This window comes from Plecotus auritus (assembly GCF_963455305.1).
Source record: "Plecotus auritus genome assembly, chromosome: X".
Lineage (NCBI taxonomy): Eukaryota > Metazoa > Chordata > Mammalia > Chiroptera > Vespertilionidae > Plecotus > Plecotus auritus.
In genome coordinates this window covers 44,512,444-44,656,622 of record NC_137784.1, presented here as the reverse complement: position 1 = coordinate 44,656,622, position 144,179 = coordinate 44,512,444, and the positions used below count along the sequence as shown (strand labels likewise).

Below are 144,179 nucleotides of genomic sequence, written 5' to 3'. Positions count from 1 at the left end.
GGGAGAGTAGGGAGACTCAAGTTCTGAAAAACCTATCATATTATGCTGATGACATTACAAATGGAATTGGGTGACTTTGACTTTGGAGCACTAGAAATATGATTGTTAAGGTCAAAGAGTTAGTTTGAGTCAGTTATTGTGTCATGGGTGATTTCATAGGGTCTGGAAATAATATAGAGAGATGAGTTGAGGGTTGAGGCAGGGCTCTAGGCTAGGTGGGGCACAGAGTATAAGAAAAGGCTTGACACAGAGGGATGGGGAAGCCATGGGCTTCAAGAAGGTGCTGACAATTAAAGGGACTCCTGAATTGAAGTGGTCCTGGGGCAGAATCCAGTTGTCACCAGAGAAGAGGACTTGCCCTGGAAACTTCAACTATTTCCTGCCATCCCTTTGACTTAATTTTACTTGAAGTGTACTCTTTCTAATGCCATCTCTTTATTTAATCATTAAATGTCACTCTCCATCTATTTCCTAAGAACTTTGTTGTCTGAAGAATGGGGCATGAGTCTGAGGGACTTTGAAGAGGTTGACCTTTATCTACAAGGCTAAGGGATAGAATTGATATAAGAATGCTCAGGGATGAGAGCTTAACATCACAAAGCACTATTCTGTTGGCCTAGCAACTGCCAGACCAAGGCCACATCATTAGTTCCCACATTTTAAACTAAGGAAGATGCATCTACCAAATTCCCAGCCATGATGTACGTTCTACTAGAAGTGGAGGAATACAAGATGAATACAGGGGTCCTCAACCTGGAGTTTACACAGTAATGAAGCACAGATAAGTGGAAATGTGGTGAGAAAGTTCATAGTTGAAGTCTACTTATGATCCTTTGGAAACCCTGAGCAGAGGAGCTGATTAGGGAGGGCTTCCCAGATGTAGGAGTTTGAAGGGCAGGCAGAACAGCAAAGGCAAAGACACTAAGCTGTGAAAATATCTGATCTGTTTTGGCAGCCATCTCCGTGCCCTGAAATAGGGTGGAGTAGGTGTTATAAGCAGGGGACCCATAAGTGAAGAGCCTGATGGTGAAGGTGGGGGGCAAGGGCTGGTATCCAGGCTTTTGATGGGGATTGTCAGTCTCTCTCCCACTTTTGGCACCCACAGATCTGGCATATTCTCCTCCTCATAATGAGAATGGTTCTGCTCTAATAAGCCAACATGAACTTCATGGACATCAGCAAAATCTTCTCCCTCTTGCAGCCTGACAAGGAGGAAGAGGACACAAACACAGGGGAGAAGCAGGCTCTCCGTGAAGCAGTACACAGAAATGACTCCTATACCTTGGACCAGCTTTTGCGCCAAGAGTGTTACAAACGTTTCATCAACAGTAGGAGTGGCTGGGGTATTCCTGGGACACCCCTGCGCTTGGCTGCTGCTTATGGCCACCTTAGTTGTTTGCAGGTACTCCTGGCCCATGGTGCTGATGTTGATAGCTTGGACATCAAGGCACAGACACCACTTTTTACCGCTGTTAGCCATGGCCATCTGGATTGCGTGCATGAGCTTTTGGAAGCTGGCGCCTGTCCTAGTGGAAGTGTCTACAACAACTGCTCTCCCATACTCACAGCCGCACGTGATGGTGCTGTTGCCATCCTGCAGGAACTCCTAGGCCATGGTGCAGATCCAAATGTCAAGGTTAAACTACCTGTCTGGGTGTCAAACATAACTTCATTTTCTGGTCCCCTTTTTTTGGCTGCAGTCTATGGGCACCTTGACTGCTTCCGCCTGCTTTTGCTCTATGGGGCAAATCCTGACTACAACTGTACTGACCAGTACCTATTAGCTCGTGTCCCACAGCCACGCACCCTCCTTGAAATCTGCCTCCACCATAATTGTGATCCTGAGTACATTCAGCTGTTAATTGATTTTGGTGCTAACATCTACCTTCCATCTGTCCCCCTGGACTTGGGCTGGAAAAATGATAAAGGCACCGTATTACTGTTACAGGCCCGAGGTGAGTGTCAAGCAGGCCAGTCGTATAGGCATCCTGGTGTGAAGGTCTCAGGGCCCCAAATTATCCCCAAACCAATCCTTCTGAAATGAATCGCAGAAAACACCATCTTCCTCCTCTACTGGAGCCCCAGTGGGGAAGAGGTTACATATTCCTTATTAGGGACAAGATCACTAAGACAAGGTAGAAATATAGCAGTAGCTTGATATCTTGTTTTGGCACTGCCCTCTCTAGTCCTCAGTGGGTCCCTATTGCTACTGTACATTGAAAGGGGGGTGGGGGACATTTCTTAAAAGGAAGAGAGCATTTAGGGCTACAGGAGTAAGGGCAGTGTGAATGTAGCCTTTGGTGGGAGAATTGCCCTGAGGATTGCTTCTCATGACCTGTTTCTCCTTGCTGCAGCCACACCACGAACACTACTATCGCAGGCCCGTTTAGTTATCCGCAGAGCTTTGCGCCAGGCCAACAAGCCACAAGCCATTGACCAGCTGGATATTCCTCCTGTGTTGATTAGCTATCTCAAACACCAATTGTAATCTTGCAACCTACCCAGAAACCCATGATATCCCCAAAACATACCGAGGACCCAGATAACTGAAGGGCACTACAGCTCCTCCCACTCACTTGGAGCTGCTTTCCTGTATTATCCTCCACAATAAAATAATTTACAAAATAAATTCTGGTGTCTGTTGTGTGTGTGTAGGGGGGCTTGTTTATTGGGGGTTAGTGGTCTGGTTGGCCATGAGGAAGGATGGTAACGGTCTGGCATTTGACAGGAATGAGTTCTGACCACTGTAAGATAAAAAGTGAAAACTCAATGGTCCACACTTGCCCACCAAAATTCTAGAGAGAATTTGGAGTCGTGTTGTTCTAGAAGCAAGGTCCTGAAGAATTAAACTAGGTGGAAGGGTAGGATTAGCTTGCTCAGCCCTGTACCTGCCTCCATTTCTCTGGCTGCTGCAAGGCACCTTTTTAGGGGCTGTCACCCAATTTCCTATTATTTTGAGTCAAGTGACCAAGGAGACCCACATTCACTCACCTTAAATCATCGGCTGCATTCCCACTAGTCCAATTTATAATCAAGATCAAACTGAGAAAATAAACTACCAAGTATTTATGACAGAATTTAATGCAGAAAAGAAATTGGTTACATAGCTGATAGGCAGAGAATCCAAGCAGGACGAGAAGGTAACCAAGATATTAGTGGCATCAGGAGCCCAAAACCATCCCTAGGCTGGAGGGGTGAGGGGGAAACTATGCCCAGAGTCCAGGGACAGGGGTCACCTGATGGAAAGTGGAATCAAAGGTCTGTCCATGGGTGCTAGAACCATAAAAAGAGAGATGCTGCCCAAACCATAGGAAAGGAAGAAATACCTTCTCCTTTCCCGCATTCGTTCCCTTTAATCTACCTCCAATGTCTCTCTCATTGCGGGGAAACTGGAAGTCAACTAATATGAGAACCTGGGAAACACAGCCTACAGGGTTGAGCCCCCTTGAAATATAAGGCAGATCAGGGGAAGATGAACAGTGGAGGAACAGTGGGAGGAGATGGCGTGATCTGGGTCAGGAGCTGGGATCACACAGCAGAATTGGAAGTATAATGACAGTCGGAGCCATAGAATATACACAGCAGACACCACCAGAAGCAAAAAGGCAGAGGCTAAATACCCTGGCTTCTCCATTTTTCCTACCCTCCCACCAGTGCTTCTCATTGGTTGAACCCAGCCAGAAGATGATTGATGAGAGATCCTGGAATTCACAGTTAGTCCCCTATGATGTGGAGAAAAGCAGGGGAAGGAGGAAAACATGACCAACATAGATAACTATGCAAATTCAGATCCAAGCACCTTCATTTTGCTAACTCTTTATCCTTCCACAGTACCTTCTTATATTTCTCCTACATGATACCTGCATGGGGATGTGAATGTGCAGTGAGAGACACAAGATGAAGGAATGAAGAAGGAGAGCTCAGGCAATCTGTACTTTGGGAAACACTATAAATGTTCAGAGCTTTTCATGGGAGCTGCCTTGACAGCCCCGCCCCACCCGCCCCACATCATGATCTATCACTGGGTAAGGGAGGCAGGGAATGGGGGCTTGAACTGACTTGCTTCTCCTACCTCTTACCTCCTCCACTCTCCCTAGCTCCTAGTGCCAGAGAAACTTTAGGAAGGAAGGCAAGAGAACTGGACATCTATCTCCATGGTCTTGCCACACTCAGCTTCCACACTTTCATTCTTATGCATTTTGGAGAGCAGTGCAACTGTTTATCTCCAAGGAGCAAGAGAACTGGAGGACCAGGCTGTAAGCATAGACAAAGGGCTTCAGGGCAGATATCCCCATCTGTCGTCTTACAGGTGAGTTCTCCTGACTTTGCCCTTCCCATTCAAGGCCCTTGGGGATTAGGAGTCAACCTCACCAACCCCATCTGCTCTAGGCCCCTGTGAAAGTGTACCTTTCAAATGGGCCTGTCCAGGGTTGCCTCCCCTGTGGTATCTGGGACACATTCTCTGACTAAGTTAAGCCCATGTTATTAGCTATTATATTTCCAGTTGCCTGTGCTGCTGGTGGGCACAGACCACTTCAAGGCCTGGTGTCTTAGTCCCTTCCACTCCCCAGGTCTAACCATTCCCATCCAGACAACAGGCCAGGGGTTGGAAAAGATCATCTCAAATTCTGATGATGACTCATCTGAGACAATCTTTCTTAGGAGGTGTGAGGAGGAGGCAGAGGTGATGTCACTATTCCTGGAGTAAAATCTCTCCCTTGGCCTTTACTCTCTTGTTAGCACTGGTCCCAGATGATAACCTAGTCTCTCCCCCGCAACTCCTACCACATCCACCAGCTTCTGAAAAAGACAAATCTTAAACCTTTCAGGTGAGCTAGGTCCCTTCTCTCCCTCCTTCTCTCCATCTCTCCCTGTCCCCTCTTGACTTCCTTTTCCTTCCTTCCTTCTTCCCTCCCTTGTTTCTTCCCTTTCTCCCTCCCTTCCTTCCTGGCATTGCCATGAGTCTGAGGCTGGCTCAGCTCTTCACATGCCACTGATCAGTCTGTATTCTCTCTTGCAATGGCAAAATTATTTTCATTTGTTCAGAAAGGGGACCCCAAAAGACTAGATCCAAAGTGCAAAATAATCTATTGGACTTCAGAAACCAGAGAAATCCCCTTCATCTGCTATCTTGAGGGAAAGTAAGATGGAAGAGGTGGTATTAGATCTGGCACTGAATTGTGGAAAGGGTTTTAATCAGCACAGAAGAAAAGGTATTAGTGGAGAGAACTCAGTGAGCAAAGACATAGAAGTGGGAAAAAGCAGGGCAGTTGGAAAACTAGTTAAGGTTGGTGCAAGCTCAATTTATTTGAACAATAACTAGGCCATGGACTAGACTGGAGAAGGCCCTAAATATCCTACTCTTTTGGACTTGAAGAGTTCAGTTCTTGCAGTGGGGTATGCACAGTCATAGGAAATTGCTTGCTGAATGCACAGAAAACACATTCTCTGATTTCCCAGGGCAGATATGGCAGCATTACATTTTTTAACAATCTACACTAATAAAAGAGAAACATGCAAATTGACTGTCCCTCTGCTACGCCCACCAGCCAATCAGGAGTGAGTATGCAAATTAACCCAACAAAGATGGTGGTGGCCACGGAGCTGGAGCAAGCAGGAGGCTTGGGTTGCCCCTGGTGATGGAGGAAGACAAGCTTCCCGCCCACCCTGGCCTTCGCTCAAGGAGGGGCTGGAGAAAAAAGGAAGGGCTGGGAGCCTGGGTTGCCAGGGGGCGTGGCCAGCCTGAAAACGGCCCGCAGCCCCTTACCCAGGCTGGCCATGCCCCCATGGAGTAAGATTCCCCGCTGGGGGGCCTGGCCACCCTGCAAACAGCCATCAGCCCCTTACCCAGGCTGGCCAGGCACCCCAGTGGGGACCCCCACCCTGAAGGGGGTGTGGCCAGCCTGAAAACAGCCCTCAGCCCCTCACCCAGACTGGCCACCCTCCCCATGGGATGAGGGTCCCCACTGGGGGGCTTGGCCAGCCTGCAAACAGCCATCAGCCTGTCACCCAGGCTGGCCAGGCATCCCAGCGGGGACCCCCACTCTGAAGGGGTGTGGCCAGCTTGAAAACAGCCCTCAGACCCTCACCCAGGCTGGCCACGCCCCCCCAGCGGGGACCCTCATCCCATGGGGGCATGGCCAGCCTGCAAACCACCACAGGCCCCTCGCCCAGGCTGCCCCACACCCCAAGGGAACCCCCACCCTGATCCAGGACACTCTTCAGGGCAAACCAGCCAGCCCCCACCCATGCACCAGGCCTCTATACAATAAAAGGGTAATATGCTAATTAGACTGGGAGACCTTCCGGACATTCTTCTGGAGAAAGCCATGGTGGTGGGGCCGAGGTAGAGGCGATTAGAGGCCAAGAGGGGAGGGCAGTTGTGGGTGATCAGGCCAGGATGGGATGGTAGTTGTGGGTGATCAGGCCGGTGGGGGGTGGCAGTTGGGGGTGAGCAGACCAGCAAGGGGGCCAGTTGGGGGCGAGCAGGCCATCAGTGGGGGTCAGTTGGAGATGATCAGGACAGTGGGGGGGGGCAGTTTTGAGTGAGCAGGCCAGCAGGAGGGCAGTTGGGGGCGAGCAGGCCAGTGGGGAGGGGAGGTGGGGGCAAGCAGGCCAGCAGGGGTGGCAGTTGGGGGCAAGCAGGCCAGCAGGGGGGCAGTTGGGGGTGAGCAGGCCGGCAGGCAGAGTGGTTAGGGGCAATAAGGCAGTCAGGCAGGTGAGCAGTTAGGAGCCAGCAGTCCCGGATTGTGAGAGGGATGTCCGACTGCCGGTTTAGGCCTGTTCCCTGTAAACCAGCAGTAGGACATCCTTCGAGGGGTCCCAGATTGGAGAGGGTGCAGGCCGGGCTGAAGGACCCCCCCACTCAATGCATGAATTTTGTGCACTGGGCCACTAGTGAGATATAATTGGCATATAACATTATATTAGTACAACATAATGATTCTATATTTGTATATATTGTTAAATGATCACAATAAGTCTAGTTAACATATGGCACCATACATAAAATTTTTTTGTGTGATGAGAACTTTTAAGATCTTTACTCTTTTCAAGTTTCAAATATGCAATACAGTACTATTAAATGTAGTCACCATGTTGTAAATTATATTCCTGTGACTTATTTATTTTATAACTGGAAGTTTGTACCTTTTGACCCTCTTCACTCATTTCACCCACTCCCCACCCTGCCTCTAGCAACCACCAATCTGTTCTCTGTACATATAAAGTCATTTAATAAAATTTTAGATTTCATATACAATTGAGATTATATGTTATTTGTCTTTCTCTGTCTGACTTATTTCATTTACCATAATGCCCTTAAGTTCCATGTTGTTGAAAATGGCAAGATTTCATATTTTTATGGCTGAATAATATTGAATTGTATATATACACCACATAATTTTCTTTATCCATTCATCCATGGATGGACATTTAGGTTGCTTCCATGTCTTGGTTATTATAAATAATGCTTCAATGAACATGGGGATGCATATATCGTTTTCAGTTAGTGTTTTCATTTTTTTATAAACTCACACAAGTGGAATTGCTGTATCATATGGTAGTTCTATTTTTAATTTTTTGAGGAACTTCCATACTGTTTTCCATAGTGTTGTACCAGTCTGCATTTCCACCAATAGTACACAAGGGTTCCCTTTTCTCCACATCCTCACCAGCACTTGTTTCTTGTCTTTTTGATAATAGGCATTCTAATGAAGTGGTATCTCATTGTAGGTTTTTGATTTGCATTTCCCTGTTGATTAGTGATGTTGAAGCACCTTTTCCTATACCTGTTGGCCATCTGTATGTTTTCTTTGAAAAAATGTCTATTCAGATTATCTGCCTATTTTTTTTAAATCCTCAACCCAGGATATGTTTTTGGTCGATTTTTAGAGAGAGAGAGAGGAAAGAAGAAAGAGAGAGAAAAACATCCATGTGAGAGAGAAACATGAATCAGTTGCCTCCCATATGTGCATTGACCAGGAATTTAACTCACAACTCAGGTATGTTCCCTTACCTGGAATTGAACCTGCAACTTTTTGGTGTATGGGACAGCACTCCAACCAACTGAGACACCCAGCCAGAGCTCTCTGCCCACTTTTTAATCAGATTAGATTTTTTTTGTTGTTATTGAGTTGCATGAGTTCTTTATATATTTTGAATATTAATCCCTTTAATAGACATATGGTTTGCAAATATTTTCTCCCATTTTGTAGGTTGCCTTTAAATTTTGTTGATGGTTTCCTTTGCTGTGTGCCCAGGCTTTTTAGTTTGACGTTCCATTTGTTTATTTTTACCTTGTTTGTCTTTGCGTTTGATATCAAATACAAAAAATCATCACCAAGACCAATGTGAAAAAGGTTATTGCCTATGTTTTCTTCTAGAAGTTTTACAATCTCAGGTTTCACATTCAAGCTTTTAATCTGTTTTGAGTTCATTTTTGTGTATGTGTAAGATAGTGATCCAGTTTCATTCTTTTGAATGTGGCTGTTCATTTTTCTCAACACCATTTATTGAAGAGTGTCCTTCCCCCTTGGCTTCTCTGTCATAAATTAATTGCATGAGTTTATTCTTGCAGCATTAATTTAACCATTCTCTTGAAAGCACAGAACATTTGACTATTTACAAATTATTTGTGCACCCATCATTTCATTTACTTCTAGAACAATTTTACTTTGTAAAGTAAGTCGAACAGTTTTTGTGCAAATGTGGAAACTGAGGTCCAGAGAAGGAAAGAAGCTTATCCAAGATCACACAGTAAGGGAATAGTAGAACCAGTACTGGAACACATGGGACTTCTTGTTGTTCAGACCTGGGCTTTTCCCAGCATGCCATGTTCTGCCTCATGTATGAATGGAAGCACTGGAGAAGGGGGAGGAGCAAGCCCTGACTCATTTTCACAGGCCTGGGCAGTGTGTATGCAGGGATGCCTCTCACTGAGAGGGGTGGCATCCTATTAGCTGTCAGAGGCCCCAGCCCCCAATATAGAGCTGGCACTAATGAGTGATATGGCAAGTCAGGGAAAGTTGGCAGCCCCAGGCACTGGGGAGAGGCTAAAGGGGTTGGGGCAAGTTCAGAGTGAGGGGCTGGGTATGTGGGATAGCTCTGCCTTTCCCTACTTCTGGTTATTTCCAAACTCTACAGGGGCTTCATTGTTTTTCTAGCCCCAGAGAACCCTGTTTTGACTCTCACGACACCATGTGCCTTCCATTTCACCAACACTCCCTTAGCCTTACCTGAATATGCAGATCCCTTTCCCAGCCAGAGTTACCTACTTTTCCAGAAATGACATTCCCAGTCCCTGTGGTTTGACCCTGCAGAATCTTCCATTGTTTCACTCAGCAGATATTTATTGAGGCCTATTCTGCCAGACTCTGTGTTTCAGGCACCACATGATTTTATGCTTTTTTTTCCAATTGCCCCTACTCCCCTGTATTCACTTCCTTCTATGTCCATCTTTGATCCTGTGTTCATTCAATTGCTTCAATCTTTTACCCAGTAACACAATAACTTTGGATCAAGCCATCATTCTCTCCCAGACCTGGGTTAATGTACAACATAGAAGAAATTGAAATAACTAATTATCATATAAATCTAAAGAGTTCGTATTCATTGAACATTTACTATCTGCCAGGCATTGTGCTCAGTAATTGCTGAGCATGGACTAACTCATTTAATTCAATGGCATTATTTTACTCATGAACACTTTATATTAAGAAACTGAGGCACAGAGGTTAAGTAACTTAATCAAGGTCACATAGCTAGAAATCAGTATCTCATGTAAATAAATGGGATTGCTGTACATTCCTGGGGGATAGTCCCAGCTAAGCCTTTATCAACCTGTCCATTCTGTGCAGTAACTATTTCAAACTGTGTCCAATATTAACAAGGTTCCTTGAAACCCCCCCACTACTGCTTTGCCTCTCACTTTGGGGACTTTGCTTCCGACCTCCCAGAGCAGGTAGAGGTCTTCAGATATGACATCTTTAATTTCCCATAACAACAAAATTTAGTGTATCCACCCATCCTTCCCTCTTGTCTTGATCCCTCCTCCCAGTGAAGGTTAACTCAACTCTAGGGGCTCTGAATCCCATCCCCAACACCTATCCAGGTCCTCCCACCCATCAGTTATCTTGCCTCCTATATCTTAAACTTGATTGATTTTTCCCCCTCAGCATATAAGCAAACTCTTAGGCTGCATACAGTATGTTCTCTCTTTTCTCACAGACCATTCTCTTGACACCCTACTGCAGTCTGGTGTACACCCTCAACCCTGATCCTATTGCCTTGCCCACATCACCAGTGGCTTCCAAGATCTACATCAAATGGCATCTTGGTTGGACTTATGGGCAGTATCTTTCACATACATCTTGGTAATACCATCCTATATAATAAAAGGCCAGGGACCATAAGTGTAACAACTGGAATGAAAGCTCGACCAGTTGCCATGAGGTGCATTAACCACCTCTCGGTCCCTCCCTTCCCCCACCTCCCCCATTCCCCCACCCCAGCCCACAGGCAAACGGGGACCCATGGGGAAGCAGGTGGGTGGCAGTGGGGTGGGACTGGGGACTGGCAAGTGGGCAGAACAGCCCCTGGCCTGCAGGCTCCTATGGATCAGTGATGGTGAATGGGGGAACCGGGGTGGGTGGCGGGAGGACCAGGCTGGCTGTCAGGCTGTTGGGATCCCCAGCTCATCCCCAGCTACTCTGGGGCTCAGGCCAGCAGGAAAGTGGGTGCCGGCGACTTCACCTCCATGTGCGTGCGCTGGGCCCACCGATGATGGAACATGCTGCCCACTGGGGGCCACTCATGCAGGCGCCACCGCCACTGCTGCTGCTACTGCTGGGGCTTGTGGCACTGCCAGAAGCTGCAGGGTGCGCCGGTGACCTACCTTCCCCAGCGGTGGAGGCAACGTTCGGCCTGGGGACTAGTGAACGGGCAGAAGATGACCCTGATTGCTGGCTAGGCCTAGGGACCCTACCTGCATGATTGTGAGCGCTGGGCCTCTAGTCTTTCATAAAAACATGTGTCTCCCATGGCTTCTGGGAGAGCCAGCACTCCTGGCTCAGGTCTCACTTTGCCAATCCCTCCCTCTTAGGGCTTTTGTGGGCTCCTGGTGTCACCACCAACTAATCAATTCTATCTGCCAAATACATCCACAATTCAACCACTTATTGCTACCTCCATTTCCTCCACCCTGGTCTGTGCCACCATCTGTCACCTGGATAACTATAGTAACTTCCTTCCTGGTCTCATTTCTTCTTCCCTTGCTGCTATAGCCCCCTAGACATTGCACTAAGAGCATGCCAGTCCTAAGCTCAAAATTATGCAAAGTCTAAAGTCTTTAAAATGATTCTCAAAGCCATACACCATGTGCCTCCCATGTCCTTTCTGACCCCCTCTCCTATTACTTTCCCTCACGCTTATTCTCCTCCAGCTGTGCCAGCTGCCTTGTTATTCCTCTAACATTCTAGCATGTTCTCACCTCAGGGTGTTTGAACTTGCTTGGAATGCTGTTTCTCCAGATACTTTCATTGTTTACAACCTCACTTCCCTCACATATTTTAGTGAGGCCTACCCCAACTTCCCTGTATAAAATAGCACCCTTGCACCAATACTCCCTGTATCCCTCCCCTGCTCTATTTTTCTCCATACCACCTATTACCATCTGATACACTATATATTTTATTTATGTATTTTGTTCATTGTCTGTTAGCCCTCATGAGCTTTCATTTATCATTATGGAAAATAGACAATTAAAACAACAATAAATAAGAAAAGACAAAATGGTGGCAGAATAGACAGACATGTCCTGAGCCTTGTTTCAGAACAGACAGAAAGAGCAACTAAATTGAATAACATCCACCTGAATTGGTGAAGTAGACATATTGTCTCAGCTATTGAGATAATATGCAACCGGGAAGGGCAGAGGACACCTGGAGAATGGCAAAATTCAGGGATCTGGGCTGGGGAGAGTTGCGGAACCTCTGAGCCCAGAGGGTCGGGGGGAAACCGCATGGCACTGAGGCACGTCCCTTGGGTCAGGCAAAGTGTCTGACTGTGGAAAGGAGGTCCATGGGACTGCTGGTGGCAGGGGATTCTAGATCTGGGTTTACAGTCACGATAGACTGAGTCCAGAGGGGGCATTCAGGAAGGTTGATCAGACTGCAAGGAGCTGGGAAGAGAGGGGCTCGCAGTGGCGCAGCTCTTTCCCCTCTCTGTGGCCTTTGCTTTTTTTCACTGAACCTAGTTCATAGGACCTTTCAGATATGGACATTCACCCATGGCTGGGGTGCAAGAGAATGTGCAGACTTGTGGAGACTGGGGAGAGGATGGGGTGAGGAGAGGGCCCAGGAGAGGTGTCCGTGAGTCTGGCGCTGAGTCATACGTGAATCGCGGAACCTGGATAGCCATTTTCTTCTTAAGAGATAGCCCCACCCTGCAGTCTTCAGGCAACCAATAAAGTCATACCCAGATAACACCCTGAGTGATACAAAGGAAAAAAAATGAATAGTCCCTGAGAGTCCATAGGGATTGGCTTAAAGAGAGGCCTTCAGTCCCAGAAACAGGAAGCTAGAAGCCACAGACAGTACAAAAAAGTGGTTTCTTGGAGAAAGAAGATGGCTGCTGACTGGAAGGCAGACTGCAAGATAGTGTGTGAGTGAGAAAACAAAGGGAGAGTGTGTGGTCACAAGGGGAGTGTTTGTTGGTGAGATGAGGGACAGCTATACTCCAGGAGATGGTGGGGAACTGCTGGACGGGGATCCCCTGACCAGGCAGCCACCACTGCTGCTGGGTTCCCTCATGTAGCGACCGGATTGGATGCAGAGACTGCACCATCTTGAAGGGGAAAGTGGATGTTATCATATGCCTGAAAAGCCCATGGAATCTACAACTACGGCACCCACCGAACAGCTGCACACAAGAACATAAGTAGCCGAGTGGCGCAAGCACGCGGATTCAGAGGAGCTCTACACTCCACCATGGAAAGGAGAGAGAGAATTACATGACCAGACACCCAGAGAAGAGAGATCATGGGGATACACAGAAATAGCCTGCATATGAAAGAAAAGCAGGCATCATCAGAAAAGGAAGTAAACGAAACGGAGGCAAGCAACCTGACAGAGAAAGAATTCAGAGAAATGGTCATGAGATGGATGAAAAGAATGGAAGACAAATTCGACAATATGTGTAAGAACCAAGAGGAAATGAAGAAGAAACAAGAAGAAATGAAAAATGACATCACTGCTATAAGGAACTCAATAGAAAGAATCAAGAGTAGACTAGAAGAAGCAGAGGACCGCATTAGAGAGCTAGAAGACAAGGTAGGAAAAAATACCCAAACAGAGCAGCTTCTGAAAAAAAATTAAAAAGCAGGAGGAGAGCCTAAGGGAACTTTGGGACAACACGAAGCAAAACAACATCCACATAATAAGGGTGCCAGAAGGAGAGAAAACTGAGCAAGGAATAGAAAACCTGTTTGAAGAAATAATGACAGAAAACTGTCCTGATATAGGGAAGAAAAAACCCACACAAATCCAACAAGCTCACAGAGTCCCAAGCAAAATGAACCCCAAAAGACTGACGCCAAGGCACATTATAATTAAATTGGCAAACACCAAGGACAAAGTAAGAATCTTAAAAGCGGCCAGAGAGAGACAGAAAGTTACCTACAAAGGATCCCCCATCAGGATAGCGACTGATTTCTCAACAGAAACACATCAGGCCAGAAGGGAATGGAATGAAATATACAAAGTCATGCAAAGGAAGGATCTGAATCCAAGAATACTGTACCAAGCAAGGCTATCAATTAAAATTGAAGGTGAAATCAGGAGCTTCACAGACAAAAAAGAACTAAGGGAGTTTATTACCACCAAACCAGCAATGCAAGAAATGCTAAAGGGTCTGCTTTAAAAAAAAAAAAAAACAGAAATATGAAGAAAAGAAGGAACACAGGGGTTAAGAATAAAAATGGCAACAAACAAGTACCTATCAATAAAAACTTTAAATGTAAATGGATTAAATGTCCCAATCAAAGGACATGGGGTAACGGATTGGATAAGAAAAAACGACCGATATATCTGCTGTCTACAAGAAACCCACCTCAGAAAAAAAGACACACACAGACTGAGGGTGAAGGGATGGAAAAAGGTTTTTCAGGCAAATAGAAATGAAAAAAAAGCTGGGATAGCAATACTTATATCTCACAAATTAGATCTCAAAATGAAGGACATAACAAGAGATGAGGAAGGCCACTTCATAATACTAAAGGAAGCAATCCAACAAGAAGAAATAACTCGGGTAAAACATATACGCACCCATACAGGAGCACCAAAATAATAATAAAACTCCTGGAGGATATCAAGGGAGAGATTGACAGAAATACAATCATAGTAGGAGACTTTAATACCCCACTATCACCATTGGACAAATCCTCTATGCAAAAAATCAGCAAAGAAACATCAATCCTAAATGACTCACTAGACTAGAGGAAATTAATTGACATCTTCAGAACATTTCTCCCCAAAGCGACAGAATATACATTCTTCTCAAGTGCACATAAATCATTTTCAAAGATAGACCATATATTGGGTCACAGGCAAAGTCTCCTCAAATTCAAGAAGATAGAAATCATACCAAATATCATTTGAGATCACAGTGGCATAAAACTGCAAATCAACTACAATAAAAACAATCCAAAAAAATTAAACACGTGGAGACTAAATAGCATGCTATTAAACAATAACTGGGTTACCAGAGAGATCAAAGAAGAAATAAAAAACATCATGGCAACAAACGACAATGAAAACACAACAATCCAAAATCTATGGGACACAGCAAAAGCAGTCTTAAGAAGGAAGTTCATAGCTCTACAAGCCTACTGCCAAAAAACAAGAAACAACGGTAATAAATAACCTAACCCTACAACTCAAAGAGTTAGAAATTGAGCAACAAGAAAAGCCCAGTATAAGCATAAGGAAGGAAATAATAAAGATGAGAGTGGGGATAAATGACATAGAGACCAAAAAGACAATACAAAAGATCAATGAAACCAAGAGCTGGTTCTTTGAAAGGATAAACAAGATTGATCAACATCTAGCTAGGCTCACCAAGAAGCAAAGAGAGAGGACACAAATAAACAAAATCAGAAGTGAAAGAGGTGAAGTAACAACTGATCCCATATAAATACAAAATATTATGAAAAAATACTATGAACAATTCTATTCCAACAAACTAGACAACCTGGAGGAAATGGACATATTCCTAGAAAAATACAACCTTCCAAAACTCAATCAGGAAGAATCTAAACATCTCAATAGGCCAATAACTATGGAAGAAATTGAAGAAGTCATCAAAAAGCATCCAGCAAACAAAAGCCTGGGGCCAGACGGCTTCAAAGGGGATTTTTACCAAACATTCAAGGAAGAACTAAAACCTATCCTCCTCAGACTATTCCAAAAAATTCAAGAGGAAGGAACACTTCCAAGCTCCTTCTATGAAGCCTGCATCACCCTAATATCAAAACCAGATAAAGACAACACAATGAAAGAGAATTATAGGCCAATATCCCTCATGAACATAGATGCCAAAATCCTCAACAAAATTCTAGCAAATCGGATCCAGCCTTACATCAGAAAGATCATACACCATGACCAAGTAGGATTTATCCCAGCGATGCAAGGATGGTACCATATGCGCAAATCAATAAACGTGATACATAACATAAACAAATTGAGAGATAAAAATCACATAGTCATATCAATCGATGCAGAAAAAGCATTTGACAAAATCCTACATCCTTTCTTGATAAAAACTCTCAGCAAGGTGGGAATAGAAGGATCATACCTCAACATAATGAAAGCCATATATGATAAACCCACAGCCAACATCATACTCAATAGGCAAAAACTAAAACCATTTCCCCTAAGAACAGGAACAAGACAGGGATGCCCACTCTCACCGCTCCTGTTCGACATAGCACTGGAAGTATTAGCTATTGCAATTAGATAATAAGAAGAAATAAAAGGCATCCAAATTAAAAAAGAAGAAGTAAAGCTGCCCTTATTTGCAGATGACATGATATTTTACATAAAAAACCCCAAAGGCTCCATCAAAAAACTATTAGATTTAATAAATGAATTCGGAAATGTAGCAGGATACAAAATTAACGCCGAGAAATCTATGGCATTTCTATACACCAATAGTGAACTTACAGAAAGAGAGACTAAAAAAGCAATCCCATTTACCATCGCACCAAAAAAAATTAAGATACTTAGGAATAAACCTAACCAAGGAGGTAAAAGACCTATACGCGGAAAACTACAGGACACTGAAAAAAGAGATAGAGTAAGGCGTAAACAGATGGAAGAACATTCCATGTTCTTGGATTGGTACAATCAACATAATTAAAATGTCCATACTTCCCAAAGCAATCTACAGATTCAATGCATTCCCCATTAAAATACCAATGGCATATTTCACAGACCTAGAATGAGCTTTCCAAAAATTTATCTCGAATAAAAAAAGACCCCGAATAGCTGCAGCAATCCTGATAAAGAAGAACAAGGTAGGAGGGATCTCAATACCAGATATCAAGCTGTTTTACAAAGCCACTGTTCTGAAAACAGCCTGGTACTGGCACAAGAACAGACATATAGACCAATGGAATAGATTAGAGAACCCAGATATCAATCCAAACCACTTTGCTCAATTAATATTTGACAAAGGAGGCAAGAGCATACAATAGAGTCAAGACAGTCTCTTCAATAAATGGCGTTGGCAAAATTGGTCAGATATATGCAAAAATAAATGAAACTAGACCACCAATTTACACCATACACAAAAATAAATTCAAAATGGATAAAGGACTTAAATTTAAGATGCAAAATCATAAAAATATTAGAGGAATCCATAGGCAGAGAAATCTCAGACATATGCCGAAGCAATTTCTTCACCAATACAGCTCCTAGGGCAATGGAAACTAAAGAGAAAATAAACAAATGGGACTACATCAAATAAAAAGCTTCTGCATAGCAAAAGAAAGTATCAACAAAACAACAAGAAGGAATACTGCATGGAATAACATATTTGCCAATGTTATCACTGATAAGGGCTTAATCTCCAACATTTACAGGGAACTCATATAACTTAACAAAAGGAAGATAAACAACCCAGTAAAAAAATGGGCAACGGGCCAAAACTGGTTTGGCTCAGTGGATAGAGCGTCGGCCTGCGGACTGAAAGGTCCCGGGTTCGATTCCGGTCAAGGGCACGTAACTTGGTTGCGGGCACATCCCCAGTAGGAGGTGTGCAGGAGGCAGCTGATCGATGTTTCTCTCTCATCGATGTTTCTAACTCTCTATCCCTCTCCTTTCCTCTCTGTAAAAAAATCAATAAAATATATTAAAAAAAAAAAATGGGCAACGGACCTAAATAGACACTTTTCGAAAGAAGATAGAAGGAAGGCCAGGAGACATATGAAAACATGCTCAAAGTCACTAGTCATCTGAGAGATGCAATTCAAAACTACAATGCGGTACCATCTCACACCTGTCAGGATGGCTCTCATAAATAAATCAACTAACGACAAGTGCAAACAAGGATGTGGAGAAAAAGGAACCCTCATGCACTGCTGGTGGGAATGCAGACTGGTGCAGCCACTGTGGAGAACTGTATGGAGTTTCCTCAAAAAAATAAAAATGGAACTCCCATTTGACCCAGTGATCCCACTTCTATGAATATATCCCAAGAAACTAGAAACACCAATCAGAAAGGATATATGCACCCCTATGTTCTTAGCGGCACAATTCACCATAGCTAAGATTTGAAAACAGCCTAAGTGTCCATCAGCAGATGAGGGGATTAAAAAACTGTGGTACATCTACACAATGGAATACTACGCTGCAGTAGAAAGGAATGAATTCTTCCCATTTGCAACAGCATGGATGGAACTGGAGAGCATTATGCTAAGTGAAATAAGCCAGTCAGAGAAAGATAAATATCACATGATCTCACTCATTTATGGACTATAATGAACAACATAAACTGATGAACAAAAACAGATCCAGAGACAGAGAAGCATTGATCAGTCCTAAAGCTCAGAGAGAAGGTAGGGGCCTGTGGGGTAAGGGGGAGAGATCAACCGAAGGACTTGTATGCATGCATATAAGCCTAACCAATGGACACAGACAATAGGGGGTTGACAGCATGAGTGGGAGGGTTTGGGGGGGCAATGTGGAGATAAGGACACATATATAATACCTTAATCAGTAAAATAAAATAAAATAAAATAAGAGAATAAAATAACAATAAATAAATAAACAACAATAAAAATGATGTACCAGAAGTTCATAAATGCTATAGATAAGTAAAAAGGCTATTAAGGGATTGGAAAGTGAAGGTGGTAGGAATGTGGATTGCTATTTTATATTACAAGTGTCCAGGGATAGTCTCAGTAAAATAAAATGACATTTGAGTAGACATCTGAATGAAATGAGGCACAAACTATTCAGAGGAAAATCATTGTAGGCAGAAAGAACAGCAAGTGCAAAGGTGTAGAGGTGAGATATCAGACAAGTGAAACTCAGAATGTCCTAAACAGAATCATTATGTTTTCCTAATCCTGTTTCTATATTCCTCAGTGCAGTGGATGGCCACACTCTCCAGTGCCTTGCCCAAGTTGGAAACTGCAGGGCATTGGTCTCATCGGTTGTGTACCTCCTCCACCACACTGACTGCTGTTAAGCCAGAAGCTATGTCTAGTTCACCATTATGTGTGTGGCACAAAACACAGGGCCTGGCATAGAGGAGGAGCTCAGAGAGTGGCAACATCACACTTCACTGGTTGATGCTGGAAACTAAGCTTGACATTAGATCTGAAGATGCATTGTTTTACTATGTTCAGCAAACATAAGCTTAGCACTTAGTTTGTGCTAAACCCTTTGTTGGGTGCTGATATTACAAAGATGGACAAAGATGCTCTCTCCTAACAAACAGTCTAGCTCTGCACAATCAAAAGGAATCTGTGTATAAGGAACCACAGGCTCATGTGTGTTTATATCAAAAAGTGGTTTCAAAGTCATATTATGAGTTCTATAACTTTGAATATCTGTACATTGGATAATAAGCAGACCACAACAATAACAGCAGCAGCAGCTAACATTTATTGAAAGCTTCATATGTATCAGGCTCTGTGCTAAACACTCACATGGAATATTCATTTAATTCTCATCACAACTCCATGACATGGATACTATTACTTATCCCATTTTTTTAATTTAATAAATCTTTATTGTTCAGATTATTACAATTGTTTCTCCTTTTCCTCCCCATAGCTCCCCTCCACCCGGTTCCCACCCCACCCTCTGCCCTTACCTCCCCCACGCTGTCCACATCCATAGGTGTACGATTTTTGTCCAGTCTCTTCCTGCACCCCCCATACCCCTTTCCCCCTGAGAATTATCAGTCCACTCCCTTTCTATGCCCCTGATTCTATTATATTCACCAGTTTATTCTGTTCCTCAGATTTTTAATTCACTTGATTTTTAGGTTCACTTGTTGATAGATATGTATTTGTTGTTCATAATTTTTATCTTTACTTTTTTCTTCTTCCTCTTCTTAAAGAATACCTTTCAGCATTTCATATAATACTGGTTTGGTGGTGATGAACTCCTTTAGCTTTTTCTTATCTGTGAAGCTCTTTATCTGACCTTCCATTCTGAATAATAGCTTTGCTGGGTAGAGTAGTCTTGGTTGTAGGTTCTTACTATTCATCACTTTGAATATTTCTTGCCACTCTTGTCTGGCCTGCATAGTTTCTGTTGAGAAATCAGCTGACAATTGTATAGGTGCTCCCTTGTAGGTAACTAACTGTTTTTGTCTTGCTGCTTTTAATATTCTCTCTTTGTCTTTTGCTCTTGGCATTTTAATTATGATGTGTCTTGGTGTGGTCCTCTTTGGATTCCTTTGGTTTGGGGTTCTGTGCGCTTCCTGGACTTGTATGTCTATTTCTTTCACCAGGTGGGGGAAGTTTTCAGTCATTATTTCTTCAAATAGGTTTTCAGTATCTTGCTCTCTCTCTTCTTCTGGCACTCCCATAATTCTGATGTTGGTACGCTTGAAGTTGTCCTAGAGGCTTCTTACACTATCTTCAACTTTTTGGTTTTTTTTTTTCTTTTTGCTTTTTCAGTTGAGTGTTTTTTGCTTCTTTGTATTTCAAATCTTTGACTTGATTCTTGCGTTACTCTAGTCTGCTGTTGGGTCTCTGTGTAATATTTTTTATTTCAGTCAGTGTATGTTTAATTTCTAGTTGGTCCTTTTTCATATCTTTGAGGGTCTTGCTAAATTTATCAGCCTTTTCTAAGATATTCTTGAAAAGCCTTATAACCGTGGTTTTGAATTCTATATCCAGTCGTTAGTTTTCCTCCATTTCTTTCGTTTGTGATCTGTTTCTTTGTCTCCGCATTTTCGCTGCTTCCCTGCATTGGTAGGGTCGCTTTGTGTGCTAGGTTTCCAATATGGCCCAGTGGGTCAGCCTCCCCAGTTAACCTGAGGTGGACACTCTTGGTGCACCCCTTTGTGGACTGTGTGTACAGCCTTGTTGTAGTTAAGTCTTGATTGTTGTTGGTATCACTGGGAGGAATTGACCTCCAGGCCAGTTGGCTGTGAGGATCAGCTGTGTCTATGCTGGGAGAAGTTTGGTGCTGGAGACAGCCTTCTAGGATCAGACTTGTAAAATTGCAAAAGCCTCTGTGCTCAGCTTGGATGGGGCGGAGTTTCAGGGCGGAGCAGACAGTCTTGGCTTCCCGTCAGCCCTGCCCTTGCGTGCACGCCTCCCGACCTCTGCCCTCTGCAGCTCCCCTGAGTTTCTGCCTGATAGTCCAGATTTCCCCCGTAAGAGTGTGGGTCCCCAGGGGCTCACCCAGAACTGGGGTTCAGTGCAGTCGGAACTGGGGTTCAGTGCAGTCAGGAGCTTCCAACTCCCTTCCGCTAGGGAAAGCCTGCAGCAACTTCCACATTCAGTCTTCTCTGTGAGCACTCGTGCGTGTGCGCCTCCAGACCCCTGCCCGCCGTGGCTCCCCCGAGTCTCCGAGTCTCCGTGTGCCTTTCTCTTTACCTGACAGTCCAGACTCTCCCTGTATGAGCCTGGGTCCACGGGGTTTCACCCAGAACTGGTGTTCAGTGCAGTCGGAACTGGGGTTCAGTGCAGTCGGGGGCTTCCTTACCCCTCCCGCCAGAGAAAGTCAGCCAGGCACTCAGCCGCCCTTCCTCTCTGCACGTGTGTCTCCATACCTCAGCCCTTTGCCGCTCCTCTGATTCTCCGTGAGCTTTTTTCTTTCCTTCTAGTTGTAGAATTTCCACTCAGCCAGCCTTCCTGTGGTTCTGGATGATATCCGTTCTATCTTTTAGTTGTAGTTTTGAAATTGTTGTGTGAGGCAGCAGTTTATGTGCTTACATATGCCGCCATCTTGGTTTCCCTCTCCATTCCATTTTTCAGAAGAGAAGATGGAACCGAGAGAGGTGAAATAACCTGCCCACTTCACACCATTCCTAAGTCGTGGGGCCAGCATCCCAGCCCAGGCATTCTGATAGCAGAGCCACTACACATACTGCTTGCTTTCCTGGGAAAGACAAACAGCTACCTGAGCCTCAATTTAGCTGGACAGTCATTGTCTTTTACACTTTGGCCCCAGGCCTATCTTTTTACCATTATTTCCAGCTCTTCCTCTCTTCCTATACAAATACTCAGCCCCAAGGGTCCAGAATCCTAGGTCTTGCCAAACTGCCATACCCTCTCACACTGATGGGCTTTGGATTGAGCAGGAATCCTTCCCCTACTTCTCTGACTTAAGATAATCACCAAAGCCATCCTCCAGGGAACTTTTGTCTGATGCCCCTCCCGAACTAGGGAGAAGGAATCACTTAATCCACAATGCTCTAGATCACTTTTGTCAGACCTCTAGTCTGGTTTTCAGTTCATTTCATAACTGCATCCTCAGAGCCCCCCTTCTCCTAGGATGCTATCACTGTATCCCCTCTTCCCAATGCCTATCACCAGGCCTGGCAAAGAGGAGGTGCCCATAGAATCTTTGGTGAAGAAATGAGAATTGTAGTCATGTGGATCAGTCTGTCTACTTGAATTTATGAAGTTGCATCAGGATGAAGTTGCATGTCTGTTCTCATGGGCTTTTTAGTGCAGTCACAAGATGCTGGGCAGCAGAGGGATTATCTCCATTTTGTAGGTGAAAAAAAACTTAAGAAAATATTCTTGTTCCCCACCAGAGGTGATCAAAGAAGTTGATCATGTGTCAGTCAGCATGTGGAATGGGGGCCCGTAAAGCTCCTTCTTCAAGAAGGCATTTAGAGGTACAAGTTTATGCCCACAATTGGTTTTACCTTATATTGTCCCTGGGGAGGAGTGGGCCATACAAACAAGGTGCTGTGCCACTCCCTCTCACATCCTGTCCCCCTTTATGTTGTGAAAGAATGTAGGGGGCTAGCAGCCTGACTCTGTACCTAGTTAATCAGTATCCTACTGCACATTCTTGTTAGCCTATAATCAAGTCACTGCCCCTTCCTTAATTGTCCGGTCTTGCAAGACCTATTTACCTAAATACTCCCAATTTACAAGGGCCATAAACCAAGGATGTTAACAGCTTAGCTAGAGGTCACTGGTGCCATCCAGGTTAGGCATTTAGATACAATCTAAATTCCACATTCTAACTGACTCAGGAGGAGCTGTGAAAACCCACCACAGAAGTCTAGTAGTTAGGAAACAAAGAAACTCAGGAATATATAAGGAGCAATCTTATTGTATTAGCCGTTCAGGCTTTGGATCTTTGAGTCCCCTGAGCCAGCAGCACTGCTTTGATTAAAGGCCTCTTTTCTGATACCTCCGAGTGCTCAACTGTTTCTTCTTTTGTGCCAATTCCACAACAATGTGTACATACATAATCTTCTCCCAAGACTTAGAAATATCAGGACCAGTTGGGAGACCTCTTTAGCATGTCAAAGACTACTCTCATTTTCCTGAAGCCTATTATTTATTTTAGGCCAGTGGTTCTCAACCTTTCTAATGCCGCAACCTACAGGTTGAGAACCGCTAGCAGGGTCGCCTAAGACCATCGGAAAACACAGATATTTACGTTACGATTCATTAAGAGTAGCAAAATTACAGTTATGAAGTAGCAACGAAAATAATTTTATGGTTGGGGGTCACCACAACATGAGGAACTGTGTTAAAGGGTCGTGGCATTAGAAAGGTTGAGAACCACTGTTTTAGGTGCAACCCAGTGTTTAATATCTGTCAGTCCCAAAGCTGACTGGTGTGGCAGAATGTTTGGCAGCTGAGCAGAGGACATAGACGACTAGCCCCTGTGACAAGAGCAGTGCAACAGTGCCCCCTCACCTCAGGATTATTTCAAGCCCACCACTTGACTAGCACACCTCTCTCCCTGACACTATCCTGGACCTGTGTTTCCCTGGGCTTAAGATTTGGAAACTGTCTTCTCCAAATTGTAATCCTTGGCCTATTTCATGAATCAAGGTTCTGGGTGAATTGTGAACAGGTGGAAAGCTACCAGAGGCACGAGGCAGTGAGGAAGCCTATAAAGGAGGCACTGGAAAAAAGACACCTACAAATCAAGTTCAACAATTGAGAATCAGGACTCTGCAAATCAAGAAACCACAGCTCCAGGGAAATAATATAGTCCAGACAATCAACTGGGGAAACTCAGGCTAAGAAGGAGAAGGTACTTGCCAAAAAAAGTCCCACAATGAGCCATCCAGTGGCAGCTCCCTCCTCCCTGTCATTTATTTAGACTTTGGACTAGAAGGTTTGATGTTCAAATTGCTGATTTTTGTTGGAGATGTAAAGAATGTCATGAAGGCCATAGAACATTACAGAATATTATAGAAAGAATTGAATTGAATTGTCAGAGCTGGAAGAGATCAAGGAGCTTGACAAGCCTCACCCTCTTCTTGTGGAGATGGAGTGATGGACTGGCACAGAGAATAAAATAGACTGGTCAAGGTCATACTTCAAGTCTAAGGCAGAGCTGGAGCCAGATCCCAGCTCTAGCAGCAATGTCAGTTCCTGTGCACCACACACGCAGAGATAGCAGTCTTCCTCTTCCCAGTGTAGCAGCTGGATCTTTTCAAGGCAGAAAGGACCCAGTAGAGCAGCAGAGAACACTCCTCCTACAATGCAAAAATGGAAGGCCATCTAATCCCCTGCATGTCCTCCCCAACATCTGTTTGAAGACATTCACTGAGTTTTAGGGCTGGGCTTTCTGGGTATTCTTGAACTAGTAGTAGGACTGGATTCTTTGTTGCCTCAGCTCACCTGGCCCTGGCAGCCACTAATGCCACATAAGGCCCTCAAACTAGAGACCCAAGCTCAGGCTGGCCCCCTGCCACATCCCAGACTCTGCAGCTGGCAAGACTAGTACAGGCCTCCTCAATCTGCCCTCAGCCTTGAGACCTCCAGTCTGGGCTCAGACAAGATTTTTTTTGTTCTCAATATCTAGACTTTTCAGGGACAGGAAACTGTACAAAGCTTGGCTTACCATTAAAAGGTTGAAGGGGCCTCTGTAGACCTTGGGAATCCCCTCCAGTTCTGTGAAAGGTGAGAAATTTAGATGAGGGTCAAACTGTGAAAACAGATCTCTCCAGAGAAGAAAAATGAAAGCAGCCCTGGACAGTAGGGGCCCGGAGTTTTGAATTCCAAGTCTGCCCTGTCGCTGGTGCACTGGGTGACCTTGGGAATGCACCTCCCCAACTTTGGGCAGCAGCAGGCCCTTTGTAAATGGATGGAAGTTGGTCTATGGTCCCTAAAGGCCCTGGTGTGCTGAAGAGGCGGATGAAGCTGGGTCGCAGGCACTGCAATTGGCTTTCCTGGCAGGTGAGTCCCTCCTCTCAGAGGCCTGGAAGCCTGGGCTGCGGGGCCTTCTCCACGCCTTAAGATTGAGCTTGGCGAGGTTCCAAAGGGCTCTGCAGGTCCCCCTGGCTCTCCCCAGCCACTCTGACCCGCCTCTCTCTGCCTGTCTCTTGCTTTGGAATAAATTACCTGGTGGCAGCCAGGGCACCACAGAAGGATTGCACTGCGACCACAGAAATGAGACTCATACAAAACCGAAACTGAGCTCCAGGGCTCCAGAAAGCCCTTTGGGGGCTGAATCGGCACCAGGAGCTCTGGGTTTCCCCAAGCAGCCACTCGCCTGGCTTGGGGCGGGAGTGAGGAGTCCCAGTGAGGGGTTCTGCACCCTCCTAGTCCTCTGCCAACACCAAGCTCAGGTTTATTTGCATTTAAAGAGAAAGGTAGGGAGGAAAACAGTGGGCGGGTCAAGGCACGCCTTCCCACCTTGGCCATTGGGCCACATGCTTGCCAATCAGGGCGCGGACACTCCACCCTGTGGCTGTGGAGTTGCGGGGGAGGGGGCACGGAAAGCTGCCCCGAGTCTGGGTAAGGGGAGCCAGTGCAGGAGGTGACTGGAGCCACAGCGGCGGCAGAAGCAGCGGTGGCCGCGCTCTCAGCCACGGCAGCCGAGGATACAGCCGGGGCCAGGGCGGCGCAGCAGATAATAATCGGGTTGGAAAACGAACCCGGCTGGGTAAGCTTTGGGGGTAGCCAGGAGGCTCCGCCAGCCTGCGGTGTGGTGCAGTCCCGCGTGCTCAGGTCTGGCCGCCCAGAGAGGAGCTCTAGGGCTGGGCCGGTCGGCATCCAGGCCGCTCTCTGCTCCCCTTTGGAATCCGCTTTGAGGACTGTCCGGTGAGGGCCAGAACAAAGTCCCTTGGACGTGGGCCACCAAGGCGGGGGTGGGGGGGGTGGGGGTGGGGGAAGAGGGCGGGCAGGCGGGCGGGCTAGCCTCGGCCCTGCCTCTGGGTACTCTGGGAGGCGGGGAGGAGGCCCGCACGTGCTGCCTTGCAAGTCTCTGGAGGGTAGCCGCCAGCCAGCACCCTCAGAGGTGCTTTTGTAGGCCCGGAGCTCTGCAGCTTTGTTGCAGCACATTAGCTGGAATCGCTCATTCCAGCAGCCCGACTGCTGCCCCTCCCCTTCCTTTTCTGCGCATCTCCTCCCTCTTCCCTCTGTGGACCAAGCAGACGCGCTCGTCTAGGTCCGATTGGGGTATCTACACTGTTTACCTCCTCTCTGGGGGATCTCAGTTTGTCCTGTAAGCTGCCCACTTCCCTACAGAAGCTCGGCCTCGCGACCCCAACCAGCTGTGTCCCCTGCCCTTGGGCCTCCAGGCACATCTGGCGCCCGCCCCTGGGGACAGGCGGACCAGTATACTGGCAATTCGGCTCTTGCTGGACCTCGGGATACAGCTGCAGCTCAAGGTAGTTCTTGGGTTAGAACTGCAAGGCCCCTTTGTCTTCTCCCTGGCCGAGCCTCCTCTCCCCTGGGGACTGGGGGGTTGCGGGGGGGAGGGGTAGGCACTGGCCTCATTTTTTCTCTCCAGCCTCCCCTGTTCAAAAATAACGATAAGCACGATGCTGGGAGGGGGTTTTTCAGTGTCAGAGGCTGAGCAAGCAATTTTTGTAGTAGGGAAAACACCGTCTAAGTGTTGTGAGAGATCTAAAGAAGCAGCTAAACCTTCCAACTTCACAGTTTCTTAAAATACCCAGCCCTCCAGGCCGCTGTCATTGTCTGCTGCAGACATTTCTGACATTGGTAACTGCCTGACTTTGCCTAGGCTCCCTGGCCATGAGGGAGGGGCTATGCCTGCTATGCAACCACAGTCCAGGCTCCCCAGTTGGCAGCTGTACTGGACACGCAGAGCTGGCCTCCTTTTGGCCAGGCTCTTCTTGGCCTGGGCTGCAGAGTTAAGGTGAGTCTTGTCCCACACACAAAAAAGCCTCCCTCTGCAGCTGACTGCTGTATCTGTGTGGGTATAGGCGGGTGGAGGGCACTGAACTTTTGGAATCCCCACCCCACACCTGGTGATTCCAGCAGAGCCCACACCCAGTGCACCTTCCTTAATTCATTCTTTCACTGCCCAGTCATTCCAGGTGGTGTGCCTCTGGCAATGGACTCTAGGCCTTCCTGAGAAGCAGGAGAGAGGGAGCAACCCAGGAGCTTAGTAGGCTCTTTATGGACCTTTGACCAACCTCTGAGGGTGGAGAACCATTTGAGAGGAGACAATGAGACCCAGCAAATCCCTCATTTGGGAGGAAGGCCAGCTGGGGACTTTTGTGACACCTGCAATTACTGCAGATACCATACTACTCTCATCTCCTCCCACCTTGACCAGTGTCAACACAAACCCCCTAACTTGCAGTTGGGCATCTTCAGCCCAGGGCTGGACCAGCCCTCAACCCTGCCTCCAACCAACAGCCACCTAACATATGAAACCTATTTAACGCTCTTCCCCATACCCAAACTCACTCACCCTACATGTCCAAGTTCTCTTTCCTCTCTGGCTTTAGCTCTGGGGCCTTCTCAATGCCTTTCCTGCCTGTCCCTTGCAATTCATGATGACTTCTTTCTCAGAGCTCTCTTCCAAGCTGCCTGAGTCCCTTGGGCATTTTGGGGCCTAAATTATAATAGTAGGCAGGCTATAATTAAGTTTCTCTGCCTCTACTTTGTCTCTGATAACATGGATGTGTTGAGTTCTCTCATAACCCCTCAGAGGGGTAAATGCAACCCAGAACTCTGCCACAACCCCATCAAAGCTTAGCAATGCAAAGCAGTTAAGAAATGCTCCAGAAGGACTTGCTTTCTTTGTAGAGCTTTCAAGAAGACCTTTACCACTCCAACTTGTACTTGTCCTGATCCATATGAAAGTGATTAGAGAAATGATACTCAAGGTTCAGGTATTTGTTGAGTATGCCTAATGAGGATAGAGAAGGGGGATGGGTTGAAACTATAAGAACAAAAATCATGATATATCTCTTCAATAGCAAGCACAGGATCTGGACTGTCCAGACCCCAGACCACACATACTTTTGGATGCTGGCTCGGGAGCTTAGAGGCAAAACATGGTGAGATAGGAGATCTCTGTATGCAGGGGGATCATCCCGGAAAGCTTCCAGAAAGTAGAGGGGTTTGACAAGGCAAAGAGTAATGGTATAAGCAAAATGAGGAATAGGAGGGGTGTTGCTGGCAAGCAGGTTAAGTGAGGTGACTGGGTATTTTCTGGTTGAAATTGTATGACTCTAAGACGTTTGGTGCCCAGTGGTGGGGTTTCCCAGATGCCAGAGTATCGAATGGGGATCTGATCATGGGGAAAGGGACCATCAAAGAATGGGGAATTAGGAGGTTTTGGTGTGTGTGTGTGTGTGTGTGTGTGTGTGTGTGTGTGTGTAAAGATGCCATAATAAATTGGGGTTTTAGCAAGGGTTTTAGTGTGAAGTCTTAGATGAAGATTAGAAGCATGCCATATGTTGGGCAGGTAAGAGGCCACCTTTTGATCTGGAAGTAGAACTGGGGGGTTGGCTATCTCTAGAGGGAAGTTGTACCATGTCAGTCTCCCTTCTGCCTTGTGGGGGTTGGGGAGGGCGAAGGAGAGAGCCTGGAGCCTACATACCAACATGGTGGAGCCTAAGTATCCCTCAGGCCTCTGCTGATCCCCTTCCTTCCAGCTGTACAGGCCTTCATGGAGTGCCAGTTTAGACTTATGTGCTTACATATGGGAATCCTGAGCCCTGGAAACCAACTGGGACTTGCTTAAGGTCACACAGCATGTAGAAATAGGGGAATAGGCTGCTGCTTCCTGTGCAGTGGCTATTTCCACTGTATCCCACTGTGTCCAATGGCCTCCATTCAAAACACATCTCATTAACCAACCCCTCATTTCACCTCACCCATTTCTCAAGAGTGAAGTGGTGTTGGGTTAGCTTGGGGGCCGCATCTGGGAGCCCCTCCTCCCCTAACATGACTCTTTTGTGCTTCTTGAATTTGGTCTGCAGCCTGTCAAGGGGGTTAAAACTTTCAGAAGGGAGGGAAGTAGTTGGAAGATATTGCCAGTCCAATGATTCTCTTCTAGCATAATGGAGGTGTGAAAAATTCCTTAAGAACTATTACATTTACACTCTTAGAAAATGTGTGTGAGGGTGGTGGAGGAGGGAACAGCCATGCTCAGCTGGCTGCTCCAGGGGAATAGGGAAGGAGAAGAATAGCAGCAAGCCTGGCAGGTCACTGGCTTGCTTACAAAACCAAAAATGAAGAAGGGGCTTCCAGCCCCCTCATTTACAGATAGGCTACTTGAGGCTAGAAGAGGGCATTCCTAGTGTTATTCCATAAGTTCCCCTGCTTGGAATCCTGTCCAGGCAGATAAGATAGGTGATAAAGGTAAAACCCCCAGAGGTAGCATTTCATTGTCTTCCTGTATCACTTTATCCATGTTGCTGCCAGGAAGTTCTCAGAGCTAATCTGAGCCTCTTATGCTATACTTAAACTGTGGTGTGTGTGTGTGTGTGTGTGTGTGTGTGTGTGTGTGTGTTGGGGGTGGAGTTGAGGGCAACTGGCACCATTGCTCTTCTGCTCAACAATCCATTGGAGGTTTCATATGTGTTAAACCATTTCTCCAACTTCAGTTCTCTGAATTAAATAATCACAGAGCCTTTCATCTCCTCTCCTTGGTCTTTTTTTCAAACCTGTGCCTGTGTAAGTATATCCATGGCAAGGCAGGGAGGGAAACCAGGACCACTGCAGAGGTGCAGGTGCCAGCTGAATGAGCGTGCATTGCTCCCCTGAACCTCTCCTTTTGGGATTAGAAGATAATATGGGCAATGGTGAAAATGGCTCAAGGAATCTTGGTAGAGTAAGAGGCAGGCATGATAGTATTGCAGGGCATTTGAGACCCTTTGATCTGCATTTCTTGTTGTAGAGATTTCATTGCTTTCGTCTCCTGCAGGTTTTCCCCCTGTGACTTCCAAGCACATACTAAGCCCCCTTCTCCAGCCAGCACCCTCAGCCTGCCCTATTAGGGCTGCAGCTTTTCTCAGGGGGAAGAGGGCTGGACTGTACCTGTTGTGATACCTCTCCTCTGTGGACAAATATAAAATATTCACAGGACAGGCCTAGTGCATTTTGAAAGTATGATATGTTGGGTAGTGTTGTGGGGTACAGGCATGAAAAGTAAAGCTGGGCCACAGTGCATCTTGGTCTTGCAGCGGTGCACTGGGCTCAATGAGCCAGGGATCCAGGCCTCCCAGAAAAGCTTAAAACCACCAAAATCACATGCCCCCACCAAGCCTCCTGACTCAGCAGGTACTATAAATGTGGGCACAGGACTACCCTTCCCCCAGCTTCTCACTAAACCTGGGGCAAGTGGACCCCTGGTCCAATCTCCCGTTTCTAGATGGGAAAACTGAGGCCCAGAACAAAGATATTTGCCCAATTTACACAGAAGCACAAAGCTCCTATCCCCTAATTCAAGGCTTCTTCCTCAAAGCACACTGATCCTGGTCCCCTGTCAAGCCTCAGTTGCCTTAACTGGCCTCTCACATAGTTTATGGTTTGTACATGGGAGTAGATACATAAGAAAGTCAGGGGTCTCCATTGTTCACTTTGCCTATTTTCTCCTCTGCAGGCTTCCTTTGGCTACCTCATCACATCTGTTTGCCTGAGGTTAACTGCTCTCTTGTTTTTACATCTGAACCGGGATGGGGCTGGGGGTGGTGCCTGTCTCCTGTCTCCAGTCTTACCCTTGCTGTGTTAGTACTAATGTAGCAGAAGCCTTACTCTGCAGGCAAGGCATCCATCTCAGATACATTCCTCTCTAAGGAGGTTTGGGAGCCTGAGAGGGGAGTGGTAAGTAGGTCGCCTTAAGAGTTCCTGTTATTCCAGGCAAGCTGGACAGGGAACCTCAGCAGCTTAAGGAGAAAGTTGGGGCACCAAGGAGACACACTAGGAAAGCCTATTTCTTGGGAGAGGTGATATTTGGGTCACCACATCTCCCAGAATGAAGAAGCCCCTGTGTATTGGGGGCTGGACCTAAGGGGCAGAGGAATAAGGCTAGGAAACCTGGAGGAGGCATGCAGGGAAAGCAAATCTTGAAGGTCAGGCAAAGGGGTTTGGCCCAAATTCTGTAGGCAGTGTGAAATAATTTAGTAAGTAGAAGGGTGATGAGCTGAAATCAAGGTTATAAGAAACTGAATCTGGCAAGGGTGTGCAGGATGGATGAGATGGAAGGGGGGAGGCAAGGGGTGGGAATTCAACTTTATGGCATGCAGTGTGACCAGAGGGAGATCAGCTAAAAGGCTTGTGTCATCTTTAGAGGACATGGGGTAGCAGCTGAGGAGCTAGAGTAGAAAGTGGCTGCAAGAAGGTCCATCACCAGGATCTGTTATTGAACATCTGCTCAGTATTTAGTGAGCCAGTTGCCCTTTACATTTATCATCTTGAATCTTTACCACAGCCCTGCACAATAGGTAGCATTTTCATTTTATAGATAAGGCATTTGAGTCTCAGGTTATACCATTTTCTCAAACCTCACAGCCTGTAAAGGATAAAGCTGGCATTTTAGTTCTGGGCTAACAAACTTTGGCTGAATCGGAATTCAGCTGAACCAGTGTTGTTTGAGCTCCTGTTCTGTGGTAGATGTAGTGAGTACAGGATGAAGGAGAGTCCGTCCCAAAGAGATGAATGGACATACTGAGGCTTTTCAGAATGAATTACCCAAGGCTGAGTATGTTAATAACTCATTTGAGAGACTGATTGATGGTGGGTGAGTAGGAGCAGGGAAGAGAGGTCTGTGCTGCCTCTAGAGTTGGTGGGATGCCTTCTTGAAAGGAGGTGCCCCTCAACAGAAAGGCTGAAAATTAGTGGAGGGGTTGTTGCGGGGATAGCTTGGGTGGGGTTCTGTCAGCAGCCTTTACAGCTTTGCCAAAAGGTGCCAAGCTAGGCATCCCCTCCTTCAGGCCCTGAGCAAATGGTTTTGAGAGTGGACCTTGTCTGTGGGCTTTAGAAATGGGTGATTAAGTTTCATATATTCTCATAGATCATTTTCTTTAAACAATAGCTCAAATTTTGCATCTTTATCCCAGTTGGCAGGTTTCTGTTTGAACCTTTGTTTTGGCCCCTCAAGCTTATTTCCCAAGGGAAACAGAGTAAAGGAACATGTGTCATGGTTTGGTAGTGAGGGTGGGGGTGGGGAAGTTGCTGATGAGGAGAGCAACCACTGGTTGGGTTGGCAGCCCTTGGATTCTGGTCAGTAGGGTTTTTAGAATGTGCTAGATGGGGCCAAAACAGTGGCAACCAGTGACAACTGGAAATGCTTCAGAAAAAAGGTTCAGCTGGGCTGGGACAGGGATGAGAGGGGAGGAGGAGATGATGGCTCTTGTGCTCCTGCACAACAATCCTTGCTCTCAGTCTTTCTCATTTGATTGGGGGCCAGCACAGAATGTCATGGATGGGACTCAAGAGGCCTGGGAGCTGCTGTGGCTCTGTCACTATCCCACTGTATGACCTTAGGCAAATCTTTTTCCAAGCCTAGGCAGTTTCCTTCTCTGTGACAAGGAGTTACCATCCTCCATCTGGGGAACTTCTGAGAAGGGAAAATAGTGCATGCCTTGCCGGAGTAGGGAGCACTTTATAAACTGGTAAGTACCCTGAATTGGGTGCAGGATATCTGTTAATTTGCATTTCCTTTGATATTGGTACTTTAGCTGAGTTTGAATTGTTGACCTTTCTGGCCTGGGCTAGTTAAAATTCCCAGATATTCCAGAGTTGAGAGCCAGTAGCTGACTGGAGGCAACTTTTTGGTGCCTGAATAGCAAAGTTCGGCTGAAAGAGAAACTAAAGCCTCCTGTAAGGTTGCCTTCATTTACCATTTGGGGAAACTGAGGTCCAAGGTGGTTTGGTGACTTATCCACAGAGCCTTGGGAAGCACCCTACTCAACCCTGCCTGAGGTAGTATTGATGCTACAAATTGTCCAACTAGAATTTGAATAACTATTTTAAAAATTCATTGCTATGTTTTTTAATCTCTGCTATATAATGCATTGTATTTGATACTTAATGTACAAATGGTTTTGTTCTTTACAATAACTTTAAGAGGTAGACATCTCAATAGCTTCATTTTTCAGTTGAGGAAACTAAAAGAACTTGCTGATTTCTCCCAGGTCGGGCAGAGCTGATTACAGTGCAGAACTGGCTGACTTTCAGGGGTGGAGGACAGTGGCAGGGCTCCATTCCTTCCTCATTCTGCTCCATTCCTTCCTCAGCCCATCTCCATGCACAATGATAGGGTGGGCCCAGTGTGGGCTTACCCCCAGGAAAACTGCTTGGAGGAGTTTTGAGGAATTATGGCTTATTGAGGCAATGCCTCTGTAGCTACTGCATAAATCACTTACTTCTTCCTTGAACTTGGCCTTCTCTAAGTTGGCTGAACTGGCCCCAGGAAGCTGGGCTGGAAAGTACAAAGCTCAGGCTGCAGCTATTTCCTCCTCACCAAGAAGGGTACCTGAGACAGACTTGTGGTTGGTGTCCTGCCTGTGTTTTGAGAGGAGGGGGAAGGAAGAAGCTCTGTGCAAGTAGCCAGCCTTCCACTGGTCCCAGAATGGACTGAAGCTGGCCCTGGGAGCAGGAATGGGCACAGCCCACACCCTGCCATGACAGCAGCAGCTGCAGCAAATAGCTTTTGCCCAGGGCCATAAACTAGCCATAGAGGGTTCCCTTGACCCAGTGGTCAGCAAACCGCGGCTCGCGAGGCACATGTGGCTCGCGAGCCGCGGTTTGCCGCTCTGTTGACTAATGAGTTTGCCGACCACTGCCTTAACCCAACAGTCTACCTGAAATTAAGACAGCCACACAGGTTGAAAAACCTAAGCGTTACAGGGCCCTGTGTTTGGCAGGACCACTTTCTTGGCAGGAAGCAAATGGGAGTCAGTCCCAGCCTGAGGAATCTGCAAGATCTGTCCCTTGCTATATCCCTTTTGCCTTCTGCCCCACTTCACTCCCCTGGACATTGAACTGTATGGCCCTAAGTAAAGGCAGCATAGCCCATTGAGGGACAGCACTGGGACCTGGAGGGGTAGCAAGGACAGTAGCAAGGAGCCAAAGGTGGCTAGGTGGGGCTGGGTTAGGGGGCTACTGCCCCCTACTGTCATTACTGACACCTACTGTCTTACTGTCTTGGAGGAAAGCAGACAGAGACTCTGTGAGTGGCTATGGGGAGAACATGGCCCTGGGAAGAACTAGGCAGGGAAATAAGAGATAGCACAATTTCAAGGCTGGCTCTTGCCAGCAAAGACGACCTCGGTAGAAAGAAGGCCTGAAGCTAGAGGGCGAGAATCTCAGTTCCAGGACACAATCCTCCCTAGTTCACTCATTCCAACTACACAATCACAGGGTTTTTTAAACTGCCCTCAGGAGACGACTTTGTATAAATCCACACACATGTCTTTAAAATCCCCTCACACCTGGCTCCTCCTCAGTGCAGGCCAAGACAGGTGGTCCCTCAGGCTCCCTACAGTAAATTACTCTCCCAAAGAAGTGGCCTTTTACACATGGTCTTCTACTTCCTAAGTAACTGAGACCTGACCAGGAAGTTGGTAATAATAACAGAAATGCCAGTCTTTCTCATTTGCACTGTACTTTACAGGTTACAAAGTGCTTTTGGTGTCCATTATCCCATCTAACCCCCACACCACTGCCGTGGACTGGGTAGATGGGGGGGATAGATAGGAGAGCTGGTTTGATCTCCACTTCACAGAGGGTGCGCTGGCCTATTCAGGATCCCCTAGCATTGCCTGGATGCCAGTCTGTGGCCCATGGTTACTTTCAAAACATACTACAGATGCCTGTGGCAGGGAAGAGGATAATATAGAGAGCGGTGGGCTGGCCTCTACCCCAATGGAGCACAGCAATAGGGCAGCAGAAGGTCCAAAGGGACTGCCCTGTGGCTCTAAACCCAGCATTACAATTCAGCCTTTGATTCACAAGGAAATCTAGGCCCATACTATTTTTCACTTGGCTTGTGGTCTTCCTTGATGTCAATTCAGACTTACTAGTCTCACCCATCTCTCCCCCTAAATCACTGCCATTTCTACTCAGATTGAATGTCTCCTCTTCAGTGTAGCTTTCTGAGCCCAGGGTCTGTCTTTTTGCCTTTCAAATTTATCCTGAGATATGATAACAAGGTATGAAGAATTATAACCTTCCACCAAAGCTTAAGTCATAATAGGGGCTTTTCCTTTAGGCATGCATCATGCTGTGCTTTCAGATTGTTACATATAGATTTCTCTACCAGTTAGCATAGGAATTTCCCAAAAGCAAGGGCTAGGAGTTCCCCCTACTTGTCTCGCCTTGCATTACTGTGTTCAATGTCTATCACTTACCAAATGTTATTAGAGGTTTGTTTCATGAATTCCACAAAGGGAAATACAGTTTCACAAACAACTGCACTACTGCCACCCCATCTCTCATGCCCACACCATAATGACAGTAATTTCAGGGCTGAGGTAAAAACAAGTTTTTTCTTTGGAAAGTAGGGTGGTCAAATATATGATAGGGCCCCTGCACCCATCAGACCCTGGGGTCAGGTCTCTTGAGTTGTTGTGTGTGTATGTATGATTATGTATTTGCAGGATGGGGGCTGCACTGTCTACTGGGGCTATCAGTTGCAGGACTAAACTGGAACAATGTCATGTAAAAATATGTCACACAGGAAAAATACCCTAACCTGAGCAGATGGCAATACAAATTTCTGCAGAGAGGGTATCAGATGAGTTTTTTTTTTCTTTTTTATTTTCTGCATAGCCAGACGTTATCTTTTTTTTTATTTTTTTTTATTTAATTTAATTTAATTTAATTTTTTTATTAAGGTATTATATGTGTACATATCTTACCATTGCCCCCCTAGCCAGACGTTATCTTGCTCCAAGTTTAGTATTCAGTTCTGCAGAGTGCCCCTGATGGAAGCCTGATCACACTGATGATTCAAATCAAGCCAATAAAGGTTCAAGGTACAAAATTAGTTTTTGCCAAACAGGATCAAGGCTCCAGGAGGGGTCCTCTAATGAGGTCATCTCCACTCCCAGTGCTGGTCCATTGTCTCCCACTGGAGGTGAATGCATGACTCTTATTATGGTAGCAACCAATCATAGGGATGATGTGCTAGACAGCTGCTTCTACTTCAAGTGGTGCTTACCTCTCTCTCTGGCTCCTAGCAGCTGTTCTGCCTCTCTTCCCTTATCCCGGCTCCCTGTCTGCTAGTGGCTACTTATACAGGAGGGACATAGTGGTGATGGACTTTTCAAGGAAGGGTTACTGGATTTTAGCAGCCTGCTCACTGATCCAGCCACTGACCAGCTGTAGTGACTGGAATGAATACATCAGTCCTGGTGGGGGAACATGTGTTGTAGATAGGGGTAGGTGGTAGCTTTTTCCCCTTTTTATTCCATCTCTGGAATTTGGACATTTGGAGGATTGTGAGCCTAGACCAGAAAGTTGTGCCTTGCACTAGGTTTACTTATTTATTTTAAATTTCTTTATTGATTATGGTGTTATATATGTGTCCTTATTCCCTCATTACCTGCCCTATTCCACCCTCATACCCTCACCCCCTGTTGTCTGTGTCCATTGGTTAGGCTTATATGCATGCATACAAGTCCTTTGGTTGATCTCCCCCCCCCTTACCCCCACCCTCCCCTACCTTCCCTCTGAGGTTTAATGGTCTGATCGATGTTTCTATGTCTCTGGATCTATTTTTGTTCATCAGTTTATGTTGTTCATTATATTCCATAAATGAGTGAGATCATGTGATATTTATCTTTCTCTGCCTGGCTTATTTCACTTAGCATAATGCTCTCCAGTTCCACCCATGCTGTTGCAAATGGTAAGAACTCTTTTTTACCACAGTGTAGTATTCCATTGTGTAGATGTACCACAGTTTTGTAATCCACTCATCTGCTGATGGGCACTTAGGCTGTTTCCAAATCTTAGCTATTGTAAATTGTGCTGCTATGAACATAGCGGTGCATATCTCCTTTCTAATTGGTGTTTCTAGTTTATTGGGATATATTCGTAGAAGTGGGATCACTGGGCCAAATGGGAGTTCCATTTTTAGTTTTTTGAGGAAACTCCATACTGTTCTCCACAGTGGCTGCACTAGGGTTCCTTTTTCTCCGCATCCTCACCAGCACTTGTCTTTGGTGATTTGTTGATGATAGCCATTCTGACAGGTGTGAGATGGTACCTCATTGTCGTTTTGATTTGCATCTCTCAGATGATTAGTGACTTTGAGCATGTTTTCATATGCCTTTTGGCCTTCCTTCTGTCTTCTTTCGAAAAGTATCTATTTAGGTCCATTGCCCATTTTTTAATTGGGTTGTTTATCTACCTTTTGTTAAGTTGTATGAGTTCCCTGTAGATGTTGGAGATTAAGCCCTTATCGGTGATAACATTGGCAAATATGTTCTCCCATGCAGTGGTGTTTCTTGTTGTTTTGTTGATGGTTTCTTTTGCTGTGCAAAAGCATTTTATTTTGATGTAGTCCTATTTGTTTATTTTCTCTTTAGTTTCCATTGCACTAGGACAGTGGTTGGCAAACCATGGCTCGCGAGCCACATGCGGCTCTTTGGCCCCTTGAGTGTGGCTCTTCCACAAAATACCACGTGCGGTAGCTCACGTACAGTGCGATTGAAGGAGTACCCTAATTAAGTTAATAACAATGTACATACCTATATAGATTAAGTTTAAAAAATTTGGCCCTCAAAAGAAATTTCAATCATTGTACTGTTGATATTTGGCTCAGTTGACTAATGAGTTTGCCTACCAATGCCCTAGGAGCAGTATCAGGGAAGAAATTGCTTCGGCATATGTTTGAGATTTTGCTCCCTATGGATTCTTCTAGTATTTTTATGGTTTCCCGACTTATGTTTAAGTCCTTTATCCATTTTGAGTTTATTTTTGTGTATGGTGTAAGTTGGTGGTAGCATGTATCTGTCCAATTTTCCCAACACCATTTATTGAAGAGATTGTCTTGACTCCATTGTATGTTCATGCCTCCTTTGTCGAATATTAACTGAGCATAATGGCTTGGGTCGATTTCTGGGTTCTCTATTCTATTCCATTGGTCTATATTTCTGCTCTTGTGCCAGTACCAGGCAGTTTTGAGAACAATGGCTTTGTAATACAGCTTGATATCTGGTATTGAGATCCCACATACTTTATTCTTCTTTCTCAGGATTGCTGCAGCTATTCGGGGTCTTTTTTTATTCCAGATGAATTTTTGGAAAGCTTGTTCTAGGTCTGTGAAATATGCTATTGGTATTTTAATGGGGAGTGCATTGACTCTATAGATTGCTTTGGGTAGTATGGACATTTTAATGATGTTGATTCTACCAATCGATGAACATGGTATGTTCTTCCATCTGTTTATGTCTTCCTCTATCTCTTTTTTCAGTGTCTTATAGTTTTCTGCATATAGGTCTTTTACCTCCTTAGTTAAGGTTATTCCTATGGATCTTAATTTTTTTGGTGTGATGGTAAATGGGATTGCATTTTTAGTCTCTTTCTGTAAGTTCATTATTGGTATATAGAAATGCCATAGATTTCTTGGCGTTAATTTTTGTTGTTGTTGTTGTTTTTTATTTTTTTTATCATTTTTTAATTAAGGTATTATATGTGTACATATCTTACCATTGCCCCCCCCACCCCACTCCCATACATGCCCTCACGCCCCAATGTTTTGCATCCGTTGGTTACTCTTATATGCATGCATATAAGTCCTTCAGTTGATCTCTTATTTCCCCCACCTCTCCCTAACCTTACCGCTGTAATTTGACAGTCTGTTTGATGCTTTACTGCCTCTGTATCTATCTTTTTGTTCATCAGTTTATAATGTTTTTCATTATCCCAAAATGAGTGAGATCATGTGGTATTTTTCTTTCATTGACTGGCTTATTTCACTTAGCATAATGTTCTCTAATTCCAACCAGGTGCCTACAAATGGTAGTAATTCCTTTTTTTATGGCAGCATAGTATTCCATTGTGTAGATGTACCATAGTTTACTGATCCAGTCATCTGCTGACAGGAACCTAGGCTGTTCCCAAATCTTAGCTATTGTAAATTGTGCTGCTATGAACATAGGGGTGCATATATCCTTTCTGATTGGTGTTTCTAGTTTCTTAGGATATATTCCTAGGAGTGGGATTACTGGGTCAAATGGGAGTTCCATTTTCAGTTTTTTGAGGAAACTCCATACTGTTCTCCACAGTGGCTGCACCAGTCTGCATTCCCACCAGCAGTGCACAAGGGTTCCTTTTTCTCCGCATCCTCGCCAACACTTGTCGTTTGTTGATTTGTTGATGATAGCCATTCTGACAGGTGTGAGATGGCATCGCATTGTCGTTTTGATTTCCATCTCTCAGATAATTAGTGACTTTGAGCATGTTTTCCTGTGTCTCTTGGCCTTCCTTCTGTCTTCTTTCGAAAAGATTCTATTTAGGTCCGTTGCCCATTTTTTTATTGGATCATTTATCTTCCTTTTATTAAGTTGTATAAGCTGCCTGTAGATGTTGGAGATTAAACCTTTATCAGTGATAACATTTGCAAAAATGTTCTCCCATACAGAGGGGTTTCTTGTTTTCTTGATGGTTTCTTTTGCTGTACAAAAGCTTTTTATTTTGATGTAGTCCCATTTGTTTATTTTCTCTTTGGCTTCCATTGACCTAGGGGCAGTATCAGTGAAAAAGTTCTTTTGGCATATGTCTGAGATTTTGCTGCCTGTGGATTCCTCTAGTATTTTTATGGTTTCCCGTCTTATGTTTAAGTCCTGTATCCATTTTGAGTTTATTTTTGTGTATGGTGTAAGTTGGTGATCTAGTTTCATTTTTTTGCATGTATCTGTCCAATTTTCCCAACACCATTTATTGAAGAGACTATCTTGACTCCATTGTATGCTCATGCCTCCTTTGTCAAATATTAATTGCGCATATTGGTTTGGATCAATATCTGGATTCTCTGTTCTATTCCATTGATCTATATGTCTGTTCTTGTGCCAGTAACAGGCTGTTTTGAGGACAGTGACTTTGTAATACAGCTTGAAATCTGGTATTGAGATCCCTCCTACTTCTTCTTTCTCAGGATTGCTGTGGCTATTCGGGGTCCTTTTTTATTCCAGATGAATTTTTGGAGAGTTCTTTCTAGGTCTGTGAAATATGCCGTTGGTATTTTAATGGGGAGTGCATTGAATCTATAGATTGCTTTGGGTAGTATGGACATTTTAATGATGTGGATTCTACCAATCCATGAACATGGTATGTTCTTCCATCTGTTTACATCTTCCTCTATCTCTTTTTTCAGTGTCCTGTAGTTTTCCACGTATAGGTCTTTTACCTCCTTGGTTAGGTTCATTCCTAAGTATCTTATTTTTTTTTTTGGTGCGATGGAAAATGGGATTGCTTTTTTAGTCTCTCTTTCTGTAAGTTCACTGTTGGTGTATAGAAATGCCATAGATTTCTTGGTGTTAATTTTGTATCCTGGTACATTGCCGAGTTCATTTATTAAGTCTGTTAGTTTTTTGATGGAGTCTTTTGGGTTTTTTATGTACAATATCATGTCATCTGCAAATAACGGCAGCTTTACTTCTTCTTTTCCAATTTGGATGCCTTTTATTTCTTCTTCTTTTCTAATTGCAATGGCTAATACTTCCAGTACTATGTCAAACAGGAGTGGTGAGAGTGGGCATCCCTGTCTTGTTCCTGTACTTAGGGGAAATGGTTTTTTTTTTTTTTTTTTTTTTTTTTTTTTTTTTTTTGTTAAAATATATTTTATTGATTTTTTACAGAGAGGAAGGGAGAGGGATAGAGAGTTAGAAACATCGATGAGAAAGAAACATCGATCAGCTGCCTCCTGCACACTCCCTACTGGGTATGTGCCTGCAACCACAGTACATGCCCTTGGCCAGAATCGAACCTGGGACCCTTGAGTCCCCAGGCCGACGCTCTATCCACTGAGCCAAACCGGTTAGGGCAGGGGAAATGGTTTGTTTTTGCCCATTGAGTATGATGTTAGCTGTGGGTTTATCATATATAGCTTTTATTATGTTGAGGTATGATCCTTCTATTCCCACCTTGTTGAGAGTTTTTATCAAGAAAGGGTATTGGATTTTGTCAAATGCTTTTTCTGCATCAATTGATATGACTATGTGATTATTATCCCTCAATTTGTTTATGTGATGTATCACATTTATTGATTTGCGGATGTTGTACCATCCTTGCATTCCTAGGTTAAACCCTACTTGGTCATGGTGTATGATCTTTCTAATGTACTGCTGGATCTGATTTGCTAGAATTTTGTTGAGGATTTTGGCCTCTACATTAATGAGGGATGTTGGCCTGTAATTCTCCTTCATTGTATTGTCTTTATCTGGTTTTGGTATTAGGGTGATGCTGGCTTCATAGAAGGAGCTTGGAAGTGTTCCTTCCTCTTGAATTTTTTGGAATAGTCTGAGGAGGATAGGTTTTAGTTCTTCCTTGAATGTTTGGTAAAACTCTCCTGTGAAGCCGTCTGGCCCCGGGCTTTTGTTTGCCGGAAGCTCTTTGATGACTGCTTCAATTTCTTCCATAGTTACTGGCATACTGAGCTGTTTAGATTCTTCCTGACTGAGTTTTGGAAGGTTATATTTTTCTAGGAATATGTCCATTTCCTCCAGGTTGTCCAGTTTGTTGGAATAGAGTTGTTCGTAGTATTTTTTAACAATCCTTTGTATTTTGGCAGGATCTGTTGTTATTTCAACTCTTTCATTTCTGATTTTGTTTATTTGGTTCCTCTCTCTTTGCTTCTTGGTGAGCCTGGCTAGAGGTTCATCAATCTTGTTTTTCCTTTCAAAGAACCAGCTCTTGGTTTTGTTGATCTTTTGTATTGTTTCTTTGATCTCTATGTTGTTTATCTCTGTTCTGATCTTTATTATTTCCTTCCTTCCGATTACACTGGGCTTCTCTTGTTGCTCTTTTTCTAACTCTTTGAGTTGTTGGGTTAGGTAATTCATTACCATTGTTTCTTGTTTTTTGCAGTAGGCTTGTAGAGCTATGAACTTCCCTCTCAAGACTGCTGTGTCCCATAGATTTTGGATTGTAGTGTTTTCATTGTCATTTGTTGCCATGATGTTTTTTATTTCTTCTTTGATCTCTCTGGTAACCCAGTCATGGTTTAATAGCATGCTGTTTACTCTCCATGTGTTTGATTTCTTTGGGTTGCTTTTATTGTAGTTGATTTGCAGTTTTATGCCACTGTGGTCTGAGAAGATGCTTGATATGATTTATATCTTCTTGAATTTGAAGAGACTTTGCCTATGTCCCAACATATGGTCTATCTTTGAAAATGACCCATGTGCACTTGAGAAGAATGTATATTCTGTGGCTTTGGGGTGAAATGTTCTGAAGATGTCAATTAATTCCATCTGGTCTATTGAGTCATTTATGATTGATGTTTCTTTGCTGATTTTTTGTTTAGAGGATTTGTCCAATGGTGATAGTGGGGTATTAAAGTCTCCTACTATGATTGTATTGCTGTCAATTTCTCCCTTGATATCCTCCGGGAGTTTTTTTATGTATTTGGGTGATCCTATATTTGGTGCATATATGTTTACCAGAGTTATTTCTTCTTGTTGGATTGCTCCCTTTAGTATTATGAAGTGGCCTTCCTTATCTCTTGTTATGTCCTTCACTTTGAGATCTAATTTGTCAGATATAAGTATTGCTACCCCAGTTTTTTTTCAATTCCATTTGCCTGGAAAACCTTTTTCCATCCCTTCACCCTCAGTCTGTGTGCGTCTTCTTATCTGAGGGGGTTTCTTGTAGACAGCAGATATATGGGTCATGTTTTCTTATCCAATCCGTTACCCTATGTCTTTTGATTGGGGCATTTAATCCATTTACATTTAAAGTTATTATTGATAGGTACTTATTTGTCGCCATTCCTATTCTTTACCCCTGTGTTCTTTCTTCGCTTCCTATTTCTTTTTTTTTTTTTTTTACAGCAGACCCTTTAGCATTTCTTGCATTGCTGGTTTGGTGGTAATAAATTCCCTTATACCCTTTTTGTCTGTGAAGCTCCTGATTTCACCTTCAATTTTGATTGATAGCCTTACTGGATACAGTATTCTTGGATTCAGGCCCTTCCTTTGCATGACTTTGTATATTTCATTCCATTCCCTTATGGCCTGATGAGTATCTGTTGAGAAATCAGTTGCTACTCTGATGGGGGTTCCTTTGTATGTAAGTTTCTGTCTCTCTCTTGCCGCTTTTAAGATTCTTACTTTGTCCTTGGTGTTTGCCAATTTAATTATAATGTGCCTTGGCGTCAGTCTTTTGGGGTTCATTTTGCTTGGGACTCTGTGAGCTTCTTGGATTTGTGTGGGTTTTTTCTTCCTTATATCTGGGAAATTTTCTGTCATTATTTCTTCAAAGAGGTTTTCTATTCCTTGCTCAGCTTCCTTTCCTTCTGGAACCCCTATTATGCGGATGTTGTTTTGTTTCGTGTTGTCCCAAAGTTCCCTTAGGCTCTCCTCCTGCCTTTTAATTTTTTTTTCTAGAAGTTGCTCTACTTGGGTATTTTTTCCCATCTTGTCTTCTAGCTCACTGATGCGATCCTCTGCTTCTTCTAGTCTACTCTTGATGCTTTCTATTGAGTTCTTTACAGCAGTGATGTCATTTTTCATTTCTTCTTGGTTCTTCTTCATTTCCTCTTGGGTCTTACTCATATTGTCGAATTTGTCTTCCATTCCTTTCAGCCACCTTATGACCATTTCTCTGAATTCGTTCTCTGGAAGGTTGCCTGCTTCCATTTCGTTTACTTCCTTTTCTGGTGATGCCTGCTTTTCTTTCATATGCGGGCTGTTTCTTTGTCTCCCCATGGTCTCTCTTTTCTGGATGTCTGGTTATGTAGTTCTCTCTCTACTGCGTTGATTTAAAGGCACAAAATACAGCACTAACAGGTACAACACAAAAGGCACTGAAGAGAAATGTATTGACGATATTAATAACCTCAAATATGGCTGACCACCAGAGAAAGGCAAATTAGGGGATGGGAGAGAAAGAAGAAGAGGAAAAAGAAAGAAGAAAAAAAAAGGAGTGTTAAAATGAAATTGGGAAAAGGGAAAAAAAAGTAAGAGAGAATAGAAAGAGACTAAGAGAGAAAGGGGAACAGACTATAAATATTGGGGATAAAACTCCAATAGAACAATCACTAATTCCAGCAAATTCCAGCAACAAGTACCTGGGAATTAATACAAACTATAACACCAACTAATATTGAGTGAGGCAAGGGAAAACAGAAGCACAAACAAACAAAAAAATAAACAAAGGACGAATAACCAAAACAATCTCACAAAAAAGCATAAAAATTCGATATAATCTACATTCAAGCAAACAACAACAAAAGGACCGAGAGAAAAACAATTTTTTGGATAGTTAAGACAGCGAAGAGAGAGGTGTGTATGGACTTGGAGCAGGGGATTGGAGATTAGATATGTAAGTAAGGTGAAATTTACAAGGGGTAAACAGAAAGAATAGGGAAAATCTAAAGCAGGAAAGGGGTAAGATAAACAGGACACCGAAAAGGGGAAGGTTAGGAAGAGAGTGATGGCATAAAGGTCGAGTTGAGATAGAGTTAAATGATGCTAAAGGAAAGATTAAAATAGAATGCAGAACACTAATCCCAAAATAAAATGAAGAGAAAATAAAATGACACTTAAAAAAAAAAAGATAAAATAGCAGTAGTAATAATACGGATTGAAAATAAAAATGTGCCAAAACCGGTTTGGCTCAGTGGATAGAGCGTCAGCCTGTGGACTGAAGGGTCCCAGGTTCGATTCCGGTCAAGGGCATGTTACTTGGTTTCGGGCACATTCCCAGTAGGAGTTGTGCAGGAGGCAGCTGATCGATGTTTCTCTCATCGATGTTTCTAACTCTCTATCCCTCTCCCTTCCTCTCTGTAAAAAATCAATAAAAAATATATTAAAAAAAAAGAAAATAAAAATGTAATAATTAAAAAGGTAAAATCAAGTGAGGAAAAAAGAAAAAAAATTAGTTTCTTGAGTAAAAGATGCAAAAAATGAAAATAAAAAATAAAAAAAATAAAAAATAAAAATAAAATGTGATGTAGTGAAGGTCATTCACTTCCTCTGTTGTTCTGTTTGGCACGCCTGTTTCTCAGTCCGGACAGTATTGCAGTTCCCTGCGTTCCACTGCTCTTCAGTGTTGTAAGCCTGTCCTGATTTTAATCAGGCGGTGTGTCTTAATTTCTCATATTCCTTTATATTTGATTACACAAGAGTCAATTTGTGATTCAGCCCCTGGGTGGCAGTGTTTCTGGATTCACTTCCGCGTCTATCTATGGCCCCTCTAGGCAGTGTTAGAGCCTTCTTTCCCTGTGGCACTCATTACTGGTTTATGGGATTGGGCTGCCTCAGAGCTGGCTTTCCAATGGTCACTCCCTCCTCCGATCCCCAAGTTCCAGAAAAACAACTTTCCCCTGAAGTCTCCCAGGGTGTACCCAACTGGGTGATCCTATGTATTGGGCTTAGTAATCAGAAGCAAGGATTTGAAGAGGAAAAAGCCCAAGTGTGCGAACTCCGGGGCTGCACATAAGTCTAAGCAGCCGGCATACCCCTGAAATTCTTAGGGTGTCCCTGCAGGTCAGATCAAAATGGGTTGCTTATTAGAGAGCCGTTCTGTTAGCAGCTCTGAGGACCCCCTTCCACATTCACAGATCACACGAGCCCCAACAGCCATGGATTTTTCTATGCACAGACTTCGCTGGTCCTCCAGCTCCCGCAGAACGCGCGTTCCTCTCTCCCGCCGGGAGCAGACACCTCACCTTATCCCAGGCGAAATATGACCTTTCCGTGGTGGAGTGTAGATCTCCTCTGAACCCGTGTGTTTGCGCCAATTAGGGAGCGGTGTTCTGGGGCTCGCAGCTGTTCAGTGGGTGCCGCAGTTGTGGATTCTCAGGCTTCCGATAAGCTCCACTTTCCCGTTCAAGATGGCGCAGACTCCGTGTCCAAGCCCGCAGCTCCGGGAGGGGACCCAGCAGCAGTGGGGGCTGCCAGGTCAGGGGAACCCCGTCTAGCAGTCCCCCACCTTCTGGAGTTCAGCTGTCCCCCAACTTGCCAACAGACACTCCTCGTGCGACCCTCAGCTGTTCTTTCTTTCTGCTCCGGTGCACGGCTCGGAACACGTCTGTCTATTCCGCCGCCATTTTTCCTTCCCTCTTGGCGTTAATTTTGTATCCTGCTACGTTGCCGAATTCATTTATTAAGTCTAATAATTTTTAGATGGAGTCTTTAGGGTTTTCTATGTACAGTATCATGTCATCTGCGAATAAGGACAGTTTTACTTCTTCTTTTCCAATTTGGATGCCTTTTATTTCTTCTTCTTGTCTGATCGTAATGGCTAGTACTTCCAGTACTGTGTTGAACAGGAATGATGAGAATGGGCATCCCTGTCTTGTTCTTGTTCTTAGGAGAAATGGTTTTAGTTTTTGCCCATTGAGTATGATGTTGGCTGTGGGTTTGTCATATATGGCTTTTATTATGTTGTGGTATGATCCTTCTATTCCCACCTTGCTGAGAGTATTCATCAAGAAAGGGTGTTGGATATTCTCAAATGCTTTTTCTGCATCAATTGATTTGACCATGTGGTTTTTATCTCTCAATTTGTTTATGTGATGTATCATGTTTATTGATTTGCGGATATTGTACCATCCTTGCATCCCTGGGATAAATCCTACTTGGTCATGGTGTATGATATTTCTGATGTACTGCTGGATCTGATTTGCTAGTATTTTGTTGAGGATTTTGGCATCTATGTTCATGAGGGATATTGGCCTATAATTCTCTTTCATTGTGTTATCTTTATCTGGTTTTGGTATTGGAGTGATGCTACCTTCATAGAATGAGCTTGGAAGTGTTCCTTTCTCTTGAATTTTTTGGAATAGTCTGAGGAGGATAGGTTTTAGTTCTTCCTTCAATGTTTGGACAAACTCCCTGTGAAGCCATTTGGCCCAGGGCTTTTGTTTGCTGGAATCTTTTTGATGACTGCTTTAATTTCTTTCATAGTTATTGGCCTATTAAGATTTTTAGAATCTTCCTGATTGAGTTTTGGATGGTTGCATTTTTCTAGGAATATGTCCATTTCCTCTAGGTTGTCTAGTTTGTTGGAATAGAGTTGTTCATAGTATTTTTTTAAAATCCTTTGTATTTCTGAGGGGTCTGTTGTTATTTTGTCTCTTTCATTTATGATTTTATTTGGGTCCTCTCTCTTTGCTTCTTGTTTAGCCTGCATAGATGTTCATCAAACTTGTTTATCCTTTCAAAGAACCAGCTCTTGGTTTTGTTGATCTTTTGTATTTTTTCTTTGGTCTCTATGTCGTTTATCTCCACTCTGATCTTTATCTCCTTCCTTCTACTCACTCAGGGCTTTTCTTGTTGCTCTCTTTCTAATTCTTTGAGTTGTAAGGTTAGATGATTTATTACCATTTTTTCTTTTTTTTTTTTCTGAGGTAGGCCTGTGTGGGAACCCCTTTCCTGTCCCGCGTGGTTCAGGGTTCAGGTTCTGGAGGAGGCCACACGCAAATGAAAGAGAATGGAAAAATATTAATTTGGGAAATGGTGGCCAGGGGGAAGCCCAACTCTAGTGGGAGGAATACACTTTGCTTTGGCCTTGCCATCCCTTTTATTCAGGATTGGGATATACCCATTGCCCTTAGGTAGGTAATTCCAGTAACAGGCAGATTATCTTATCAGTAAGGATTTACATGATTATTTGGTGGGGAAGTTGCTTCAGCTACCATTGTCACAATTAGATAGGGAGTGGTTGGTTCTGACCTTTCAGAGCTTCAAGGTTGACCAGCCTTCCAGGTTCCTTGTCCACACCTTTCTAATTAGTGAGACAACGATCGGTTTCCGGCATCTCCCCCATTTCTTTTCTTTAAAAAAGCTTGCATCCGCAGGCTAGAAATAAACATATAAGTACAAAAAATGAGACAAGCAATAATGGTTATGCTGAGAGGCAAATGAATCAGTTTGTAGTAAGTTTCTTTATGGGCCAACAGTTTTTTGAGTCCCAATTTCAATGTTTAATAGTTTTGAGTCCCAATTTCAATTTCAAATAGTTCCTTATGTGTACATGTCAGCAATGATATTTCAGTTCTGGATGGTGGACAAATGGTGGTAATGCAGGTCCGACCCTCTCTGGTTTTGTCCTGGGCAACCTGCAGCGACACACAGCTGCTGACTGCTAGCGTGGCAAGGCATCGTCAGCGTCTTCTATCTCTGGACTGTTTCTCCTCTTGTCTTCATGGCTGGAGCATTCCTGTCAGTTCTTCTCTTTTGCAGAAATCCACATGGTCTTGGAGTTGTTTTATGAAAATATACAAATGCATTCTCGACCAAAAGTTAATAAAGGAGTCTTTTCTGTAAATTTGACTTGAGATCCTTTTTATTTTTGCCCAAACGATTTCCTTTTGCTTATATTGACATCATGTGTTTTTCATGCGTGTCTTGCTGTTAGCATTAAAAGTGAAAATTAATTTTCAAAGTAAAAATTTTTCTAGATGTAATTTACTTACAGGATATTTTTCCTTACATAATGTTACTCCACTATCTCCCCCCCCCCCCCCCTTTTTTTAATGGAGGCTTTTGGAAATTTTATAATGCAGTCTTGATAACTTTAAAGTTTAATTTTTTGCACAAAAATATGACTGCTTTAGGTTCTTTGCATGTTAAGCAATTTTACCATGAGATGAACTACCAATAGAAATTTTAGTTAATACTTTAGGAACAGCTTTTTGTCCAGTACAATTAAATTTTCTTAAATATTCACTTATTTCAATTAGCCAATTTAAATTAATCTGAAAACTTGACTAATATTTTACTGTCAAATTTAATACTCTAACAACAATCTTATTTTACCCTGTAAATATTAGTGGAAAGGATTATTTGCCTTCTTGAGTAGGCCCTGAGCATTCCTGGTGCTAGTTTGGATTTAGATATCCAAAACCCACTTCCCCACACCATGGGTATAAGACAACTCAAACAAGTCTTGTTGCAGTGAGAGGGCAGCTGCTGTCGGCCAAGTCTCTGTTACCTGGGTCCCGATTTGAGCTGGACATGGGAGGCGAAGCAGCCATGGGGGCAGGAGACCTCCCTCAGAAGGGGTGAGGGTTCAGGCCCCTGCAAAATTGGGGGGGTGAAGGTCTGTGCCCCACCTCTGTTGACCACCTAGTTCTCTCCTGATGGCACCTCTGCGACTGTGCCTATCTTAGGTTGTTCCTTCCCTGAGGAATCTTACCCATCTCTGGCTAACCAGCCATCCTCCGGGACCAAGCAGGGTTTTTCTGTCTCCTTGGTAGCCTATGCCCCTGTGGCCTCCACACCCAGCACCTGCCTTGGGATCCCCTCACCTGCTGGCAGGGCCCTGGCACTGATCACATATCTATGGGAACCCAGGTTTCTTTTCCAGGGAGGGACCAGCTCATCCCACTGGGCGAGAGACAGATCCATGGTACCAGCCACCACGAGGTTTCAACCTGGGCATGAACAGAAAGTTCAGGCAACAGCTGTGGGAAATTGGATTGTGAGAAGAGGGTTCCTCTTGGCAAAAAAGCAAGAGAGGCCAATATAGAATGCTCAAGTGCCTTCCCAGTGCCTTAATTCCTTCTGGAAGGGATTAAATCCTTTCATATCCTTTTTTTTAATAAATCTTTATTCAGATTATTACAATTTTTTCTCCTTTTTCCCCCCATAGCTCCCCTCCACCCGCTTCCGACCCCACTTTCTGCCCTTACCTCCCCCACACTGTCCTCATCCATAGGTGTATGATTTTTGTCCAGTCTCTTCCTGAACCCCCCCATACCCCTTTCCTCCTGAGAATTATCAGTCCACTCCCTTTCTATGCCCCTAATTCTATTATATTTACCAGATTATTCTGTTCCTCAGATTTTTAATTCACTTGATTTTTAGGTTCACTTGTTGATAGATATGTATTTGTTGTTCATAATTTCTATCTTTACTTTTTTCTTCTTCCTCTTCTTTAAGAATACCTTCCAGCATTTCATATAATACTGGTTTGGTGGAGATGAACTCCTTTAGCTTTTTCTTATCTGTGAAGCTCTTTATCTGCCCTTCAATTCTGAATTGATAGCTTTACTGGGTAGAGTAATCTTGGTTGTAGGTTCTTGCTATTCATCACTTTGAAAATTTCTTGCCACTCCCGTCTGGCCTGCATAGTTTCTGTTGAGAAATCAGCTGACAATCGTATAGGTGCTCCCTTGTAGGTAACTAACTGTTTTTGTCTTGCTGCTTTTAATATTCTCTCTTTGTCTTTTGCTCTTGGCATTTTAATTATGATGTGTCTTGGTGTGGTCCTCTTTGGATTCCTTTGGTTTGGGGTTCTGTGCGCTTCCTGGACTTGTAAGTCTATTTCTTTCACCAGGTGGGGGAAGTTTTCAGTCATTATTTCTTCAAATAGGTTTTCAGTATCTTGCTCTCTCTCTTCTTCTGGCACTCCCATAATTCTGATGTTGGTACGCTTGAAGTTGTCCTAGAGGCTTCTTTCACTATCTTCAACTTTTTGGTTTTTTTTTTCTTTTTGCTTTTTCAGTTGAGTGTTTTTTGCTTCTTTGTATTTCAAATCTTTGACTTGATTCCTGTGTTCCTCTAGTCTGTTGTTGGGTCCCTGTGTAACATTTTTTATTTCAGTCAGTGTATGTTTAATTTCTAGTTGGTCCTTTTTCATATCTTCGAGGGTCTCCTTATATTTATCGGCCTTTTCTAGGATATTCTTGAAAAGCCTTATAACCGTGGTTTTGAATTCTATATCCAATTGTTTGTTTTCCTCCATTTCTTTCGTTTGTGATCTGTTTCTTTGTTGCCGCATTTTTGCTGCTTCCCTGAGTTGGTAGGGTAGCTTTGTGTGCTAGGTTTCCTATATGGCCCAGTGGGTCAGCCTCCCCAGTTAACCTGAGGTGGATACTCTTGGTGCACCCCTTTGTGGACTGTGTGCAGCCTTGTTGTAGTTAAGTCTTGATTGTTGTTGGTATCACTGGAAGAAATTGACCTCCAGGCTAGTTGGCTGTGAGGATCACCTGTGTCTATGCTGGGAGAAGTTCGGTGCTGGAGACAACCTTATAGGATTAGACTTGCCAAATTGCAAAAGTCTCTGTGCTCAGCTTGGATGGGGTGGAGTCTCAGGGTGGAGCGGACAGTCTTGGCTTCCCGTGAGACTTGCCCTTGCGTGCGTGCACGCGCGTGCCTTCAGACCTCTGCCTTCCCCGGCTCCCCAGTCTCTGCCCGAGAGTCCAGATTCCCCCCGCAAGAGCGTGGGTCCCCAGGGGCTCGCCTGGAACTGGGGTTCACTGCAGTCAGAACTGGGGCTCAGTGTAGTCAGGAGCCTCTGACTCCCTTCCACTAGGGAAAGCCTGTGGCAACCTCCGCAGCCTTTGTGCGCACTGGCGCGCGCGCCTCCAGACCTCTGCCTTTCCCGGCTCCGGAGCCTCCGCCCGAGGGTCCAGATTCCCCCCTGTAAGAGCGTGGGTCCCTAGGGGCTCGCCTGGTGCTGGGGTTCAGTGTAGTCAGAACCGGGGTTCAGTGCAGTCAGGAGCTTCCGACTCCCTTCTGCTAGGGAAAGCCTGTGGCAACCTCCGCCGTCTTTGTGTACACTGGTGTGCGCTCCTCCAGACCCCTGTCTGTCAGGGCTCCCCTGGGTCTCCGAGTCTCCGAGTCTCCGGGTGCCTTTCTCTCTACCTGACCGTCCAGACTCCCCCTGTATGAGCCTGGGTCCACGGGGTTTCGCCTGGAACTGGGGTTCAGTGCAGTCAGAACTGGGGTTCAGTGCAGTCAGGAGCTTCCGACTCTCTTCTGCTATGGAAAGCCTGTGGCAACCTCCTCCATCTTGGTGCACACTGTCACGCGCTCCTCCAGACCCCTGCCCACCGGGGCTCTCCTGGGTATCCTAGTGCCTTTCTCTCTACCTGACAGTCCAGACTCCCCCTGTATGAGCCTGGGTCCACGGGGTTTCGCCTGGAACTGGGGTTCAGTGTAGTCGGAACTGGGGTTAAGTGCAGTCGGAGGCTTCCTTCCCCATCCCGCCAGAGAAAGTCAGCCAGGCTCTCAGCCGCCCTTCCTCTCTGTGCGCACAAAGACCCTTTGCTGTACCTCCAATTCTCTGTGAGCTTTTCTCTTTCCTTCTAGTTGTAGAATTTCTACTCAGCCAGCTTTCCTGTGGTTCTGGATGGTGTCCGTGCTATCTTTTAGTTGTAGTTTTGAAATTGTTTTGCGAGCCAGCAGTTTAGGTGCTTACCTATGCCGCCATCTTGGTTTCTCCTTCATGTCCTTTTTTAAAATGCTGTCAAACATGCAAAGAATTAGTTTGTATGTTTGTTTGGGATAATTGTACAATATGCTGTTGTAAAATATCAAAAATTATAATGACATTGTAGTATAATATCATGTGAGGTTATTCTTTGCTCTAGGCCAGGGGTCCTCAAACTTTTTAAACAGGGGGCCAGTTCAGACAGTTGGAAGGCCGGACTATAATTTTTAAAAAAAAAAAAAACTATGAATAAATTCCTATGTGCACTGCGGGCCCGGGACAAGTTGGCCGCTTAGCAGTACAGGCTGCGGCACCTGGCGGACCAGATAAATGTCCTCGGTGGGCTGCATGTGGCCTGCGGGCCGTAGTTTGAGGACCCCTGCTAGGCTATGGCAATTCAGTTTCAAACTGGCTGTCAATTTCTTTTTGTATAGACAAGGTCTTAGATAAATTTTTTTTGTACTTCTCCCAGGAGCAAGTAGTGATAGTAAACTTATTTTTGCTTTTGCTTCCCCTCCTTTGGTGTCCATGCAAACCAGAAGCCTCTCTTTAATTTTACAAACAAAGGAGCAGTGGTTTGATTTTGTGTCATACAAAAAAAAAAGAAGCTGGGTGGCGACCCCTGTGTAATTATACTTCCTTGCCCCACCCATCTTCCTCCTGGATAACCAAGGTGTTTGGTATTATTGGTGACTACATTAGGTGGGGGATCAGCCCACGTGAGCGCTCTTACCCATGAAGCGTCAGGAACATAAGTCCAAAATACTTCCCCATTTTCCCCAGGTAATATTACCGTACAGCTGATTACTGCTAGCATGGCAAGAAAGACGTTCTCAGGCGTCTGTACCGTCCTCTTTACCATGCCCCAGGTGGTCTCTGGGCTGTTTGTTGTCCGGGTTGTCCTCCTCCTGCTCCTCATCTTAGTGGATTGCTTGGAGTTGCTGCTCTCTGTGGCTGAGGTAGTTGATTGTCTGCAGCTGCATGGTGTGGCTCCAGGTGCAAGGTCCTCGTTAGTCTGGCTAGTTCCTCTCTTGGATCCCTGTTGTAGTTTAATATTTCTAGCAGGAATCCACACGGGTTTAGAAAAATTCTCTGGAAATATATAAGCATACCCTCTGCCAAAGGTTAATAATGGATCAGGTCCCTTCCATAAACCAGATTTGGGATCCTTCCATTTAACTAGACCATTTTCTTTTGTTTTATTCTGACACCAATGTAGCTCCATAGGTGTCTTTCCATCAGCATCACAAGTGAAAAAATTTAAAATAATTAAGGCTTGGTGCAGCCTACCTGCACGTGATTTCTCCATCATCCCCCCTTTTTGTATTTCAAGTTGGGATTTTAGCCGCTGATGCTGTCGTTCAATAATGGCCTGTCCTTGGGAATTATATGGTACTAGTGGCCCGGTGCACAAAATTCATGCACATTAAACGGGGATTAATTAGAGGAAATAATTTAATATTGCTATTTGCCCTTTCTCTATAACAGAAGTCTCAGAGATGAAAGAAAATTAATAAAATGTATATGAAAACCTTCCTCCTATTAGAGTCTGGGGTACACCACGGGACCCAGAGTCAAGTCCCTGCCCACCCACATGCGCCTCAAGATCGTGTGAGACCCAGACCTGGCCGCCCCCTCCCCTCATTGGGATAGATCCAGACCTGGCTAGTCCCACCCTTGTCAAGCCCTGCTGGGCAGGGAACGTAGCCTCAGGTCCCCTGGCCCAGCGACAGGACTGGGGGTTGTGGCCTGAGGTCCCCCAGCCCAGACCAGGGTAGGGGGACATGCCTTGAGGTCCCCCATCAAGCCTCACCAGGTGGGAGACATGGCCTGAGATCCCCTGTCAAGCCCTGCTGGGTGGGAGGCATGGCCTGAGGTCCCCCATCAAGCCCCGCCAGGTGTGGGGGGGCACAGCCTCAGGTTCCCTGGCTCAGTGCTGGGGTAGGGGGTGCAGCCTGAGGTCCCCCGGCCTGGGGCCAGGGTGGGGGGTGCAGCCTGAAGTCCCCTGTCAAGCCCTGCCAGGTGGGGGGCGCGGCCTGAGGTCCCCTAGCCCAGCACCAGGATGGGAAGTGCACCTCGAGGTCCCCTGTCAAGCCCTGCCGGGTGTGGAAGGTGGCCTGAAGTCCCCTGTTAAGCCCTGCTGGCCTGAGGTCCCCTGTCAAGCCCCACAGGGGTGGAGGAGGGGTGCCGTAGCCTCAGGTCCCTGCTGATTGCTTGTTAAGGTTCCTTATGGGAACTTGGCTTCAGCTGTGGGTGCAGCCATCTTTGTGACAGAGTGATGGTTACTTAGCATATTCCCTCTTTATTAGATAGGATTCCTGTAATGTGCTGAATTTTCCACCTTTTACAAAATTCCTGGAATTGACAGCTTGTGTAAGCAAGCCCATTATCAGTTTTAATAATTTTTGGAATTCCCATGACGGCAAAAGCAGCTAGGCACCTGTTTTACCGTTTCAGAGATGATATTAAGAGGCTCTTGGAAATCCTGCAATGCAGCCTTAATAGCTTCTGGTTCAATTCTTTGTATAGAAGTGTGACTGGTCAGTATGACTCAGTCAGAATTCATTGCATGATAAGAAGCTTTACCATAAGATGACCCATCAGTAAAAACAGTTAAAGCTCCAGGAATAGGTTCCTGCCTAGTATTTTTTGGTATAATGATGGAGGTATTATATAAAAATTGTAGTAATTTATCTTTTAATTTTCGGGGAGAGGAAAGATTAGAGTCACCTCTAAGTAAATTAAATAAATTTGTCATTTCTTCTGTAGAGATCTTCAGATAAGGTCTTAACCAGTTAATGTCCCCTAATAATTTCTGAAAGTCATTTAAAGTTTTAAGACAATCTTTTCTTATCTCCGCCTTCTGAGGCCTAATGCGTTGGTTTTCAATTATGGTTCCCAAATATTGGAAAGGCGTTTCTTTCTGTACCTTTTCTGGAGCAATTCTTAAGCCCCAATTAGGGAGCTCCTCTTCTAATTGGGAAAAAATGGCCAAAGTCTGCTCTTCCCGTGGGCTTGCTAAGATCAAGTCATCCATGTAATGAATAATCTAACATTGGGAGTATTTGTCTCTTAAAGGTTGAACAGCTTGAGCCACATATTTTTGACACAAAGTAGGGCTATTGGCTATTCCTTGAGGTAAAACCTTCCATTGATATATTTTCATGGGTTCTATATTATTAATAGATGGCACTGAAAATGCAAATCTCTGTTTATCTTGAGGTGCCAAGGGAATGGTGAAAAAACAATCTTTAAGATCTACTACTATAAGAGACCAATTTAAAGGGATTTGTGAAGGTGCTGGGATTCCAGGTTGTAAAGCTCCCATGGTATGCATAGTAGCATTAACTGCTCTAAGATCATGTAACAATTGCCATTTTCCTGTCGCCTTTTTAGGGACTGTAAATATAGGCGTATTCCAAGGACTATTGGAAGGCTCTATGTGACCAGCTTCTATTTGTTCTTGTATTAATTCATGAATATGACTTAATTTCTCCTTGGTTAATGGCCACTGATCCACCCATACAGGTCTATCATCTTTCCATTGTATAGGATCAGCATGAGGGTGAGGAGACTGAGCAGTGACCGCTCCTAAAAAGGTTGATATGCTATCTGAGTCATTAACTGCTGTCCTTTGCTGGTAATAATACATGCCTGTAAACCTTCTAAAACATCCCGCCCCCATAAGTTGACTGCAATTCCAGAGATGATGTAGGGCTGAAACCATCCTGTCTGTCCTTCCTCATCTTGCCACCTTAACACTGCAGCACTACTTCCTACCCCCTTAACTGAGCCCATAGCTTCTGCCATGGACCAACTTGGAGGCCAGAATTCTTTGCTGATAACACTAACATCCGCTCCAGTGTCCACTAGACCCCTAAATTGTTTTCCCTCTATTCTTAAATTAATCATGGGATGGGTTTTGCTAATTTCATGTATCCAATAAATGTCCGAGCTACCAAATCCTTGCATTTCTCTTTTCCTGTTTATAGCCTCACCTTGCTGAACATAAGGTAGAAGTAGTATCTGAGCAATTCTTTGTCCTGGAGTAATTTGCATAACATGATTACATTCTAGTATAACTTTAATTTCTCCCTCATAATCTGAATCAATGACTCCAGGTAGAACAGTTAATCCTTTAAGAGTGTTCCCACTCCTCCCCATAATTAATCCTAAAGTTCCCGGTGGCACAGGTCCCCAAATTCCTGTAGGAATAGCTTGCCGAGCAATATCGGGGGTCAAAGTGACCACTATAGTGCTGTTAAGATCCAGGCCTGCTCGGATGAGCGAATCCACTGTGGGCCTTGCAGGGCAGATTTCCCCTATTGATGACGGGGCTGGGGGGCGCCCCTCTGGCCGTTTCCGGCGGTTGACCATGCCCTCTATCTTGAGGCTGCCCATTTCTATGAAATTTCGATCTACACAGACTGGCCCAATGGTTCCCTTTCTGACATCTAGGACACCCAGAGATTGAATCTGGAGGCTGAGTGTTTACGCCTCTCCCTAGAGCGCTACCTTGTATCTTTCTTCTTTGCCTACATTCCTTTTGGAAATGTCCTGCTTTTCCACACTTATAACACCTCTTATTTCCCTCTGTTACTGCAGCAGCAAGTAAATTTGCTTGAAAAGTGCCTGATCCCACATTCTGACATGCTCGAATCATCTCTGTAATGGTACTATTTCTTCTCAGAGGCGTCAGGCATTTCTTACAATCAGCATTGGCGTTTTCATAAGCTAATTGCTGAATTAAAATATATCCTGCTGTCTCATGTTGAATCTGTCGTTTCACTGCTCAAGTGAGACGAGCCACAAAATCAGAAAATGACTCTGTAGGTCCCTGCATACATTTACTAAAAGCTCCCTGAGGGTCCCCTTTTGCTGGTAAAGCATACCAGGCTTTCCTTCCACAAAGTCTAATTTACTCATATGCCTGTTGCACATAATGTAACTGATTTTGTACATCCATATACTGTCCCAGTCCTGCCAGCATTTCATAAGTTATTTGAGCATTCGACCCTCCGTTTGCGCGGGCTTGCTCTTGACATTTCTCCAAATATTCTCCCTTCCATAGTAAATAATGTCCTCCATCCAGAGTTGCATGAGCCAGCGAATACCAATCATAAGGAGATAAGAATGCTTCAGAAATATTATTCATAATTTCTCCTGTAAAAGGAGCCATTGGACCGTTTTAAACAATGCTTTCTCGCAAAGCTTTTATCATTTTAAAATTGATTTTTTCATGTTGTCTTATTATCTGATTTGGGAGCTGTGGGTCAGCTACCTGTATAATGGGAAAAGCAAGCCTTTCTTCCACCGACATGTCCTTCATTCCTTCTCTGATGGCTCTCTGTATAGATGATTCTATTGGCGGCGAATTAAATGTTTCAGGATTAGGACATGGAGGTGGAGTGGGCCATAAAGGCCATTCCTCCAATTTTTCTTCCCGCTCCTCTCTAGGAGTGGAGGGAACCAGGGGAGGAGGCTCCTCCTCAGCCTCTCTAAAAGGCTCTAGCAAACGCAATATTATGTTCCCCATGGAGAAACAGTTTTTTGAGGTAAGTTTTTTCCTGCTGCTGAGCTTTTTTCAAATTTTGACCAACTTTTTTTGCCAAACAATCAAGATCTAATGTACCATCTTCAGGAAACCAAGAGTTATGTTCTATAACATCAAACAAAAATTATAAAAGAATACCTTTTGAAACTTTTAATTCCTTAAGCATACAAACCGAAATTCTAATTCTTCCCCATTAGCCTGGCTGAAAAAGACGTTCCCACCCTACTTACAGATCCGGTTTCTGTAGCTGATCCATGGGCTTTGCGTGCTGTGAATTTCCCTCACCCATTTTCGGTGAATTTTCCACACCTTTTCTCAGTGTATTTTTTCCTTCCTTCGCTCTTAGGTGAAAAATGTCATCTCCTCCAGATGTCCTGCATTCAGGCGCCAGATGTAGGAACCCCTTTCATGTCCAGCTTGGTTCAGGGTTCAGGTTCAGGGTTCGGGTTCTGGAGGAGGCCGCACACAAATGAAAGAGAATAGAAAAATATTAATTTGGGAAATGGGGGCCAGGGGGAAGCCCAACTCTAGTGGGAGGAATACGCTTTGCTTTGGCCTTGCCATCCCTTTTATTCAGGATTGGGATACACCCATTGCCCTTAGGCAGGTAATTCCAGTAACAGGCAGATTGTCTTATTAGTAAGGATTTACATGATTATTTGGTGGGGAAGTTGCTTCAGCTACCATTGTCTCAACTAGATAGGGAGTGATTGGCTCTGACCTTTCAGAGCTTCAAGGTTGACCAGCCTTACAGGTTCCTTGTCCACACCTTTCTAATTAGTGAGACAATGATCAGTTTCTGGCAGGCCTGTAGCACTATAAACTTCCCTCAGGACTGCTTTCATTGTGTCCCATAGATTTTGGATTGTTGTGTTTTTATTATCATTAGTTTCCAGGATGTTTTTAATTTCTTCTTTGATCTCTTTGGTAACCCAATCACTGTTTAATAGCATGCTATTCAGCTTCCAAGTGTTTGAATTTTTGGGCTCTTTTTATTGTAGTTTATTTCTGATATTATGCCATTGTGGTCTGAGAAAATGCTTGATATGATTTCAATCTTCTTGAATTTGGGGAGACTTTGCTTGTGACCCAATATGTGGTCTATTTTTCAAAATGTCCCATGTGCACTTGAGAAGAACGTATATTCTGTGGCTTTGGGGTGAAATGTTCTGAAGATGTCAGTTAAGTCCATCTGATCTAGTGAGTCATTTAGGATTGCTGTTTCTTTGCTGATTTTTTGTCTAGAGGATTTATCCAGTGATGTCAGTGGTATATTAAAGTCCCCTACTATGATTGTATTGTTGTCGATCTCTCCCTTGATACCTTCCAAGAGTTTTTTTAATGTATTTGGGTGCTCCTGCATTGGGTGCATATATGTTAATCAGGGTTATATCCTCTTGTTGTATCAGTCCCTTTAGTATTATGAAAGGGCCTTCTGTATCTCTTGTTATGGCCTTCACTTTGAGGTCTATTTTGTCAGATATTAGTATTGCTACCTCAGCTTTTTTTTTATTTCCATTTGCCTGAAAGATATTTTTCCATCCTTTCACTTTCAGTCTGTGTGAGTCCCTTGTTCTGTGGTGGGTGTGTCTCTTGTAGACAACATATATATGGGTCATATTTTTTTATCCATTCAGCCACTGAATGTCTTTTGATTGGAGCATTTAGTCCGTTTATGTTTTTTTTAACATATTTTTATTTAAGTATTATATGTGTACATATCTTACCATTGCCGCCCCCCCACCCAACTCCCAGACATGCCCTCACACCCCAATGTTTTGCATCCATTGGTTATTCTTATATGCATGCATATAAGTCCTTCGGTTGATCTCTTATTTCCCCCACCTCTCCCTAACCTTCCTGTAATTTGACAGTCTATTTGATGCTTTACTGGCTCTGAATCTATCTTTTTGTTCATCAGTTTATAATGTTTATTATTGTCCACAAATGAGTGAGATCATGTGGTATTTTTCTTTCATTGACTGGCTTATTTCACTTAGCATAATGTTCTCTAATTCCATCCAGGTTCCTACAAATGGCAATAATTTCTTCTTTTTTATGGCAGCATAGTATTCCATTGTGTAGATGTACCATAGTTTTCTGATCCAGTCATCTGCTGACGGGCACCTAGGCTGTTTCCAAATCTTAGCTATTGTAAATTGTGCTGCTATGAACATAGGGGTGCATATATCCTTTCTGATTGGTGTTTCTAGTTTCTTAGGATATATTCCCAGGAGTGGGATTACTGGGTCAAATGGGAGTTCCATTTTCAGTTTTTTGAGGAAACTCCATACTGTTCTCCACAGTGGCTGCACCAGTCTGCATTCCCACCAGCAGTGCACGAGGGTTCCTTTTTCTCCGCATCCTCGCCGACACTTGTCATTTGTTGATGATAGCCATTCTGACAGGTGTGAGATGGTATCGCATTGTCGTTTTGATTTGCATCTCTCGGATAATTGGTGACTTTGAGCATGTTTTCCTGTGTCTCTTGGCCTTCCTTCTGTCTTCTTTCGAAAAGATTCTATTTAGGTCAGTTGCCCATTTTTTTATTGGATCATTTATCTTCCTTTTATTAAGTTATATAAGCTGCCTGTAGATGTTGGAGATTAAACCTTTATCAGTGATAACATTTGCAAATATGTTCTCCCATACAGTGGGATTTCTTGTTGTTTTGTTGATGGTTTCTTTTGCTGTGCAAAATCTTTTTATTTTGATGTAGTCCCATTTGTTTATTTTCTCTTTGGCTTCCATTGCCCTAGGGCAGGGGCGGGAAAACTTTTTGACTCGAGGGCCACAATGGGTTCTTAAACTGGACCAGAGGGCCGGAACAAAAGCATGAATGGAGTGTTTGTGTGAACTAATATAAATTCAAAGTAAACATCATTACATAAAAGGGTACGGTCTTTTTTTTTATTTCAATAGTTTTATTCATTTCAAACATTTTAACAAGACTGTAAAACACTAATTATTATAATTTGAAACTTCAAAAAATGGAGGAATCATAGCACAATAACATACCTTATATTGAAGATGGCAAAGGCAAAATAAAATTGCCTAACAAAGGAAAGGTACAAAAGCCTTTCAAATTAAACTTAAATATAATAAAATAATTTAAAACTAAAAAAAATAGAAAAGAACAAAATGTGTAAACAGTAAATTAAACATTTTCTTTAGTGCAACTTCCAAATTATGCCCAGGACGTAGATGTAGATGGCAATGTAGACTGGGTTGAAAGGTTTTTGGTCTTTAAAACATCAACTTCAGTGGGAACAGTGTTGTTGGTCTCCTTTTTAGCTAATGCTCTGATACTGTGCTCTCCAGGGGCGTGTCTCCCTACATCACCACGATAACGTGGCTACGCATTCCCAGTGTGATGTCGGGAGATGCGTCCGCGGGAATTACAAGGAGCCTATGGAAGATTGAGAGGTTGTTCCTTCTACTGAATGGGTGGATATAAATCCGCCCACTCAGAAGAAGGAGCTGCGGCCGTGTTTCCTGACGTTGCCATGTTAACACTGCTGCCGGTGAAGGAACAGAGGGGAGAGCAAGAGAACCCTCCGCTCTTTCGGCTCCGCGGGCCGGATAGAACAGCCGAATGGGCCGGATCAGGCCCGCGGGCCGTAGTTTGCCCACGGCTGCCCTAGGGGCAGTATCAGTGAAGAAGTTCATTCAGCATATGTCTGAGATTTTGCTGCCTGTGGATTCCTCTGGTATTTTTATGGTTTCCCATCTTATGTTTAAGTCCTGTATCCATTTTGAGTTTATTTTTGTGTATGGTGTAAGTTGGTGATCTAGTTTCATTTTTTTTGCATGTATCTGTCCAATTTTCCCAACACCATTTATTGAAGAGACTGTCTTGACTCCATTGTATGATCATGCCTCCTTTGTCAAATATTAATTGTGCATAGTGGTTTGGGTCGATATCTGGATTCTCTGTTCTATTCCATTGGTCTATATGTCTGTTCTTGTGCCAGTACCAGGGTGTTTTGAGGACAGTGACTTTGTAATACAGCTTGAAATCTGGTATTGAGATCCCTCCTACTTTCTTCTTTCTCAGGATTGCTGTGGCTATTCGGGGTCTTTTTTTATTCCAGTTGAATTTTTGGAGAGTTCTTTCTAGGTCTGTGAAATACGCCGTTGGTATTTTAATGGGGAGTGCATTGAATCTATAGATTGCTTTGGGTAGTATGGACATTTTAATGATGTTGATTCTACCAATCCATGAACATGGTATGTTCTTCCATCTGTTTACATCTTCCTCTATCTCTTTTCTCAGTGTCCTGTAGGTTTCCACGTATAGGTCTTTTACCTCCTTGGTTAAGTTTATTCCTAGGTATCTTAATTTTTTTGGTGCGATGGTAAATGGGATTGCTTTTTTAGTCTCTCTTTCTGTAAGTTCACTGTTGGTGTATAGAAATGCCCTAGATTTCTTGGCGTTAATTTTGTATCCTGCTACATTGCCGAATTCATTTATTAAGTTTGTTAGTTTTTTGATGGAGTCTTTCAGGTTTTTTATGTACAAATATCATGTCATCTGCAAATAAGGACAGCTTTACTTCTTCTTTTCCAATTTGGATTCCTTTTATTTCTTCTTCTTGTCTAATTGCAATGGCTAATACTTCCAATACTATGTCAAACAGGAGTGGCGACAGTGGGCATCCCTGTCTTGTTCCTGTTCTTAAGGGAAATACTTTTAGTTTTTGCCCATTGAGTATGATGTTAGCTGTGGGTTTATCATATATAGCTTTTATTATATTGAGGTATGATCCTTCTATTCCCACCTTGTTGAGAGTTTTTATCAAGAAAGGGTGCTGGATTTTGTCAAATGCTTTTTCTGCATCAATTGATATGACTATGTAATTTTTATCTCTCAATTTGTTTATGTGATGTATCACATTAATTGATTTGCGGATATTGTACCATCCTTGCATTCCTGGGATAAATCCTACTTGATCATGGTGTATGATCTTTCTGATGTACTGCTGTATCTGATTTGCTAGAATTTTGTTGAGGATTTTGGCATCTACGTTCATGAGGGATATTGGCCCGTAATTCTCTTTCATTGTGTTGTCTTTATCTGGTTTTGATATTAGGGTGTTGCTGGCTTCATAGAAGTAGCTTGGAAGTGTTCCTTCCTCTTGAATTTTCTGGAATAGTATGAGGAGGATAAGTTTTAGTTCTTCCTTGAATGTTGGTAAAACTCTCCTGTGAAGCGGTCTGGCCCCGGGCTTTTGTTTGCCGGAAGCTCTTTGATGACTGCTTCAATTTCTTCCATAGTTACTGCATATTGAGCTGTTTAGATTCTTCCTGATTGAGTTTTGGAAGGTTATATTTTTCTAGGAATATGTCCATTTCCTCCAGGTTGTCCAGTTTGTTGCAATAGAGTTGTTCATAGTATTTTTTAACAATCCTTTGTATTTCGGCGGGATCTGTTGTTATTTCACCTGTTTCATTTCTGATTTTGTTTATTTGGGTCCTCTCTCTTTGCTTCTTGGTGAGCCTGGCTAGAGGTTCATCAATCTTGTTTATCCTTTCAGAGAACCAGCTCTTGCTTTTGTTGAACTTTTGTATTGTTTTTTTGGTCTCTATGTCGTTTATTTCCGCTCCTATCTTTTATTATTTCCTTCCTTATGCTTACACTGGGCCTTTCTTGTTGCTCTTTTTCTAACTCTTTGAGTTGTAGGGTTAGGTAATTTATTACCATTGTTTCTTGTTTTTTTGCAGTATGCTTGTAGAGCTATGAACTTCCCTCTCAAGACTGCTTTCGCTGTGTCCCATAGATTTTGGATTGTAGTGTTTTCATTGTCATTTGTTGCCATGATGTTTTTTATTTCTTCTTTGATCTCTCTGGTAACCCAGTCATTGTTTAATAGCATGCTGTTTAGTATCCATGTGTTTGATTTCTTTGGATTGTTTTTATTGTAGTTGATTTCCAGTTTTATGCCACTGTGGTCTGAGAAGATGCTTGATATGATTTATATCTTCCTGAATTTAAGAGACTTTGCCTATGTCCCAACATGTGGTCTATCTTTGAAAATGACCCATGTGCACTTGAGAAGAATGTATATTCTGTGGCTTTGGGGTGAAATGTTCTGAAGATGTCAATTAATTCCATCTGGTCTATTGAGTCATTTAGGATTGATGTTTCTTTGCTGATTTTTTGTTTACAGGATTTGTCCAATGGTGATAGTGGGGTATTAAAGTCTCCTACTATGATTGTATTGCTGTCATTCTCTCCCTTGATATTTTCCAGGAGATTTTTTATGTATTTGCGTGCTCCTGTATTGGGTGCGTATATGTTTACCAGAGTTATTTCTTCTTGTTGGATTTCTCCCTTTAGTATTATGAAGTGGCCTTCCTTATCTCTTGTTATGTCCTTCACTTTGAGGTCTAATTTGTCAGATATAAGTATTGCTACCCCAGCTTTTTTTTTCATTTCCATTCGCCTGGAAGACCTTTTTCCATCCCTTCACCCTCAGTCAGTGTGCGTCTTTTTTTCTGAGGTGGGTTTCTTGTAGACAGCAGATATATGGGTCTTGTTTTCTTATCCAATCCGTTACCTTATGTCTTTTGATTGGAGCATTTAATCCGTTTACATTTAACGTTATTATTGATAGGTACTTATTTGTTGCCTTTTTTATTCTTTACCCCTGTGTTCATTCTTCGCTTCCTATTTCTTTTTTTTATAGTAGACCCTTTAGCATTTCTTGCATTGCTGGTTTGGTGGTAATAAATTTTCTTAGTCCTTTTTTGTCTGTGAAGCTCCTGATTTCACCTTCAATTTTGATTGATAGCCTTGCTGGGTACAGTATTCTTGGATTCAGGCCCTACCTTTGCATGACTTTGTATATTTCATTCCATTCACTTCTGGCCTGATGAGTTTCTGTTGAGAAATCAGTTACTAGTCTGATGGTGGTTCCTTTGTATGTAACTTTCTGTCTCTCTTTTGCTGCTTTTAAGATTCTTATTTTGTCCTTGGTGTTTGCCAATTTAATTATAATGTGCCTTGGTGTCGGTCTTTTGGGGTTCATTTTGCTTGGGACTCTGTGTGCTTCTTGGATTTGTGTGGGTTGTTTCTCCCCTATATCAGGGAAGTTTTCTGTCATTATTTCTTCAAAGAGGTTTTCTATTCCTTGCTCAGTTTCCTTTCCTTCTGGAACCCCTATTATGCAGATGTTGTTTTGTTTCATGTTGTCCCAAAGTTCCCTTAGGCTCTCCTCCTGCTTTTTAATATTTTTTCCAGAAGCTGCTCTACCTGGGTATTTTTTCCCATCTTGTCTTCTAGCTCACTGATGCGGTCCTCTGCTTCTTTTAGTCTACTGTTGATGCTTTCTATTGAGTTCTTTACAGCAGCGATGTCATTTTTCATTTTTTCTTGGTTCTTCTTCATTTCCTCTTGGGTCTTACTCATATTGTCGAATTTGTCTTCCATTCTTTTCTGCCACCTTATGATCATTTCTCTGAATTCTTTCTCTGGAAGGTTGCTTGCCTCCATTTCGTTTACTTCCTTTTCTGGTGATGCCTGCTTTCCTTTCATATGTGGGCTGTGACTTTGTCTCCCCATGGTCTCTCTTCTCCGGATGTCTGGTTATGTAGTTTTCTCTCTCGTGCGTTGATTTAAAGGTACAAAATACAACACAACCAGGTACAACACACAAGGCACTGAACAGAAATGTATTCACGATATTAATAACCTCCAATAAAGGTTACCACCAGAGAAAGGCAAATTAGGGGATAGGAGAGAAAGAAGAAGAGGAATAAGAAAGAAAGAAAAAAAAAGGAGTGTCTAAATGAAATTGGGAAAAGGAAAAAAAAAAGTAAGAGAGACACAAAGGGACTAAGTGAGATAGGGGAACAAACTAGATATATGGGGAGAAAACTCCAATAGAACAACCACTAATCCCAGCAAATGCCAGCAACAAGTACCTGGGGATTAATACAAACTGCATCACCAACTAATATCAAGCGAGGCAAGGGAAAATAGAAGCAAAAAACAAAGCAAACAAAAAAGCAAACTAACAAACAAAGAAAAAGAGTAAGCAAAACTATCTCACAAAAAAGCATAAAAAGTTGATATAAACAATATGCAAGCAAACAATAAGAAAAGGACAGAGAGAAAGACAATTTTTGGATAGTTAAGACAGTGAAGAGAGAGGTGTGTATGGACTTGGAGCAGGGGATTGTAGATTAGATATATAAGTAGGGTGAAATTTTAACAAGGGGCAAACAGAAAGAATAGGGAAAATCTAAAGCAGGAATCGGGTAAGATAAACAGGACACCAATAGGGGAAAGGTTAGAAAGAGAGTGATGGCATAAAGGTAGAGTTGAGATAGAGTAAAACGATGCTAAAGGAAAGATGAAACTAGAATGTAGAACACTAATCCCAAAGTAAAATAAAGAGAAAATAAAATGATACTTTTTTAAAAAAAAAGGTAAAATAGCAGTAGTAACGATACTGATTGAAAATAAAAATGTAATAATTAAAAAGGTAAAATCAAATGAGGAAAAAAGAAAAAAAATAGTTTCTTGAGTAAAAGATGCAAAAAATGAACATAAAATAATAAAAAATAAATAAATAAAATGTGCAGTAGTGAAGGTCATTCACTTCCTCTATTGTTCTGTTTCGCACGCCTGTTTCTCAGTCTGGACAGTATTGCAGTTCCCTTCGTTCCACTGCTCCTCAGTGTTGTAAGCCAGTCCTGATTTTTAAGCTAGTGGTGTGTCTTAATTTCTCGTATTCCTTTATTTTTGATTACTCAAGAGTCAATTTGTGATTCAGCCCCTGGGTGGCAGTGTTTCTGGATTCACTTCCGGGTCTCTTTGGCCTCTCTAGCCTCTATTTACTTCCTTCTTTCCCTGTGGCACTCAATACTGGTTTGTGGAAGTAGGCTGCCTCAGAGCTGGCTCTCCGATGTTACTCCCTGCTCGGATCCTCAGGTTCCAGAAAAACACTTTCCCCTGCAGTCTCCCAGGGTGTCCCCAACTGGGTGATCCTATGTATTGGTCTTAGTAATCAGAAGCAAGGATTTGAAGAGGAAAAAAGCCCAAGTGTGCGAACAATGGGTCTGCGCGCAAGTCTAAGAAGTCGGCACACCTTTGAAATTCTTAGGCTGTCCCTGCCTGTCAGATCAAAATGGGTTGCTTTTTAGAGATCCTTTCTGTTAGCAGCTCTGAGGACCCCCTTCCACATTCACGGATCCAGCCCCAACAGCCACGGATTTTTCCAGGCACAGACTTCCCTGGTCCTCCAGCTCCCGCAAAACGCACGTTCATCTCTCCCGCTGGGACCAGAGACCTCACCTTATCCCAAGCGAAATCTGACCTTTCTGTGGTGGAGTGTAGAGCTCCTCTGAATCTGCGAGTTTGCGCCAATTAGGGACCGGTGTCCTGGGGCTCGCAGCTGTTCCATGGGTGCCGCAGTTGTGGATTTTCAGGCTTCCGATAAGCTCCACTTTCCCTTTCAAGATGGTGCAGACTCCGCGACCAAGCCCGCAGCTCCGGGAGGGGCCCCAGCTGCAGTGGGGGCTGCCCGGTCAGGGGAACCCTGTCCAGAAGTCCCCCACCTTCTCCTGGAGTTTAGCTGTCCCTTAACTTGCCACCAAACACTCCTCGTGCGACCCTCAGCTGTTCTTTCTTACTGCTCCGGGACAAGGCTCGGAACACATCTGTCTATTCCGCCGCCATTTTTTTTCCACCTTGAGTTTAGTCCGTTTATGTTTAAAGTTATTATTGAAAGGTAATTGTTTGTAGCCATTTTTATTTTTTGTGCCTGTGTTCTTTCTTACTTTTTTATTTCTTCCTTTTCCACCAGTCCCTTTAGCATTTCCTGCATTGCTGGCTTGGTAGTGATAAATTCCCTTCGCCTTTTTTTTTTGTCAGTGAAGCTCCTTTTTTCCCCTTCAATTTTTTTTTAAAATATATTTTATTGATTTTTTACAGAGAGGAAGGGAGAGGGATAGAGAGTTAGAAACATCGATGAGAGAGAAATATCGATCAGCTGCCTCCTGCACACTCCCTACTGGGTATGTGCCTGCAACCACAGTACATGCCCTTGGCCAGAATCGAACCTGGGACCCTTGAGTCCGCAGGCCGACGCTCTATCCACTGAGCCAAACCGGTTAGGGCTCCCCTTCAATTTTGAATGATAGCCTTGCTGGATAGAGTATTCTTGGATTCAGTCCCTTGCTTTGCATCACTTTGTAAATTTCCTTCCATTAGCTTCTGGCCTGATGTGTTTCTGTTGAGAAATCATTTTATAATCTAATTGGAGATCCCTTGTGTGTAACTTTCTGTCTCTCTCTTGCAGCCTTTAAGATTCTCTCTTTGTCCTGATCATTTGCCATCGTAATTATGATGTGTCTTGGTGTGGGTCTTTTCAGTTTCCTCTTGTTTGGGACTCTCTGTGCTTGTGTGACTTTTTTGTTCCCTACATCAGGGAAGTTTTCTGACATTATTTCTTCAAATAGGTTTTCTAACCCTTGTTCCTCTTTCTGTTGTTCTGGCACCCCTATTATTCGTATGTTGCTTCGTTTCATGTTGTCGCATAGCTCCTTTAGGCTCTCCTCCTGTCTTTTAATTTTTTTTTTCCAGTTGCAATTTAGTTTGGCTGTGTTTTGCTTCCCTGTCTTCTAATTTGCTAATTCAGTCCTCTGCTTCTCCTAGTCTACTGTTGAAACTTTCTATGGTGTTTTTTATTGCAGCTATATCACTCTTCATTTCTTCTTGATTCTTACATAAGTTGTTGATTTTTTTCAGCCATTTCTTCCTGATTCTTATATAAGTTGTTTTTTTCTCCGTCCAGTTTATGAACTGTATGGCCCTTATTCTGAATTCTTTTTCTGACATATTGCTTGCCTCTGTTTCGCTTAGCTGCTTTTCTTGTGATTCCTCCTTTTCTTTCCTTTGGAGGTTTCTTTGTTTACCCATTTTTGGTCTCACCAATTGATCTAGATGTCAAGTTGTGCAGGGGCTGCTCCTTGGGAGGCAGTGGCTCCTCGGGCTGCAGTTGCTCCTCAAGGGGTCGCTGAAGTGGCTGCTCCTCAGTTGGCAGCATCTCCTCCGGTGGGTACTGATCGCAGCAATGGTGTCTCCTCTGGCTGGTGGAGAAGGCTGCTCGCACAGCTGCTGTTCCTTGCATGGGGGGTGGGTTGCTCGCATGGCTGCTGCTCCTCAGACAGGGGCGGACTGCTTACGTGGCTGCTGCTCCACATATCAGGGCTGGCTGCTGCTCCACATATCAGGGCTGGCTGCATGCTGATGCTGTTCTTCAGATGGGGCAGGCTGCTCGTGAGGCTGCCGCTTCTTGGACAGGGGCAGGTTGCTTGCCTGGCTGGTGCTCCTCATATAGGTGCGGGCTCCTTGCACATCTGCTGCTCCTCCGACGGGGGATGGGCTCCTTGATTGGCTGTTGTTCGTCGGAGTGAGCTGCATGTGTGGCTGCTGCTCCTCCGATGGGGGCGAGCCACTCACCCAGCTTCTGCTCGTCGGACAGGTGCAGGTTGAGTTTGGCTGCTGCTCCTCGGACCAGTGCGGGCAGCGCAGGACTGCCGCTCCTCGAATGTGGGCAGTCTGCTCGTGCGGCTTCTGCTCCTTGGACGGGGGTCGGCCTCTCTCCCAGCTGCTGCTCGTTGGACAGGTGTAGGCTGCGTGTGGCTGCTGTTCCTCGGACCAGTGCGGGCTGCGCAGGACTGCTGCTCCTTGGACGTGGGCGGTCTGCTCGGGTGGCTGATGCTCCTCAAATGGGTGCCGGCTGCTCATACCGTTGCTGCTCCTCGGACAGGTGCAGGGTGTGCGCTGCGCGCAGCTGCTGCTCCTCGGATGGGGGCAGGCTGTGCGGGGCTGCCGCTCCTCAAATGTGGGCAGGTTGCTCTTATGGCTGCTGCTCCTCAGATGGGGCGGGCTGCTCGCATTGTTGCTGCTCCTCGGACAGGGGAGTGGGCCACTTATACAGCTGCTGCTCCTTGGACAGGGGCAGGCCACGTGAGGCTGCTGCTCTTAAGCCTGGCGTGGGCTGCTTGTGGGGCTGCTGCTCTTTGGACAGGAGTCGGCTGCTCACGTGTCTGCTGCTCGTGTGGTTGCAGTGCCCTTTGTGTGAATTTCTCATAGAGCTCATATGTCAGCAGGGGGTTGGGCAGCTCCCTAAAGTAGAGCTTACAGAGTTTAGGTTTACTTATCTAAATATATGTTGAGAGCCTCATTCCCAGGCCAGGAACATGACTCATGTGGAGTTGTGCCTTCAAGGAGTTCCCTTTATACATGGGGGAGCTAAATGGGGGCCAAAATAATGAGAGGAGTGGAGAAGGAACAGTCTGCCTCATGGTTCTAAAGTAGAATTTGGGGTTCCAGTGACTAAGGGCCATATTAAAATCTCTTCCCAGCAGGACAGTCAATAGAATCTGACCTAGACCTACCCCACACATAACCACTATGGGGGCAGTATTGCTAGGCTTCTTGGGATGAGAATACTGAAGCCCAGAGAATTCCTTGCTCCAAGGCCACCATGCATTCTTAGCAGATCCTGGATTGCAGTTCTGGAATGTAGGTCTGTGAGGCTCCTACTCTGAATTTCTGAAGGTCCTGGAGCATGGTCTTGCCAACAGTTTAGGGAGCCTGTGAAAATGAGATGAAATTTCATGTATATATGTCTTTCCAGCCCCAGGAAAAATATCAGTGAGAGTCTGGGCTAATGTGAACTCGATGCCTGGACCCCACAGAGTTCAGTGAGGACTCAATGAGCTGTTTTTCCAGATGCTTTTCAAAAATTCTATGTCATCAGAGCTGACCTACCTCTTGCCTTTTCTGCCTCTCCCTAACATACCCCCTTTGATAACTCCTTCCACATCCACTAGCACCACTGGGCCTTTCTCACATCTGCAGTTGCCCCTGCCCAGTGAAAGAGGGTTTTGCTGTCTTGAGGCCCAGAGGAGGTTGGGGCAGCAAACCAAGCACATGGAGTGCATTAAGATTTTCCCCTGCATTTTCTTTCTTTCTGGTTCCACTCAAGTCTGAAACCACAGACACCTGTGAAAACAAACTCTGCCTGGATGCTTGCTCACCAATACTGTGTCTGTTTTTATCTTTCTCATCTCCTCCAGGCCCAACTATGATGCTTCCTGATTGATGATGTTATAATAGAGCCCAGAAGCCAGAAGGCTGCATTTTCAGTTGAACATACCTGAGTTGTCCCCATCACCATGGAGACCCGAAAAGATGAAGCTACTCAGACCAAGGGAGCAGCAGCCTCTGTGGATACCCAGAACCAAGGGTCTGAGAAAGGAGCCAAGAATAAGGCAGCTGAGACAACAGAAGGGCCAGGGTCAGAGCCATCCTCATCTGGCCCAGGTAGGCTGAAGAAAACTGCCATGAAACTCTTTGGTGGCAAGAAGGGCATCTGTACCCTGCCTAGTTTCTTTGGAGGGGGACGGAGCAAAGGTTCTGGGAAAAGCAGCTCCAAGAAGGGTATTAGCAAGAGCAGGACCCATGATGGCTTGAGTGAAGCAGCCCATTGCCAAGAAGACATTGTCAGTGAAGGAACTGGCCTCTCCTTACCTTTGCCTGAGTCACCCTGCCAACTTCCCAGTTCTCAGAGTGCCCATGGGGCTTTGGAGACAGGTTCCAAATGCAAGATGTCTGTGGCTGGAGCCATAGAGAAAGCTGGGGTTGAGAAGGTTTCCTCTGTGACCAAGCCAAAGAAAGGCCTGAAAGGTTTTTTCAACAGTATTCGCCGTCACCGGAAGAATAAGGTCTCTGGTGCTGAGCAAAGTGAGCCAGGAGCAAAGGGACCTGAGGAGGCCAGAGCCAGGCCTCATGAGAATGTGAGCTCAGCCCTTCTGTCCCATGCTGAGGAAACCCTTCAAGACCCAAGAAAGGAAAATTCCAAACCCCAAGATGCCCATGGACCAAAAGTTTATTCAGCATCAGAGACTTCTCCAGCGGCCACTGAAAAGACAACCTATAAAAACCCAGAGCAACCCATGGGGGTCTGTGCCTCAGCACTCTTGCAGTCCAAACCTGCCCCTGAAGCCAGTGTCCCAGAAGAGCCTCAGAACTCAGAAACAGGGGAGAAGGTGGTAGTAGGAGATATAAATCTACTCAATGGCCCTGTGGGGGACCAACTGAGCCTCTTCTTTGGAGATGTCACATCCCTTAAAAGTTTTGACTCACTGACGGGTTGTGGTGACATCATAGCAGAGCAGGACATGGACAGTATGACAGACAGCATGGCCTCTGGAGGCCAGAGGGCCAACCGAGATGGGACCAAGCGAAGTTCTTGCCTGGTTACCTATCAAGGAGGTGGAGAGGAGATGGCCTTGCCAGATGATGACGATGAAGAAGAAGAGGAGGAAGAGGAGGTTGAATTAGAGGAGGAGGAAGAAGAAGTGAAAGTAGAAGATGATGACTTAGAATATCTGTGGGCAAGTGCTCAGATGTACCCAAGACCCAGTATGAATCTGGGCTACCATCCCACCATTTCACCAGGCTACCAGGGCTACATGCTGTTTGACCCAGTTCAGTCTTATCCTTGCCTATCTTCTGGAGACCTTTTGACTCCTCAGAGTGACCAGCAAGAATCTGCCCCCAATAGTGATGAGGGATATTATGATTCAACCACACCTGGATTTGAGGATGATTCAGGAGAGGCTCTGGGGCTTATCCGCAGGGATTGCCTACCCCGAGACAGCTACAGTGGAGATGCCCTCTATGAATTCTATGAGCCAGATGATAGTCTTGAGAACTCACCACCTGGGGATGACTGCCTTTATGACCTCCATGGTCGCAGCTCTGAGATATTTGACCCCTTCTTGAACATTGAGCCCTTTTCTTCCTCTCGGCCACCTGGGACAATGGAGACAGAAGAAGAACGACTAGTGACCATACAGAAGCAGTTGTTATATTGGGAACTTCGGCGGGAGCAGCTCGAAGCCCAAGAGGCCCGGGAGGCACACACCAGGGAGGCCTATACCCAAGAAACTCATGCAAGGGAGGCTCATGCCCGAGAAGCCCACACCCAGGAAGCTCATGTGAGAGGGGCCCGAGCCCGAGAGTCCTATGCCAGGGAGGCTTGTGCCCGAGAGGCCTGTGCTAGGGAGGCCCAGGCCCAAAAGGCTCGTGGTCGAGAGACCCAAGTCAGACAGCTCCAGGTACGGCAAGAGAAGCCCATCATGGAGTATCAGATGAGACCCTTAGGCCCATCAGTGATGGGCCTGGTGGTAGGAGCATCAGGGGCTTCTCAGACTTCACACCGAGGAACCACGTCGGCTTTTCCTGCCACTGCAAGCAGTGAGCCAGACTGGAGGGACTTCCGTCCTCTGGAGAAGCGTTTTGAGGGAACCTGCTCCAAGAAGGATCAAAGTACCTGCCTGATGCAGCTCTTCCAGAGTGATGCTATGTTTGAGCCAGACATGCAAGAAGCAAATTTTGGAGGATCTCCCAGGAGGGCCTACCCTACTTATTCACCCCCTGAAGAGCCAGAGGAAGAGGAGGTTGAGAAGGAAGGGAATGCCACTGTGAGTTTCTCACAAGCCCTTGTGGAGTTCACCAGCAATGGGAACCTCTTCTCCAGCATGTCCTGTAGCTCTGACTCTGAATCATCCTTTACTCAAAACCTCCCTGAGCTGCCCCCTATGGTGACCTTTGACATTGCTGATGTAGAACGGGATGGGGAAGGCAAATGTGAAGAGAATCCTGAATTACACAATGATGAGGACCTTGCAGCCTCTTTGGAAGCTTTTGAACTGGGCTACTACCAGAAACATGCCTTTAACAACTACCGCAGCCGATTCTATCAAGGTCTGCCCTGGGGTGTGAGTAGTCTCCCTCGATACTTGGGACTGCCTGGCATGCACCCACGACCCCCACCTGCTGCCATGGCCCTCAACAGAAGGAGTCGCTCCCTTGATACTGCAGAGACCCTGGAGCAGGAGCTATCTAATTCTCACCTTGCCCAGGGCTACATGGACCCTGATGAGCTTCAGGCTCAACAGGAAGATTCAGATGAAGAAGAAGAGGAAGAATGGGGCAGAGACAGTCCCTTGTCCCTCTATACTGAACCTCCAGGGGCCTATGACTGGCCTGTGTGGGCTCCCTGTCCTCTCCCAGGGGGGACAGGCCCTGCCTGGATAAGTACTAGTCAGTTGGATGGGCCTTCTAGCCAGTCTCCATATAGGCAGGCAGCCTGTTGCATACCTCCTGTGGCTATGTCAGTATTGCTGTCAGTATCAGGGCCAGAGTCAAGGGCAGCCGAGGAATCTGGGCCTCAACTAGCTCGGCCTTCGCACCTACCCCTTCCCATGGGCCCTTATTATAAGCTCCAGCCACAGGACTCCCAGAGTGTAAGGGCCAGGCCTCGAGATAAGCTGCTGCCTGCGGATGAGCCCAGTTACTCCTCCAGTTCTGGAGGCTTCAGTCCCAGCCCTCTGCCCCAGGTCAAGCCTGTGGGCATTACCCATGGCATCCCTCAGCTGCCCAGGATCCAGCCTGAGCCTCTGCAGCCTCAGCCCATTCAGTATGGGGCTTCCAGCCTTGATCTGTCAAAGGAGAAGGCTGAGCATTGTGCCTCTCCACCAGAATGGAAACCTAGCTGAGCAGTCAATTCCGGAGTGGGCGCATGGGGCCTGAGCATAGGAATGGGGATCAGGGATTGGGCAGAAGGGTTTGGGGATGGGGGTTGCTGTTTAACTTGAAAATCCTTTTGGTCAAGGAAAGCTCCTATGAGTTTTCACCTTCGTTTTCCCACTTCCCTCTTCTGCCATCTGTGGCCACATTCAGCTCAAGTATATCTGCCCAAGGAGGCTGCTGCTGCTGTGCTCCAGTTTTTGCTTTCGGGGTTTCTTCTTGTGACCCATGTAAGGTTTGGGATGCTGTAATTTTGTGCCTATTCTAATTGCCAAGTTAGTGAGTATATATATAGCATGCATCCTTGACAGAGGCTGAACCCTTAGCGCCCCCTGCCACCCCCACTATCCAGTGAATGATGAACAGCCAGGTCTGCACTGCCTTCTATGTGGGGACAGGGGGCTTGTTTGCTGTTAGCAATGTGAAATTATGGTACAGACCCTCCCCACCCCCACTCCATCCTGTCTTGGTGTAGCTGCCACCATTACATCAAATGACTATATTTGTCCCAGCTAGCTGTCCTTAGAAAGGATCATGTGGCATATATTTCATTGCCTACTGCTGTGGACTTTGGCATCATAACCAGATGGGGGGGCCTTTAAACCTGGCCTGCCATAGCTTGGGTTGAAGAAAAAAATGCTAACCCCCTTAATGGAGTGATCAAATTAATCCAGTTACAAACAGGAGACAAAATAGGGTTCTATTATAGACACTGCTGTAAGTATTGAGCTCTGGAATGATAGGATTTTTTTCTTTTTCCTCTCTTAAGCTTGTGACTTCTGGAGTTGCAGGTGCTTTTAAATTTTGGTTCTTTTTTTCCTCCAAAGGAAATTTTCATAATTTCATCACTAAGAATACATTATTTTAATTGAGAGATGAGAAGAGAAGCAGCCTAAATTAGGCTTGGCTATAGGAGTTAGGGTTTTTGCAGGTTCCAAGGGAAAGATAGGAGATGAAGGTCCATTTGTCCCAGCCAGCAGGAAAGAGGATTTCAGATTTTGCAGAGCTCGAGACAACCCAGCTTCTTAGAAGGGAAAATTGCTTCCCCCAAAAAACACAAAAAGTTCCTTATGCCTTAACCACCCATTCATTTATATGCTGTGAAGAAGCTCCAGACTAGCACTCCCAAGAGAGGATAACAAAGGCATCTAGGGCAGTGGTCGGCAAACTCATTAGTCAACAGAGCCAAATATCAACAGTACAACAATTGAAATTTCTTTTGAGAGCCAAATATTTTAAACTTAAACTTCTTCTAACGCCACTTCTTCAAAATAGACTTGCCCAGGCCGTGGTATTTTGTGGAAGAGCCACACTCAAGGGGCCAAAGAGCCACATGTGGCTCGCGAGCCGCAGTTTGCCAACCACGGATCTAGGCTGTTGTTCTGGACTTAAGAGTTTTCATTTTCCAATTATCTAAGTCCTTAACATCATCAAAGGACCAGTCTTCTTGAGAGGATAGACTTTGATCTGCCCTCACTCTGCCAAGCTTCAGGATGCTCATTTACATGGCAGTTCAAGCCCTTTATGGAATGAATGGCACCCTCTTTTCTGTTAAACTAGCTTGGAAATACTGGTGGGGAAAAGTCGCTGTCAGGAAGACATTGCAACAGGCTGATCTTACCAGGCTCTGCCTCTCAATCACCAATATGAGAGGGTTCCTTTTAAATTTCTTTATTGGAAATAGCATATGGAACATTTCTTTTGTCTGGATGTGTTGACCCACCCAAATTATGATCCTTGCTCCTCCCATGGCCACGCCTGTTCTTGCACTTACCCCCACCCATTTCCTTGCCTGTTATGAGAAGAGGTCAACAGGGCTCCTGAGATTCCTGAGATGGCAATTTGGCTTGGGAATAGATGCCATTGCCTTCCTCCCTCCAGTCACAAAGGTGACTTTGTACACAAATTGCTCCTTTGCCAGGAGATATGTTTGTACTGGTCTTTGTCACCATTTCTCAGATTGGGGTCAACCCAGTGCCCCTCCCCCCAAATCAGGCTTGGCTGGTAGTAGCTGTAACCCTGGAAGCATCACATAAGTTTGCATGGCACTAATATTACCACTCAAGGGACCCAGACCAGCTCTCTAGGCTGACTTTGCAACATGAAGAAATGTATCAGTTATGGAGCTGGAGAGTGAAATAGGGTGAGGAAGGCCCTCCTTACACCAAGCACAGCATTCCAGCAGAGAAGTGCCCAAATTCCAACCTGTCCACCAAAGTTGCCCTAGGAATATGGGGCTGAAATTTGCCTGACTGTTTGGCAGGAAGTAAACACTCACCAAATGCCTTTACAATAGGGAAAAACCCACCAGTTGCCTCCTCTGTCTCTGTTTGTGCTTTAGGACAGCTCAAGCTCTTGACTGAATGTGGACTGTGGTAGCCACAGCAGGCAATAGAGCCATCACCAGCCTCCAGAACTCACTGGGCCACCAGCCTATCTGGGAAGGGAAAAAATTAGTTGCTCAGCCTTTAGCCAAAGGCTGAGAGCTGCCCTCAGTGACAAGAGGGCAGCAAGAGGTGCTGCCTCTGAGGGGAGCAATCATAGCCCAGACATACTTTTCTGGGCTTTGGAAGTTTGCATACCACAGAGTGGGGCCTAGGACTGAGTAGCAGCTTATGATTTGGACATTGCTGCCTGCAAGTCTTTTCACTGTCTTGGCCAGCCCAGGGATAGGATCCTCACTACCAGAAGTGGGGCAGTTAGAGGTCATGGCTGCAGAAGCAGACTCCTCTAGAATCTCATTCTGGATCTAAGTAGTTCCTGGCCAAATCCCAGTTGCAGGTAGAAGAGGAAGAAAGACCTGCTTAGGGACATGTGATGGCAGTTCAGGGTGACACTGGGAAAGCCAGCCAAGCTCCAGTCCTCTTCCCAAGCATAGAACAGTGCTTGCTTGGCTGACCCCAAATATGCCCTGAATATAGGTGTCAATGTCCAGTCTATACTTAGGTTGTGACCAGACAAACACCATGTCTGCATTGCAAGGTCTTGGGATACTGCTTTTGGATGAGACTTCAAGGGAAGATAAGACTTGAGTAGAGGTGGCTGCCCTCATCTCTATACCCAGCAGGCTTATTTAGTGCCAGACATCTCTGATCATGATAATACCCAAAAGAGACTGGTCCATTGGGGACCAGTGACTGGATGGACAAGGCCACCTAGGGGCCTCTCCTAGGGCTGCCAGTTTCTCAGTGCTTTAGCACCTTTGAGGAAGCCCTGCCGTAGTGCCCAGATAGGGTCTGCTCTGCCCAGCTTGGGCACCAGTTTATGAATCTCCTGGGCCAAAGGCTTTGGTCAACACTAGTCTCCCTCCTCTGTGCTATACCAAGGAGGAAGGTAGCTTCTCACTCGCAGGTTATGTTTTCCCATATCCTGCTGCCAGCAACTTACCCACCTTTGCCAGTGCCACCACCCAACCTGCCCACAGCCCTCAGACCCAATTGCTAGAGGGAGGCATGGGGGGATTAGCAGGGAGACTTCAAGTTTACCCATGTCTATGTTGCATTCAAGTTGTTTTTAACATATATATATTTGTATTATTTGCATTTTATAATCATGGAAAACAATGTTTATCAGTCATTCTTTTCTGATATATTTTATTTTTAAGTGGTGCTGTTTACAGTTTTAAACAAAACAATGATGACACAAAAAATTGCTGCTGCTTGTGCAGAGGGCTGGCATCTCAACTGCCCAGAGCCCTCATCTCCCCCTCTCCCCAGCCCTGATGTATCGCACTATCCATCCCCTCCTTCCATGATAGGGGCAGCAGAAGATGCCCAGGTACTAAGACAAATGCCAGGCATGTGGAACCTGGCAGACAGCGTGTTGTTTTATGGCTTTATATTTTTTTTATTTTGGACCCTGCCCCTTTCCTCTTTGTAGACCTTCTGGAAGTACTCATGTGTTTGTCTCACTCTCTCTTTTTTACTCTTTATGTTCTGTGCTTTTGTTTTGAAACCAGAGTGCTCATGTTATACTGTTTGTCACGTTGAGTTTTTCCAAAGGAACATTTTGGGGACAGGAATATTCTCCACTCATTGGGGAGGGCAGAGCATTTCAACCACATCCTGTCTCCCCAAGAAGTTGAGGGAGACAGATGGCAGTGATGTTTGAAGCATCAGGAATTAGCCATCTTCTTGAGGAAACCCTTGCATAGGACTTACCAGGAGCTCGGTTGATTGGGACATTCACCCAGAAGAGACATTGGGTACCTCCTTGACCCCTTATGCTGCTTTGGGGGAATCTCTCCCCTTACCACCATTCCTGCTCCCCTGCCCTCCTCCAGCTCACACATGGATGGTACTTTGGGAAACAGTGACTGTCAGGGTGATGGCTTACTGGCCTGATCCCCACTTTTTCATCCTATAGTCACTCCAAAGAAGAAAATTCACATGGCATGTATATGTATAAAGGTTGGGCTTACTGAGAGGCGGGGCTTTAATTATTCCTGTTTACTATTGGTGCTTATTTTCCCTGCTGTAGACTGGGGTAGGGTGGGAGGGAAGAAACCAGGAATGTATATTTAGCTCATGTTAAATAAAATGGCTGGGGACAGAGGGAAGAAATTAGGAACTGCAGTAAATCCCAATCCCAGGTATAAGAGGTCTTTCTCTCAGTTGCAAAAGGGGAGCATGACCCCTAGATGTGCCCTAGTTTCCCCTTCTCTATTCCTGAGACATCATGGAGTTGCTTGGATTGTGACCTCTCCATTCCTAATTCTCACTGACATCTGGATATCTTTATGTGCTTCCTATTTGTAACAACATATACTTCTTTTGCTGAATGCTAATAAACTGGGTTCAAGAGGGACCCCCCCCCAGTCACTAAAGTGCATTCTTGGTTTTTTTTTCCATAGCAGCATGCCTGTGTTCCATAGTTTCTGGCTTTGTCCTTAAAGGGAAATTGAGGCAGCAAGGAGGTGAACCTCCTACTGATGGCCCCATCAAAAGGATGTGTCTAATGGTGGGACTCTCAGGCCAAGCTATAGGAATGGCATCCTTCACCAGGCTATGGGCAGAGATGAGAGGCTGGCCAGGCAGCTGCTTGCCTCGACTATTCCGCCATGGGGCTGAGTGGGGAGCATGTGGCTTCTGCCCCTTATTGTAGAGCATCTCATCTGGTAGGCACCAGAGATGTACCATAGTAATAACCCAGTCACCTTGGGATCATGTCCTTCCTTAGATCATCAAGAAGGCCTACCTGTGCCATCAACCAGGAGAAGGTGATTGTGCTAATGGCTTTGGTTTCTCTAATCCAGATTCTTGTCTTTGGCCCCTGATAAGTAAGGGTGTCTGACACCTGATCGTGGGCTTTCTTGAGTTCCTCCCAATTGCCATGTCAAAGCCAGAAGGCCTGAAATAGCAGCTTCTTGAAAGTGCTGTGGACAGTGCTGCCACAGACACAATTGGAGGGTTGCCTGGGGCCCCTTTCCAGACTAGCAAAGAAGCTTGGTGGTCTCCAGGATCTCGAGTCAAGCAAAGCCAAAATAAATCAAATTATCAAGAGAACCACCTGAGAGGGGAGTTGATAATTTATAGAAATTGAATACTCTGCCATGGGCTGCTCATGGAAGGAGGAAGAAAGTCAGGTTTGCTCTGGGATCTTTTGGAGCAACACTTTCAGGGGGGTCCTTAGTTCCATTTGAAATTCACAGGGGTTCTGGAGTCAGGGAAGCCTGGGTTTATGCCCTAATTTTTGCCCATCATTAATTGATGGGGACTTAAACAATAATTTCTCCTCTGAGTCTCAGTTTCTCTATCAATAATATGTGAGTGGCATGGACATAGATTTGACTACACTAGTTTTCATAACCAAGTTAGAAGATTGGGCTACCTCAGACCCATGAAAATTTTTCAGCCACCTAAGTCCACCATTGTCCACCCTGATTCTGACTCATTTGGCCTGGGGTGGTACCCCACATGACTAATACATTGGGCCTGCTGGATGAGCTGAGGGGTAAGAGCGCCTCCTGTTCTGTGAGGACTTCCACCAGGAGAGTCCTTTGCTGCTGGAAGTTAATTCCAGCATGTCAGCAGGGCTGAATCATCTGGAGTGGCTGAGGGCATTTCCCCAAACCTGAAAAGGATGCATAAATGATTGCTTGCTGTCAGACAGCTGAAGGCATTTCAATCTACATGTTAATGCCTCCTGCTGGCCAAACACCTGAACAGCCGAAGGCAATTTCCCCCAATCTGACAATGGATCCTGTGGCCTTTGATTTGTGTATCTACCTTGCTTTAGGACAATTTGTATTAATAAAAAGCTAGGGGTCCAGACAGACAGAAGAACTTGGTTTCTTTAGCTAAGTTTTCTCTGGCTCCCCAAAATGCCTTCCAAAATTATGTTTCCTCTCTGGACTCTTGATTCATTTACACAGCACCTTCTCCAAATTCCTGAACCCTTCAAGATGCTGGATTAAGACCACCAGCATTACTTTGCAAAGCTGGAAGGGACACTGGTGGAGGGAACTTCTTAAGACTTTCCTTAGATCATCAAGAAAACAACCACAGTCAGATACATTGCTGGTCCATCTGAGGGCCAGGATTGTTTAGCAAATTGGTTGCCTTGGTTCCCAGTTTCTATTAGAGCAGATGTAAACTCAACAGATAAGAGACCTTTGTGAAAGCCTTTTGAAGGGTGTTGTGGCCAAGTTGCTAGTTTCCATTGCCCCCATCATGACTGGGCTTGGGACCCTACTGGCTGTATTCTTTTCTCCCTAGATAATTCCTAGACTTAGTCTGTACTGCATGGTTTCTATAAGCAACACCTAGTCAATAAGTGCAAGTGACATGAGGGTATCACTTTCTAGTTGGCAATCTCCATTATCACCTAAAAGGCCTCTGAAAGAGGTGAGCAAAGCAGATGATTTTAACTCTGCTTTACAAATGAGGAAATAAAGGCATGGAGAAGTGAAGTGACTTGCTCATGGTAATATAGAACATTGACTGCAAGTCAGAACGAGAGAAAGATGGTGGGCAGGCTGGGATGGAAAAGGTGGTGGAACAGAAAGATTACTGCTAATCTCCAAGTGCAGAATGAATAATATCATTGATATGTTCCAGGCAATATACACTTTAACATTATCATCTGTAGTTCTTAACTCTATGAGGTTGACATAGTTACCTGCATTTTTAGATGAGAAAACAGCCTCAGTTAGCTTAAGACCCTTGCCAAAGTTCGCAGACAGATCACTGGGCTCCAAATTTCATGCTTTTCCATTGCACTTGAGTAAGGCTGCTGGTTAGTTGTACATTATGGGTGCTAGGGTGTGAATACCAGCAATGCCCCTAGTAGCAGGCCCAAAGTCAGAGACTCTTAAAGCTCTGCCTCCTTATCCCACTGGGCCCAGCCTAGCCTCTCAGCGCCAAGGTCCTTTAAGCGCAGGGAGGGACAGCCTTCCTCCACTTCCACCTCCAGCCTTGGATCTCTGGGAATTGTTCCAAGCCAGGTGGGCCCTACCCTCCTCCCACTTACACCTACTAATAAGTGGCTTGGGAAAGATGATGAATAGCAGAGTGAGTCAATAGATGTGAGCTCTTAGATGCCTGGAGAATGGGTCTCCTGCCACTCAGAACTTCACCATCAATTGGAGCATTGCCTCATGAAGAGTTACTTAATTGTATATCACTTAATAGCCATAGTGGGAAATGGTCTCATTTTCTCAGCAAATAATTGCTGTCTGATGGGCTCTTGAAGGCTGCTCTCCTCTGGCCCTACAGTTTCCCTCCTGCTGGTTCTCCCAGCCCATGGAGCACCTCACGAGGCTTCCCAAGGGACCCTATGCAGCAACCAATATCAACAGGAAGTGGATGCCCTGCATGGCCAAAGATGCTGTGATTATAAGTAATGTTATGTCCTTCAAGAGGTCAAAAATGGAATGCACATCAGATATGGTTGAGCAAGAACAAGTACCAGTTGTTTTTTTAATCTTTATTGTTGAGAATATTACAGATGTCCTTCCCCCCCCCATTGTCCCCCTCTACCCAGATTCCACCCCACCCCAGGCCTTCACGTCATTGTATCCATGGATAATGCTTGTATGCACATGAATTCTTTGGTTAATCTCTTCCCACCCCCTCCCCACTCCCCTCTGAGAATCCTCAGTCTGTTCTATGTTTCCATGCCTCTGATTCTATTTTATTTATCAGTTTATTTTGTTCATTAGATATCTTGTTCATTTATTTTGATTTTTAGATTCAATTGTTGATAGAGATATGTATTTATTGCCATTTTATTGTTCATATTTTTAATCTTTTTTTTTTTCCTTCTTCTTAAAGACCTTTTAACATTTCATGTAATACTGGTTTGGTGATGAACTCCTTTGTCTTTTTCTTGTCTGTGAAGCTTTTTATCTGACCTTCAATTTTAAATGATAGCTTTGCTGGGTAGAGTAATCTTGGTTGTAGGCCCTTGCTTTTCATCACTCTGAATAGTTCTTGCCACTCCCTTCTGGCCTGCAAAGTTTCTGTTAATGTGAGCACTTAGATGCCTGGAGAATGGGTATCCTGCCATTCAGGCCTTCACCATCAGTTGGAGCATTGCCTCATGAAGAGTTACTTAATTGTAAATCACTTAATAGCCACAGTGGGAAATGGTCTCATTCTCTCAGAGAATAATTGCTATCGGATGTGACAGTCTTTTTGCTATTCTGATTGGATATATTTTTTTTGCTTCCTCATATTCCAACTCACTGATTTGATTCTCAGTGTCCTCAACTCTACTGTTGATTTCTTATAAATTATTCTTCATTTCAGTTAGTTTATCCTTCATTTTTGTGTTGTTGATGTTCTCATTAAGTTCCTTGAGGTTCTCACTAAGTTTCTTGAAGTACTCATTAAGTTCCTTGAGCACCCTTATAACCATTGTTTTGAACAATGTATGTGGTAGCTTGCTTGCTTCCATTTCATTTAGGTCTTTTTCTGGAAATTTCTTCTGTTCTTTCATTTGTGACGTGTTTCTTTGTCTCTGCATTTTGGCTGCTTCCCTGTGTTTGTTTCTATGTATTAGGTAGAGCTGCTATGTCTCCTGGAATTGGTAGAGTGGCCTTGTGTAGTAGATGTCCTGTAGGGCCCAGTGGCTAAGCCTCTCTAGTCATCTGAGCTGGGCACTCTAGGTGAGCTTCAGTGTGGGTTGTGTTCACTTTCCTATTGTAGTTGAGCCTTGATTGCTGTTGGAATCACTGGGAGGGATTGACCCCCCCAGGCCAATTGGCTGTGTGAACCAGCTGCAACTACAGTGGAAGAGCTGTTGTGCAGGAGATGCCCCTATGGAGCAGGACTTCCTTCAGTCAAGCTTTGGTGCTCTCCAAGTCTGCCCCTTTAGTGTGTCATTCGTACATATGGTATGGTTGTAATCTGGCATGGTCTGAAGCTGACCACTGGGTATACTGGTTCTGGGGTCTTCTGAGAGGTGCAAAGTCAGCTACTGCCTGTGCCATGCCTGGGGCCACCTGGCATGAGCCACAGAGTGATCTGTAGATGGCTGCTACTAGTGTTGTGCTTGGAGGTGCCCAGGAGAGGCCAAGCTTTGAACCAAGGTAGGCTGCTGCTAGTGCCAGGCCCGGGCCCACTTATTGAGAGATATAGGGCACACTGAGGCCAACTGCTGTTTGTTTGAGAGATTTTAGAAAAGTCTGAAGCCTGAGCTAGGATGGCCATTCATATGGGAAAAGCCCCTGCAAATAGCTTAGGTGGGGCTGCATATTGGGTGGAGTGGGGCCTCAGGGAGTCACCAGGGACAGGATAACATGTGGACCAGGTTGATGGAGACTCAGATATGGTGACTGCCTGTCAGCACTGTGGCAGGGAGGTCTCAGCAAAAGAACAATGACCTCTACCAGCACTTTTGTCTGGGAGAAAGCTGTCCCCAGTTCTGGCCTTGATGCCAGATAATTTAGTTCCTCACTATATGTCTCTGGATCCTTTTAAGCTTCTGCCCCAGTGCTGGAGCTCAGAGGGAGTGAATCCAAGTAAGTCCATGAATGGGCCCTTTATGAGGAACTGCCTGGGACTCCAGCAGCCTCTGTGTCACTTTTCTGTATAGAAAGCCTGCTTCTGCTTTCTACACTGTAAAATCCTTCTTGCAAGAATGTGGCACTCAGCCATATTTCCTGCTGGTTTTTATGGCCCAAAGGTACGGGAACTTTACTTCCCAGCACTGGAACCCTGCAATGAGTGGTCTGGTGTGGGGCTGAGACCTCTTGCTCCTCACAGGAGGCCTCCCCAGCTGAGATAGCCCTCCTGATTTAAAAAATGCCACACATCTCCACCCCTCCTATCATTTTCACTGTGGCTTCTTCTTTAATTCTCTAGTTGTAGGGCTTTCATTCAGCCAGATTTCAGGCAGTTCTGAATGATGGTTGTTCAGTGGTTTAGGTGTAATTTTGATGTGTTTGTGGGAGGATGCTGCTACCACATTTACCTATGCCAGCATCTTGACTGGAAGCCTTGTTTGTTTTCCTTAAAATAAGTAACTGAGGTGTTGTTGTTTTTTTGCTATTTGCATTTTATTTATTTGTTTGTTTGTTTGTTTGTTTGTTTTTATAGCAAGAGGAAGAGAGAGAAATTTCGATGTGAGAGTGGAAATCCCCTACAATCCCCAGCAACTCCCCTACCAGGGATTGAACTTGCAACCTGGCCATGTGCCCTGACTGGGAATTGAACCAGCAACCTTTTGGTGCATGAGATAACACCCAGCCAACTAAGCGACACTGGCCAGGGCTATTTTATTTTTCTAATTGAATTTATTTGGGTGACATTGGTTAATAAAATTATATAGGTTTAAGGTATACAATTCTATAATACATCATTGGTGTGTTATATTGTGTGTTCACCACCCCAAGTTGTATTTTTCTCCATCACCATTTATCCCCCTTTACCCTCTCCTGCCTCCTCCAATCACCCCCCCTTCCCTCCTCTTCCCTCTGGTAATGATCATACTGTTGTATGTCTATGAGGTTTTTTCCTTCTTAATGCCTTCACCTTTTTCACCCAGAACTACCTACCCCTTGACCTCTGGCTCAAAATTTCTCATCCTAACAGGAAAGCAAAAAATTCCATGTTATTTATGACTGGGATCTCCTAAGAGTGGCAGTGGAATCCAGGGAGTGCTTGTGCTACTCAGAAATTAGGCAAAGACAACTAATCTTTAATCTATAACAGTCACCACTGAGATTCTCATTTTCCATGCCATCAGTATGGGAGGAAAAGCTGAAAGCCCTGGGGACTTAGATTTTGCCTCCCACTGGGTACATTAGAGCCATCTCCTGCCCATCCTTGAAGCACTGCTATAAGTAGAGCTTGAGTTCCTTCTGCCCTACACTCAGGAGCTCTTCCTTTTCAGATGGGGCTGGGAATGTTGGGAATCTCTTTTCATTTTCTCTCTCAGGCCTTTCCAAAGGCTCATTCTTCTCCTTTATGACAATATGTTCTCAATGGGGATTTCAGGTTTTTATAAAAGAACTAGAGGCCCAGTGCACGAAATTCATGCATGGGGGTGTGTGTCCCTCAGCCCAGCCTGCACCCTCTCCAATCTGGGACCCCTCGAGGGATGTCTGACTCCCCATTTAGGCCCTATCCCTACCGGGATTGGGCCTAAACAGGCAGTCAGACAGCCCTCTCACAATCCAGGACTGCTGGCTCCCAACTGCTCGCCTGCCTGCCCTCCTGATTGACACTAACCGCTTCTGCCTGCCAGCCTGATCACCCCCTAACTACTCCCCTGCCAGCCTGATTTATGCCTAACTGCTCCCCTGCCAGCCCAATTGCCCCTAACTGCTCTCCCCTGCTGGCCTGGTCTCCCCCAACTGCTCTCCCCTGTAGGCCTGATCCCCCCAACTGCTCTCCCCTGCAGGCCTGGGTCCCCCCAACTGCTCTTCCCTGCAGGCCTGGTTGCCCCCAACTTCCCTCCTCTGCTGGCCTGGTCACTCCTAACTGCCTTCCCCTGTAGGCTTGATTGCCCACAACTGCCCTCCCTTGCAGGCCTGGTCCCTCCCAACTGCCCTCCCCTGCTGGCCATCTTGTGGTGGCCATCTTGTGTCCACATGCGGGCAGCCAACTTTGAGCACATGGGGGCAGCCATCTTGTGTGTTGGAGTGATGGTCAATTTGTATATTACTCTTTTATTAGATAGGATGATAGATTCAGTGGCTTCAGCCTACTTCTGCTTTTCTACACTGAAATCCCTCTTACAAGAAGTCTGTCAAGAGTCTGGTTATTTCCATGGAGCAAAGGAATGGGGGGCATAGATTAACAACAGGCACAAACATACATGAATACTTACAGAAATTACACCATCACAAAAATACTGCCTATTAAATGATTTCACTGTCCTAGATTTCGGGACACTGAAATCCTAGTCCCTGATTTGCCTGTAACTAATGAAAAGACAGGTAATTTCTCAGAGTTTCAGTTTCTTCACCTATAAATGAGGAGGTTGGAGAACATAGAATTTTAGGCTTAAGTCCATTTTAGATACTTCCCCTTTGATGCTTACATTAGTCCTATGCTGTCTGTCCTGTTCCTGCTTGCCTCCACTGGCATAAGATATCTCTTCTTACATTGAGCTGGAATTAGCCTAGCTTAGTCCCTGGGAGCCACACAGATTTTATCTGCTATCTGCACTCTTTGCCCTATAATAGCCCTTTTAGATATGACAGCAGAGACATTCTATGACTTAACAAATATTAAGTACACTTATATGCCACGTTCTTTTCTAGTTGCTGAGGGTGCAGCAGTGAACAAGAGAGATAAAAACCTTATACTCATTAGGATTATTTTGGGGAGGGCAGATAATAACCAAAATAAATAAGTAAAAGACATAATATGTCAGATAGTGATGGTACAATGGGGAAAAATAAAGGAGGGAAGGAGAGACAGAAGATTGCAACTTAACATAGAGTGGTCAATCATGTTAATTCTTCTTATCCATGAACACGGTGTTCGCTTTCACTTCTTTGTATCTTCTTCAATTTCTTTCTTCATTGTCTTGTAATTTTCCAAGTACAGGTCCTTTACATACTTGGTTAAATTTATTCCCAGGTATATTTTGAAGCAATTATAAATGAGATTGTTTACTTAGTATTCCTTTCTGATAGTTCATTATCTATATATATAAAAGCCTAAGCGACCAGTCAACTGGTAACTATGGCATGCACTGACCACAGGGCAGATGCTCAATGCAGGAGCTGTCCCCCCTGGTGGTCAGTGCACTCCCACAGTGGGAGCACCGCTCAGCTGACCAACAGGTGCCAGACGCCTGGCTCATGACTGGCGAGTGCTGCTGCAGCGGTATGAGCCTTTCCCATGGACACTCCCCCTGCACATCCTCCTCCATCCGGACCAGGACTTTGGGAGTGGCAGATATAGTGGGGCTGGGATGAGCAGGAGCGGCTCTGCACCCTGCCCAGGTTCAGCCTCCTCCCCGGCCGCCTGCCTCTTCACGCACTACTACATCCCTTGGGGATGTAGGACTGCTGGTTTTGTCTGATCCCCGCAAACCAGGCCGAGGGACCCCACTGGTGCATGAATCCATGCACCAGGCCTCTAGTTGGTGTATAAAAATGCAACTGATTTCTGAATATTTATTTTGTATCCTATTACTTTACTGAATTCATTGATCAGTTAGTTCTAGCAGGTTTTTGTTTTGTTTTTTTTTTTTTGGTGAAATCTTTAGGGTTCTCTAGATACAGTATCATGTCACCTGCATATAATGACAGTTTTACTTCTTCCTTTCCAATTTAGATGCCTTTTATTTCTTCTTGTCTGATTGCTGTGGCTAGGACTTCCAGTACTAGGCTAAATAAGAGTGATGACAGTGGACATCCCTTTTTGTTCCCAATCTTGAGAAATGCTTGTAGTTTTTGCCCATTGAGTATGATGTTGGCTGTGGGTTTGTAATATATGACATTTGTTATGTTGAGGTATGTTCCCTCTATTCCCTCTTTGCTGAGAGGTTTTTTAAAAAGTCATAAATGGGTGATGGATGTTATAAAATTCTTTTTCTACATTTATGGATATGCTCAGGTGGTTTTTATCCTTATTTTGTTTATGTGGTGTACCATATTCATTGAGTTGTGGATATTGTACCAACCTCATATCCTGTAATAAATCCCACTAGATCATGGGGTATGATCTTTTCAAGTATTGCTGGATCTGGTTTGTCCATGCAATCCAAAGAAATCTATAGATTCAGTGCAATTCCTATCAAGACACCAATGGCATGCCCTTTCTGGTTTGGCTCAGTGGATAGAGTGTTGGCCTGTGGACTGAAGGGTCCTGGGTTCGATTCAAGGGCACATGCCTGGGTTGTGGGCTTGACCCCCAATGGGAGGCATGCAGGAGGCAGCCAGTTAGTGATTCTCTCTCATCATTGATGTTTCTATCTCTCTCTCCAACTCCCTTCCTCTCTTAAATCAATAAAAATATATTTTTAAAAAAAGACACCAATAGTGTATTTCACAGAACTAGAACAAATATTCCAAGAATTTATATGGAACTACCAAAGACCTTGAATAGCCACAACAATCTTGAGAAAAAAGAAAAAAGTTGGAGGAATCATACTACCTGATATCAAATTACTATACTACAAGGTCATAGTAATCAAAACAGCCTGGTACTAGCATAAAAACAGACATATAGACCAATGGAACAGAACAGAGAGTCCAGAAATAAACCCACACCTTTATAGTCAATTAATACTTGACAACAGAAGCAACAACATACAATGGGATAAAGATAGTTTTTTCAATAAATGGTGTTGGGCAAATTAGATACGTGCAGAAAAATGAAGCTAGATCACCTTACACCATACATAAGAATAAACTCAAAATTGATTAAAGATTTAAATATTAGACTCAAAATCATAAAAATCCTAGAAGAAAACAGACAGTAAAATCTCAAACACTTCTCCAAGCAATATTTTTTCTGATTTATTTCCATAGGCAAGTAAAAAAAAAAAAAAAAAAAAAAAAAAAAAGAAAAAAAAAGAAAGAAATGGGACTACATCAAACTCAAGTCTTTGCACAGCAAAGAAAATCATCAACAAAAAGAAAAAACAACCCATTGAATGTGAGAAAAGATTTGCTGATACATCTGATAAGGGCTTAATATCCAAAATTTATAAGGAAATTATAAAACTCAACATCAAACAAAGGAAACAATCCAATTAAGAAATGTGCAAAGACCCTGCATATTCACTTCTCCAAAGAGTATATATGAAAGAATGCTCAATGTCACTAATCATCAGGAAAATGCAAATTAAAACCACAATGAGATATCATCTCACACTTGTCAGAGTGTCTATAATCAATAAATCAACAAGTGTTGGCAAGGATATGGAATGCACTGTTTGTTGGAATGCAGACAGGTGCAGCAACTGTGGAAAAAAGTATGGTGTTACCTTAAAAAAATAAAAATGGAACTGCCTTATGACATCAATTCCACTTCTGAGAATATATCCAAAGAAATAAAAAACACTAGTTCAAAAGAATATATGCACCCTATGTTTATTACAGTGTTATATACAATAGCCAAGATTTGGAAGCAGCTCAAGTGCCCATCAGTAGATGAGTAAATAAAACACATGTGATACATTTACACAATGGAATACGTAGCTGTAAAAAAACCCCAAACAAACAGGAAAATCTTACCTTTTGCGACAGAATAGATGTACCTGAAGATTATTATCCTAAGTGAAATAAGCCAGTCAGAGAAAGACAAATACCATATGATCTAAATTATATGTGGAACAAAATAAACTGATGAACAAAGTAGAAACAGAGGCATGGATACATGGAACTGACTGACAGCTGTCAGAGGGGAGTGGGTGGGAGGCTGTGTGAGAAGGGTGAAGGGATTAAGCAAAGGAAAAAGAAAAGAAAGAGTCATGGACACAGACAACAGTATGGTGATTTCCAGAGGGCAAGGGGGTTGGGGGACGTACAAGAGGGTAAAGGGGGTATAATGGGTGATGGAAGGAGACAACTTGGAGTGGTAAACACAATACAATATAAAGATGATGTATTGTAGAATTGTATACCTGGAATATACATAATTTTATTAACCAAGTTCACCCCTTTAAATTCAATAAAAATAAATTTAAAAAATAAAATAGAATGGTCAAGAAAGGACTTGCTCACTAAGTAGGTCACATTTCATAGAGGAGCTAAAGTCCTGAGGCAAGAACAGATAATACATTCTAGGAACACCCAAGAGTCCAGAGTGGCTGTAGTGGAGTGAGTGAGGGAACAGTAATAGAAGATGAGGTCACAGAGGTAATGTTGGGGTGAGGTCATTGGAAAGGGCCTTGTAGACCATTGTAAAGACCTTTGCTCTTCTCTTGAGTTAGATGAGAGCAGAGAATTACATGGTTTGACTCATGTCCCTTGGAGTAGTCTCTTTTCAAGGCTAAACAGCTCCAGTTCCTTCCAAGGCTAAACAGTTCCAGGTCCTTCCAACCTTTCCTCTTATGTCTTAGATCTTATCCCCCTCCCCAGCTTTCTCACTCCCTCCTGGACAAACTCTAATGTTTGTGGCTCTCTTCCAGTGTGGGTCCCAGAACAAGACACGATCTCTCAAGGATGTTTTAACCAAGGCAGAAGTTTGTGGGGCCACAGCTTTACTTGATATTTTCAAATAACTCTTTAAAATTGGCATTTGTGCCCTGGCCAGTGGCTCAGGTGGCTAGAGCATCATCTAGTGCACCAAAAGGTGGCAGGTTCCATTTCCATCCCCAGTCTGGGCGCGCATGGGAGGCAACCAATTCATGTTTCTCTCGCATATTGGTGTTTCTCTCTTTAAAAATAAAATAATAAAATAAAATAAAACTGGCATTTGTTTAGGAATAAAATAATGAACAAAGTTTAAAAATCATCACCATAGAGTAAGTAATTCCATTCATTTTAATATGCTAAGTAGAATACTTTGGACAAATTTACCTAGGCACTTTGTCATTACTCCTGCAAACCTGTAAGAGGTTAACTGGTATGAGTTTTAGACTCAAACAGAACTGTGTCTTATTCTTGGCTCCATGATTATACCAGTTATGTGAGACTGGATAAATGAGACCTTCTCTAAGCCTCAGTATCTTCATCTGTAAAATGGGAGATATAATCTGTAACTTGTAGGGATTAGCAATGTGTATAAAGTTTCTCTGTTAATTGCTTGGCCTATGTAGGCCCTACCCAGATAGTAGACAATCTTAGCTATTATTGTGCCTTATATCATTAGCACATAGGCCACTCACTTTGTACCCAGTAGTGGGAGGGAATCCAGTCAACCTAGTCACAACCTGTGGCAGCCTCAGCAGCTGGGCAAGTAAAAACACGGGCCCCTCATGCTTCTTTTGTTGGGCATTGTATCTGTTGGGGGCTGGACCTGAGAATCCCAGAAAAGCCAGGGCTGTCAGCATCCAAGCTCAAGGTCCAATGCCCCACCCCAAAGGAGGGCAGGAATGGAGACTTAAAAGATAATGGTTTTCTTTTACCAGAAATTAGAAGTGCCTGGAGCCAGGAGACCTTTAGCAAGCTGTACCTAGGAGAGCAGGCTAAGGTCTGAGCTATACCATCAAGATTAAAACCATCATCCAAATAAGTAGCATAAAGTGGGCATGAGAAGCCAAGGTGCAAAGGAAAGAGAAAATGAAGAACAGTGGGACCAAACAGGTGAGTAGAAAGGAGAGAACTGTATCTGGTACTTGGTACCAAGGCTGGGCTATTATAAGTTCCTAACAGCTTTTTGTGCAGGCCAGTGAGCTGTATTTGCATACAGGATACAAACAAAGCACTCACCAAAATGCTTTTTTCAGGGTTCCTACCTTGAGGGCTATTTTCAAAGCATCACAGCCTTAAAGCCAAGCATTTGTAAAGTATATATAATACCACTTCCAAGGCTGGGCTTAGTGGTAGGCCAGTCTAAAGAGAGACTCCACTTAACTGGAAGTTTAAAAAAATGGCTTGGGTTGAGGACTATGATTGTTTCTCATGATATTAATGGGATTTCTACAGCTCATAGAGTTCATGCAATTATGCATTTTATGGCTATATTTTAAAAATCATATTATTTGAACACCTTTATGTATACCATATTTTGCTATCAAAGACAAATGTTTATTAAAGATTTTTAAGTAACATAAAAAAGGGCTTGGAGCAGGCCTGGGCTGGGATCAGCCAGGAATACAATAGGCAAGTCCTTGAGAATCTGAATAGGTCTATTACAGGCTTAAGCATGTTTTCCCACCTGCTAAATGGAACCAGTAATATCTACTCAGCTTACCGCTTACCAATTCTATGCTCCAGCAGAGACCATCATATTGGAAAATGCAGATGATAAATGTAAAAGTACATTTAAAAAATTGTAAAAGTCTGTAGAAATGCAAGGTGGTAGAATTATTCAAATGCTTTGGCATGGGTTGTCTGCTTTCTATGAGCTCATCTCATCTATAAAGCCAGGACCCTATGAAAGCCATTTGCACCTGCCAGCAGCCAGATCCTACACTGTGACAGTCCAGTCATTAGACACAGTGGCTTTATATATTTATTTTTGACTTATGTGTGTGTTTTAGGATTTGGAAAAATAGTTATACTTAAAGGAATTCACCCTCATAACAACCCCAGATCCCCTCTCTCTCTCTCTCTCTCTCTCTCTCTCTCTCTCTCTCTCTCTCTCCCTCCCTCTCTCTCTCCCTCTCTCCAAGGCTGAACATGTTTCTGCTTTAGGCAGTAGAATGCACAAGTACACATGGCCTCATGTGGCTTCTTCCCCAGCTGGTTGTGTTCATGGCAGCTACTATCCTAATATATAAAAACCCTGGGTCTGTCAGGACTGGAGGCTTGACCAACCAGAAGTCAGTCCTGCAGTCAGGCTGGGTTGCCGTGGCGATCCAGCACTGACTGCTGCAGCTGCAGGCGCAGTGACCCAGAACTGACTGCTAAGGGGGCTGAAAATCAGGCCCAGAGAGAGGCCTGAAGAGAGAAGCAGGGTCTGATCTGTAGCCTGTGTGGCAGCTGTTGATCAGCACTTGCCTCTCTCTCAGGGCCAGGCCAGCAGCCCCACCTCCATTTCTCTCCAGGCCTCCACCAGGGCTGTTGATCAGTCCCGCCTTTCTGACCAGGCCCCGTTGATAGGCCCAGAGATGCTGACTGGCATAGAAACTGACCAATCAGAACCAAATCTGGGTCAACTGTGAGGAGCTAATGGCTGGCACGGGAGGGCAGTTGGGGGCAAGATCAGGCCAGCAAGGGAGGGAAGTTGGGGGCCACCAGGCTGGCAGGGGAGGGCAGTTGGGGGCAAGATCAGGCTGGCAGGGGAGGGCAGTTGGGGGCAACCAGGCCTTCAGGGGAGGGCACTTTGGGGCAAGATCAGGCCGGCTTGGGAGGGCAAATACAGGCGATCAGGCAGAGGCAGTTAGGGGTGACCAGGCAGGCAGGCAGGTGAGCGGTTAGGAGCCAGCGGTCCCAGATTGCTGGACATCCCCAAAGGGGTCCCTGATTGGAGAGGGTGCAGGCTGGGCTGAGGGAACCCCTCCTCCGTGCATGAATTTTATGCACCAGGCCACTAGTTCAGGATAATTGTGGACAGCTGATGAAAATAATCTGCAGTATCCAAGCTCCTGTCTTATGAATCAGGGAATATCTTCTCTATAGCTCAAGATGGAGCTGAGCTCCAGTGAGTAGAGTTCAATAGCAGTAGGAGTATCTGTCTGCTTTCCTGGAAGTTACATCAGAGACCTGCCTGGTTGTGGCTTGCCCATGACTGTGTGACCTTGGGCACTCCTCTCACTTATCTGGAGCCCAGCTTCCTCAACCATAAGGTAAGAATATTAATTCCTGCCCTGTCTTCCTCCTGTGATATGGATATGACAAGTATTTGAAAAAAAAAAACATAAAACAAGGTGCCAAAATAGTTGCCATTATTTCTGGCATCATCTATGCAGCTTGAATTCTTCAGGAGGAGGCTCTATCTTCAAATTGACAATCACTGCCATCATGCTAAATATGAGATCATATGCTAACTTCTATAGAGATTGTAGAGTTTTACCAGCCATCAAGAGCCAATTATACTCATCTCTTTGCAACTCCACATTCAGTGACATCACATTGATAGATCAAATTGGCAATGGTGAAAGTAATTTCTACCATGGAAATCAGCAACCACAGCAAATCCAGACCTTTTTGTTTTTCAGAGATCCAGACATGTTTCAGCCATAAAGGAGCTGCCAGTCTAGCAGTTGTGTGTGTATGTATGTGTGTATGTGTATATATACACATGCATATATGCTTTGGGAAAGTGTTATGATAAGCAGGTACACAACTACAATAAATGAAAGTACTAAGTTGAATCACATGATATTGCTCTTTGTGCCAGTCAAAATTAGCTGAGTACTGAAAATTTGATATGGCTCAACATAATAAACTATCATCTACAGCAGAGGAGAGTACCTGGAATGAAAGAGGCTTTCCCAAGACCCCTCAGATGACATGAGGCTGAGTTGGAGTTAAGCCCCACTGGGGTACCTTGTCTTAACCCTGATGGCTCCATCACCTCTTTATTGTTCTCTGATTCCTTGTCAACATGGACAAGGCTCTGACATGAGAACCTCAGTACTAATGGGGTAAGATAACCACATGTACTTTGTGTCATTGTCTCCTTTAAGTTAAAGGTTAGAATTCAGGTCATATCCCTATGCCATAGATGCTTTAGCCCACACATTCTCTCTCCATCACTGTCCCTGTCTTTCTCTCAACCACACTCTCACCACTCTGCCTGTGTCTTGCATTTTAAGAGTGTCAGAAATTAGAGCATGTCCATAGGAGAGCAAAGGAAAATGATTATAAAAGTTGGAAATAGCATCTATGAGGACAGCTGAAAGGAATTTTTCTCTGAGAAAACAAATTTGCCTGTCAACAGAATTATAGTCTTCAAGTCTCAAAAGATTGATATACAGATAATGCTATACTGCCTTTTTCAATTTTCTGAAGCCAAAAGGAGTCAACATATCAGTTAATGGCATTACCAGCCAACCAGGCTCCTAAGTGAAGTCACCACTGACTCTTTTCTTTTCTCAGTCTCCACATATAATCAATCACTGAATTCTGGTTGATTTTATCTCTTAAGCATCTCTTGAATCCATCCTCTCCTCTCTATCTCAGCTGTCATGGGTCTAAGTCAGGCCTTCATTCCTAGACTTCATTGAGCACAACATGTCTACTCTCAGCTGCCACTACCATGTTGTTCTTTAGTAATCACCCATCAGCTCAGGCTATGCCTCTTGTGAAGTCACTATTTCCTATGGAATCAAACTGAGGTTAGAACCAACTCTTACCACTCTATACAGCAGATGATTTGTTTCCCCAGTATTATCACCACAGGGATTTTATACATGCTTCCCCCTCTAACTAGACTTCTAGCGCCTTTGCCCATTGAAATCCTACTTATCCTTCATGACACCACCATCCTAAAAGCCACCTCCTCCTGATTTCCACATCATGAAGGGCTCATTTGCTCTTCTGAATCCTACAGCTACCCATTTGCCTCTTTCTATTGGTACCCAAAATAGCCTAGTATCAAAAAAAAAAAACAACTAATATCTTACCCTTTGCAACAGCATAGATGGACATGGAGGGCATTTTGTTAAGTGAAAAAGTTAGTTAGAGAAAGATAGATGCCATATGATCTCTCTTATATGTCAAATCTAATGAACTAACAAGCAAAATAGAGACAGACTCATAGATAGAGAAAAGGATGACACTTATTGAGGGTTGTTGGAGGGCTTGGTTGGGGTGGAGCTATTGAGCAAAAAAACAAAACAAAACAAAAACAAAAGAAAAAAATCTAATGGACACAAACAACAGTGTGATGATTGTCAGAGGGAGGGGGTTGGAGCCAGGTAGAAGAGGATATAGGGGGAATAAATGGTAACGGAAGGAGAGCTGACTTGGGGTGGTGAACACACAGTACATTATACAGATGATGTTTTGTAGAATTTTGCAACTGAAACCTGTATAATTATGTTAATCAGTATCACCCAAAAAATTCAATAAAAAGGAGAAAAAGTAACAATTTTTTTCCATTCAAATTTTTATTTTGTTTTTTGTTTCTTTTTAATTTTATTGTTTAAGGTATTACAAATACATGTTTCCCCGAAAATAAGACAGTGTCTTATATTAATTTTTGCCTCCAAAGACATGCTAGGTCTTATTTTCAGGGGATGTCTTATTTTTCCATGAAGAAGAATACGGTACACATTTATTGTTAAATGAAAATAAAGGAAATTTATTACCTGTATACGGTACGGTAGTACGGTAGTTGTCAACACAAACCAGACAAACTGAATTGTACAGTATCAAGAATTTACTCATTTATTCAATCATGTCATCATCTTCTGGAACATCATCATAACAATCCAATTCCTGAATTTCCTGGTGAATTTCTTGTGACTCCATTTCTTTCAGAATCAGTGGACCAAATCTCTCATGTTTAGCAATAATACTGTCTTTAAATGAGTACTTCTTGTCAAGGTAGCCTGCTCGCAGTGCATTTGCAATGCAACTGTCAGTGATTTTCTCCCATGAATTCTTCACCCAAGTCACAACTTCTTGCAGTTTAGGTTTCACAAAGTTTCCACGCTGATTTCTCTCCATTCTATTTTCAATGTAGTCATTAATTTCCATGCGCAAATTGTCTTTGAATGGCTTGTTTATTGCAATATCAAGAGTCTGGAGATAGGCCGTCATTCCTGCGGGAATCATTATCTGATCTATTTTTCTTTCGTGAAGAAATGTCTTCATGTCTTTAGCGCGGTGAGTGCTGGCTGCATCCCAGACTAGTAGACCTCTTTGGCTCCCTCGCATAACAAGCGGCAGCATTAAATCGACCCACTTCCTTATAACTGCTTGTGTGGCCCAAGCTTTTTCAGTTTCAAGAATAAAAACGCCCAAAACACGTTCAATCTTTTCCTTCTTGCCCTTAGAAATGATTAAAGGTGGGATTTTAGTGCCATACAGACGAATTGCCAAAATACAGGACACACGTGCACTTTCGTAAGCAGTGGAGGGAATGTACGCCAAGGAGGCACCCCGCTGTTCAATTGTTGTTTGAGATGATTGGCCCATAAACACTGCAGTTTCATCCATAGCAATTATGTTGGAAAGATTGTATTTAGAGAAGTCAGCATCATCAATAAAGGACTTGAATGCAAGTGCTCGCTTAATAACTTGAGTATCTTCCAACCTAAACAATGTTGTAGATCTTCTTAAAGACAGTTCACTTCACTGAAGGAAATTATCCAGCCAGTGTTGTGATGCTTTGAAGTCTTCTGGGGCTATGTCAAACTGTGGTGCCATTGCAAGGGCAAATTCTTGAATCTGAGCCCTATTCACAACCAAAGCCTTTGCTCTCCTGTCAACAATCCATTCACAGATCAGGTCTTCCAGCTCGGAAAATAATGGTTGCCAACCTGATCCACACTTGCGCTTTTTAGCATTTCCCTTGTCCACTTGTTCAATGAGGTTACCATACTCTGCTCGCCATTTTCGGACCAATCGGATACTCAACATCTTCTCTTTGCAGAAAGCAGTAAGATTTTGGCCCCAAGAGTCTTCCACGATTCCTTTCTTGTACTCCACGGAGTAGATTTTTCTTTTTGCGCTCATTTCTAGGGGTAAAAAAAAGGAATTGGGGTATCAAGGTGGGGGGAGGGGGATCACTCAAAATGACACAGGGGGGATCAGAGGGGGGAATCAAAATGGCACAGGAGAATCAGAGGGGGGATTACCATTTTAGTAACCCCTTTTGATCCTCCTGTGTCATTTTGATTGTCCCCTCTGATCCTCCTGTGTCATTTTGATTGTCGCCTCTGATCCTCCTGTGTCATTTTGATTGCCCCTTCTGATCCTCCTGTGTCATTTTAAGTGATCCCCCTCCCCCCACCCCTGTGCCACTGAACACCTTCACCAGACATCCCCCCTACCCCTTTATCAGACATTTACCCCCTGGGGCCTGCCTGGGGACTGTCACTGGGCTTGCTGGGGCCTGGATCTGGGCTGGAGCAGGGTCTGCCACTGACTGAGAACCTTCAGTCATCATGAAGGCGGCCGCGAGCATCAGGTAGTGTCACCAGAGACAGACCAGCACTCACCACCTTCGCCGCGTCCTGTCCGCTCTAATCCTCCTGTTCTTCTACACACATCTGCGAAAGTCTCCTCCTCTCTCCCGCCCCGCGCTCACTGCTCACTCCGACCTCCGCTCCGCCTCCACACAGCAGTGACGTCAGGACTCCACGTAACGTCACTGGTTGCTAGATGCCAGTCGGGGCAGCCCTAGCGACCAGTTTACGGTAAATTAATTTTCATTCTGAGACAGAGCCTGGGGGCCTTATTTTCGGGGGGATTCCTTATATTTCACTCAGAAGGAAACCTGTAAGTAGGTCTTATTTTCGGAGGATGTCTTATTTTTGGAGAAACATGGTAGTAGTACATATGTTTCCTTTTTTCTCCCAATTGACCTCCCCCCCCCGGCCTCCCCTACCCCCCGGCACTTGCCCTCACCCCTCCCCCACTGTCTTGTGTCTGTTGGTTGTGCTTATATGCATGCATGCAAGTCCTTCGATTGATCACTTACCCCCCAACCCTCCCCTACCTTCCCGCTGTAGTTTGACAGTCTGTTAGATGTTCTTTGCCTCTGTCTATTTTTGTTCAACAGTTTATAATGTTTTTTATTATCCATAAATGATTAAGATCATGTGGTATTTATCTTTCACTGACTGGCTTATTACACTTAGCATAATGCTCTCCAGTTCCATCCATGCTGTTGCAAATGGTAAGAATTCCTTCTTTTTTACAGCAGCATAGTATTCCACTGACGGGCATTTGGGCTGTTTCCAAATCTTAGCTATGGTGAATTGTGCTGCTATGAACATAGGGGAGCATATATCCTTTCTGATCAGTATTTCTGTTTTCTTGGGATATATTCCCAGAAGTGGGATTACTGAGTCAAATGGCAGTTCCATTTTTAATTTTTTGAGGAAATGCCATATTGTTTTCCACAGTGGCTGTACCAGTCTGAATTCCCACAAGCAATGAAGGAGGGTTCCTTTTTCTCTGCATTCTCTCCAACACTTGTCGTTTGTTGATTTGTTGATGATAGCCATTCTGACAGGTGTGAGATGGTACCTCATTGTTGTTTTGATTTAGTAATTTTGAGCATTTTTTCATATGTATCTTGGCTTTCTGAACATCCTTTTTCAAAAAGCATCTATTTAGGTCCGTTGCCCATTTTTTGATTGGATTGTTTATCTTTCTTTTGTTAAGTTGTATGAGTTCCCTGTAAATGTTGGAGATTAAATCCTTATCTCTATAATAAAGAGCCAGGGTGTAACACCATTATGACTGAAGCTGGACTGGACAGGAAGTCAGTGCTGGGTTGCTGTGGCAACCCAGGGCTGACTGCTTCCACTGCAGGCTGGTGCCTCAGCACTGACTGCTGAGGGGGCTGCGGATTAGGGCCAGAGAGAGGCCTGAAGAGAGAAGCAGGGACTGATCCATTGCCTCTGTGGCAGCTTTTGACCAGCACTTGCCTCTCTCTTTCTTTCCCAGTCTGGCCAGCAGCCATGCCTCCATTTCTCTCCAGGACTCCAGCATCAGCCCCGCCTTTCTGATCAGGCCCTGTTGATAGGCCCAGAGATGCTGACTGGCATAGAAACTGACCAATCAGAACCAAATCTGGGGGCTTAGAGGGGTTTCTGTCCAGGGAGAGGGGTCAATCCCAAGGCCGGCTCTAGCAATGGCCTTCACAAATCTACAGAAAGTGCTCATCAGTGATGGTCTGGACCAGCCGTGGGCAAACTACGGCCCGCGGGCCGGATCCGGCCCGTTCGGCTGTTCTATCCACCTTGCGGAGCCGAAAGAGTGGTGGGTTCTCTTGATCTCCCTTCCACTCCTTTACTTTGAATTTATATTAGTTCACCCAAACACTCCATCCATACTTTTGTTCCGGCCCTCCGGTCCAGTTTAAGAACCCATTGTGGCCCTCGAGTCAAAAAGTTTGCCCACCCCTGGTCTGGACCCTTGCTGCCAGAAGATCCTGCAAGATGGAGGGCTGCAGGTGGTGGAGAAGCAGAACCTGAGCAAAGAGGAGCTGATAGCCGAGCTGCAGGACTGTGAAGCCCTTATCCTCCGCTCAGCCACCAAGGTGACTGCAGATGTCATCAACGCAAAAGAGAAGCTCCAGGTGGTGGGCAGGGCAGGCACCGGCTTGGACAACATGGATCTGGAGGCTGCCATGAGGAAGAGCATCCTGGTCATGAACACTCCCAATGGGAACAGTCTTAGTGCTGTGGAGCTCACCTGTGGGATGATCATGTGTCTGGTCAGGCAGATTCCCCAGGTGACGGCTTCGATGAAGGATGGCAAATGGGACTGAAAGAAGTTCATGGGAACCGAGTTGAAGGGAAAGACCCTGGGAATTCTTGGCCTGGGGAGGATCGGGAAAGAGGTGGCCATCCGGATGCAGTCCTTTGGGATGAAGACTGTAGGGTACGACCCCATCATCTCACCAGAGGTCTCAGCCTCCTTCAGCATTCAGCAGCTGCCCCTGGAGGAGATCTGGCCCTTCTGTGACTTCATCACTGTGCACACCCCTCTCCTGCCCTCCACGACAGGCCGGCTGAACGACAGCACCTTCGTCCTGTGCAAGAAGGGCATGTGTGTGGTGAACTGCGCCTGCAGAGGGATCATGGACAAGGGCACCCTGCTCCAGGCCCTACAGTCAGGGCAGTGAGCGGGTGCAACGCTGGACATGTTCATGGAGAAGCCACCTTGGTGGACCATGAGAATGTCATCAACTGCCCCCACCTGGCACCAGCACCAAGGAGGCCCAGAGCTGCTGCGGGGAGAAGATTGCTGTCCAGTTTGTGGACATGGTAAAGGGGAGAGCACTTGCGGGGGTCGTGAATGCCCAGGCCCTTACCAGCGCCTTCTCTCTGCACACCAAACCTTGGATCGGTCTGGCAGATGCTCTGGGGACTCTGATGCGAGCCTGGGCAGGGTCCCCCAAAGGGACCATCCAGGTGGTAATGCAGGGTTTATCCCTGAAGAATGCCGGGAACTGCCTGAGCCCCGCAGTCATTGTTGGCCTCCTCAAAGATGCTTCTAATCATGCAGATGTGAACTTGGTGAACACCAAGCTGCTGGTGAAGGAGGCCAGCCTCAGTGTAACCACCTCCCATAACCCCACTGTGCCAGCAAGGATGTGGGGAAGGCCTCCTGAGCATGGCCCTGGCAGGTGCCCCTACCGGGCTGTGGGCTTTATCCAGGGCACCACACCTGTGCTGCAGGCACTCAACAGAGCTATCTTCAGACCAGACGTGCCTCTCTACAAGGGTCTGCCCCTGCTCATGTTCTGGGCTCAGTCTTCCAACCCTGCCATGTTGCCTACTATGATTGGGCTCCTGGCAGAGGCAGGCGAGCAGCTGCTGTCTTACCAGACCTCAGTGGTGTCTGATGGGGAGACCTGGCACGTCATGGGCATCTCCTCCCTGCTGCCCAGCCTGGATGCCTGGAAGCAGCATGTGACTGGGGCCTTTCAGTTTCATTTCTGACCTTGGAGCTCACCGGGACCAGCATTGGGGGCTTTGTCATCAAAATTGAGAGGTCGCATTCCTGGGCTGACACCACTTATGTGGTCTGACCCCTGTAATAACCATTTAGTAAACAGCCCACCCCCCCCCCCTAAAAAAAAAAAAGAACCAAATCTGGGTCAACTGTGAGGTGCCAATGGCTGCCTAGGAGGAGGAGCTTTTGACACTGACTAGCATAGAAACTGACCAATCAGAACCAAATTTGGGTGAAGTGTGAGGAGTCAATGGCTGCCGAGGAGGCAGAGCTTTTGACGCTGACTGGCATAGAAACTGACCAATCAGAACCAAATCTGGGTCAACTGTGAGGTGCCAATGGCTGCCTAGGAGGAGGAGCTTTTGACACTGACTGGCATAGAAACTGACCAATCAGAACCAAATCTGAGTGAAGTGTGAGGAGCCAATGGCTGCCTAGGAGGTCGAGCTTTTGATGCTGAATGGCATAGAAACCGACCAATCAGAACCAAATTGGTCAGCAGAGGAGGGCAGTTGGGGGCATCAGCCCTGCAGAGGAGAACAGTTGGGGGCAAAATCAGGCTGGAAGGGGAGGGCAGTTGGGGGTGAGATCAGGCTGGCAGGGGAGGGCAGTTAGGGGCGATTAGACAGGCAGGCAGAAGCAGTTAGAGGCGATAGGGTGGGCAGGAAGGTGAGCGGTTAGAAGCCAGTGGTCCCAGATTGCAAGAGGGATGTCTGACCACCGGTTCCACAGGGATGGGGCCTAAACTGGCGGTTGGACATCCCTCAAGGGGTCCCTGATTGGAGAGGGTGCAGGCTGGGCTGAGAGACCACCCCTTTTGTGCACCAGGCTAATAGTTAGAGATAACATTGGCAAATATGTTCTCCCATGCAGTGGGCTTTCTTGTTGTTTTGTTGATGGTTTCTTTTGCTGTGTGGAAGCTTTTTATTTTGATGTAGTCCCATGTTTATTTTCTCTTTAGTTTCCATTGCTCTAGGAGCTGTATCAGTAAAGATATTGCTATGACAAATGTCTGGTATTTTGCTCCCTATGGCTTCTTCTAAGATTTTTGTGGTTTCCCATCTTACATTTAAGTCCTTTATCCATTTTGAGTTTATTTTTGTGTGTGGTGGTCTAGTTTTAGTTTTTCCAAGTATCTGTCCAATTTTCCCAGCACCATTTATTGAAGAGACTGTCTTGACTCCATTGTATGCTCTTGCCTCCTTTGTCAAATATTAATTGAGCATAATGGCTTGTGTTGATTTCTGGGTTCTCTGTTCTGTTACACTGGTCTATAAGTCTGTTCTTGTGCCAGTACCAGGCAATTTGAGAACAGTGGCTTTGTAGTATAGCTTGATATCTGGTATTGTTATCCCTCCAACATTGTTCTTCCTTCTCAAGCTTGCTGCAGCTATTTGGGGTCATTGTTTATTCCGGATGACTTTTTGGAGAGTTTGTTCTAGGTCTTTGAAGTATACCGTTTGTATTTTAATGGGGATTGCTTTGAATTTATAGATTGCTTTGGGTAGTATGGTCATTTTAATGATGTTGATTCTACCAATCCATGAACATGGTATATTCTTCCATTTGTTCATATCTTCCTCTACGCTTTTTTCAGTGTCCTGAAATTTTCTGAGGACAGGTCCTTTATTTCCTTGGTTAAAATAATTCCTAGGTATCTTAATTTTTTTGTTGCAATGGTAAATGGGATTGCTTTTTAAGTTTCTCTCTGTGAATTCATTTTTAGTGTATATAAAAGCCATAGACTTCTGGGAGTTAACTTTTATCCTACCTTGCCAAATTTATTTATTAAGTCTAGTAGTTTTTTGATGGAGACTTTGGGGTTTTCTATGTACATTATCATGTCATCTGCGAATAATGACAGTTTTACTTCTTCTTTTATAATTTGGATGCCTCTGATTTCTTCTTCTTGTCTGATCTCAATGGCTACTACTTCCAGTACTATGTTGAACAGGAGTGGTGAGAGTGGGCATCCCTGTCTTGTTCCTGTTCTTAGGGGAAATGGTTTTAGTTTTTGCCCATTGAGTATGATGTTGGCTGTGGGTTTGTCATATATGGCTTTTATTATGTTGAGGTATGATCCTTCTATTCCCACCCTGCTGAGAGCTTTTACCAAGAAAAGGTGTTAGATTTCATCAAATGCTTTTTCTGCATCAATGTATATGATTATATGGTTTTTATCTCTCAGTTTGTTTATGTGGTGTTTCATGTTTATCAATTTGTGGATATTGTACCATCCTTGCACCCCCGGAATAAATCCTACTTGGTCATGGTGTATGATCTTTCTAATGTAATGCTGGATTCGATTTGCTAGAATTTTGGCGTCTATGTTCATGAACAATATTGGCCTGTAATTGTCTTTCTCTGTATTGTATTTATCTGGTTTGGGGATTAGGGTAATGCTGGCTTCGTAGAAAGAGCTTGCTTCTTCTTGAATTTTTTGGAATAGTCTGAGGAGGATAGGTTTTAGTTCTTCCTTGAATGTTTGGTAAAAATCCCCTGTGAAGCCATCTGCTCCAGGGCTTTTGTTTGTTGGAAGATTTTTGATTACTGCTTCAATTTCCTCCATAGTTATTGGCCTATTCAGATTTTTTTATTCCTCCTGGTTGAGTTTTGGAAGGTCGTATTTTTCTAGGAATATGTCCATTTCTGCTAGGTTGACCAGTTTGTTGCAATAGAGTTGCTCATAGTATTTTTTTTAAACGATTCTTTGTATTTCTGTGGGGTCTGTTGTTATTTTGCCTCTTTCTTTTCTGACTTTGTTTATTTGGTTCCTCTCTCTTTGCTTCTTGGTGAGCATGACTAGAGGTTCATCAATCTTGTTTATCCATTCAAAGAACCAACTCTTGGTTTCATTGATCTTTTGTATTACTTTTGATCTCTATGTCATTTATTTCTACTCTGATCTTTATTATTGCCTTCCTTCTCCTCACTCTGGGCTTTTCTTGTTGCTCTCTTTCTAATTCTTCAAGTTGCAGAGTTAGATGTTTTATTATGTTTTTCTTATTTGTTTGTTTGTTTTAGGTAGCTTTGTAATGCTATGAACTTCCTTTTCAGGACTGCTTTTGCTGTGACCCATCAATTTTGGATTGTTGGGTTTTCATTGTCATTTGTTTCCAGGATGTTTTTTATTTCTTCTTTGATCTCTTTGGTAACACACTCATTGTTCAATAGTATACTATTCAGCCTCCAAGTGTTTGAATTTTTGTTATTTTTTTGTAGTTGATTTCTAATTTTATGACATTGTGATCTGAGGGTCCAAACTCCAAGTTGTGGGGGCCTGAGCCATGTGCAGTGGGAGCATCGTGCCACCTGAGTGTCACTGAGGAGCTCTGACACCGAGATGTGTGGCTGCTGTGGGTCAGTGGGTGCCACGTGCACTGAGAATCAGAGTCACCGGTGGTCAGTGTGGCCTCATGTGTGCACCTAGAATCAGGGACCTGCATGCTCTGCACTGAAAAAAAAGTCCCCTAGCATACACCAGAAGTCAGAGTCCCTGTGTGCACACATCAAGAATTGAGTATTGGAGTCTCTGTCACTTGGTGTGGCCTCGTGCCAAGAATCAGGGTCCCTGTGTACACATGTGCTGAGAATTGGAGTCATTGGTGCTCAGTGTGCGTGCACTGAGAATCAGGGATCCTGTGCGCTCGCAATGCGAAACAGAGTCCCAGTGTGGGCATGCTGTGAGTCAAGTCACTGGTCCTCAGTGCTGCCCTTTGGGGCAGTGAGCTCAGGAGGCCTGTGCACTGGAAAGGCTTGACCGTGATGTCCAGTTGTTGGCAGCTGTGGATTGGGAAGACTCAGTTTTTGCTGCCAAGACCTTGTGCCCTTGGATGGATTCATGTGCGCTCACCGTGGCATCCAGGGGCCATTTGCCTGGGTGGAGCACTCAGAGGGGCCCTTGCGCTGAAGCTGCGTGACCCGCGGTGTCTATGGGCAGGCAGCTGGGAAGGGGGTAGTCCCAATTTCTACTGCTGGGGTGTGCGCTTTTGTTTGGATATGAGCATGCCCAGTGGGGGCTCACAGCGGCACCCAAGAGCCACCTTTGTGGCAGTGGGTTCAGGAGGCCTGTTTGCTGGAAAGGCATGACTCTGGTGTCCAGAAGTTAGCAGCCAGGGATGGGGAAGTCACACTTACTGCTGCGGAAGCTGTGCACTAGGATCTGCAGGTCTGTGGGTGGGGCAGCAGGATTTTGGCTGGAGTGGCTGCAGGGTTGCAGGCAGTGTCAAAAGCCAGTCTGGTGGTGGTGCTGATGAGTTCCTAGAAGAGGCCACTCTCCCATTCAAGATGGTGAGGGCTCCATGCCCAAACCCCACAGCCTGGGGAGTGCCCTAGGTGGTGGTAGGTGCTCGTTGTCCAGGAGAGCCTGGTCTGACAGCCCCTGCTATGCCTGCCAGATTTAACTGTCCCTAACTCAATCACACACACACCACACACATCCACACACTCTCCTTTCATGCCCTGACTCACACCCTCTCCCTCACCTTTGTCCTGCCAGCTGCCATTTTCTCTCATTTATACTTGGCATTTCTGATGTATTATAGAATTTTACAATTGAAACCCATATTTATTTATTAACCAATGTCACCCCAATAAATTCAATAATTTTTTAAATATATTTTTATTGATCTCAGAGAGGAAAGAAAGGGAAAGAGAGATGGAAACATCAATGATGACAGAGAATCATTGATCACCTGCCTCCTGCACACTACCAACTGGGGATGGAGCCTGCAACCCAGGCATGTGCCCTGACCAGGAATTGAACCGTGACCTCTTCATTCATAGATTGACAATCAACCACTGAACCATGACGGCTGGGAAAATACAATATATATATATTTTAAATCATCCACTCACACCAGCAAAAAAAATGAAAATTATGTTCATAATAAAATTCTATGTGTTTAGAAGAGTATCTGTAAAGAAAACCTCTTCCTGATAATGGATAGTGGTTTTGCTAATGGTAGGGATATGTGCAGTATTTATTGCTCTGAGATTCTTTCATTAAACTGTTTTAATAGGAAAAAAAATAAAATTTAGATTACTAATTCAATCTCTTTACATGAAGGGCTATTTTTATTTTCTTTTTTAAATTTTATTTTATTGTTTAAAGTATTACACGTAGTAGTACACGTCTCCTTTTTTCCCCATTGACCTTCCCCCAGCCTCCCCTACCCCATGTCGCATGACCTCATCCCACCCCCCCCCCCAGCGTCTTGTGTCCATTGGTTGTGCTTATATGCATGCAAACAAGTCCTTCGGTTGATCTCTTTCCCCCCCTCCCCATCACTCCCCAGACTTCCCGCTGTAATTTGACAGTCTGTTCGATGATTTACTGCCTCTGTATCTATCTTTTTGTTCATCAGGTTATAATGTTATTTATTTTCTATAAATGAGTGAGAACATGTGGTATTTTTCTCTCATTCCTTGCTTATTTCACTTAACATAATGCTCTCCAGTTCCATCCATGCTGCCGATAATGGTAAGAATTCCTTCTTTTTTATAGCAGTGTAGTATTCCATTGTGTAGATGTACCATAGTTTTCTAATCCACTCATCTGCTGATGGCCATTTAGGCTGTTTCCAAATCTTAGCTGTGGTGAATTGTGCTGCTATGAACATAGGAGTGCATATATCCTTTCTGATTGGTGTTTCTAGATTCTTGGGATATATTCTTAGAAGTGGGATTACTGGGTCAAATGGGAGTTCCATTTTTAGTTTTTTGAGGAAACTCTATACTGTTCTCCACAGTGGCTGCACCAGTCTGCATTCCCACCTGCAGTGCATGAGGGTCCCTTTTTCTCTACATCCTCGCAAGCACTTGCCGTTTGTTGATTTTTGATGATTGCCATTCTTGTATGAGTTCCCTATATGTGTTAGAGATTAAACCTTTATCAGTGATAACATTTGCAAATATGCTTTCCCATACAGTGGGCTTTCTGGTTGTTTTGTGGATGGTTTCTTTTGCTGTGCAAAAGCTTTTTATTTTGATGTACTCCCATGTGTTTATTTTCTCTTTAGTTTCTATAGCTGTAGGAGTGGTATCGGTGAAGAAATTGCTTTGGCATATGTCTGAGATTTCTCTGCCTGTGGATTCCTCTAGTATTTTTATGGTTTCCTGTCTTATGTTTAAGTCCCTTATCCATTTTGAGTTTATTTTTGTGTACGGTGTAAGTTGGTGGTCTAGTTTCATTTTTTTTACACGTATCTGTCCAATTTCCCCAACACCATTTATTGAAGAGACTGTCTTGACTCCATTGTATGTTCATGCCTCCTTTGTCAAATATTAGTTGAGCATAGTGGTTTGGTTCAATATCTGGATTCTCTATTCTATTCCATTGGTCTATATGTCTGTTCTTGTGCCAGTACCAGGCTGTTTTGAAAACAGTGGAGTTGTAATACAGCTTGAAATCTGGTATTGTGATCCCACCTACTTTGTTCTTCTTTCTCAGGATTTCTATGGATATTTGGGGTCATTTTTATTCCAGATAAATTTTTGGAGAGTTCTTTCTAGGTCTGTGAAATATGCCATTGGTATTTTAATAGGGAGTGCATTGAATCTATAGATTGCTTTGTGTAGTATGGACATTTTAATGATGTTGATTCTACCAATCCATGAACATGGTATGCTCTTCCATCTATTTATGTCTTCCTCTATCTATTTTTTCAATGTTCTGTAGTTTTCTGAGTAGAGGTCTTTCTCCTTAGTTAGGTTTATTCCTAGGTTTCTTAATTTTTTTGGTGCGATGGTAAATGGGATTGTTTAGTTAGTCTCTCTTTCCGTAAGTTTACTGTTGGTGTATAGAAATGCCATAGATTTCTTGGCATTAATTTTGTATCTTGCTACATTGCCAAATAAATTTATTAAGTCTAATATTTTTTGATGGAGTCTTTAGGGTTTTTTATGTACAGTATCATGTCATCTGCGAATAATGACAATTTTACTTCTTTTCCAATTTGGATGCCCTTTATTTCTTCCTGTCTGATTCCTGTGGCTGGCATTTCCAGTACTATGTTGAACAGGAGTGGTGAAAGCAGGCATCCCTGTCTTTTTCCTGTTCTTGGGGAAATGGTTTTAGTTTTTGCCCATTGAGTATGATGTTGTCTGTGGGTTTGTCATATATGGCTTTTATTATGTTGAGGTATGATTCTTCTATTCCCACCTTGCTGCGAGTTTTTTTTTTTTTAATCAAAAATGGGTGTTGGATTTTGTCAAATGCTTTTTCTGCATCAATTGATATGACTATGTGTTTTTTATCTCTCAATTTTTTTATGTGATGTATCACGTTTATTGATTTGCGGATATTGTACCATCCTTGCATCCCTGGTATAAATCCTACTTGGTCATGGTGTATGATCTTTCTGATGTACTGCTGGATCTCATTTGCTAGAATTTTGTTGAGGATTTTGGCATCTATGTTCATGCGGGATATTGGCCTATAATTGTCTTTCATTGTGTTGTCTTTATATGGTTTTGCTATTAGGGTGAAGCTGGTTTCATAGAATGAGCTTGGAAATGTTCTTTCCTATTGAATTTTTTGGAATAGTCTGAGGAGGATAGGTTTTAGTTCTTCCTTCAATGTTTGGTAAAACTTCCCTGTGAAGCCGTATGGCCCCGGGCTTTTGTTTACTGGAATCTTTTTGATGACTGCTTCAATTTCTTCCATGGTTATTGGCCTATTGAGATGTTTAGATTCTTCCTGATTGAGTTTTGGAAGGTTGTATTTTTCTAGGAATATGTCCATTTCCTTTAGGTTGTCCAGTTTGTTGGAATAGAGTTGTTCATAGTATTTTTTAACAATCCTTTGTATTTCTGTGGAGTCTGCTGTTATTTTGCCTCTTTCTTTTCTGACTTTGTTTATTTGGGTCCTCTCTCTTTGCTTCTTGGTGAGCCTGGCGAGAGGTTCATCAATGTTGTTTATCCTTTCAAAGAAGCAGCTCTTAGTTTTGTTGATCCTTTGTATTTTTTTTTTTTTTTTGGTCTCTATGTCATTTATCTCTGCTCTGATATTTATTATTTCCTTCCTTCTGCTTAAAATGGGCTTTTCTTGTTGCTCAATTTTTAACTCTTTGAGTTGTAGGTTTAGATAATTTATTACCATTGTTTCTTGTTTTTTTGCTGTAAGCTTGTAGAGCTATGAACTTCTCTGTCAAGATTGCTTCCGCTATGTCCCAAAGATTTTAGATTATTGTGTTTTCATTGTCATTTGTTGCCATGATGTTTTTTATTTCTTCTTTGAACTCTCTGGTAACCCAGTCATTTTTTAATAGCATGCTATTTAATCACCAGGTGTTTGATTTTTTTTTAATTGTAGTTGATTTCCACTTTTATGCTATTGTGATCTGAGAAGATGCTTGATATGATTTCTATCTTCTTGAATTTGAAGAAACTTTGCCTGTGTCCTAATATGTGGTCTTTCCTTGAAAATGTTCTGTGTGCACTGGAGAAGAGTGTATATTCTGTAGCTTTGGGGTGAAATGTTCTAAAGATGTCAATTAAGTCCATCTGATCTAGTGTGTCATTTAGGATTGCTGTTTCTTTGCTTATTTTTTGTTTAGTTTATTTATCCAGTGGTGTCAGTGGGGTATTAAAGTCCCCTACTATGACTGTATTGCTATCAATCTCTCCCTTGATATCTTCCAGAAGTTGTTTTATGTATTTGGGTGCTCCTGTATTGGGTGAATATATGTTTACCAGAGTTATATCTTCTTATTGAATTGCTCCCTTTAGTATTATGTAGTGGCCTTCCTTATCTCTTGTTATGGCCTTTACTTTGACGTCTATTTTGTCAGCTATGAGTATCGCAACTCTATTTTTTTTTTCTCATTTCCATTTGCCTGAAAAATGTTTTTCCATCCCTTCACTCTCAGTCTGTGTGAATCCTTTGTTCTGAGGTAGGTCTCTTGCAGACAGCAAATATATAGGTCATGTTTTCTTATCCATTCAGCTACCCTATGTCTTTTGTTTGGTGAATTTAATCCATTTATATTTAATGTTATTATTGATAAGTACATGTTTGTTGTCATATTTTTTCTTAATGTTTGTGTTTCTTCTTGCCTTTCTCTTTCTTCCATTTACAGCAGTCCCTTTAGCATTTCTTGCATTGCTGGCTTGGGAGTGATAAACTCTCTTAGCCCTTTTTTGTCTGTGAAGCTCCTGATTCCACCTTCAATTTTGAATGATCACCTTGCCGGGTATAGTATTCTTGGATTCAGCCCCTTGCTTTCCATCACTTTGTAAATTTCATTCCATTCCCTTCTGGCCTGCAGTGTTTCTGTTGAGAAATCCTTTGACATTCTAATAGGAGATCCCTTGTGGGTAACATTCTGTTTCTCTCTGGAAGCCTTTAAGATTCTTACTTTGTCGTTGATGTTTGCCAATTTAATTATGATGTGTCTTGGTGTTGGTCTTTTAGGCTTCATCTTGTTTGGTACTCTATGTGTTTCTTGGACTTTTTTTTTTTTTTTTTTTTTTACCAATATCAGGGAAGTTTTCTGTCATTATTTCTTCAAACTGATTTTCTATTCCTTGCTTCTCTTCCTCTCCTTCTGGTACCCCTTTATCCGAATGTTGTTCCATTTTGTGTTGGCCCATAGCTCCCTTAGGCTCTCATCTTGCTTTTTAAGTCTTCTTTCCAGGTGCTGCTGTGTTTGTGTGTTTTTTCCTACCTTGTCTTCTATTTCGCTAATGCGGTCCTCAGCCAATTCTAGTCTACTGTTTAAGCATTCCATTGTGTTCTTTATTGCAGCTATGTCGTTCTTCATCTCCTCTTGGTTCCTTTTCATGTTGGCGACATTCTCATTCAGCTCATAATTCTCATCGAGTTGTCTGTATTTGTCATCCAGCCATTTGAGAATCCTTAGAACCATTACTCTGAAATCTTTTTCTGGTATGTTGCTAGCCTCAAGTTCATTTAACTCCCTTTCTAGTGATTCCTCTTTTTCTTTCCTTTGGGGATTGCTATTTTGTCTTCCCATGTTTTCCTGTAATGTTTTAATTGTAGACCCAATTGCTTTGCTACCCAGGTTCTTTTGGGGATGGTGTTACTGGTGTAATCTCTCAGGGCTCCTGGGCTTGGTAATCTCATGTAGCTCCCTACTTGAGCTATTTGTGTTGTCTTGATGTTGGCCTGTGAGCTGGAGAGGCACAACTGTGGTGTCTAGAAGTCAGCTGCTGTGGAGGGGGGTGTTCCAATTTTTGCTGTCTTACACCATTCATTGAAATCATACATGCTCAGCGGGGACTCACAGTGGCACCCAGGAACCGTCTGTTGGGGTGATGGGGCTCAGGGGACCTGCACTCTGGAAAGGTGTGACTGTGGTGTCCAGAGTTCTGTAGTTGTGGGGTGGGCAGACTCAGCTTTTGCTGCTGCACCTGTGGTAGATAGGCGCTCGCGCCCAGTGGCGGCTCACAAGGGCACCTGTAGTACATTTGTCAGCGAGGCACACTGAAGCACTCTGAAGGGCCCTGGCAGTGTAGCCACGTAATTGAGGCATCTGTGGGCAGGTATCCAGGATGAGTGAATTCAGAATTTCTACTGCTGTGGGGGAGTGCGCCCCTGTCTTTCCAAGATCACACTCAGGGAGAGCTCACAGTGTCTCCCAGGAGTGCCCGTTGGGTAGATGGGCTCAGGGTGCTTGCCTGTTGGAAATGTGCATCTGTGGAGGTGCCTTTGCTGGTGCAGAGCTCTGAGGCACTCTGAGGGGCCCTGGCACTGAAGTTGCACATCTGGGGTGTCCGTGGGCAGTTATTCAGGTAGAGGAAATTCAGAATTTCTTCTGTCGAGCAGTGTGCCCTTGTCTGTGCAGAATTACACCCAGCAGAGTCTCACAGCTGCTCTCCTGAGTGCACTGTGGATAGATGGGCTCATGGGGCCTGCCTGTTGGAAATGTGCATCTCTGGAGGTGCCTTTGCTGGCGCAGAGCTCTGAGGCACTCTGAGGGACCCTGACACTGAAGTTGCACAGCTGGGGTGTCCATGGGCAGTTATTCAGGAAGTGGGAGTTTAGAATTTCTACTGTTGGGCCCCACACCCTTGTCTGTACAAAATCACACCCACGGGGGCTCCCAGTGGCTCCCAGGTGCTGCCTATGGAGTGGTGTGCCCTGGATGCCTGTGCGCTGTAAATGTGCTAATGTTGTGTCCAGAGTTCTGCCACTGGGGAGGGGGGAAGATGCAATTACTGCTGCCGAGTGGTGCACCTTTGGAGGTGGAGATCCCAGGGTCCACGTGTCTGTGGGTGGGGCAGCAGGATTTTGGCTGGAGTGGCTGCTGGGTCGTGGGGCAGTTCCAAGGCCTGTCTGGTTAGTGGTGCTGATGAGTTCCTAAAAGAGGCCGTTCTCTCCTTCAAGATGGCATGGGCTCTGTGCCAGAGTCCTGCAGTCTGGGGAGTGCCAGCAGCAGTGGTAGTCTCTCCCTGTCCAAGAGAGCCTGGTCTGACAGCCCCTGCCTCATCCAGAGGGATTAAACTGTCCCTCACTCACCCCACACATCCACACACTCTCCTTTCATCCCCTCACTCACTTCATTTCCTCTCCCTCACCTCAGTCCTGCCAGCCGCCATCTTCCTCTTCATGTTTCTAATTTCTTGGGTTATATTCCTAGAAGTGGGATCACTGGGTGAAATGGGAGTTCCATTTTTAGTTTTTTGAAGCAATGCCATGCTGTTCTCCTCAGTGGCTGCACTAGTCTGCATTCCCACCAGCAGTGCATGAGGGTTCCTTTTTCTCTGCATCCTCGCCAGCACTTGTTGTTTGTTGATTTGTTGATGATAGCCATTCTGACAGGTGTGAGATGGTACCTCATTTTCATTTTGATTTGCATCTCTCAGATGATTAGTGACTTTGAGCATATTTTCATATGTCTCTTGGCCTTCCTTATGTCCTCTTTCAAAAAGTATCTTTTTAGCTTGACATAGTTTTGGAAATGCTAGCCATAGCAATTAGACAAGAAGAAATAAAAGGTATCCAAATTGGAAAAGAAAACATAAAACTGTTGTTATTCGCAGATGACATGATACTATACATATAAAACTCTAAAGACTCCATCAAAAATTATTAGACTTAATAAATGAATTCGACAATGTAGCAGGATACAAAATTAATGCCAAGAAATCTATGGCATTTTTATACAACAATAGTGAACTTACAGAAAGACACATTAAAAAAACAATCCCATTTACCATCACACCAAAAAATTAAGATATGTAGGAATAAACTTAACTAAAGAGGTATAAGACCTGTACTCAGAAAAGTATAGGACACTGAAAAAAGAGATAGAAGACATAAACAGATGGAAGAACATACTGCGTTCATGAATTGAGAGAATCAACATCATTAAAATGTCCATACTACCCAAAGCAATCTATAGATTTAATGCACTCCCCATTAAAATACCAATGGCACATTTCACAGACCTAGAACGAACTCTCCAAAAATTCATTTGGAATAAAAAAGACCCCAAATAGTTGCAGTAATCCTGAGAAAGAAGAACAAAGTAGGAGGGATCTCAATATCAGATATCAACCTGTATTACAAAGCCACTGTTCTCAAAACAGCCTGGTATTGGCACAAGAACAGACATATAGACCAATGGAATAAAAGAGAAATCCCAGAATCTACCCAATCCACTATGCTCAATTAATATTTGACAAAGGAGGCAAGAACATACAATTGAGTCAATACAGTTTCTTCAGTAAAGGATGTTGGGATAATTGGACAGATACATGCAAAAAAAATGAATCTACCAACTTACACCATACACAAAAATAAACTCAAAATGGTAAAGGACTTAAAAATAAGATGGGAAACCATAACAATATTAGAGGAATCCACAGGCAACAAAATCTCAGACATATACCAAAGCAATATCTTCACTGATACAGCTCCTGGGGCAATGGAAACTAAAGATAAAATAAACAAATGGGACTACATCAAACTAGGTATAATTTTTATTCATTAACACCAGCAGCTATTGTTGTGTTAACCGTTGTCAATTTTTTTTTTACAATCTATGGGAAAAGAGGTCAGTTTTCCTGACTAAACACTCTACTCAGGTACTACATGTTTTAAAAATTGTTGCAGTACACCAATGTGCCTCTTGTGGCACTCAGGTGTGCCTGCTGCAGCACACCAGTTGAAAATCACTGACAGAGAATAATGTCAGTGAAAAGGGTCGGTTGAAGGGACATCTAAAATTTTGCCTTTTCATAAGAGCAATGTAAAACTTGGTAAAATTTTCAGGATACTTGAAGTTAACCAAAGGCTTGCAGCAACCCACGTCGTATGCATTTAAATACAACTAAGTCACAATAAAAATAGTGAGCTTCATGGCATTGTAATGAACTCTAGTCTCAGCCTCCACTCTCCAGTTATGCAGTCACATTAAAAAAAAATAACAGCCCACATTCCCAAGAATTAGGGGAGCAGAATAAACGTGCAACTATCTCAAAGCCTTATCCCTGAAGAATTGTCACTATCTTACCTTTCTGTTCTTTTCCTGGAATATCCCCCTTACTTGACTGATTCAAATCTCACCCACTGATTAAAGCCTTCTCTCTGGGAGGGTGCAAGTGTTTTTTTTAAACAATCACAAACAAGTCTTTTAAATTTGCAGCTGGCTGAAATTATGGATAATGTTTTGACCAAACAGTAGTCTAACCAAAAGTTTAAAAGTAAAAGCTGAGGAATGAGATGTACATATGGAGTTTGAAAAACTTCATCACATTCCTAGGAATCTAGACAGCCATACACATGCCTAAGGCTGTGTGCATGCTCAGGTAACACCTGAGAAAGCCAAATGCTCTCACCTCAGACCTTGATGCTCCATACAAGTAGGAACTGAAAGCTAAAATAGAGTTGTAAACTGCTTGGCTGACTGTTGAAGGAATACCCCAAAATACAGATAGTGAGAAAGGACTGGGGTATTTATTGGTTCTAGGCATTTAAAGAAATTGCTGTACAATCATTAGCTGACCGCTGAATAAACTGAGCAGAGACATCAGTGGCTACACATAAAGAATATGGACTTTATAAGAATAATTCATAAAATTTACAAAAGAAACAATAACAACAAAAACCCAATTATAAGTACAACAAAACTAAACCCTGAGAAGCAGGGAGAACCCGATTTCCAGAGTTGCCACATTTTATTATTTCAAAAGTTGAGTTTTAATTAAATATTATGTGACATGTAAAGTCAAAAGTATGGCCCATATACTGGAGAAAAAAGGCAATCAGTAGAAACTGTCCCTGAGGAAACTCAGACATGGGACTTACTAGACAAATACTTTAATTTCATTATTTTAAATGTATTCAAAGAGATAAGAAAATTATGCTTAAAAAACTTAATGTAATAATACTTCCTTTTCTCATAAAAGAAAGTGTAAGAATGTGTTCTTACCAAATAAGAGATAGAAATTATAAAAAGGAACTGAAAGAAATTCTGGAGTTTTATATTTACATAGGTAAATTTTAAGGACAATATAAATGTATTTTTTCTTTGTAACTCAATTTTACCCCTTTAAGATTTTAAAAAGCAACCGTATAAAGCAACAATAATAAATATGTTTATGGGCACATGATGTATAAAGATGTAGTTTTTTTTATAATAGCAGCATTATGAAGAGGGGATGGAGTGATATAGATACAAAATATTTTTATAATTTTGTATTGAAATTAAGTTGGTATTAATTCAAATTATATCATTATATATTAAGATGTTAGTTATAATTTTCAGGAAAAACACTAAGAAAATAAAACTAAAGTATATAGTAAAATAAATGACAAGGGAATTAAAATGATACACAAGAAAGTATCTATATAAATTTAAAAATGCAGTATTGGGAGAAAAAAGAGACAAGAGACATATGAATCCAAACAAAAAAATGGCAGGAATAAATCTTACCTTCTCCATAATTACATTTCATATAAGTGGATTAAATTCTCCAATTAAAAGTAAAATACTGACATTTGATAAACATAACATGATACACATACTGTCTACAAGAGACACAATTTAGATTCAAAGACACAAATAGATTTAAAGTAAAAGGATGGGAAAAGATATACCATGCAAACAATAATCAAAAGGGAGATGGAGTGAATATACTGATATCAGACAAAATATACTCCACCAAATGATCTATAGATTAAGTGCAGTCTCTATTAAAGTCCCAACTGGAGTCTTTGCACAAATTGACAAGTTCATCCTAAAATTCATATGGAAATTCAAGGAAATCAGAGCATCCAAAATAATGTTGAAAGAGAAAAACAAATTTGGAGGACTCATATTCCTGATATCAAATGTTTCTACAAAGCTACATTAATTAAGACTGTGTGGTACTGGCATAAGAATATACATATACTCAATGGAATATAATTGAAAGTTCAGGAAAAAAAACTATATAATTGGTCAATTAATTTTTTACAAAGGTACAAAAATATTTAAATAGAGAAAAAGTATTGTTTTCAATAAAGGGTGCTGGCAAACTGTATATCTACATCCAAAAGAATGCTGCTTACATATACCATAATACCGTATATAAAAAATAATTCAAAATGGATAAAAGACTTAAAATATAGAAGTTAAAACTGTAAAATACTTCTAAAAATATAGGAGTAAATCTTCATGACCTCAGATTTGTCAATAGTTTTTTTTTTAAAAAAATAGGACATCAAAAAAAAGCAACAAAAAATATAGATAAATCGGATTGCATCAAAATGAAAAATGTGCATCAAAGGACACTATCGAGATAGAAAAAGACAAACCACAAATGGGTTAAATATTTGGAAATAATATATCAGATAAGGGCTTTGTATCAAAATACATAAATATTTCAATTCATTAACAATGACAAATAACCAAATTTTAAAATAAACAGAGAATTTAAATGGACATTTCTCTAAAGAAGATACACAAATGGCCATAAGACAATAAGAAAATATATTTGACATCAGTTATTCATTAGGGAAATACAAATCTAATTTCAAAGAGGTACCACTTTACCCTCATAATTTGGCTATACTTTAAAAATTGTAAATAACAAACATTAGCAAGGATATAGAAAAATTAGAACCTTCATACATTGCTGATATGAATGGAAAATAGTATGGCTACTGTGTACAACACTTTGGCTATCCCTCAAATAGTTTTCAAAGTACTATTTCTGATTAATTTACCATATGAACCAGTATTTCCACTCCTACATACATATCTAAAATAATTAAAAACTTATGTCCATGCAAGGACTTGTTCACAAATGATCAAAGCAGCATTATTCATGATAGCAAAAAGGTGGAAAAAGCTCAATGTACATAAACAAAAAAATGAATAAATAATATGTGGTATATCTATGCAATGAAATTTTGTGCAGGCATAAAATTGAATGAAATACTCATACACGTTACAAAAAGAATAAACCTTGATCACATTGTGTTAAATTACCCCATCACAAAAGGTCACGTATTTTATGATTCTGCTTGTGTGTGAAGTGCCCAGAATAGGCCAATCTATGGAGACAGAAAGCAGATTAGTGGTTGCCAGGGGCTAGGATAAGAGAAAATAGAGAGTCACTGGGAAGGTGTAGGTGATTTCTTTTGGAAATTATGAAAATTTTCTGGACTTAGCAATGACGGATGCACATCTATGTAAATATGTTAAAAATCACTTAATTGTACTCTTAATGGTGAGTCTTATAGTACTTCAATTACATCAAAATTACAAAGCAACTGTATAAATCAATATGTATTAAATTATACTTTGGGGTCTATAACGTATAGTACTGCAATATATTTGATAATAACAATATAAAGGAGGAGATAGGAACTGAATTAAACTATGCTGGAGCAAGAAAATGATAGCAGAGAGACCATGCCATCTTGAAGAAGAGAGCAGCTGTGATTGGAAGGCCAGCTTTACCTTCAACCAGGGAAATCTCGGATACCTCCTGGGACCCTACAACCTCAATGCCCAGGGACCAATTGCCTCAGCTGTGAACCCACGACACTGAGACTCCAGCTTCCCTGGCTGTGGGGGCCTAAAAAGTTTGTTTAGGGTGAGACAAAGCGGCACCAAATATGTGGATGGGCCCTGCACCTTCTCACAGAGCAGAGAGAAGGAAGAGTGGAATCGAACAACATCCACCCAGAATTGGTGAGTTAAACACAGCTGGTGAGGCAATATGTGGATGGAAAGATCAGAGATCGCCTAAAGAGAGTCAACACAAGAGAGAGACAGCTACATAACCAGACACCCTGAGACAAGCGAACATGGGGAGAGAAAGAAACAGCCCCCATATGAAAGAAAAGGAGAAATCAAAAGAAAAGGGAGTAAAATGAAATGGAGGCAAGCAATATGTCAGAGAAACAATTCAAAGCGATGATTATAAGGACACTGAAAAGGTTGGAAGACAAATTCAACAATATGTGTAAGAATCAAGAGGAGCCCTAACCAGTTTGACTCAGTGGATAGAGAGTCGGCCTGTGGACTGAAGGGTCCCAGGTTCGAATCCGGTTAAGGGCATGTACCTCGGTTGCAGGCACATCCCCAGTGGGGAGTGTGAGGAGGCAGCTGATTGATGTTTCTCTCTCATCAATGTTTCTAACTCTCTTTCCCTCTCCCTTCCTCTCTGTAAAAAAAAAATCAATAAAATATATTTTAAAAAAAGAATCAAGAGGAAATGAATAAGTACCAAGAAGAAATGAAAAATGACATCATGACAAAAAAGGACACAATAGAAAGCATCAACAATAGCCTAGAAGAAATAGAGAACTGCATCAGTGAGCTAGAAGACAAGGTAGGAAAAAATACCCAAGCAGGACAGCAACTGGGGAAAAAAAGCTAAAAAAACAGGAGGAGAGCCTAAGGGAACTCTGGGACAACATGAAACAAAACAACCTCCTCATAATAGGGATCCCAGAAGGAGAGGAAACTGAGCAAGGAATAGAAAACCTGTTTGAAGAAATAATGACAGAACACTTCACTGATATTTGGAAGAAGAAAAAACTCACACAAGTATAAAAAGCTCACAGAGTCCCAAACAAGATGAACCCAAAAAGACCGACACCAAGACACATTATAATTAAATTGGCAAACACCAACAACAAAGTGAGAATCTTACAGGCTGCAAGAGAGAGACAGAAAGTCACCTACAAGGGATATCCCATCAGACTATGGACTGATTTCTCAACAGAAACAAATCAGGCTAGAAGGAAATGGAATGAAATATACAAAATCATGCAAAGCAGGGGTCTGAATCCAAGAATACTGTACCCAGCAAGGCTACCAATCAAAGTTAAGGGTGAAATCAGGAGCTTCACAGACAAAAAAAGACTAAGGGAGTTTATTACCACCAAACCAGAAATGCAAGAAATGCTAAAGGGACTGCTGTAAAAAGAAGAAATAGGAAGGGAAGAAGGAACACAGGCATAAAGAAAAAACATGGTGACAGACAAGTACCTATCAATAATAACTTTACATGTAAATGGATTAAATAAAAAGATATAGGGTAGCTGAGTGGATAAGAAAATATAACCCACATAACTGCTGTCTACAGGAGACCCAACTCAAAACAAAGGACTCACATAGACTGATGGTGAATGGATGGAAAAAGGTTTTTTAGGCGAATGGAAATGAAAAAAAAGCTGGGGTAGAAATATTAATATGTGACAAATTAGATCTCAAAGTGAAGGCCATAACAAGAAATAAGGAAGGTGACTTTATAATACTAAAGGGAGCAATTCAACAAGAAGATATGACTCTGGTAAACATATATGCACCCAATACAGGAGCACCCAAATACATAAAAGAATTTCTGGAGAATAATAAAGAACAGATTGACAGCAATACAGTCATAATAGTGGAATTTAATACCCCACTAACACCACTGAATAAGACCTCTAAACAAACAAACAAAATAACAAAGACACATCAATCCTAAATGACTCACTAGATCTGATGGAATTAATTGACATCTTCAGAACATTTCACCCCAAAGCCACAGGATATACATTCTTCTCAAGTGCATATGGGTCATTTTCAAAGATAGACCACATATTGGGACACAGGCAAAGTCATTTCAAATTCAAGAAGATAGAAATATGTCAAGCATCTTCTCAGATCACAATGGCATAAAATTAGAAATCAACTACAATAAAAAGCATGAAAAAAATCAAACACCTGGAGGCTAAATTGCATGCTATTAAACAATGATTGGGTTTATCAGAGAGATAAAAGAAGAAACAAAAAGCATCAGGGCAACAAAAGACAATGAACACACAATAACCCAAAATTTATGGGACACAGTGAAAGCAGTCTTGAGAGGGAAGTTCATAGCTCTACAGGCCTACTTCAAAAAACAAGAAAAAATAGTAATAAATTATCTAAGCCTACAACTCAAAAAGTTAGAAAGAGAGTAACAAGAAAAGCACAGCATAAGTAGAAGGGAATAATAAAGATCAGAGCGGAGATAAACGACATAGAGACCAAAGAAACAATACAAAAGATCAACAAAACCAAGAGCTGGTTCTTTGAAAGGATAAACAAGATTGATGAACCTGTAGCTAGGCTCACCAAGAAGCAAAGAGAGAAGACCCAATTAAACAAAATCAGAAATGAAAGAGGTGAAGTAACAACTGATCCCACAGAAATACAAAATATTATGAAAAATACTATGAACAACTCTATTCCAACAAAATGGACAACCTAAATGAAATGTACATATTCTCAGAAAAATACAAACTCCCAAAACTCAATCAGGAAGAATTAAAAAAGTTGAACAACAGCCAAAGAAACTAACTGAAGCAGTGATAAAAAAAAATCTTCCTCCAAACAAAAGCCCTGGTCTGGCCAGCTATACAGGGGAGTTATACCAAGCATTCAAAGAAGAAATAAAACCTATCCTCCTCAGACTATTCCAAAAAATTCAAGAGGAAAGAACACTTCCAAGCTCTTTTTATGAAGCCAGCATTACCCTAATCCCAAAACCAGATAAAGACACCACAAAAAATGAGAACTACAGGCCAATATCCTTGATGAACATATATGCTAAAATTCTCAACAAAATTCTAGCAAATCAGATTCAGCATTACATTAGAAAGATCATACACCATGACCAAGTAGGATTTATTCTGGGGATGCAAGGATGGTACGATATCTGCAAATCAATAAATGTGATACATCACATAAACAAACTGAGAGACAAAAATCATATAATCATATCAATTGATTCAGAAAAAGCATTTGACAAAATCCAACACCCTTCCTTGATAAAAACGCTCAGCAAAGTGGGAATAGAGGGATCATACTTCAACATAATAAAAGCCTTACATGACAAACCTACAGCCAACATCATACTCAATGTGCAAAAACTAAATTCATTTTCCCTAAGAACAGGAACAAGACAAGGATGCCCACTTTCACCACTCCTGTTCGGCATAGTATTAGAAGTACTAGCCATAGCGATCAGACAAGAAGAAATAAAAGGAATCCAAATTGGAAAAGAAGAAGTAAAACTGTCCTTATTCGCAGATGACATGATACTATACATAGAATACCCCCAAGACTCCATCAAAAAACTACTAGAACTAATAAATGAATTTCACAATGTAGCAGGATACAAAATTAATGCCCAGAAATCTATGGCCTTTTTATACACCAATAATGAACTCACAGAAAGAGAAATGAAAAAAAAAAAATCTCATTTACCATTGCACCAAAAAAATTAAGATACCTAGGAATAAACTTAACCAAGGAGGTAAAAGACCTGTACTCAGAAAACTACAGGACATTGAAGAGAGATAGAGGAAGACATAAACAAATGGAAGAACATACCTTGTTCATGGATTTGTAGAATCAACATCATTAAAATGTCCATACTACCTTAAGCAATCTATAGATTCAATGAAGTACCTATTAAAATACCAATGGCATATTTCAAAGATCTAGAACAAACTCTCCAAAAATTCATCTGGAATAAAAAAAGACCCTAAATAGCCACAGCTATCCTGAGAAAGAAGAACAAAGTTGGAGGGATCACAATACCAGACATCAAACTATATTACCAAGCCACAGTTTTCAAAACTGCCTGGTACTTGCACAAGTGCAGACATATAGACCAATGGAACAGAATAGAGGACCCAGAAATTGACCCAAGCCATTATACTCAATTAATATTTGACAAAGGAGGCAAGAGCATACAATGGAGTCAAAACAGCCTCTTTAATAAATGGTGCTGGGAAATTTGGTCAGATACATGCAAAAAAAAAAATGAAATGAGATCACCAACTTACACCATACACAAAAACAAACTCAAAATGGCCAAAAGACTTGAATGTAAGACGGGAAACCATAAAAATCCTACAGGACTCCATAGGCAGCAAAATTGCAGACATATGTCGTAGCGATATCTTTACAGACATAGATCCTAGGGCAAAGGAGACTAAGGAGAAAATAAACAAATGGGACTACATCAAAATAAAAAGCTTCTGCACAGCAAGAGAAACCATCAACAAAACAACAAGAAAGCCCAGTGCATGGGAGAACATATTTTCCAATGTTATCTCCGATAAAGGTTTAATCTCCAAAATTTACAGGGAACTCATGTTTTTTATTCTTCTTTAATATCTTTGGTAACCCATGTACCTGGTATTGTTTAATAGCATGCTATTTAGCCTCCATGTATTTGATTTTTTGAGTGTTTTTATTGTAGTTGACTTCTAATATTATGCTGTGTGATCTGAGAATATGCTTGATATAATTTCATTCTTCTTGAATTTGTAGAGACTGAGCCTGTGTCCTAACATGTGTTCTATCTTTGAAAATATCCCAGTGCACTTAAGAAGAATGTATATTCTGTAGTTTTGGGGTGAAATGTTCTGAAGATGTTAATTAGTTCCATTTGATCTACTGTGTCCTTTAGAGTCACTGTTTCCTTGTTGATTTTTTATCTAGATAATTTATCCAGTTATGTCAATGAGGTATTAAAGTCCCCTACTATGATTGTATTGCTGTTGATCACTTCCTTTATATCATTCAGAAGTTGTGTTTTTTTAATGTATTTGGATGCTCTTGCATTGGGTGCATTTATGTTTATCAGAGTCATATCCTCTTGTTGTATCAATCCCTTTAGTTTTATGAAGTGGTTTTTCTTATCTCTTATTATGGCCTTCACTTTGAGGTCTATTTTTTCAGATATAAGTATTGCTACCCCAGTTTTTTTTTTTCTTTTCCTGTAGGGAGCAGCTATAGGATTAAGCCTTGAACTGACCTGTGGCAGGGCCACAAACAAGTCCCAGCCTGGAGGGCAGAGCTCTCCTAGCATAATTAAGCCTGACCTTGCAGCCCTCCCTAATTCCTTCCTAAGAAGCTAATGGGCTGTGGGAGGTGCAGCAAGTGTTGCCAAAGCAAGAACATTTGTATACATGTTAATCTACCCATGTTTTAATGAGACTATAAAATAAAGCATCGGCTTGCAGGCTGGATCTTTCTGTGCCCTCATTCAGGCATGAGAGATCCACCAAGCCCCAGCTGTATTATTTTTGTCTGTTTTCTTTAATCGTTCACTGTCCCTCCTCAGGTTCACCCTTGACCATGCGGGCAAGGCACATTTTCCATTTGCCTGAAAAAAAATTTCCATCCCTTCACTCTCATGCTGTGTGTGTCTTTTATTCTGAGGCAGGTCGTTTGTATACAGCACATATATTGGTCATGTTTTCTTCTCAGCTAACCTATGCCTTTTGATTGGAGCATTTTAATCTATTTACGTTTAAGGCTATTATTGATAGGTATTTATTTTAATTTTGTATGCCTATGCCTAGGTTTCTCTTCTTTTCTTCTCATTACAGCAGTCCCTTTAGCATTTCTTGTAATTCTGGCTTTGTGGTAATGTACACCTTTAGCCCTTTTTTTTTGTCCAGGATGCTCTTTAATTGACTGTCTATATTGAATGATAGCCTTGCTGGATATAATAATCTTGGTTTCAGATCCTTGCTTTCCATTACCTTGAGTTCTTCATGCCATTCCCTTCTGGCCTGTAGAGTTTCTGATGAGAAATCACATGTCTGCCTTATGGGAGCTCCTTTGTATGTTACAGTTTGCTTTTCTCTTGCTGCCTTTAAGATTCTCTTTTTGTCTTTATTTTTTGGCATTTTAATTATGATGTGTCTGGGCATGGCCTGTTTGGGTTCTTCTTGCTTGTGGTTCTCTGTGCCTCTTGAACTTGTGTGATTTTTTCCTTTTCCATGTTAGGGAAGTTTTCTGCCATTATTTCTTTAAACATGTTCTCTATCCTTTCTCCCTTTCTGCCTCTTCTGGCACACCTGCTATTTGAATATTGTTACATTTCACATTGTCCCAAAGCTTCTTTAAGTTGTCCTCCTGTTTTTTAATTGTTTCATTCATTTTGGTTCTCTGATTGAGTGATTTTTTTTTTCAATCCTGTATTCTAATCCACTGATTCGATCCTCAAGTTCCCCTAATCTGTTGTGTTTCCTTCCATTGTGTTCTTTATTTGTGCTATATCATTCTTTATTTCTGTTTTCATAGTTACTGTATATTTTCTTATGCCATTGAGCATCTTTACCATCATTATTTTGAACTCTTTATCAGATAAATTTCTTTTCTCCATTTCATTTATCTCTTCTTCTGGAGCAATCTCTTGTTCTTTCTTTCTTTTTTAAAAAAATATATTTTATTGATTTTTTACAGAGAGGAAGGGAGAGGGATAGAGAGTTAGAAACATCAACGAGAGAGAAACATCGATCAGCTGCTCCTGCACACCTCCTACTGGGGATGTGCCCGCAACCAAGGTATGTGCCCTTGACCAGAATCGAACCTGGGACCTTTCAGTCTGCAGGCTGACACTCTATCCACTGAGCCAAACCGGTTTCGGCCAATCTCTTGTTCTTTCATTTGGGGATTGTTTCTTTGTCTCCTTATTTTGGCTGCCTGTCTGGGTTTGTGACTATGTATTAGATAGATCTGGTATGCCTCTCAGTCTCTCATACAGGATAGTGTTAAACACAGTTTCTGATTAATTAGATCAGGCAAAGATTCATAGCCTCCAGAGATCACCTCTGTGTACAAACTGATAGGATTCTGTCATGAATTCCCTCAGGCAACTGTCCACAAGTGTAGCAAGAGTTGTTTTTTGTTTTTTGTTTTTTTCCAAAAGGGTGTGGCAATTGCTTCAGCCTGGAGTTGTAATTCCAGTTTGGTCCTGGGAGCATGTCTGTGCAGCATCCACTTACTCTGCTGCCATTTTTAATCCCCTCTGACTTTTTTTTTTTTCAATATTGTTTCACATTTTAGTGTCCCTTGTGTTTTCATATGAATTTCAGGATCAAATGTCCCTCTTTTTTTTTAAGGCCTTTAAGATTCTGATAGGCATTGTATTAAATCCAGCAATTACTTTGGAGAATATTGTCATCTTAAAGATATTAAATGTCCCTATTCATAAATACAGAATAAGTTTCCATTTATTTATCTGTAATTAATTAATTAATTTATTTTTGTACTTTTCATGGTATAAAATTTTCACTTCCTGATTCAATGTATTTCTAAGCCTTTCATTTTTCAGATCCTATTATAAATAAAATAATTTTCTTAATTTCCTTTACAGATAGTTCATTGTTCGTTTTTAGAAATACAACTGATGCTTTTATGTTAATTTTATATCTTGTAACTTTACTGAATTTTGTTTATTATGTCTCACATTTTATGTGGGATATTTGCCGTTTTTTGCATATAAGATCATGTTATCTGTGCACAGAGATAACTTTACTATTTCCTTTTCAATTTGGATGTCTTTTTTCAAATAAATCTGTATTGTTCAGATTATTACAGTTGTTCCTCTTTTTCCCCCCATAGCTCCCCTCCACCCGGTTCCCACCCCACCCTCTGCCCTTACCTCCCCCACACTGTCCTCATCCATAGGTGTACGCTTTTTGTCCAGTCTCTTCCCGCACCTCCCACACCCCTTTCCCCCCCGAGAATTGTCAGTCCACTCCCTTTTAATGCCCATGATTCTATTATATTCACCAGATTATTCTGTTCATCAGATTTTTTATTCACTTGATTTTTAGATTCACTTGTTGATAGACATGTATTTTTTTTTAATATATTTTATTGATATTTTACAGAGAGGAAGGGAGAGGGATAGAGAGTTAGAAACATCAATGAGAGAGAAACATCGATCAGCTGCCTCCTGCACACCTCCCACTGGGAATGTGCCCGCAACCAAGGTACATGCCCTTGACCGGAATCGAACCCGGGACCCTTCAGTCTGCAGGCCGACGCTCTATCCACTGAGCCAAACCGGTTTTGGCGACATGTATTTGTTGTTCATAATTTTTATCTTTACCTTTTTCTTCTTCTTCCTCTTCTTAAACAATACCCTTCAGCATTTCATATAATACTGGTTTGGTGGTGATGAACTCCTTTAGCTTTTTCTTATCTGTGAAGCTCTTTATCTGACCTTCAATTCTAAATGATAGTTTTGCTGGGTAGAGTAATCTTGGTTGTAGGATCTTGCTATTCATCACTTTGAATATTTCTTGCCACTCCCTTCTGGCCTGCATAGTTTCTGTTGAGAAATCCGCTGACAATCGTATGGGTACTCCCTTGCAGGTAACTAACTGTTTTTCTCTTGCTGCTTTTAATATCCTCTCTTTGTCTTTTGCTCTTGGCATTTTAATTATGATGTGTCTTGGTGTGGTCCTCTTTGGATTCCTTTTGTTTGGGGTTTTGTGCGCTTCCTGGACTTGTAAGTCTATTTCTTTCACCAGGTGGGGGAAGTTTTCTGTCATTATTTCTTCAAATAGGTTTTCAGTATCTTGCTCTCTCTCTACTTCTGGCACCCCCATAATTTGGATGTTGGTACTCTTGAAGTTGTCCCAGAGGCTCCTTACACTATCTTCAACGTTTTGGATTCTTTTTTCTTTTTGCTTTTTTGGTTGGGTGTTTTTTGCTTCTTCGTATTTCAAATCTTTGACTTGATTCTTGGTATCCTCTAGTCTGATGTTGGATCTCTGTGTATTATTCTTTATTTTAGTCAGCATATGCTTAATTTCTTGGTCCTTTTTCATATCCTTGAGGGTCTTACTAAATTTCTCAGAGGTTTCTAGAAGATTCTTGAGTAACCTTATAACCATGGTTTTAAATTCTATATCCAGGCGTTTGCTTTCCTCCATTTCTTTCATTTGTGACCTGTTTCTTTGTCTCCACATTTTGGCTGCTTCCCTATGTTGATAGAATGGCTTTGTATGCTAGGTGTCCTATAGGGCCCAGTGGCTCAGCCTCCCTAATTACCTGAGGTGGACACTGTTGGTGCACCCCTTTGTGGGCTGTGTGCACAGTCTTGTTGTAGTTAAGCCTTGATTGTTGTTGGTATCACTGGGAGGAATTGACCTCCAGGCCAATTGGCTGTGAGGATCAGTTGTGTCTATGATGGGAGAACTTCTGTGCTGGAGACACCCTTATGGGGCAAGACTCAGTGGGGCTTTGGCACTCACTGAGTGTGTCTCTTATGGTTGTGAAGTGTTGTAATCTGGATGGTCTCACTCTGACCACTGGGTACACTGGCTCTTGGATCTCCAAGGAGGTGCAAAGTCAGCCACTGCCAGAGGCCACCCAGCAGGAGCTACAGAGAGATTTTCAGATTCCTCCTCTTTGTTTGGCGTTTGGAGGTGCCTAGATGAGGCCCAGCTGTGAAGCAATGCAAGCTGCTGTCGAGCCTTGGGCCTTCTTTTGGAGGCTCTGGGGCTCACTGACCCAGGTGCAGTATGTTAGGTTTCATATTGCAAAGGGCCAGGCCATTCATATGCAAAAGCCTCTGTGCACAGCTTGGGTGAGGTTGTAAACTGGGTGAGGCGGGGTCTCAGGAAATCACCAGGGCAGAGCAAACAGCAATGGCTGACTGTCAGCCCTGCCCCGAAGAGGTTCCTGGGTCTCTGTGTCCCGCAGCACCATGCAGGAACAATGATTGCTGCAAGCACCTCTGAGAGAAAGCTGCCCTCATGTTCCGGCCCGTGCCAGACAGTCCAGTTTCTCCCCGTATGAGTCTGGGTCCCCAGAGTCTCACCCGGAACTGGAGATCAGAGCAGTCGGGAGCTTGTGTCTCCCTCCTGATTGAAAAAGACAACAGCGTACTCAGTTGCCAGCCCCTTCCCACACGCATGCCTCAGTACCTCTGCACTTCACTTCCGCATCTCCGCACATCCTCCAAGTCTCAGTGTGCTTTTCTCTTTCCTTCTAGTTGTATAATTTCCACTCACCCAGCCTTCCCATGGTTCTGGATGATATCCGTTTTGTCTTTTAGTTGTAGTTTTGAAGTGGTTGTGCAAGGCAGCAAGTTCAGGTGTTTACCTATGCTGCCATCTTGGTTTTCCCAACCTGGATGTCTTTTATTTATATTTCTTGCCTAATTGCTCTAGCTAGAACTTCCAAAACTAAGTTAAGCAGAAGTGGTGAAACCCAGAAAAAACTTGTATTTTTTCTGACTTTAGAGGAAAAACTTTAGAGTTTCACCATTTGGATTATTATCTGTGGTTTCATCATATATGGACTTTATTGCATTGAAAAAGTTTCCTTTTATTCCTAGTGTATTAAATGTTTTTATCATTAAGAGATGTCAAATTTTGTTTAAAAATTCGAATTTATTGAGATGATTGTGTTTTTTTCTTCTTCATTCTATTAATATAGTATATTAAGTAGACTGATTTTCATAGGTTAGACCATTCTTGAATTTTGGGAATAAATCCAACTTGATCATGGTATATAATCTTTTAATATGCTGTGGAATTCATTTTGATAGTATTTTGTTGAAGAATATTGTTATCAACGTTCATGAGGAATATTGTCCTATAATATTCTTTTCTTTTTGTGACCTTATTAGATTTTGTTATCAAGGCAATACTGGCCTCTTAAAATTAGTTAGGAAGTATTCCTTTCCCGTCCAATTTTTGGAATAGTTTATCAGAATTGATGGTAATTCTTCTTTAAACATTTGGCAGAATTCACAAGTGAAGCCATGTGATCTAGGACTTTTTGTTTGTCAGGAGGTTTTTAAAAATTACTAATTCAATCTCCTTAATAGGGAATGGGTCCATTCAGATTTTCTTAGGGTTTTTAAGGACTCAGTCTTGGTAATTTTGTGTTTCTTGGAACCTGTTTATTCCATCTAAGTTAACTATATTGTTGGTGTACAAGTTCTCATAGTTCTCCTATAATACCTTGTATTTATTTAGAATTGATAGGAATGTCTCCACTTTCATTTCTAATTATAGTAACTATGCCTTATCTCTGTTCTTAGTCCATCTAGCTAAAAGTATGTCAATTTTATTAATTTTTTTGAAAACCCAACTTTTGTTCATTTATCTATGCTCCAATTATATATTTTTAATATTTTAACATTTAAAAAATTTTCAATTACAGTTGACATGCTATATTATATTAGTTTTAGGTGTACAGACCAGTAATTAGCCATTTATATAACTTTTGAAGTGATCACACTGATAAGTCTCTGACACCATACATAGTTATTACAATATTATTGACTATATTTCCTATGCTATAGTTTACAACTTCATGACTATTCTGCAACTACCAATTTGTGCTTCTTAATCCCTCAACTTTTTTCTGCTAGTTCCTCAAACTTGCTCCCATGTGGCAAATGCCAAAATATACTCTGTATCTATGAGTCAGTTTCTGGTCTGCTTGCATGTATATTTTGTTTTTTAGATTCCATATGTAAGTAAAATTACATAGCATGTGTTCTTCCCTGTCAGATTTATTTATTTTTTTATTCATAAGAACTTTTTATTGTTTAAAGTATAACATATGTCTCTTTTTTCCCCAATTGACCCCCTGTGGCCACTCCCAACCCTAAGGGCAAGCCCCCACCACCCCAGGGTCTGTGTGCATTGGTTATACAAATATGCATGCATACAAGTCCTTTGGTTGATTTTTAACCCCCTGTCTCTTGCCATTTGTCTCTGGATCTATTTTTGCTCATCAGTTTATGTTGATCATTATATTCCACATATGAGTAAGATCATGTGATATTTACCTTTCTCCAACTGGCTTATTTCTCTGAGCGTAATGCTCTCCAGTTCCATCCATGCCATTGCAAATAGTAAAAGTTTCTTCCTTTTTATAGGACCATAGTATTCCATTGTTTAGATGTACCACAGTTTTTTAATCCACTCATCTGCTGATGGGGACTTAGGCTGTTTCCAAATCTTAGCTATTGTAAATTGTGCTGCTATGAAGATAGGGGTGCATATATCCTTTCTGATTGGTGTTTCTTGGGATGTAGTCCTAAAAGTGGTATTACTGGGTCAAATTGGAATTCCATTTTTAACTTTTTGAGGAAACTCAATACTGTTTTCCACAGTGGCTGTACCAGTCTGCATTCCCACCAGCAGTGCATGAGGGTTCCTTTTTCTCCACATCCTCACCAGCACTTGTTATTTGTAGATTTGTTGATGATAGCCATTCTGACAGGTGTGAGATGCTACCTCATTGTCATTTTGATTTGCATCTCTCGGATGATTAGTGACTTTGAGCATGTTTTCATATATCTCGTGGCCTTCCTTATGTCCTCTTTGGAAAAGTATCTATTTAGGTCCGTTGCCCATTTTTTGATTGGATTGTTTATCTTCCTTTTATTAAGTTGTATGAGTTCCCTGTAAATGTTGGAGATTAAACCCTTATCGGAGATACCATTGGCAAATATATTCTCCCATACAGTGGGCTTTCTTGTTGTTTTGTTGATGGTTTCTTTTGCTGTGCAGAAACTTTTTATTTTGATTTAGTCCCATTTGTTTATTTTCTCCTTAGTTTCCATTGTATTAGGAGATGTATCGGTAAATATATTGCTATGACATATGTCTGATATTTTGCTGCCTATGGAGTCTTCTAAGATTTTTATGCTTTCCCGTCTTTAGCCATTTTGAGTTTGTTTTTGTGTATGGTGTAAGTTGGTGGTCTAGTTTCATTTTTTTGCATGTATCTGACCAAATGTCTCAGTACCATTTATTGAAGAGACTGTCTTGACTCCATTGTATGCTCTTGCCCCCTTTGTTAAATATTAATTGAGCATAATGGCTTGGGTCTATTTCTGGGTTCTCTGTTCTTTTCCATTGGTCTATATGTCTGTTCTAGTGCCAGTACCAGGCAGTTTTGGGAATAGTGGCTTTGTAATATAGCTTGATATCTTGAATTGTGATCCTGTCTGACTTATTTCACTTAGCATGATATCCTCTAGGCCCATCCATGTTGTTACAGATGGCAAGATTTTATTTTTCAATGGTTGAGTCATATTCCATTTTATTCTCTGTTCCATTGTATATATGCCTGAAACCTTCTTTACCCATTCATCTGTTGATGAACACTTAGATTGCTTCTATATATTGGCTATTGTAAATAATGCTATAATTAACATATGACTATATATTCTTCCAATTTAGTGTTTTGGGTTTCTTAAGATAAATTCCATTTCTGGGTCTTTCTTTATCTTTTGCTATAGCCTTTGTTTTAAAGTCTATTGTGTCTAGTATAACTGTTGCTACTCCAACTTTTCAAAAATTTCCATTTTCATGAAATGTCTTTTTTATCCCGTTACTTTCTTTTTTTATTTTATTTTTTGTTTATTTTTAAATTTTTGTCTTTGTTACTGAAAGTATTACAGATGTCTCATTTGATTTTTTTCCCCATTGACCACACCCACCCTGCACCTGTCCCTGCCAGGAATTCACCACCTTGTCTGTGTCCATGGGTTATGCATATATGCATATAAGTTCTCTGATTAATCACTCCCCACCCAACCACTCATCCCTGCCTTCCCTCTGAAATTCATCAGTCTGTTTCATGCTTCTATGTCTCTGGATATATATTGTTCATTAGTTTATTTTGTTCATTAGATTCCACATATGTGTGAGATCATGTGATACTTATATTTCTTTGGTTTATTTCACTTAGCATCCAGGTCCATCTCCAGGTCCATCCATGCTGTTGCAAGTGGTAAGAGTTATTCTTCTTCTTCTTCTTTTTTTTTTTTTTTACAGCCAGGTAGTATTACTTTCAATATGTGCGTGTCTTTTGATCTGAAGTGAGTTTCTTGAAGACAACATATGTATTGGTCTTGTTTTTTTATCCATTGGTTACCCTATATCTTTTGACTAGAGCAGTGGTCAGCAAACTCATTAGTCAACAGAACCAAATATCAACAGTACAACGATTGAAATTTCTTTTGAGAGCCAAAGTTTTTAAACTTAAACTTTTTCTAACGCAACTTCTTCAAAATAGACTCGCCCAAGCCGTGGTATTTTGTGGAAGAGCCACACTCAAGGGGCCAAAGAGCCGCGTGTGGCTCGCAAGCCACAGTTTGCCGACCACGGGACTAGAGCATTTAATCCATTTGCATTTAAAATAATTGTTGATAGATATGTATTTATTGCCATTTTATTATCCATATTTTATTACTTTTTCTTTTTCTTAAAGAATCACCTTTAACATTTCTTCTTTTTTTTGTTTTGTTTTGTTTTTTTTCCAAGTTCTTTTTTTTATTGTTTCAAGTATTACATATGTTAGTACATATATTTCCTTTTTTTCCTCATTGACCTTCCCCCAGCCTCCCCTACCCCCTGTCACATGCCCTCATCCCACACCCTCAGTGTCTTGTGTCCATTGGTGTGCTTATATGTATGCATACAAGTCCTTTGGTTGATCTATTTCCCTCCCTCCCCACCCTTTTAACATTTCTTGTAATACTGCTTTGGTGGTAATGAACTCCTTTAACCTTTTCTTGTTTGGTAAGCTCTTTATCTGTCATTCAATTCTAATTGAAAGCTTTGCTGAGTAAGCTTGGTTGTAGGTCCCTGCTTTTCATCACTGAATACTTCATGCTGATCTCTTCTGGCCTGTAAAATTTCTGTTGAGAAATTAGCTGATAGTCTTATGGGAGCTCCCTTGTAGACAACCAACTGCTCTTCTTTTTCTGCTTTTAAGATTCTCTCTTTGTCTTTAACCTTTGTCTTTTAAAAATGATGTGTCTTGGTGTGAGCCTCCTTAGGTTCATCTTTTTCTGGATGCTCCACACTTCCTAAACATGTATGTCTACTTCCTTCACCAGGTTAGGGACGTTTTCTGTCATTATTTTTCCAATAGGTTTTCAATTCCTTGATCGCTTTCTTTTCTCCATCTAGCATCTTCATGATACAAAGATTGGTATGCTTGAAGTTGTCCCAGAGGCTCCTTAAACTATCCCCACTTTTTTGGACTTTTTTTTTCTTTATGCTGTTCTGATTGGGTGTTTTCTGCTTCCCTATCTTTAAAATTGTTGATTTGATCCTCTGCTTCACCCACTCTGCTGTTGATTCCATGCAATGTAGCCTTCATTTCAGTCATTGTATTCTTCATTCCTGACTGGTTCTTTTTTATGTTTTCTATCTCTATTTTTATGTTTTCTATCTCTTTGTTGAAGTTCTCATGAGTTTATATACTCTTTCCCTAAGTTCATTGAACATCCTTAAAACCAGTGTTTTGAACTCTGTATCTGATAGATTGCTTATCTCCATTTTGTTTAGTTCCCTCCTACCACCCCCAGAGTTTTGTTCTGTTCTTTCATTTGGGGCATGCTTCTTTGTCTCTTCCTTTTGGCTTCCACCCTGTGTTTGTTTCTATGTATTAGGTAGAGCTGATATGTCTCCTGGTTTCAGTTGTAGGTATTCTGTGTGGCCCAGTGGCACAGCCCCCCCACCCCGCCATCACCTGAGCTGGGTGCTACAGGTACACTGCCCATGAGAGCTGTGTGCATTCTCCTGCTGTAGTTGACCCTGTATTGTTGATCTGAGTAACACTGCAAACATTTTGAAAACATTAGACCCACAGCCCACAGAGGCAGATCAGGATGTATGGCCTTAACCTAATTAATATAATAGATTGCTAAAATTAAAAAAAAATCAGTGTTTTCCGTATGAGCTAATCAAGCCACACAATTTTACTAGTATATCATAATATTGAAAATGTTCACATATAATCCACAATTACCTGACATAAGAAACACCAGGTAAACCTCATGACTCATAAAAAAATGAAAATCAAGACATGCCAGTACTCAGATGACATGGATGCTGGAATTATCAAAAACTTTGAAACAACAATTACAACTACACTGCAAGAAATAAGGGCAAACACTCTTAAAATCAAGGGAAACATAAGCAATTTCAGCAGGAAAATTCATAATATAAAAAAGAACCAAATAGAAAATTTACTCCATCCATGTGGAGTGCCTATCTATTCCCCTGCACCTGGTTAAATTTCATCATTTACCACATGGCTGAGACAACACTTCCTCTAGGATGTCTTACCTAACCCTCTTTTAGTCTGCTTCACTGTGTCTCATTTGTGCTTCCCCAGCAACTGTGTTTACTTCTCTAATTCCACTGTATGTCAATAATTTTGGGGTCTGGCCAAAACCGGTTTGGCTCAGTGGATAGAGCGTCGGCCTGCGGACTGAAGGGTCCCGGGTTCGATTCCGGTCAAGGGCATGTACATTGGTTGCGGGCACATCCCCAGTGGGAGGTGTGCAGGAGGCAGCTGATCGATGTTTCTCTCTCATCGATGTTTCTAGCTCTCTATCCCTCTTCCTTCCTCTCTGTAAAAATATCAATAAAATATATTTAAAAAAAATAATAATAATTTTGGGGTCTGTTTTCCCCAAAGACAGCAGCATTCTCTATGTATAGGGGACTATGTGGAGATGCTTAAACAAGCAACTTTTTCTGCTGCTAGCTGTGGCTTACTCTTTGCCCATTGCACTCCCTGGCTTTCAGTCACCTGTGTGTGATTTGGGTTTAAGAGGCAAGGGACAATTTCTCTTGTTAATCAATAAATTGTTATTACAGTTAAAAAGAGACAGCATTTTCAGATCCAAATCCCTGATGTCCAGATAGGTGGTAAAAGATGGATGGATGAAACTGAAAATAACAGCATTGACCTGTCCGGCCTTACTAGCCTATCTCAGCAGGAGTCCCTGAATTCTAATACCAGATCCTGCTGACTAGTGTGGAACTTTAACAATGATTTCTCAAATAAATCATCTGTCAAATAAGGATGACCACATCTTCTCTACTTCACCATTAGACTGTAAAATGAAAGGAGCCCTTGCTTTTCTTCTCTGAACTCCTATTCATTCCTGAAGCACTAATTCAAACATCTCCTCCTCCATGAGGCCTTCCTAGTCTTTCCTGAACAGCTGGAGTTAGTGATTCCATCCTCTGGGTTTCCAGAGAACCATCTCTATCATTGTCCCACTTTCTTTGCATTGTCCTACCACTTTCAGTTTCTCCCAGAACCAGTCAGCTGTCTTAAAGTCTTTGAAGCTCCCAAGGACCTACCACTTTACAATTAGGAGTTCAATAAATACCTGCTTAATGAATACCAATTTCTTTGTTTGCATTTGTACATGCTTCTTATGTGATTCTGAAAAGAATGTAAGACATGAAATCTCTTTCCATTAAAAAATTGTGCTGGGATGTAGTCATAAACAATACAAATAGTATTGGGTTTTATTCCTTTCAAAAATTTAAGTTTCATTGGTGTGGATGAAAAGTGGCCACATTCTAAACCTGACAAACTCAGGTAAGGCCTCCATGGCAGCCTTGCAAACTCAGAGACCTAAAGTAACCACAAAAGGTGGTCTGAAATTAAAACTTTTTATCTAAAAGCAGTTTATGGTGGGTAGTCATGTCCTAGGCTACATCTTTTCTGACAAAGGTCAATCTTTACCTAACTATGTCTTTTGCATCTACTATCACATTACTTTGAAATGTCAGGGTAACTCCCCTTTTACCAGATCCCACAGAGCACAACCAGTTCACCAGGGCAGAGACCATAAATCCTCTCATTGTTATTATTATCATGTTAGTTGTTGACTGTAAACTGTCCTGTACCCACCTAAGTAAAATAAATATGGCTATCTTTTTACTTTTTATCCAATCCCAGAGGTTTTCCGTCCCTTCTGGCTTTGCTTTCTCCCTCCTTCCTGATCCCGCACCAATGAAATTCATGTAATCTACATATGTCTCTTCTGATTGTACTGTATAAAATAAGGTGCAAAACTGGCATTATCTGGAGCATTCTCTCAATCCCCTGAGATTTTGCTTCCCAGCAATTGTCAGTGTGGCTCAAATAAACTCACAAAAATTCTCTATAGGTTTGAATGTTTTCCTATGTTGACATTTATTGCATAGTGTGGCAGGATTCCAAAGCTCACCCAGGACCACCGGACCTGTGCTAGGATCCAACAAAGGGCCCATTGAGCCTGCCAGCTCCCTGCCCATTGGGTGAACTTGGGTGAGTTATCTCTTAGATCCAGGACCTTCCCTTGCTTGTGGTAGAGACTTTATTTGAGCTGTATTTTTAAGTTCTCAAGGTTAAGAGTTGACAGAACACAGGCTAACGTGAGACAGAAAAAATGGGTGGCTGGTTTTTAAATTTGTTTTTTCATATTTTTGTTTTTTATTTTTCATTCTCACACCAGGATATTTTTTCCATTGATTTTTAGAGTGGAGAGGGAGGAAGGGGAAAGAGAAAGAGACAGATAGAGAGAGAAACATCGATGTGAGGGAGACACAGCAATTGGTTGCCTCCAAATACCTTCCAAAGTTTGCTCACACTCTGCAGATATATTGGAAAAAAACACCTAAAATTGACATGGGAAGTTGTACCTCCAAGGCTGGGAAACCCCAGACCTCAGCCCTCATTAATACTAATAAAAAGTCTTTACTTGCAAGTGATTTACAGGAATGGGAAGATTTAACTAGAAATGATATCAACTTTAAATGGCCAAAGTACAGTTGTCTTTGGGTGCCTAAATTAAATTTTTGCATGCAAAAATTCGGATAATGCCAGCTCAAAAGTTAAACTGAATGACTGGGAACCGTATCTTGATTTGGAAATTAGAAGCTTCTAAGGAGAAGGACATATAAATTCTTAAAGAAATTAATAACAAATTTTAGAGACTGTCTGAACTATTCTGAAGCTAATAGATACCACACCCCATTCTTCTCCCTTCTATATCTCTTCCACTATATCTTTTGCTCTTTGAGCTTCCTTGTCCAAACTTTCTCTTCCCCTCCCTTCTTTCTTCACCTTCTATTTCTTCCACTACCATTCCATACTGCGGGATCGGGCCTAAACCAGCAGTCAGACATCCCTCTCACAATCCGGTACCCCTGGCTCCTAACCTTTTGCCTACCTTCCTGCCCGATCTCCCCATAACTGCTCCCCTGCCAGCCTGATTGATGCCCAACTGCTCCCCTGCCAGCCTTATTGCCCCCAACTGCCCTCCCTTGCCACGACCTGCCTCCTCTGCCGGGACCCACCTCCTCCGCTTGAGGCGGTGGAGATGCCAGGACTGGCCTCTTCCGCACCTCACGGAGCCGTGGGACCCCCAGGCCTCACCATGCGGAACGGCTGCTGGGCCCTGCCTCCTCTGTGTGCGCAGCCATCTTGTGGTGACCATCTTGTGGTGAATATCTTGTGATGATGTCGCACTTGAGGGCGTGAGGACCACCTAGGCTTTTATTAGTATAGATTAGTGAATTTTAATTAAAGTAATTGAATATCTATATATTTTGAAATAATGTATAATACTGAAACATTGATTACTAAACAAAGTCTTAAGTTTGTCTGCTTTTGGCTTTTTATTGCCTAAAGTCTGTAAAGGGGATTTGGAGCTGTTGATGTAGCCTTATGCTTTGTTGAACGTGTACTTCTTGAAAGTGAGAGTGTGTTTAAAATGTGTAATAAACATCAATCTAAGGAATGCTGGTTGTTTACTTTTGGTCATTTGGTCATCATTGGAAAGTGAGGCTTCTAAGAGTTAAAAGTTCAAATTAAGTTGGAAAGAAATTGTATGGTTTTGGTAATAGAAGGCATAAAGTATAGATACATTTTTTTTTTTTGCAGGACAAGATTGATATTGAGTTATCCTAATGATGGTTATTTCTAAATGGGGAAGAAAGTTTGTGAAAATGGTACAAAGATTTGTAAAAGGTCATAAAGGCTATAAATGTTTGTGAAAGTTTTAAGTTTTTAGGGGTAAAAAACCCACAAACCCAGCCCTACTCTCTCCTGTTGCTTAATTCCTTAGATTAGAGCCAAGACTTTCTTTGTTTCCACTGCTCATTCACAGCCCTTAGGTTTTGTCATTTGTAGACAGTCATTGTTTTACTCTGATGCATTTGCAGATATGTTACATCTTTAGAAACATCCCTGCAAAGGACTCTGACTTACTCTAAATTACAGATTTATAAGCAGGTCATATCTTTGAACTAGATAAAGATTTATGGAACTCTAAGGAAAAACTGAATTCATGAAAATACTGGCAAATAATCAGGATAAAAAATGGTTATGGGGCCAAATGAACTGAGGATATCTATTGTTCTTATTACTCTATTTAAAATATTGCAGATTTTAAAATCCTTTTATTTTCCAAATATAAGGAAAACTAAAAGCAGATATTCTGCATTATTATCAATGACTCATTAACAAGATTATAGGGACTGATAAATTAGTAACATTCATTTCATAGCACACCCAGGGAGACGAAGACTTCAAAGACCACAACTTAAAACCAGGAGATTTTTGTCCATTGGGAAAGACATTAATTAAAGACTCTCTCCAACAGTGTTAAAAGGGACCTTACCTTATCAGGTGCTTAACTGCAAATGGACACCTGCCTCTGTTTCATCTATAGTGAAGATCAAAGCCTTTTCAAGGATGAGAAGCTGCCAACCATGGAGGCAGACAGCTATCCCAAGATGTCAACAAGGCCTGTATGCTCACAAATTGCTGCTGCTCAAACCTTGTTATTATATCACCTAATTGTTACTGATTTAATGTACATAAAATTATTTTTATATTGTTACCCTCCTTATAGTTTCCTAGTGGGAACAATATGTCTACCCAGACACCCTCCCTTATTAGATATGACAAATTTAACTTGGGTGACAGCTAATCTTTTCCACCTACTAGACAATGATATTCTTTTTTTAAATTTCTTTATTTATTAAGGTATAACATATGTGTTCTTATTCCCCCATTACCCCCACCTCCCATTCATGCCCCCACCCCCTGTTGTCTGTGTCCATTGATTAGGCTTATATGCATGCATATAAGTCCTTTGGTTGATCTCTCCCCCTTACCCGCACTGTCCCCTACCTTCCCTGAGGTTTGACGTTATGATTAATGTTTCTCTGTCTCTGGATCTATTTTTGTTCATCAGTTTATGTTGTTCATTATATTCCACAAATGAGTGAGATCATGTGATATTTATCTTTCTCTGTCTGGCTTATTTCACTTAGCATAATGCTCTCCATCTCCATCCATGTTGTTGCAAATAGTAAGAACTCCTTCTTTTTTACCGCAGCATAGTATTCCATTGTGTAGATGTACCACAGTTCTTTAATCCACTCATCTGCTGATGGACACTTAGGCCGTTTCCAAATCTTAGCTATGGTGAATTGTGCTGCTATGAACATAGGGGTGCATATATCCTTTCTGATTCGTGTTTCTGGTTTCTTGGGATATATTCCTAGAAGTGGGATCACTGGGTCAAATGGGAGTTCCATATTTAGTTTTTTGAGGAAACTCCATACTGTTCTCCACAGTGGCTGCACAAGTCTGCATTCCCACCAGCAGTGCACGAGGGTTCCTTTTTCTCTGCATCCTTGCCAGCACTTGTCATTTGTTGACTTGTTGATAATAGCTATTCTGACAGGTGTGAGATGGTACCGCATTGTTGTTTTGATTTGCATTTCTCTGATGATTAGTGACTTTGAGCATGTTTTCATATGTCTCTTGGCCTTCCTTCTGTCTTCTTTCAAAAAGTGTCTATTTAGATCAGTTGCCCATTTTTTGATTGAGTTGTTTATCTTCTTTTTGTTAAGCTGCATGAGTTTCCTGTAAATGTTGGAGATTAAACCCTTATCATTGATATCATTGGCAAATATATTGTCCCATGCAGTGGGCTTTCTTGTTGTTTTGTTGATGGTTTCTTTTGCTGTGCAAAAGCTTTTTATTTTGATGTAGTCCCATTTGTTTATTTTCTCTTTAGTTTCCATTGCCCTAGGAGCAGTATCAGTGAAGAAATTGCTTTGGCATATGTCAGAGATTTTTCTGCCTATTGATTCCTCTAGTAATTTTATGGGTTTTGCTGAGGGTGAGTCTCAAAGACATACTAATTGATGGCTCACAGTTGGCACCCATCCCTCATTCATCTCTCCTAGAAGATATTTGTTGAGGAAGGAGAAAGATCACATCTTCCCATTGCCTTAATGTCCCAAGAGGCAACAGTATTCTTTATGTGACAGCTCTGAGCTTCAGGTTCTTACTTCTCACAGAAAGCACCAAGTTCAGTCCCAAACGCCCTTCCCTAGTCTATCATGTACTTATTTAACCTGATTCCTCACTCTCCAGAACTAGGCCCACCATGGGACAGGAGCTTAATAACAGCTTGTGGTCTAAATGCACAGAGTAACATCCAAATCCTATTCACCCTCCATGACTTGAGATACCACATCCTTCACAAAACCTATTGCTACTACATCTATTTCTGCTCTCATTAATCTCCTTTCTTCTACCATCCAATTGAGTCCTTAATGTACTCATTGCTTTTAATATCCACATCATGTATGTTGATGTTATTTCCTCAATTAAATCAAGTTACCTAAACACTAATATATCCTTGGATTATGGGGAATGAGAGGTGCATCATTAGACAGCATGTGCAAGCCTGTATTAAGTGATGAACAGGAGAATGGAAGTGAAAGAAATAAGGAAACAGACATTCTTGAGTGTCTTATGGTATACGAAGACACAGTCCTGGCCCTGGAGGGACTCAAAACCTCTTGAGGCAGACTGACATGGAAAGCCAACAATACAAGAGCGTTCATAAGAGGGGAGGCTCTGGCAGTTGTCAAGAACGTGACATGTATTTCAGGGCCATTTTCTTCCCAATGTATTTGGGTAAGTGACTAACCTGGCTTTTCCCTGATTTCTGTCATAACTGGCCTCTGAGGATTAAATGCAGGAGCTGCTGCATAATGGGTGCTCAACAGTATGGATTCCCACCTTCCCTCTCTCCCTCCCAGGGGGGATGCGCCTGGAAGCTTCTGAGAAGAGAAGCAGCAGAGAAGGGAAAGCAGCCTGGCCAGAGCAGGTGGCAAGCCCTCAGACTGTTTTAGGGTTCACTGTCTTCAGCATTCCTCTCCAAATTGTTTTGTCTGTTTCACTAAGACTGAAAACTTCTAGGAAAACTAATGGTTTCTGTGGGGGATTGTTCTTTGGTTTGGTTTGGTGTCTTGTCAGTGCTGAGCTTAATGTACAGTTGGGATCAGCAACTCTAACTGATAGCAAAGCAGGAAGCCAAGGGAGTGAGAACAATGTAGTATTTGTTGTAGGAAAGACTCCCGAAGGACAGGTACAATGAGACATTCTTGTTGGTTTGGCCAGAAGTAGGACAATAAAACAGAAAGTGGAGGAACAGACTGATAAGAAGCAGGAACCAAGACCTGGAGCCGTGATAACAGTTTGTTGAACTACAACTGGACACACACTCTGAAGGACCCAATCTGGGGAAAACTGTGAAGTTAGGTTTCCATTAGAGGAAGTAAACCGTTCAGACAGAGGGCCGAAGTGGTGAATAGTAAAACATTCACAGAATGGAGGAGAAGTTGGAGGGTCCTTTGTATCTAAAGTATTCCCCCCAGAAATTCACAAGGTCATAAATTTCCCTCATGCTGCAGCAAAACCAGGGATGGTGCCCACCAGTTTTGAGGTGTCATCCTGTGTTCACAAAGCCCAGCCCGGCCAAGAGTGGGATGTGTAAGTGGGTGCGATAGGCTGTACCTGCATTCATACTTTAGTCAGTGAGCATAAAGCACATTAACAAACCCGAACGCCAACTGTGGATTCTATCCTGGTAGGAGGGCGGTACCAAGGGGTCCTCACAACTCAGTGCCCACCTGGGCTCCTGCTGGGCTGCCTGCCTTTCCACACACACCCTGAGGGCACCTGCTACCTGCCAACCTGGGTGGTGTCACTCAGGCTCAAGCCAGGAGGGTTCTGGCTGCGGGAGTCCTGTGAGCGGACTGCAGCTCCTTCCCGCTGCCCCTCACCCAGTCAGTGCCACAGGAAGGCTGCCCTCCCACCGGACTCACTACAAACTTATGGAGCACCTACTTTCCTACTTTGTGCAAGGCTGCAGGGATCACACATTTGAATAAGCCAGAGATCCTGTCCGGCAAAGGTTTCTGCAATCTCAGGGGGGAAAAACACACCTGTAAATTTTACAGTAGTGATGGCAGAAAAAGCAAAGGATGCTGTGGGAACCCTGAGGGCCACAACTTGCAGAGCATACTCCTGCTGGGAGCTGCCTGGAAGCTGGGAGGAGGAGTTGGGGAAATACATTACACAAGGAGGAGGTTTTAACCGGAGCAGCCTGAATGAAAGACTTGCCGGAGCAGTTGGGAGTGGAAGAGCAGCGGGTTTTTTCTAACTCAGGCAGTACCCCAGCACATGAATACCCCGGGCTCCCACTTGTCTATGTGGGTTGAGTCCAAATCAATGTTCCCTTTTTATTTCATGGTGCTGTCGTTATGAGCACCTATACAAAAGGAGGTCAGTTTTATAAACTGAGTGTTCTGCACTGTGCCCTCCACAATGGACATAGTTCATCAGAACTGGTGTGTGAACGCGCTAATTTTCATCGATTGAGAATAGCCTGTGTTTGAATAAATCTGACTTCATTTCCCCTGACCCTGAATTACTCTTTTAAGAAAAGGGGGTATGTATTATATGTTTGAAGAAAGTGCTAACACTATTATTGCTTCCTGCCCCCCGCCCCGCAAAAAAAAACCCACCATTTTTTTTTCTGATTATAATACTAACACATACTTTCTGTGGAAAATTTGGAAAAAACACAAAGTTGTAAAAGAAATAATTATTATCAACATTTTGATCCATTTCCTCCCAGGATTTTTGCTATGTACATAAGTTTAAAATCTCATGTGTTTTTTTTTTTTTCTCTTAACATAATGGTCTATTATCTTTCGTTAGTAACTTTTATTTTATTATTATTA

General features: G+C 42.9%; 2 protein-coding genes and 1 pseudogene across 4 annotated transcripts in view; all 3 read left to right on the top strand.

Moving 5' to 3' along the window:
* ASB12 (ankyrin repeat and SOCS box containing 12) overlaps window positions 1–2,621 on the top strand; it is a 6,415-nt gene extending 3,794 nt beyond the window's left edge. Inside the window, exons 2-3 of the mRNA XM_080652613.1 lie at window positions 1,106–1,955; window positions 2,355–2,621. Coding sequence (XP_080508739.1) covers window positions 1,160–1,955; window positions 2,355–2,488 — 930 coding nt within the window. The 5' untranslated portion in view covers window positions 1,106–1,159 and the 3' untranslated portion in view covers window positions 2,489–2,621. The remainder of the gene's footprint in view (window positions 1–1,105; window positions 1,956–2,354) is intronic.
* A 22,875-nt stretch (window positions 2,622–25,496) lies between these two features.
* On the top strand, window positions 25,497–79,359 carry AMER1 (APC membrane recruitment protein 1). 2 transcript variants are annotated; one of them, XM_080652209.1, is made up of 2 exons: window positions 25,497–25,613; window positions 70,917–79,359. In XM_080652209.1, the coding sequence occupies exon 2, from the start codon at window positions 71,016–71,018 to the stop codon at window positions 74,403–74,405; it is 3,390 nt and encodes a 1,129-aa protein (XP_080508335.1). In that variant the 5' UTR covers window positions 25,497–25,613; window positions 70,917–71,015; the 3' UTR covers window positions 74,406–79,359. The 2 variants fall into 2 exon arrangements, with proteins under 2 accessions (XP_080508335.1, XP_080508336.1); XM_080652210.1 differs by lacking the exon at window positions 25,497–25,613 and adding an exon at window positions 25,701–25,771.
* A 12,678-nt stretch (window positions 79,360–92,037) lies between these two features.
* On the top strand, window positions 92,038–102,024 carry LOC308240108 (D-3-phosphoglycerate dehydrogenase-like; annotated as a pseudogene). The gene is made up of 2 exons: window positions 92,038–92,092; window positions 100,441–102,024. The product of its transcript is annotated as a D-3-phosphoglycerate dehydrogenase-like (transcript).
* The last annotated feature ends 42,155 nt before the right edge of the window (window positions 102,025–144,179 follow it).

Coding starts and splice junctions, on each gene's coding strand:
- AMER1 (XM_080652209.1), top strand. CDS start 71,016: ATGGAGACCCGAAAAGATGAAGCTACTCAGACCAAGGGAGCAGCAGCC.